We start from the raw sequence: 144,179 nt of genomic DNA on the forward strand, positions 1-144,179 counted from the left end.
TGGTCATTTCCCCCTTTTTCCTTTTCCTTCATCTTATTCTTGGGCACATTTTCGTATCAATTATACATTTATTAATTTATTAATATACCTGCTCCCATAAAGTAATTTCAGACAATTTATATTAAAGAGGATATAATATAACCAAATATATTTTTTAAAAGGACAGTTGATACTTACTGAGCTTTTATTTTTCTTCAGGTGATGTATACATATTATTTTATTTAATTACCAAAACAGTATTAAAAAAGAAGTATTTGCATTCTTCCATTTTAGAGAAAAGGAAAGGAGTCATACTTGGTAAGAAACTTGCTCAATCATGAAGTTTCAAAGGCCATTCACATTCAAATTCATAATTCTATAATGTGAATCCCATGCTCTTATCACTGCATCGTAGTTCATCCAAAAGAATAAAGGTAAAAATCAAATAATAAAGAGTTAAGGAGAGGAGCCCATTAATTATAAAGTGCAACATTTAGGTCTCAGCATCTGAGAATCTTAAACTAGTATCTACCAGAATTGGTTACATAACTATAGCTTTAGATTATTTTGTAGGTCTAATTATTATACATCTTCTTTTTTAATATTTACATTCTCAGCTAAGCTTTTAATAGGAGCAGCTTTTACACAATTAAGTTGAAATCTTTGGCAAAAATCTACACAAGAAGTATTTTGTTGATATTGGCTAAAAAAGATTTATGTCTTCTGAATAACAAGTACATGCACAATGTAAGTGTGGTTTTATTGAAAGGGGGGTGCACTTGAACTATATTTCTGGTCTTAAAAGAGAGTGCCAGAGATCCATATGCTTAGGAATAGCAACAATGTGAATCTGACCTTTTCATTTTAAGCAGAGGACAAATAAGCTTCAGCATCCAAATAAGTAATAGGTTAACATAGTGTGCCATGAGACCTTATCCTGGAGTACCCCAAGGGTTGTATGGTGATGATGCTTTAGTATGTTTCCTTCTCTATTTGATGTTAAAGAGATAAGAAATAGAGCTTCAAAGAGCTACATGAAAGTGATGTAAGATGTTCAATCCCAAGGCTATGAAAAATGATCTTATAAGGAAAATCAAAGGTGCTCTATTTGTAACAGAGACTATTTCAGAACCTCTAAAATGTTTCTTTAGAATCAGAAGAAGATATATGTGTAATGAAATATATATGGAATATCAGTTACAGGTAAAATCTAATTACATAAAACATCATTGCAATGAAGATTTGTAAAAGATTTAAAACTTTATAGATATATAGTGTTTCACAGTTTTCAAAGGAAATTTCCTACACAGCAGTCATTTCAAAATAAAATCACTTGTAAGTACTTTAAAAACAATAAAATCAGTCAAAGATGGGGAAAATGTTGAGTACTTTTTTGGTTGGTTGATATTTATGTTTTTAATACCTCCTTACTGATACTATGTTTGAGATTCAGAAAGTATAACTTGCTTAAAATCATAGGGATATAAGTTGTCACTCATTGAATCCTGAGTCTCCAGTTCAACCTCTCCAAAGTCTACTGTTGTTAATCATAAAAAGAACAAACATTTGTAAATTTAAATCCTGTTTTTTTAATATATATTCACTGATTTAATGTTAGTAATAGACTACTTTGACAGATATTATTATTATCCCTACTTTACAGAAAAGGAAACCAAAAACTCAAAGAAGTTGAACACCATGCTCAGAACTATTTAACAGAATCATTTTTGAAATCCAGATCTTTTAACTTGAGATCATATATATTACTTCTACTTTGCCAGATTCCTGGACTCTATTCAATAGCCAAATTGCTCTGTTAATTCCAGCACAATAAATCAAGTTGTTGGTTCCTTTAAATTTCTTGTATTAAAATTGATATGAACAGCACCATGGGAATTAAGAATTTTAAAATTACACAAAACTCTTTGAGTAATTAAATACATTTTTTAAATGATAGGAAACAAAACAACTTTCTCCACTCATTCATAAGATTAACTGCTCAGCCCTTCCTTCATTGTTCTCACCTCCACACATTTCACAGACAAGTGTGATCTGCTCTTCCCTCTACTAATCCAATAAAAGTGTTCTTGTTTAGGTCACTAACAATCTCTTAATTGCCCAATACAATGATATACTCTCACTTTTTACCTATATGACTTCTCTAGAGCATTCTCAATGTTGTTCACAATCTACTTTTTTAAACTCTCTTTTTTTCTTTGTTTTTGACTCAGCCTCTCCTTTCTTCTAATTTTAGAATAGGTCTTTTTCAAACTTGTTATATGGTTACTCTTACTCTGCATCTCTAATCAATCAGCTTTTTGAGCTGCCATGTCAAACCTTCACTCACTCAATGGATGTTTCTCCTGGATGTTGTGCAAGAAACTCAGATCTGTACAGAATCCAACTCAAAATCTGCCTGTAAAGATCTACTTCTGATACTGCAACTCAATTAAAAATAATACTGACCTCATAGAAACACCTTTTACATCTCTCTGTACTGAGTCATCTTTCACTCCTTCTACTCATTCACTCTACTCTATCCAAATAATAGTCTATGCCTGGAATGTTCTTTCCCAGAGAGCTGAATGACTTCCTCCCTCAAATTCAGGTCCCACTAAGGTCTTCCATGTAAAATTCTTACTACATTTTTGCCCCATTTCCTTTCTTGCCTAATTTCCTTCATAGTTCTTATCAATTTTCATACTATATTTATTTTGCATATTTGCTGAATGCTATCTCCCCAAAGAAATTAAGCAACATATGATCAAGGATTTTTCAGTTTTTTCTGTTGCTCTAGACATCGAATATAGCACTTTGATTGGTACAAGAAACTCAGTGTTGAATAAATTAGTGAAATATTATATGATTCTTTTTCACATATTTTCCACATAAAGAACTATATATTATTTATTATATAATTTGCCAACAATACCCTATTCCAGGCTTATGGTAAGCATGGTTTATTCTCAGGCAATGACTTTGTCTAAGTTCTGTGATTGACTCTTCTCTATTTTTTCTTATACTCAGCATCAGTTACACCAGTACCATGTTTCTAAAATTTATAGCTGGTCCTTTTAATTTCACATAATAAAAGCATTTACCAGAGGGTAAAGTTTAAATCTGTTATCATTTTACATCAAGTTCTTCACAGTCTTAGTCTAATACACACCTCCATCTCTTCACACTCTCCTGAATTCTTTCCAGTGTAACCATACAAAACGAATTATTGACTTGATCATACTCTGCTTTTTCATATGTCTCTGTCATTGCTCCGAGTTTTTTCCATACAACAAAGTTAACTACTACTCTTATCCAACAATCAAATTTCCTTTCTAGCCCTCAAAGGCCATCTCTTTTATGAAATCTTCTCTGACCCCTTCAGGCATAATTATCATATATTCTTCTCTGCTTAAAATGCACTTCATACTGTCATTATTAGAATCATCATAATGTGCTTGTGTAATTTCCTGGCTGTGCTATAATATTAATGGGGGATATTCAGTTGCTTATAGCAAAAGCAGGAAAGTTGGAATTTTAGAGATCTAAAATTACATACATTACTGAGGTAGGGCACACCAGGAAAGACTAAAACAAGGTAAAGTATAGGAAACATGTGTCTGACAGGCTAGTATGCTGTATAAATGCAATAGTTATGCAACTGAGGTCTGGACAAACATCACAGTTAATGGACAAAATAAAGTGATAAAATTTCCCAATAAGTTCAGGAGATACCAGGAAAGTGATACTTGCAAAGTTTAATTAATGTATTAACTGAACAATTTAAAAAATATAGAGCATGTAGTTTTTGCTAGGACCTCTGTTAAATTCTGGAGTGACAAAGAATAGAAAGAAACACAGCCTTTCTACAAAGACTAGAACTGGACTGCTAGGTTCTAGTCTGACAAGTAGCGAGAGTGATATCACAAAGAACAACAGAATACGAGTCCTTAGATGTTTAATTATCTTCTAATTCACCTCTGGATTACTTCTAAGAACAACACACTGTGGGGAGCTATCAAGGACTCCTGTAATGAAGAAAAGGATGGAAATGTCAGGAAGATGTCCAAACCTGTCTCATTCCCCTCTAGGCTGTGACTCACTCTGTTTTACAAACAATGTCTTACGTATCTTTGTGTTCTCATGATTTAGAACAAGTGTTCGTACATATTAAGTGCACAATAAATACTTACTTGGTGAAATGATTAAACAGAATTAGACCCACAATTACTGTGTTTTGTTGAATTTTACTACAGGGACACAATGGTGGGCTATCAATCACTATAATAAATGATGTAAACAGAAAGTATCCTAAAGTATTTATAAATTGGAAAACTCAGAAAATAAAATACCTAAACCTAACAAAATACCTAATATTCAGTTTTCTTGGCCTTCTGGGATGAATCCTAAAACTTAATTTTGACTCTATAATTTCATAATGAGAAAAATCCCAGCCAAGGAAGAAAAAAATAGGATGTGCAAATATACATCTGAGAATAATATATGTAAGGTAATTAATTAATTATACTTTAATCACAAGATTTATTTTGAAATCTATGTTTTAATTTCACATAATAAAAGCATTTACCAGAGGGTAAAGTTTAAATCTGTTATCATTTTACATTGTTTTTCTCAGCCTTGGTCTAATACACACCTCCATCTCTCCCTTTTTTCAGGGAAAAAAGGTGATAGTATTTACACAATTAAAAGGTCATATAGGGCTTCCCTGGTGGCGCAGTGGTTGAGAGTCCGCCTGCCGATGCAGGGGACACGGGTTCGTGTCCTGGTCCGAGAAGATCCCACATGCCTCAGAGCAGCTAGGCCCGTGAGCCATGGACGCTGAGCCTGTGCGTCCGGAGCCTGTACTCAGCAATGGGAAAGGCCATAACAGTGAGAGGCCCGCGTACTGCAAAAAAAAAAAAAAAAAAAAAAAAAAAGGTGGTATACACTTAATAATAGGAGTGGGTGGTATTAAGTTTATCAATTGTATTTAAATATAGTCACTTACAGAGCTAAATTTGCCCTTTTCTTTCCTATTATATAGGAGTAGATTTTCTCTGTACTTGTGTGTCCCTACATTCTCTCTTTCCATCTGATTTCTCTTTCTATGACTTACAGATTGTGTATTATATATTATATTCTAGGTTATACACTCTACTCCTGTGAGTAACTTTAAGCTTTAATCATATGGTGAGACATATCTTGCTTTGGCTGCTTAGTGTCAATACTTAAAAATTTTATGCCATAACAGTCATGTAAGTCACATTATATTCTAATTTTAAGAAAAATACTAGTATATCTGGATTGCTTACATGATAAAACATGGCAATGGGATTGCAGGAGATGGAGGAGGTGAAATAAGTGAGATGAAGGAGAGAGGAAGGAGGGGGAGAAAGGAGTTAATGGAAATGAGAGGGGGTGGGAAGAAGGGACTAGGCAAAGGAAGAGGAGGGAGAAAGCTAGGTAAAGAAAGAGTGGTGAAAATAAAGACCCTTTCCACTACTGGTTCGTGGAAGTTTTAGATCAGCATGGAGAGGGTGGAGAATACATATTTGTGGAGACTTTAGAATGTACTGGAAAATCTATGGAATGTACCAGAGTTATTGGCAGGATGGCAGGAGGGGAGTGGCAAAAGTCTCATAAAGTTTTTTTTAAGGCAGTGGAGACAAAGAGTAAATAAAGCCTATTTTTATATATATATATATATATATATATATATATATATATATATATATATATATATATATGTATTATACTTCCCCAGCCTAGTTTAGCACATTTCACAAACATTACATGTAACCAAAGAGGACTTTATAATATGAATAAGAAATAGAAATTTGATCAGAAGAAATGCATGCTGTATGTCATGATTTTGAAAGACCAGCTGTCACAGGACAATGTGTGGTAATACATTTTTTTTTTCCACAGAGGATTAGGAGTATGTTTAGTTAATACGTTCTGGGCAGTTCTCTCTTTAAAAATAGCATGCATGTATTAATTTTTAAAAAGCAGTGCAATATTAAGCCCCTAAAATTATAAACAGGAATAATGCCATGGTCTATAAGCAGGAAATGCATTTTTATAAATTTGTACTCACCAGGCCAAAGATGAGAATATAATTGGCAGGAATAAGATGGACAGAAGCAACAAAAATACACAAATAAACGTGTTTTTCCTTCTTTAATCAAATATTATTGAATCTATAACCTTGTTGCTAATTTGAGATTCAAGTGACCAAAGTTTTGGGGTTTTTTTGTTTTTTTTTTTTGCGGTACACGGGCCTCTCACTGCTGTGGCCTCTCCCGTTGCGGAGCACAGGCTCCGGACGCTCAGGCTCAGCGGCCATGGCTCACGGGCCCAACCACTCCGAGGCATGTAGGATCTTCCCGGACCAGGGCACGAACCCGTGTCCCCTGCATCGGCAGGCGGACTCTCAACCACTGCGCCACCAGGGAAACCCGACCAAAACATTTTAAAGATGAATTCGCCATGGCCCCAGAAGAAAGAAGAGTGTAAGAGTCATGTGCCAATTGGAGATATGGGTACGGATACCTTAATCAGATTCCAGAATCAAGGCTAACCCTTAAGCTATGGTAAGTTTCCTTACCTCTCTGGTCCTTAATATTTATACATAAGATATAACATGCAAATTAAAACTTCAGAAATATAAAATTGTACAGACTCATTATAAAAACTTGGGAACGTTTAAACAAGAAAAATCACTCATAACTCTATAACCAGCTGATACTCATTTCAAAAATGGTGGTGCAATATAAATAAGTGATAGAAAAAATAAATAAATGGTGGAGAATACACAAACCTCCTATACTTAAGAATTCCAAAGTAATTTATGTAAAAATTCTGTTGTCAAGGAAAAGGAGCATAACTACCCCCACCAAAGTGTGAGCCTTGCAGAATGTCTTCCTTCCAAAGTGCACAGTATGGAAAGGGAAAAAAAAGAGAATGACTTTACAGTAGAGAAACCTGACAACTACTCCCTCAGCCAGGTGATCAAGGTCAACACCAACAGAGATGTCATGATAACAGTACGTATGCTTGACATGGGATGAGAATTGGCACTTTACCTCTGTGGTCTACCTCTCAAAAAAACCCACATAAACTCAACTTAATCACAACACAAGCATCAGACAAATTCCAATTAAGGCATAGTCTACAAAAACCCTGAGTAATACTCCTCAAAACTGTTAAGGTTATGAAAAACAAGTAAAGTCTAAGAAACAGTCACAGCTTAGAGAAGGCAGAAGAGCCGTGATAACTAAATGCCATTTGTTATCTCAGACGGAATCCCGCAGCAGGTAATTTTTTTTTAAAGTAAAAAGCAAGGAAATCTGAATGAAATATGGACTTTATGTAATAACAAGGAGTTGATATTGTTGACAAATATATCATACTAGTGTAAGAAGTTAATTATTAGGAAAACTGGGTATGGAGAATATAGGAACTATCTGTACTATCTTCACAACTTTTCTGTAAAGCTAAATCTATTTTAAAATTTAAAAATTTATTTTAAAATTTCTTACAGTTCTATTTCACTCATCTAACATTTTTCAATTTTTACTTAACATCATATTCGCATAATGTTCAAATATCATTAAATCATAACATTTTTCAGATCTGCATTTATTTTCATGTTATGGATGCATCATATGTTATCTATTACTGATTTATATTGTTGGTCATTCTGATTGCTTCTATAATTTTCCTTTTTTTAAATAAATAATCCTTTGGTGAACATGGTATACATGAATTGTTCTGACTTCTGGTTTTTCTTTGTGTGTTTGGGTTTTGATTTTAATTTCTGTCATTTTTTAAATCAATAGATCTGAATTAGGTTTTTGATTTATATGTTATAGTTGGTTTTTAAAATTTTACATTTTTAGGATACTGAATTACAATTTTTAAGACTGATACAGCTGAAGCTTAAGATAGCTTAAAGTAAAAATAGCCCCATTTAGATTTTTTTTACCTCAACCCACATTCACATAAATTAATCATTCTTTAACACGAGAAACGTGATAAAGAGAAGAGTCAGTTTATTGACAGGGCAGTAAAATCAGCTACTTACCCTTCTTTTCTCCCACCCTTCTCCCACCCTTCAGGACTGGATCCTCTCTCTCAGTCTAGAATTTTCCACCATATGGTTGTTACTAGGCACAGGTTGGTGACACTGACTCCTCTGGAATGTTCACACATGGGAAATTGGTTGAGTCTCAGGATATCATCACCTATTTATGATATTTGTTTCATTCTTTGAGCAGGACCTAGACTTCCCTAATGCTCCATCAGAAGCAGACTATGGCTTATTTATTCATTATCCTTGAGAGTGAGACAACATTTGTCTTATTTTCTGCTAAAACTCCCTTTATAAAAATGTAGGGGAAATATTTACATATGCTTCATACTCGTTTTTTGTTTGTTTGTTTGTTTTTTCTATTTGCATGCACAGCAGTGAGGATTAGGATCTGAGATGAAAAGGAAAACATATTTCTGTCAAACGGAGAAGAAGGATGTTTAGTTATATTCCAGGTTAAAAAATTATATCTATACTAGTTGTAAAATTTATGGGCAAGCTATTCTGACCAGCAAAATCATTTTGATGTCCCTCTATGTTACACATTAACCATCTAAACTGCAACATATTTACCACAAATTTAAATTATTTTACTATATACGAAAATCATGACAAAAAGTTTTTATAGGATATATCCATTCAAAGATTGAAATCTGTTCTTATTTCCTCCACTCTCCAGTTAGATAATAATTAGCAGACCATTAAGAAAAAAATTATATTGTTCTAAAATAATATTTTTGATCTAGTAAGTCAGGGATCTTGATGCAGCTAACAATAACATCCTTAAAGAATAATCTTATAAATGAATATTATTAGAAAAACTAATCTAAATTATTTGTCAGATATTTATTGCATGCTAAATATTTTAATAGAATAACAAATGTATGTGTCCGAACTCCAACAATAAAGCCAACTTAAAATTTTCTAAAAGAAAATATCCTTTTTTTTTTTTTGGCTGGATTTTTTTTTTAAAAAATTGTTCTTTTCTTTTAACATTTCTGAATGTTTCTTTAAAAAAAAAGGAAGAAATAAAGAATGGTCTGCAGAATGTTGGTCATTTTTATTGTACCACTTGTCAGAGAACAGAATAAAACCACTTCAAACTATTCACTTCCATCAGAGAAAATGAAATGCCTCCAATAAATGGCATCTTCAGAATGTTGTCAGGTTTGAGAGCAAACAATAGGCAAAGTGAAATCAAAAAGCAGTGCAGAGTGAACACAGTAATTTATTCAAGTAATTAGAAAGAAAATTATGTTCAACTGAGTACCATAATCGTTTTGAGGTCAATAACTAAAATTTATAATTAAACACATTATTTAGTACATGAATAATCATGACTTCACTTTTCTGTCTTTGGGCATCAGAGAAATGTTAAGTGAAGTTAAAGCAAATTATGAAACAAAAAAAATTTTAACCTTGGATGTCAAACTTACTTAAAATTCCTTAAAATTAGTGGGAGTTTGAAATTCAGATTTTATAATCTAACAGTATCTATTCACCAAGTACGTTGCATTGACATATTTAAACTATTTGCTGAAGGCAATTTGTCTTACATACACTTATTCTTTTCGCTAATTTGGTATCCCTCTTATGTTTTCTATTTCTTATGCTATTTCTACAATAAAATGATATAAATCCTGGCTTTGCTTGTGCTCTATCAGTCTGAACTCTATACATTTTTTTTAAAAAAAACTGAAAAATATGGGAAATAGAGTTAGTAGATTATATTCCATTCACTATATTTAAAGTAGGCACCACTAACCTATTGACGTTATAGCAAACTGTCTTACCAATATAAACAAATTAATATAGATAACTTATTACAGAATCACAGTAAACTTGTAGCCTAATGTTTTTCACACTCTTAGCTTCCATATGAAAGGGTCATCTTTAACCTACACCCTTTTATGCTTAGCTAATTCTAAAGCTCCTTTTGTGGATTTAAAGGATATCAGTCTTAGAAGACCAAATGGAATTGAGGTTACCTCTGATACATGGATACAAGGTATCTGAAAATTTCTCTAAATCTCTAATTCTATAGGATTGGTAACAGATCTCTCCTCTTATACTAACAGGAAGATACTAAGGAAATTCAAATTGTGACTTATAAAAAGCAGTACTCTTTATAAGTTGGATGTATAACTTAAAAAATTATCTCACTTCTTCATTCTTTCAATAGGTATCTATTAAGTGGCAATAAGTATAGCATTGATAAGTTTTGTCCTGCTTTCATAGAGTATAAAGTCTCATGCAAAATACTGATAAGAAAACTAGCAATGAGTCTGAATTAAACATTGCTGTGATCCCAGCTTCTGAACAAAGCTTGGCACTTTATAGGCATTCAATACATGTTGAATTAATTCAATATATATTTTTCACTTACCTGTTCATCTATTATATTATCTTCCTCTTCAGTCATGAAGTTGATTCAAATAACAATATGCAATCGCTTTTTTCAAGGCACTTAGAGCTCATCAATATCCAGTGATCAGCAAAACAATATGATAAACACCAGGATGGAAGGTTTGCAGAGATTTAATGTGGTATCATTTTTATCATATTTTTTTTGAGCAATAGCTTTGTGACATGGAGGTAGGTTATATGCTGAAAACAACTTGATACATGAATTTGAAGCCTACCATTCAGTGACATAGCTTTAGGCATCTCTTACATAGAATAGTTGCAGTCCCAAGATGGGAAGAGATTTCTCTGAAGAGCATTCAAGTGTGGGAAATACTTATAGCTCAGGCAGAACACAGAAGAAAATAGAAGAATCTACAAACTCAGAAGTGCCAGCAGAGTATTTTGTTTGAGGCAACAGAAATTCACAAAAGCAAGAGATTGAGCCACCGTCTCAAAAGCTGTAATAATATACTCACTGTGATGAGCAAAACATAAAGTGAAGTCACTGGTGAACTCTTTCCTAAAGTAGTTTCAGTGTAAAGTGGGTGCGCATATTAAATCAGACTGGGGGAAAGGAAAAAAACAGTGAGAAAATAAATATGAGCTTGGGAAAATGTTCAACAAGCACATTTGAATGGAAATAGAGGAGAGTGTAATGGTATCTTGGGTCAAAAGTTATTTTTTAAGGTGCTTATGTGTGGATAAGAGCCAGAAGAGGAGGGAAAGATTAATGTGATTCCATGGGCAGCAGATAATCAATGAAGTCCCTGAGGAGAGTGAGAGTGTGAGATGCAGAACAGGTGCGATGTGTTAATCTTAGCAGAGGAGAGGGACATGTTTTCCATAGGAATTAGCTAAAAGTGTGAGTGCTTTACTTCCTGAATGACTTTATTTTTGTTTGCTTGTCTTTGGTATAGTGGGCAAGGATAACTGTTGGGATTGAGGGGAAAAAGCCAGATGTATTAGAAGGCTATAGGAATGGGATAAAGCTTAGAAACAAGTGAAGGTCAAACTGCCATATAGTTAGAGACACCTGCATATGAAATGGTGAAAAAAAATACTTTTATTAGAATAAATATGCATATATTTTATTCATGATCTATAAAGTACTCTTATTTCAATATTGTGAATTGTTATCTCTTACTGTGCCTGTCCTGTGTTTTGGCTCCCAGTGTTCTCCAACTTCCTTAGCACCTAGGGAATTCCCTGGGAATCTGGGTGTGGGCTGGGGATTGGATGCAGGAGGAGGAATCTCATTGCTGTGCCTCAGGAGCACAGGCTCCCCTTGTCAAATCCTGGCAGCAGCCAGCATGTGATTTCAGGCAGAAAGAAGCTGCAGCAGGAGAAGTTGGCATTCCTTCTTATCCAGTGCTTGTAGCAGCCTCCTAGGTGCTGATAAATTTCTTCCATTTTGTCCTTGGCTCCCATCTAACAATGTTGCAACTGATTCTCTCACTAAATTCCTCTCTATGTGAAAGCTCTAGAGTGTTTTTCCATTCCAGAATGACCCTGATTGATACAATTGCCAAGAAATAAATTAGAATTTTAGAAACTTATTGTCTGAATGCAGTGTAAACCAAAGGCAATTTGTATATACATATATTCAGATTCCAAATTCTAAGTCAGTTTAACTGAACCAAATGTAAATATGGAGCAGACACCTCACCTTATGAACTAAGCCATCAGATTGCATCAGAATTGCAGAATGGCATTATAAAAAGATTTTTATAATGTTTAATGAGTCAGGCAAAATAATATACTATCCATATTTAATAAAAGGTCAACTGCATTTTTGAATGTAGTATTTTCTCTTAAATTGTGATTGCTGGTTAATCTGTTTATCATCTTGTATTAGCATTTTTATAATGATCTTACCTCTTTCCTAAAATTTAATATTTCTAAGTTTAGCTCACTTCAAATTTTATTTTCTTGAGATTCAGATTAACGAGCATATTTTTCCTTCCTTTTTTAAAAAAATTAACACATCATCTCACATATTTACCTTTTTTGTATGTGAGAGAACTTTTAAGTTCTCCTCTCTAAGCAAATTTCAATTATATAATATAATGTTAGCAATTATAGTCTCCATGTGATACATTAGATCATAGAACTTACTCATCTAATAATTGAAAGTTTGTACCCTTTTACCAACCTCTCCTTGTTTCCACTACCCTCCAGCCCCAGGGAATCACTTTTGTATTCTCTGTTGCTAAGAGTTTGATTTTTTTGTCGATTCCACATATGTGACACACGCAGTATTTGTCTTCCTTTCACTTACCATAATGCCTTCAAGGTCCATTCATGTTGTCACAAATGACAGGATTTCCTTCTTCTCAAAGACTGAATAATATTCCACTGTATATGTATATATATAAACATACATATATTTGTATATGTATCACATTTTCTTTATCCATTTATCAGATAATAGACACTTTGTTTCTATACCTTGGCTATTATGAATAATGCTGCTATGTGAGTAATACATGTGAGTAATGAGTACAGATATCACTTAGAGATAACTAACAAGTGTCCTGTGAATATATACCCAGAAGTGGAATTGAGATAATTATCAAATGTCCTGTGAATATATACCCAGAAGTGGAATTGCTGGATCATATGGTAGTAATTATTTGAGGAAACTCCATACTGTTTTCCATAGTGATTGTACCAGTTTACATTCCCACCAAGACTGTACAAAGGTTCCCTTCTCTCCAAAAGCTTGCCAACACTTGTTATCTCATCATTTTGATCATAGCCATCCTAACAGATATGAAGTGATAACTCATTGTGGTTTTAACATATATTTCCTTGATGATTTGTGATTTTAAGTACCATTTCATGTAACTGTTGTCCATTTGGATGTTTTCTTTAGAAAAGTGCCTGTTCAGATCCTTTGCCAGTTTTTAAATTAGGTTATTTATGTTTTGTTTTTGAGTTATATGAGTTCCTTATATAATTTGGATATTAATCCCTTATAGGATATGTAAGTTACAAATATTTTCTCCCATTTTATAGGTTGCCTTTTCGTTTTGTTGATAGTTTCCCTTGTTGTGCAGAAGCTTTTTAATTTGATGTAGTCCCACTTGTTTTTTTTTTTTGTTGTTGTTGTTTGTTTGTTTTTGTTGTCATTGCTTTGAGTATCAAATCAAAAATATTATTGCCAAGACCAATGTTAGGAGCTTACTGCCCATGTTTTTTCTTCTAGAAGTTTTACAGTTTCAGGTCTTAAATTTAAGTCTTTATTCCATTTTGAGTTAATTTTTGTTTATAGTGTAAGATAAAAGTTCAGTTACATTTTTTTAGCATGTGGGTATCCAGTTTTCCAACACTATTTCTTGAAGAGATTGTCTTTTCCTCATTATATATGCTTGGCTCCTCTGCTGTAAATTAATTGACCATATATGTGGGTTTATTTCTGGACTCTCTATTCTGTGCCATTGATTTTCTGTCTGTTTTTATACCAATACCATACATTCTGATTACTATAGCTTTGTAGTATGATTTTAAATAAGGAAGTGTAATGCTACCATCTTTGTTCTTCTTTTCAAGATTGCTTTGACTATTCAGAGGGCCTTTGTGGGTCCATACAGTTTTGAATTTTTTTTCTTTAAAGACATTACTATGCCTACTAATAGATTAGCCATGAAATATGTTTGACTATTTAAAACATTGTTTCTGAGAATATGATCACAGGTATAATTTTCCATATAGGCCTGGTAAATTCCTGTAGAGAAAACTCTATTCTGTTGTTTCAAACTGCACTCTTCACTCAGCTATCTTGTAAAAACATGACTATTAGCTATCTATTGCTAGATTATAAACTACCCCAAACAAATATTTATTATATCACATAGTTTCTAAAGTTCAGGAATCTAGGATTGGCTTGCCTAGGTGGTCCTGGCTCAGGGTCTCTCATGAAGTATCTGTTAAGTTGTGGGTACAGGCTCTTGCTCTGAATTTGTTCAGGCTGGAGATTCCTCTTCCAACCTCACTCACTTGGCTATTGATGAGAGGTTTCAATTCCATGCCTGTCTATGAGCCTCTCCATACAGCTTCTTATGACATGACTTCAATTTTTCTGAGAGATGCAAGACAGAGAGAGTGTGCGTTGAAGAAGCCATTCTTTTTTACAGTTACAGATATTCCAAAGTAAAAAGGCATAGTTTTTTTTTTTTTTTTTAAATAACTGTTGAAGAAAAAGCAGAGCTGAAGAGTAGTTAAAGAGGTACAAGCAGATTTTATTCAGGACTACTACGATGGGGAAAAAGAGACTTCAGTATAGACTGGGTTCAATTTAATACACAGCATGGGCAAGTAGGAATTTATAACCAAGAGACAGAATAGGGTCATTGAATGAAAAATTACTGAAAATACATCAGGGGTACAGGGGTTCTGGTCAAACCGACCTAACAGGATTATGGGTGAAGACAGGCCAGGGTGATCAGACATCACCTGGGAGATGGTGGAAGATGAAGGTCAGATATCCAAGATGATCAGGTATGGAGGGTAGTGTTCTTGATAAACTGACATAGCAGGGTTCTTGTTAAAACTGAATTTTACAAGGAAGTACACAGATTGGCCTAAGAGAAGTTTCAGGAGCCTCACTAAAGTTTGGTCAAGCAAAAAACCTTTGTCATACCTAATCTTGAACTCACATTCCATCACTTCTGCCATATGTTATTGGTCCACACAGACCAACCCTCGTACAATGTGGGAAACGGTTGCAAAAGATGGTAAATACCAGGACGTGGGGATCATTGTGAGGCATCTTAGAGGCTGCCTAGCACATGCTCCTTACTTATCAACAGCCCAATGAGCATACAGTGATTTGGGGGAATGAGAATTGGTTAAATGTGTACTTTTGGAAACAAATTTTAAAATTCAATGTAAGTTGCCTACCACCATAACATCACCTTTGTTTATGAAAAGCAGAGTATGTATGCATTAAAAATTCTTCTAAACGGTGATAAATACTTTTAAAAGTAGAAAGGAATATTTCAAATTTTGTAAGAAGAAAGATCATAAAATGAAGGACTTCTGGATTATGACAGATTTTAGACAAAAATCACTAGTAGCATGTATTTAAGTTCAAAATTTTCTTTTGATAGTTGTAACATTGTATATTTAGAAGTTCACTCAATTTAATAAAATCCAAAATATATTTTCAAATAAATGACATCTAGTATATAATATTATAAACATTTTTATTCAATGTATAAAACCAATGAACACAAAAGATGAATCATCTTTATATGGGGGGTATTTTTCTGTTTGTTTTGGGTTTCTTAGAAATGGGATTCAAATAAAAGTTGAACTGAGATGTCATTTTTAATTAATCTTCCTGTAAGAAACACAGGTTTTCTTTATTTCTCCAATGGCTATGTAAAGCATTCATATTTATTTTTCTACATTCTTTTTTCCTATACTGAAAACTAAAAATTTAACTCATTTTCTTTCAACCTTTCTTTCTTTAAATAAATGTCTTTCAGGCTCTAAGTTTATGTCAAATCCTACTTTACCATCAAAACACAAGTTTTTTTTTGTTGTTGTTCAGTGAATTCTGCTGAGAATACATCTTTTCACAGAGGAGATGGTTAAGATAAATTTATGGGTTTTTTTATGGTTTATTTCAAAGTTAATTTCAGTAATATCTGATTTGAAGGAGAGGGAGGGAAGAGCATTTGCATGTGAAGTGAAAAGTGTGAAGGGGCATAAACAAACAGAACCCATGAGGGAAACTGGAGCTTCTCTTATTCTCTGACCCTTTATGGACCTGCAAAATAACAGTGTGTCGGGGAAGCCAGTACGTTTTTTTCCTAGCCCAGGAGTTGGAGAAGGGGACTATGGACCAACAGCTACCCCGCAGTTGGAAAATGTTTGCCCAGGATTCAGAAACCTGAAGTTTGAGTTGCTGAGACCCGGTGAGACAGTAGTAGATCAGTGACAGCATAAATGCTCTGTAATAGCAGCTGGTGCTTTGTGCTCAGTTTCTAAGCATAAAAAGGATATGGCTACTGCTTCTTAGTTGCTTGACTGCTGCCCTGCGAATTGTGTGCAAAATATTTCCTGTGGCTGAAACTAACTTAGAACTATATGCCCTTTTGGGAAATTTAGTTGTACTTTAGCTAAATTGATATACTACAATCCACTAAGGTTTATCTACCATCAATTTGGCATCAATATACACCATTTAACCATGCTTAAATTCAAATTAAGGCAATAGCATGATGCAATCTTTCTTGCACAATTGAAAACATACCAATCAGAGTATACCCTCAAAAAATAATACACCGTTTCTTTATCTTTATAGAAGTTTATTATTGCTGATTCACATTCCCCTTTTAATAACCTCAAAGTATTTACTGAAATACACAATTCAGTACTGTTAAGATACATTGTTATATGGCATGGGATTGAGAGATGGGATAAAAATTTGCAAAATATATTTACAAATAAACTCATATCAAAATAAGGAATAAATTACTAATTACCATTTTGAGTCCTTGAGTCTGGAACTAGTGTGGCCATAGCTGGTATTTATGACTACTTTCTTTTACTACCCATTTCATATTTTCTTTGGCAAAAAGAAAAAAAAATATGCTTTTCAGATGCTCATGCTTCTTTGCCTGGTAGAGTGACTCAGACTTTGAATCTACGGATATTTCAAGTCAAGTAACTTAAAGACTACACTTTGAGAGTACCTGATTGATGAATTTCTTCCATGGTACACAGTAAGTCAGGCTTGTAAACCCAGGGAGTGCACTGTCTTCTGAGAGAGCCCAGAGAAGTATCAAAACAATAAAAAAACAAGAATATGCCATATTTTTTTCAACTCAAATGTCATTTTCACATAAATAACTAAACTATTGCCTAATTCAGATAAAGTATATTGTTCATTTGTTTATCCCATGACATGTAGAAACTATAGCACAACCTTGGCATTTCTTTTTATATTCCTACCGATTTGGGAGATAAAACCCCATGCAAATTGTCATCTACACTTAGAGTATAAGTAAGGGCAAGGGAAGATCTGTTATCCCACATTGCCAAGTAGATGTTACTTGATATCTTAAAGTTTCACTTCTAATTACCAGTCTCCTTTCAAGAGTCAAATTTGTGCCTCACAAAATTATAAACTCAATGTCATGATTGTTTTCAAATAGTTGAAACTGAATTTTGCATAAAGTACTCACTAAGTAAACAAATTGTCAAAAAATTGTCAAAAAATGTCAAAAAGAAATGCACGAGTTTGCAAATAAGAAAATAATTTACTTGAGACCTTAAGCATTGCAATTCCATAGACACAGATTCTGGTAAAGTCAAAAGAGTGTTGCAGGGAAAAGAAAGAGTCAGGGACTTATAAAGACAAAAAGTCAAGAGGTTGTTAAGAAGTTGCCTGGCAAGAATTTTGGTTGACTCTGACACAGTCAGAAAATATTTGTCCTTAAGGAATCAGGAGCTATTTTAGGGTAGGGGTCTGATAAGTAGATAAGGTGTCATGAGTTTCTGGCAGGTGTTCTGGATGACTTCATCAGATCAAAAGGTTGGATTCCATCCAGGCCAAGAGAGGTGTACGCTACACTTCCTCAATGGCCTCTCAGCTCCATCTTAGTTAACAATACTGAATCCATTCTGATTTTCCTTTCACAAAATCTATGTCTTAAGTGCTAAAGAAGTTAAAGGAGGAAGGAAGTCACAGGGGCTGAGGGATTCAGGATAGGCATTTTTCTCCAACAAACAGATGAAACAACTCTATTATTTCTGACAAGTGCTGCTAGTATTAAGAAGACTGCTCTCTATCAAAAATTTGCCTTTGTGGGCTTCCCTGGTGGTGCAGTGGTTGAGAGTCCACCTGCAGATGCAGGGAACACGGGCTCGTGCCCCGGTCCGGGAAGATCCCACATGCCGCGGAGCGGCTGGGCCCCTGAGCCATGGCCGCTGAGCCTGCGCGTCCAGAGCCTATGTTCCGCAACGGGAGAGGCCACAGCAGTGAGAGGCCCGCGTACAGCAAAAAAAAAAAAAAAAAAAAAAAAAAAAAAAAAAAATTGTCTTTGTTGGTAATCTGCATTTCTCTTCTGGTACTAAGATTTTCTCTTTATCCTTGAAGTTTCATAGTTATTATGGGATGTTTGGCATAAACATATTTTTTAATTTATTGTTCTTGGTATTTGGCCTGTGCTTTTTTGTCCTGAGGAGTCTCTGGGAAATCTAAGTAATGACTTATTTAACTCTACCATCGTTTCTTATAGTTCCTTTCAAAATTATTAACATATGTTTAGATCTGTCAATATAGTTTAAAAATCTGTAAACAAAAGCGCATTTTTTTCTGTCCGCTTTTGCCCTGGGGAATAGTCTGTTGAAGTGTAATATTTTGTGTGCCTTTTAACTTGTAAGAACCAAACACTGACCATCATCATCAGCCTCAAAATCCAAAGTAGCACAGCCTGGTCACCTTCCTCTAAGGTGACTCCCTCACCTTTCTTTTTAAGTTTCTAGTCAAAAGAGATAATTACCTTGTTTTTCCGATATTCTACAACTTTTCTTTCTACTGTTATGTTTTCTTTATTATTGTTGCATTTTGGGAACAGAGAGAATTCACCAGAGAGTGATCTTATTCTGCCATCTGAGCCAGAAGCCATTAAATCATCTTCAAATCCTGCATTTATTCGTTTCTTCCCTTTAAAATAGATGTTTCTTATTTTTTGCATTTCTCATTTTTCTTTTTCTTTTCCATTTTTCTTTCCTTTAAAAGTCTCTCATTAAAATATAAACCTTCACTGACATATTTTAAGCTTACATTTTTGCATATTTCCCATTCTGATGCATTTCCTATATATTTATGTAATATAACCCTATACATGTTATTGTGATTAGTATGTGATTAGTATGTATTATGTTTGATGATATCTCTGAGGATGCATAGTTCTATTTGCTTAGAGTAGAAATGAGAGTTGAGAGTGTTTGAGAAAAAATATACAAGTTTTAAATGTTTAAGGTAATAAACATGCTGTATGAAATGTAGCACAAAGAACAGTGCAAATCATAAATATTGAAAAGAGCACAGCATCCCATGTCAAATCCTAACCATATCCTCTCTGAGGAGTCAAACCCAGAGTAAAAAAATTTAAAAATCAAAGAAAATGCTGTTTGAACAATTTACTAGCTAATGACAGAATTGTATAAACATAAATTTGAAAAGAGTCAAAAATAGAGTGAAGAAGTGGAGCAAACAGAGAAACCTGTGGAAAATTAATTCCCAGAACTAGAATGTTCAAACACGATAATAGTATTAGGCAAGCAAAGAGAAATGTGTGTCATCCTGGACAAGAAAAGAAATATGCAAATGTAATCTTCACTCAGGAGTCTGCATATTAACAAGCTCAGCCTAGCAACTAATCAGTCTCTAATATCCCAATGCCTTGTCTCCTGCTATGGTAGTAATGACCTACATCAAGATGTTTTACTGAGATATACATACGTAAATAGAAACATTTTGGGCAATTGTTTTAGGACACAAAGGTTTTTTTAAAAGACATAAAAGCACTAAATAATGTCTAAGAAGGGGTCTGGTTTCTAATCTTTTTTGTTTTCCCTTGAGAAATTAACAATATCTCTTTCTAACCTTCTGCCTTTCTTTCTCCCACATAAATAAGAGAAAAAACAAGACTGTAATGTCTTCTCTAGGAGATTTATCTGTCCACAGGGAGAAGTGTAAAAGTTAATAAACAAAAACCTCAGCTAAAATAGTTTGAAGGCCAGAGGGGGGAAATCTCTTGCCCTACAATGAAAGCAGATCCCAACTGGAAGAAGGAAAATCTCCTCTCTTTGCCTGAGCTCAGCCAATGAGAGACTGTCACAACTCAGCCAATGAAAAGCCACTATACTTCAAACTCTCAATTCCTCCAAGGGACTCTTTGTTTACTATAGCCCTCCCAACTTCCTTTCCCTTCTTCTTCTCTTAGCGTGCAAGGACTTGTGGCACTCTGTGGTAGCAGACCTCAAATTGCAATTATTTGCTGATCTCGGGTAAAGCCATTTTTTGCTGGAGAAATAACCAGCATTCTACTTGTTTAAGGTCAACAGAAGTAAAAGCAAAAAAACAAGAATATGTTAGTCACAAATCATGCCAACCCAGATGGAAGATAAAAATTACCACCTTTTCTATATAAACTAGTAAAAAATGTACTCTAAATTTCCATGGAAAATATAAATGATGTGAAGACTAAATTACTTAAGTTGACAAGGTTGTATTGAGTACGTAATTTGTGCCAAATATTTGGGATAAATGAGTGTGCAAAACAAACACAGATGACTGTCTTTGGGGAGTTTACATTTTGGTAGAAGACAATTTAACAATAAGCAAAATGACTATATGTTAAATACATGGTATATTAGAAGATGGTAAGGGCTATGAAAAAATAAACAAGTAGAAAAGGGAAGTCCTATTGGCAATGCTTTACTGAGAAGATGGCATTTGACCAACTATTTGAAAAGATGAGGGTGTTGGATACAAGGATGCCTGAGTGGTAAGGGTTCCAGGCAGACAAAAACTGTTTTAAAGACCTGAATTCAATCTTAAGTGTTCTTGCCACAAAAAAAGAGATAGTAATTATAAGATGTGATGAAGGTGTTAGTTAATCTTAAAATGGCAATTTTTTGCAATTTATAGTTGTATCAAACCAAACCAATATGTATGTTTTAAACTTATACAGCATTGTATTTCAATTATACCTTAGTAAAACTGGGAAAATTACATTTAACAATATGGTGAAAGAAAAATGTTAGTGGGAAATGAAATCTGAAATACAATGGGGTTGATATCATTTGGGTAGTGTTTCTCCATCTCTACAATATTGGATTGGATAACTCCTTGTTGCAGGGAGTCTGTCCTGTGCATTGTAAGATATTTAGCATGTTCCTGGATTCTCCCCACTAGTGCCAGCAGAACCCCCTACCAATGGAATGATAATCAAGTTTGTCTCCAGATGTTGCTAAATGTCACTTGGGGGTAAAATAACCCGCACTTGAGAATCCACTGAGACAGAGCCCTGTGGACCATTGTAAAAATGCCATAAAGACTCTTTATTTTATTCATAGTAAAATGGAGAATTACTGGAGGATTTTGAGCTCAAGGCTAATGTCTTAAAAGATCATCCTGGTTACTGCCTTGAAAATAGGTTATAGGGCAGCAAGAGAAATGTGGGAATACCAGTTAGGAGGCTAGTGCAATGGTCCAGGCAAGGGATGAGGGCCCACCAAGTTCTCAGCAGTGGAGTGGTGAGCATGGGAGGAGCCAACATGATTTCCTAATAGTTGGATGTGGGTTATAGAGAAATTGAGAAGTCAAGACTGACACAAATGTTTTGACCTGAGCAATTGGAAGGGTAGAAATAACATTAACTATGATAGGCAAATAATAAAATTAAAAAGTACTATTGGGGCATTTTAATATTTCAACTATTTTTTTTTCATAAACTTGAGTCAGCACTACATAAATCTAAGGCTAGGATTTTTAGATATTACAAATATGCTGTCATTTGGAACCACAATAAATATCCCTCATTACTCTTCTGTTCACTTGAAACCCACATCTCCATTGTTCTGCATAATGAAAATAATATATGTCAGTGTCCTGAACAAAATGAAAGTACCTCCCTTTACATAATTTTCTTCGTATTAATTTCTTTATTTCAACCCTTCATAATAAATAGTTTTCACTAATAAAAATAACATTTCTTTTAAAACTAAAAGTAAACGTTGAGTAAATTGGACATATGTAGTAAATCAGCCAAGCAAACCTCTTAGTGAAACCAGAAAAACTTCTATAAAAACCACTATAAATACCCTTTAACCAAGCTTTGCCATTTATGAGGCTTAGAGAAAAATACTCCTTGTGAAGTCCACATTACATACTTCCTCTTTCTAGTAAAAAATTCTCTCTCAAATACTACCTTTCTATTCTTGTCTGCTTTTCACTGTACAGATGAACATATTTGCAAGGCAGGAATAGAGACGCAGACATAGAGAATGGACATGTAGACACAGAGGGGGAAGGGGAGGGTGGGATGAATTGGGAAAATAGGATTGACATATATACACTACCATGTGTAAAATAGCTAGTGGGAAACTGTTGTATAGCACAGGGACCTCAGCTCGGTGCTCTGTGATGACCTAGATGGGTGGGATGGGGAGGTGGGAGGGAGATCCAAGAGAGAGGGTATATATGTATACATATAGCTGATTCACTTGGTTGTACAGCAGAAACTAACACAATATTGTAAAGTAATTATACTCCAATAAAAAAAAAAGAGCATTATGCTTAGAATCTTGTTTTCTCACTTGTTATTTACTAACTCAGCATTTTGTGAAAGATTATTAGGTATATGTAAAAGAGAAAAGGAGCCTGTTAGATAAATTTTGGAACACTATATTTAAAGGCAGATTTCATAAGACTTCTGTATCTCGGAGCTTCTTAAAGCTTTGTATGTGTTGATGCATATCAGGAATCACCTGGTAAGTTATGTATAGTATAACTTTTCTCAAATCAGTTTGAATACTGATGTATATTTTTTCTTTTTAATGTATGTACAACATTTTATGGGTTTTTCTAAAGAATATACTTTGAAAAAACTACTTTAATACACTAACAAATGTACTGTAAATTCCAACTTAGGAAATTGAAATCTTCATGTTTTCATACTATTGATATTTGTCCTTTTGAGAAAAATAATTGTTTTGCTTCTCAAAATCCTTACTCTTTGCTCCTGGGTACTGTACTTCCACTCTTCCTCATTTAACCATAATTTTTTAAGTCAATCTTCTTCATACCTAATCCTTAAATATAGGAATTTTTGTAAAATTAAATTTCCAGCACCTTTTAAAAATTCTCTACATAATATATTTTTTTATTCTCACCAGTACACTTATTTTCTCTATATGCCTGGTTTCTATGTCTACAGTTTTATTCTGACTTCTTGATCTTTTGACTTTAATAAATTTTGGCCTATTTGTCTGATACCACCATCTCTATAAGCAAATTGCAACATCCCAAATTGTGTTTTTTTCTAATCCTTTTCCAAATCTTACCTTCTACTGTCTCTATTATCAATCATCAAAATACTTTGTCTCTCAAACAAAAAATAACGATATAGTTTTATTTTCTCTTTGTTCACACATAATATTCAACTGGACTCCACATTTTGCTGGGTTTTAGTGTTCCTTGAAATGTTTATTTTTAGTGCAATCATACTGCTGTCCTGCTTCCCGTAAACATCCTTTACATGACTGTTAACAGGCTTTCAACTAGATTTTCTGCTTCAGGCTTTTGCTGAATAAATCCTTCTAGTGATGTCATGTCATGTGCATTACCCAATGTTATGTGCTGAATTCTGCACATGCTTTTCTCTAAATCTCTACTTGTTGAAAGTGATCCAGTAATTTTATAATCACCACTTCCTTTCATGAATTCTTTTTTTAACTTTCCATTCAAAATAAATCACTTTCTTCTTGAGCCATCCAAAATTCTTTGTATTTCTACTGAGAAGAAATTTCTACTGCTGTGCTCATCATTCTACCCCTTGTAGGAAAACTAGCTTTTCACATTTCTGTCTGTCCTTTTAGACTGTAAGCAATATGCTGTTATGTAAAATACTTGGATTTTGGGATAATACATACACTCTCTTTGTGACTTTGGGAATATAAAAACTTTTTGAGCCTTTGTTTCTTCATTTTTAAAAGGATAATTTTTCCCTTAATTTAAATGACATAACATAGAATTTATAGCAGAGTGCTACAGTCCACTATATTTAAATTTCATGAACATTCCCAGTCTCCTTTACACGTACTCCTCAGAACCTTTACAGAGCAGCCACATACTAGGTCCTTAATAAGTATTGTTGAACAAAAGAATGCAGCTACATTTTACTTCCATGAAAATGGAGATCAATATTTATTCCATATGACTGATGTTCTTTTCAGCACAGTGTCCTATGAAGAAGACTTTAATTGTTAAGTCAGAAATAAAATTTTTGACAACAAAAGTATCACATTCGGTTGACTTTTCTAATCACTTCTTTCAATATAACTTTCCTTTTTTATATAAAATCATTTTTAAGAGTCTCTTCATAACTCTAAGGCCAGATAAAAATCATTAGCATTTATTGACCTTTTGCAGTAGTAATTTAATCTTTGGGAGAACAAAGTTGATTAATCACAGCTTGACATATTGAAATTTGGCATAATTCTTTCCCAAAAGTGCTTATAGGGCAACAAGTTATAGGGCATTCAGTGTAATAACTAAGGCATATATTACAAATAAAATGTGCTCAGAAAATATTCCAGAAATTTAAGGTTACACATTTTGGTAAAGTCTTTCAATCTGGAATAGTCCTGCAAGTGTACAAGGAATTCAGCACATGCTTTAATCTTATACCTTCATCCAGACAATCCAGGAAAATTATGGTTAATAATTTAAAAGAAAGAAGACGGGGGAATATATAATAATGATGAAAGTTCAAAAGACATTATCTTTAAGTGAGATATTTTTAAAATATGGCCAACACTGAGAATATTCTCATTGAACAAACATTCAGTATCATCTCCTAAAAGACAGACTATGGAACACTAAAAACTGTACATTTCTGATTCCATTAGATAATCCTGTAAGTTTCCATCAATAAGATGAACTCATGGTAAACTTAAATTTGGAACTGAGACAGATGGGGAGAAAGAGACAGTATTGGAGGTTGCAGATTTTGCCAGAAGTGGTAAATTTCTTGGAGCTTTCCAAATCGCAGAAAAGTTTCTTATTTTAGAAGAAAGGCCACAGGTCTGGAACTGGTATTTGTAGCAGGAATCTTCTAATTTGGTAGGATGATTCTTAATTCTCCACTTTCTGAATGTGACAGGGAGGAGTTTCTAAAGAAAGCCATTTCAGTACAGTGGCTTTAGAAGTCAGAAGTTCAGTCTGGACTAAGTTTCTTCAAAAAGTCAAATGATTCATTGAATTATTTAAAACTATGTGATAAATCTCCCTTTCTTTTCTTTTCTTTTTTTTTTTTTCGGTACGCGGGCCTCTCCCTGTTGTGGCCTCTCCCGTTGTGGAGCATAAGCTTCGGACTTGCAGGCTCAGCGGCCATGGCTCACGGGCCCAGCCACTGCGCAGCATGCGGTATCCTCCCGGACCGGGGCACGAACCCGTGTCCCCTGCATCGGCAGGCGGACTTTCAACCACTGTGCCACCAGGGAAGCCCCAAATCTCCCTTTCTTATGCAAGCTGAAGTGGATTTTGTTCTCAGCTGTATTCTGACCAATACAAAATTGTGTCAGGGATTTCTTTAACAACACTCAGACTGTGGAAATCTGGATTTCATAATTTAAACAGCTAGGTTGGAAGAGATTCAAGCATGTGTTCACTGTGGATATAGGATAATGGCTATTCCTATTATACAGTGACAAAACAATTAAGTCATTATCTTTAGCAGTGAAAATGAAATTCCTATTGAAGGCCAGAGATTTGGCAGATATGGCAGCTGCTGTGATAAAACTGTATGGTGAAAATAAAGCTTATCTCACAGGTTGTTAAATTATTTTCCTTTCCCAGTTTCACCTAGTCACTCATCTGAAAGCTAGCTGGTAAACAGTGGGACCCTTTAATGTGCAATAGTACATTTGCTTAGAATCAAATAACACTAAATATCACAATCCTCTCAAAGCCTTTGGGCCTGTCTTGTCAGTGTAAGATGCCTCTCTGCCTTTGTTTTTGAAGGTTGTCCCTGAATATCTCATAATAAACTTATTTAAGGTCAAAACACCCCAGAATCTCCAAGGGATATTAGTTTTCCTTATCTCCCAATTCCATCATTTCTTATTGCCTCCAGACTTCAAACTGCAACTTGGTGAGCAAGAAAATATTTGATGAGAAAAATTTAACATAGTAAATAATGCAAGATTTTAAATGCATGGTAATTTGAGAGAAATTAACAGATTATGAATTATATATACTAGTTTATGTATCTGAGAATGGTTTCATCTCTTTACTTGGTTAGTAGATTAAAGCAAGAATCAAATGCATTCTATGATTGCTGATATTGTGATGCTTGCAATTCCTTATCATGATAAAATAAAAGGAAACTCCAAAATTTAAGAAGATATAAATGTTACAAAAATTAATGATGTGTGACTTATGTTACTATTCCATAATTATTTACCCAGTGGGCTAAGGAACTGTTTAATTCTCAAAAGATGTTGAGGAACATATCATATACATATATGATCAGTATCATTTTAAATACTGCAATAGTTGTTCTCTAAGACAGGAATAAATATGGGAGATGTTTGAAATTAGTTAATTGATTTCCATGGAGATGATGGAATCCTCAAATGTCAGAGGTGAAGCAACCTGACCTAACATCTATAGGAAAAGCAGACACGCTTACCATAATAGGTAAGATTAAAACTGGGATCGCTGTCATGTTACCAAGCAGGAGCCTATGAGGCCTTCCCCCCACTCCATATCCTCCACCTGCCTCTTGTCTATAGAAAAACTTTAGCCTCCTAGGCCTTCCCCAAGTTCCAAAGAGTATATTTGATCAGATAAGTGAGAAAATGTAGAAAGAAAGAAAAACAGTCAAGCAAGACAAAATAATAATGGTTTAGCTATTAAACAAAGTCAAGGACTTTTGTTCCTCCTTAAGGGTTATAGATAATATTCTGAGCCATATCCTTCGAGCTGTTTTGCAGATTCTAAACCCCCACCAGGTGGGAAAAGTTAACTGTTTGCTACCCACAAGCACGTAGACCTCAGACCAGTTGGAACCATAAGGTTGATGATGTTGACTCCCTATTACCCCACACCAACCAATTAGAAGAATGTCCATGAGCTGATCACACAACCCACAGGCCTCACTCTGTCTTTAAAAACCTTTCCCTGAAAGCCTTTGGGGAGTTTGGACCTTTTAAGCACCAGCTGCCTGGTCTCCTTGCTTGGCGCCCTGCAATAAATGCTGCACTTTCCTTCACCACAACATGTAGATTGACTTTAGTGCACAGGACTGAGAGGACCCAAGTTTGGTTCAGTAACAGTCTCACTGGAATATTGGTGGTGACCAATTCTCTAACTGCTAATGACCATTCTCTAATGACCATTCTCTAATTGCTATTCCAAGGACAGAAATAAATGACCAGCCATCTAAAACCATACTTTTTTGCATAATAAAAATACGAATCTAAGTCTAATTAAATGTAGAACAGACATGCATCATTGCAATGGAGAGTTATAAATTTTCATCCAATTCCCAGACCAAGTTAAGTTCAGAAAGGCAGTGTCACTTGCTTGAAGGAAAGACAAGCAGGCAGGGATTTAAACTTAAATGAAAGATCTTATGTTAATATCTTAATTATGAACTGTAAGTCTTTCTCTTAGCCTTCTATCCAAAAAAAGTCTTGGCTGTATACCTGTGTAAATGTTCATTCAGGAGATAAACATTCCCAGTTATTTTACTGATTACTAGAGACTGTTTCTGAACTACTAGTAAACGTTTGTGGTCCAGAAGTGATCTGGTCAAAATGGATTTTGGAACTGAATCAACCTCACCATGGGTTTTCTATATTCATCAACCCAGCCAATAAGTACTTTCCCAGATCCTGAATATATAAAAATAGATATACTCAGCAGTTAGCAGAAATATGGCCTTGGCTCCTTGACCTTAAAAGTAAGAGTAATTATTATAGAATGGGAGAAGTGTAACCTCTAGAGCCAAACTTCCTCAGCAAAATAGCAAAGCAATAGCAATACTACTTTACTGAGTGAAGTGTATAAATAAGTGTTACTATTAAACTCTTAAAAGGTATAGATAACATATTCATATTTAACTCATCTGATTGGTCTGTACAGGAGACAGATGTGTCTTGCAAAACCATAGTGGAGAAAATTAATGCATCCCCTGGAAAGAAACCATCCATCTGCCAAAGGCTTTTTCTCATTCTCTAAGAGAAAACACCAGATGCAATTTGATTCAATCTTTCAGGAAACAGCAGTATACACTCATTTTCCTACCATCTCTATTACATCGACTCTCCCGTCAAAGGTTCTAATTAACCCACAGAGACCCTGATCATTTCACTACCCCATACCGTAGCATATTGGTTTATGACATTTATAACACTGAGATCTGGTAGGAAGAAAGAAGCAGGAGCCCTGAATGACTTGATGATATACATGCCTCCTGGAGGCTTAGAGATAAGCCTCATGAAAATTCAGGAGTCTCCTTCCTGAGTGAAGTTTCCAGGAGTCACGCCATGTATGGAGGAGTGATGTCAGGCTAGTCCTTCCAAAGTGAAATACAGGTTGTGGCTCCATTCATCCACTCCTACTAAAAGAGAAACACAATATTGTTTTGGATTTTTTTTTTCTTTTTTACTTTGGAAACAAGATATACCATAGATAGTGTACTGTTCTGACCCATTTTACTGAGTAAATTGAAGGACTATCGGCTTTTATAATAACCCAAAGCAAGAAATTGCACCCCGCCTTGTCAAAGATTCACTTCAACAGTCACAGTCACTAGTCGTCAGGACATTATGAACAAAATTAGAAGGGAAGCTGTAAACATCACAAGTATTTTTGAGACTGCAAGGCAAACACACACGCAAAACACTTAAAATACAACTTAAATACTCTGTGTTTGTTTTGGAAAATAAAATTTATTGCTGCAAATTTAGAAATGTATATATAGAGAAAATAAAATAGAGAAGTGATACCTAAAGTTTACCAGTGTAAACTTCATAGATTTGAAGTGATAAATATTGGTAACAATTGAGAAATAAAAAGATTAAATAGGGCTTCCCTGGTGGCGTAGTGGTTGAGAGTCCGCCTGCCTATGCAGGGGACATGGGTTCATGTCCCGGTCCAGGAAGATCCCACATGCCGCAGAGCTGCTGGGCCCATGAGCCATGGCTGTTGAGTCTGCTGCATCCGGAGTCTGTGCTCCGCAATGGGAGAGGCCACAACAGTGAGAGGCCCGCGTATTGCAACAAAAATAAATAAATAAAATAAAATAAAATAAAATAAAAAGGTTAAATAAAGAGAGGAATATAGTAGCTCAAAAATACTGTAGAGACTACCCACAAAACTTTAAAATCCTTGTTTAGAGATTGGTACACAATACTTACTTCTACATGTGGATTGACTTGGAATGCTTATTGGTACTTGTATATATCAACAACTTTTTTAAAGTTTTACTCTCCTCTCACTTTACCTTTGTGCTTAACTCAGCCCAGCTACATGTGCAAAATGCACTCATCACCACCGGGAAGGACAAGGTTTTTCTTTGGTTTCTCTATTGTCCTTGAGAGACAATTCAGAGGTGGATTTTCATATTATATGCAGATAGTGATGAACCATAAATTATGTCACGTACGAGTCAATCATTATTATTTTCATATGAAGACAGGGAAATTTACTAATACAAGCTTTGGGCAGAGGTGATAACTTTTTTTTTTTTTTTTAACTCAGGCAGAGAGTAAGCACCTAGCTATCCGGATTCTGAGTCACCACAATACTGACTTTTGAAATGGGCTCTCTCTGCCAGATTGCTCAACTTCTCTTTCAGAAAAGACTTTCTCTTAGATCATTCTTTCATCTTTGGGTTTCACTATATTCCATATATTCTAGTCACACTTATTCTTATCCTGCCATACAAATCTTTTTCACTTTATTTATTCACAATAATCTTTGATGGCAAGTGTAGCCCCAAAAGAGTGGATTGCTCAGTTTCACTGAAGTTATATCATTAAGGAAAGATAATTCTGCCTTACAGAAAGGTAGGGACATTTCATGCTTCCTAGGAAAATGGTCCAGGCAGCAATTCCTGGATACAAAGTTAGGGAGATATTTCCTTCTATGCAGGGAATTCAGTTCTTTCTATGTAAAACACCCAAAGTATTACTTCTAATCTACTAAGGTAAAGAAAACAATTATTTTTTCTTCACAAAACAATTTAAACATTCACATTCTTCTACAAAGTTAGATATTTTGGTGTTGTTTTAGAAAGTCTGGACAGAATTTTCCTAATCTTAAGGAAAACATTTCTTTAGAAATTAAAGTGATATAGATTTTTCTGACATAATCTGGTAGTAATTTGAGAAGCAGTTTTTGAAGACTGAAATGTCTGTTTTTATAAATAAGATGTTACTTACATGAACTGAAATCTTTTTTTTTTTTTTTGGATTGAGAGCATAAATCAGTGGTATTAGAATTGTGTTGGATCTTGTATCAGATAAATGGCAAGTGAGGGAGGACAAGAGAATTTCTCCAGATAGTTCTTGTGACAAACACAAAGTGCTTTTGTCCAGAGATGAAGGCCAAGTGGTTACAGTTATCTATGAGTGCAGTGGAAAACAATTTGAAAAAACAATGGTACATAACATGCTGCATATTGTTGAAATAGACTGTTTCTTAAAAAATCACAAATAATATTTGTTAAAGCTACTCAAATTCGTGGGAAATAAAGGAACATGTTAATGATGTAAAACATTTTGTAAAATAGAGACATGTGAATTATATATTTTATAAAACAGAAACACAATATTGAAATACATTGCCTTTCTCTTTTTGATATAAAACAAAACTAAACCAAAACCAAAAACATGAAGGAATCATGATGCTTTAATTCAAACATCTCAGGTTATCAAATATATCTATGTGTATGCATATGTGTCTGCAGCCTTATATGTATGCACATGTACATGTATGTGTTTATACACAGACACATACCTATATACAGATACACACACACGTACAAGTGCTTGATCATTTTGTTTCAATATACTGACTAATGTGGCTGCTTAGACATTAGAATTTTGCTAACTCAATTGATTACACATTTTTCTTGGCATGGTTTCTAGGTACTGATATTTTGAGGCAGGTTTTTCTTCCATCATGAGAGGATTCATTATATCTTGGTTTTAAATAGTTAATGTTTAAAAATAAATAAAATAGTTAATGTTAACATGTATAATTTTATTTCAGACAATGTATTAATCAAATCCTTTAAGAGTGAGGTGCTAATTAGTCTTTAACTTTGAGCAAAGCATGTAGGAAATGCCCATGAAGGTATGATTAACAGGTCTTTGAGACATATAACTTATGGTACTAATATGCAGATTGTTTGCTGATACCACTCTTTTCTTTTTTTTTTAATAAATTTATTTTATTTTTATTTATTTTTGGCTGTGTAGAGTCTTTGTTGCTGTGCATGGGCTTTCTCTAGTTGCAGCGACTGGGGCTAATTTTCTTTGCAGCTTGCAGGCTTCTTTTTGAGGTGGCTTCTCTTGTTGCGGAGCACGGGCTCTAAGTGCGGGTTTCAGTAGTTGTGGCTCGTGGGCTCAATAGTTGTGGTGCACGGGCTTTGTTGCTCCGCAGCACGTGGGACCTTTCTGGACCAGGGCTTGAAACCGTGTCCCCTGCATTGGCAGGCGGATTCTTAACCACTGTGCCACCAGGGAAGCCCCACTCTTCTTTTTCATGATTGTGATATCCATTTACAATTATTTAACTGTGGTCTTTTTAAAATTTTGCTCCTTATATTTTTCTGAAGTGATGCCTCCTTCATGACATTTGTCTTTGACCATTGATAATAAGTATTTCTTTCATTATTTATTTTTGTGTATTTAATGAGGTATATATAGAATTTCTTAATATATGCATCATTATCACTTCTAAATCACTTCTATATAATTGTAATCAATGTGCTTAATTTATTATTAATGAAGTTCCATAGGGTGTGATAAAACTGTCTAAAATATAGTCTGCTTTATATATGAAAACATGTTCATTAAAATTTGGAAGTAAATATTGTGTTTCCATTTTTACAAATGGAGAAAAAATATACTTCCATTTTTTTCTCTCCCTACATTTTCTTATAGACTTAGGGGATGGTGGCAAGGATTAAAAATCTTCCCATGATATGTTAATACCCCTAAGAGGGCATCAACTGTGGAAGAGAACTAAAGAACCAGACAAAATAAATTGTTCAGTTCATGGTAGCCAACTCCTGTTATTGGATATCTGAGTTAGCATAGAAAGCATAAGAATGAAGTAATTTTGGGGTCAGGAACAGCACCTATTCATGTATATGTACAGGCATAACATCATGAATTCCCATTTACCAAGCTTGGTAAAACTATCACCTCTTTTGATCTTCAGCCTGAAAGCAGCAAGAAAAAACAGTGAGCCCCCAACATTTGAGGAGAGCATTTGGAGACTTGATAGAGAATTGACTATCTTGGATCTCTTCTACCCTAGACATGGGTAGAAGTTCATTTTTGATAAAGATGGATGTATATTCCAAAATATAAGTTGCTTCCCTGCATTCAGAGAAAAGAAGCATCACTCTCTAAAGACTTAGAGAATGTTTGATTCACCTACACAGAATTTTATGTAATATGTCAGGCCAGTGGATACATTTTATACAAGGAAGTTGCAGGAATGAGCCCAAGACCAAGAATACATAGTTCAGAATCCAAGAACTGGAAGCAGAAGTATTCTCACTTACCATCATCCTAGGGAGTGCTCTTGGGATCGATATCAGTGAAAGCAACAGTAAGGAAGCATGATTTAACAGAAGGAAAAATTAAGTTGTGTTACATTTAACAATAGCTTTGGATGGCCCAATGGAAAGATCCTTTTAGAGTTTCCCCATTTGGGGTGGAGAGAACAATTGGATACCAAGAGAAAGACTTGATCCTGAGTTAGGCAATTCAGTGACTCATTTGGGAAATGTATGCTTCATAGTACTGCACCTCTTGGTTTTATAAATTTGAAGGTTCTTTATTCCAGAGAAGAAACACTTCTATCATGAGACATCTAGCAAGAGTCTCGTTTAATCAGAGGTACTGCTGTTTCCTAGGCCTTTTCAAAGACTTTGTGTCAATGGTCCAGTAGGCAGAAAGGGAACTTGTCATCTTGTCCAGGAAAAATGAATCTGATTATCAAGAGTAGGTAGAGGGGTAGGTTGGAATGCATTTCACATCCAGGCAGGCCATTTTGATGCTTTTTGGCAATTCTTGACTAATTTTGATGTTTAATGGATAAATCCAGTAGCACTGACCTAAGACCATGTGATTCATATTTCAGCTTTCTCAGAGAGGAGGGTAGGTCATGCCATCAGGTATACCACCAAGACCATCAGAAGTTCTGGCTTAGCATAAAGGGAATCTAAAATAAATAGTGAAGGTGTTGTCAAACCCAGGTCCATGTGCCCAACACACAGTGAGGCCAAAAAATCTAAAATAAGAAATGGGGGATGTGGAAAGGATTTTGTACTGGGAGGGGCCCTGAGGGTCTTGCTTGGTTTCAATCATCCCTTTTCTTTGATAGTCCTCAATCTTGAGGAAAACAGGCATTGGACAAGAAAGGGAATAATGTTTGGGGTAGAGAAGTTAATCATAAAGTTGGCAGAGGAACTTGGTTTTAGGGGAATTTGGTTTCATAGGGGAATTTTGACTATCAATTGTTGCCCCAAGATCAGCTGCAATGTCAGGGTCTCTAGTTTAGCATCTAACCTGTCTCTTTTACATTTTACTCAAAAAATGGGCCATCAGAATGCTGAAGGAACTGTCCTAGGAACCTAAGTGAAGAATAGATCTGAATAGTATAAGACGTGGAAAGTGGAGGATGCTATGACGTCCTTATTACTCCTGCTACTGAGAGTAAAGCCAGAACATTGCTCTCAGCTATCAAGTCTCTTTTGGACTTTTTCCTTAATGAAAACTACATCATACATCTTTTCTTGAGCAGCTTGAATTCAATTAATCAGCACAGGTTGTAAAGACCCAGTCCCCTCACCCAAACTGGAATAAGTCTGAAGGAGACTCCCCATTGGGCCAGCCACATTAGTATTGACTATGCACTACAGCTCTGCCCAGTCCTACTTCTTTATTTTCTCTTTCACAGATGTATACATCTAATAAATCTCTGGGGGGCTAATTTCCATCTCATTGTCTGCTTCCTTAGCAACCCAACTTAAAGCACTTATAAGAAATTCATTATGTGCCCAACAAAATTCTAAATATTTTACATATGTAAATTGATTTAATAGAAATACATATATAAGCATGCTATTTAATAGATATCATCTAGATAAGAATATAGACATGTATAAACCAGATGATCAGGTCATTAACATGAGTACAATTTTTTGAAACTATCAGAAAGGAAACTATCCTATAAAATATGACTGTAGGCAATCTTTTTTCAAAGTTACTATGGATATTCATTATCATACACTTTAGTCATGTGATATAATGGAAATTCTTTTTGATTCTTTTGCCAGGAATTCAGTTTGATTAAAAAAAAAACAGAGTACAAAGTAATATATTCTAAAGACTCACTAGCCCTTTCCATTATTTGCTCTTAATTATAGTTGCTAATGCTTACTCCTCAATTTCCATCAAGGGAAATATTGTTTTAAATAAATGAATACTTTTTAATGAAGTGTTAATTTATACTAATATGAAAGTGAAAATAAGCTATGACAGAAACTCATTAAGGATTCTTCTAGGGGGATAAAGAAACTGTAGAAGCTAACAGTTTTATTTTAAAATCAAATCCACTCAATTTAGAAGGAGTTTAGAAAAATTACTTTGTTTCAGTAGCAAGTTTCCCAGAATAGAGTGTCCCAATTTACAATTTTCTTTTGTTATGCCAGCAAGTAGAGAAAACTGCCATGGTTAATAAAATTCATGAGCCTTAGATAAAAATCACTACTTTGCTATTTAACCTTTTCTTCCCTCTTCAAGGTGATGTAGAATGGTTAGTTTTACTTAGGAAATTGTAGGCAAAAATAGCTTTTGCGCATGGAAAATATATCTGACTACTATGATTTTTATTCCTTTGGCTTTAAAAGAATTTATGTTTTATTTTATATATTTTTTCTTCCAAAATAAATGAACCATTCTTTTAAAAATTTCTCCCTAAAAAAGAAGTAATAGTGTAAAGCTAGGTAGATGATTTAACAGTGACTTAAGTGAACAACATAATTTGTTAGTCAGAAAGCAACATCAGGAAGTTCTCTTATCAATTTGCTTGAATTTTTACTATATAAAAGTATTTTGAAAGAATCTTTACAGTATGAAGAACCAAAAAGAAAAAAAGCATGTGAAGCCTGCTATTATATAGTTGAAACACATGCAATTATATATAAGAATGTATGAACATTTCCTATTGATCACTGACCTACAAATGAATAGAATTTTACTTGACTTTAAGTAAATGTTACCCCCCCAGGAAGGAAATTTCTTTGACAAGAGACAGTAATAATCCTGTCATCAAAAATCAACTTAAAAGTGGAAACCCAGAAGAAGCTGTAGGGAACAGTGGAGTTTATTGTTCCATTGTTTACTCAACAGACTCTTAGTCCAATATTTTACACAGTAAGCAATTTGAAAATAACAAATATTTACACCTTTAAAATGATTATTTTCTACATTGTATTATTTACTTATATCTTATTTACTCCTCAGTGAATGGAATTAAAAACTACACTTTTTACACTATTGAAACTTAACAAGCATTTCTGCTTAATCGAATAAAATAATTCCTTAATTTGAAAAAGCTATTATACATATTAGCATACCCATAAATTTATTTAAACACAGTTTATAAAACCTTATTATCTTTTTACAAATGTATAGAATATTTATATTCTACAAGCATATACAAATAACAAATGTCGAGCATTTACAGGCAAAAATGACCTCAGATACTAGTTTCATAAATTGATAAACATTCAGGGGTTTTAGGTATTGCTCCAAGTAAATAATGATAATATTCAATAAAATTACAACTAGAAAAGCAATCAATTTGTTATCAGATATTCTTTAGCTCAGATACATACAATGTACCCTTAGGAGAACTAAGAAATTGAATTGGATATTATTATAAATAAGTACTTGATCAATTTTAAGATCATATTTCTGGGTCTGAAGATTACATATATTCAACACTTTCTAAATTATGCTTGGTGCTAAGAGATATTAGGTCAGAGACTGAAAGCATCAAGTAATACTACAATCCATACCAAAAAGTTTAAAACAACAACAAACTTTTAGTATTGTTCCTTAAATGATTATATGATTACTTATGGAAATTTTGGGTATGTAAAAGTGATCAAAACAAAGTATTATAAAATAAATATTATGTGAAAAAGTATTTATTACATATTTGTTTCATCATAGGATGTAGAAAGCACTAGACCATTATTCTAAAAACTAAGAAGCTGGAGAAAAAATGGAATAAAATACAATTTCTTGCTTCAAACATACATGAGAAAATGCAAGTCATCTATTACTGAATAATATAAAATAAAAATGTGAGATCTTAGGCATGTATCTTACTAACAGTAAATGACCAGTATGTATTTGATTAATTTTAATGGTAATAATACAAGTATTCTAAGACTTCAGGATACTGCTTGTTTTTAAATGAGCTATTTTGGCTATGTAGAACATAAGGCCTGAGTGTTTACTATTTGATAGCAGTTGTTTATTGTCTCGATTATAATTTGTTTATTGTCTCATAGAGCAGTGTATTCAATATTTATATTTATTGTCTCATAGAGCAACACGTTGAATGGATAGATAGTACACTAAGGATGGCCGACCAAGAAATGGACACTGAAAGGAGACAGTATCAACAGATAACATATGCTGACACAAACCAGCATGAAATGGAATGCCAGATCTGAGGAATATAATTGTAAAGATTTGCTAAGGTTAATTGTAGAGGACTCTGGATATTAGAAGAGATATATTTGTAATAGCAGCTGTTTTAGTAAGTAGTTACTATGTGTTTTAACATTTATTTCTACAAAAACTGTATAGAGTAAGCCCTAGAATTTCCCTTATATTATAAACAATAAAATTAAGGTTAAATTAAAAGAATTAACTTGATCCAGGGCACACAGCTACCAAGTGCTGTAAATAAAATTTATGCCCAAGAAATCTGATAACAAACCTTCTATTCTTAATCATAGAGTACATGCCAATTGCAATGAATTAACTTATCTTGAATCTTTGTTTTGTTATTAATTTTAGACAGAATACCTCCAAATATTCTACAGGTAAATTATCTTGGGAATTGGTTTTAAATACATATTATCTACAATTTACAAAAATCCATCTATTTTTAGTTCATAATATCTATAATTTACAACAATCCATCTGTTGTTATAGCTCACAATAAATTTGAAATTTTAAAACTACTTAGAATCTTTAATAAAATATTTACATTTTTCTATTAGTGATTAATGGTCTAATTATAATTTCCCTATTAGACAAGTTACATTAATTATATCATAAAAGGATATATACATATATATTATAATTTGTTTCATTAAAGTAATATTTATTATATGATATTTATTATTTAAAGAATAAAATAACTCACCAATTATATTTTACAGTACTGTTTTCTATATAGAAGTTAGTCAAATTAAGTGTATTTAATTACTTATATTCCCATTTTTCACTAATTTCTGTATTACAGATGTATATTAGTTGTAAAAATGCCCATTTATTGTATATATCCTAGAGTGAAAGCAGAAAGTTCATTTTCAGCATAACTCAGTCTTAAAAGTCAGGAATCCATTCCTTCCCAGACATAATTCTGCAACCAATTTGGTATGTGTCATTCTAGAAATATTTGTGTGCATCTATAAGTATTCATGCATGCATTTATATATATACAAGAAGAGTTTTTTTATGTAAATGGGGGCATATTAGATAGACTTTCAATTTTAATTTCTTTCAACGAATTTACTGTAATTAGATATACAGAAATTTTGTAAAGAATATTTCCGTATTATACATTAAAATGTTATTTAACTATTTATTACTGATAATTTAGCTTTCAACCATATGCATAAAATATTTGCACATGTGACATTAAAAATATAAACATTTTTGACAAATGTGTATACAATTTAACTTCTAGTAGCTATTGTAATCAAAATTTCCCTCAAGGTAAATGAATTACACTGTCATCAATCACCATGGCACACCTGTGTGTCATCAAATATTAAAATTGTACCAATATGATCTCTCATTATTTAAAAAAAAAACAACAAATAAAAAAAGGCAAGTAATGGTTTTAGAAAATATTATAACATATACAACTGACTACAGAATAATATCAATAATATATAAAGATCTTGAATCAGCTAAGAACACTCAAATAACCCAGTTGTAAAAGAGGTTGATTATATGAAAATGCAATTCTGAAAAGAATAAATACAAACACCAATTAATACATGAAAAGGCACTCATATTGCAAGAAACTGGAGAACTGTAAATGTGTAAAAGTGGTATGTGTGTGTGTATGTCTTAACTTGTTTAGTGTGCTTTTCCCGTTTACCAAATAAAGGGTTTGTTGTCTCTGTCATGGTGTGTTCTCCCATCGTTTAATGACTTGTTAACCACTTTTAACAAAAACGGCATAAAATACTGATTAAAACATGCAAGAAATAGTCTAGAAATTCTGCAAAAATTCGAGGGGGGATATAAAAGTGGGCTGTTACACATAAATTTTAGGGTATCTTGGGGCTTCCCTGGTGGCACAGTGGTTGAGAGTCCGCCTGCCAGTGTAGGGGGCACGACTTCGTGCCCCTGTCTAGGAAGATCCCACATGTTGCGGAGCGGCTGGGCCCGTGAGCCATGGCTGCTGAGCCTGCGCGTCCGGAGCCTGTGCTCCGCAACGGGAGAGGCCACAGCAGTGAGAGGCCCGCATACCACAAAAAAAAAAAAAAAAATTTTAGAATATCTTGAGTGTCCTTCCAATAAATGAGTGAGGAGATAGGAAATTGGCATGTGCACTTGTATCTTCAGAAATTTGTCCAGCAATTATATAAACAAAATCAAGAATAAATTGTGACTATAATCTTATCAATCAGAAAATTAAAGAGATTAAAAAGCAAGAATAATTGAAATAAACTTTTAGAAAAGTTATGAAAATTCTTAATTAATCTTATAGGTATTTTCACAGTTACATTCTTGTTGGTAATAAAAATGTTTCTTCTATTGCATGATCTACTTGGTAAGTGGGTGTATATAGAAAATAAACTGATTTTTCTATATTAACTTTGAAAAATTCAATATGCTATCTAATAGTTTACCAACTGATTTTCATAATACAAGATAATAAGGATTATTAATCTTCCTTGCAGATTTAACCTTTAACCTCTCTTTTCACGTTAGTTTGTAATATTGTTGAGTCACTGCAAAAACAGGTTTAAAATAGTTATATTCATCTGGTATCGCACTTTTAAGCTTGTTTCTGATTTTTAATTTGACATGTACCTAAAATATATACCTATAATTTAAATACATATCCATTTATCTATTTTATCAAATGATGTTCTGCTGTCTATGAAGATTATATTTTCCTATTGATATTGATATTTTGAAATCTATAGATTTTCTATGATTGAACCATGAAATAAAGCCCTATTTGCTCTGCTGCTTAGTTCTTTGAAAGTTCTCCTGTCTTCTACTTTATAATACTTTATTTAAGATATTTGCTTCAGTATTCACAAATGAGATTGTTCTGTACTTTTAGGTTTTGGTATCAATATCATACTGACTCCGTTCAAAGAATTTCAAAGCTCCTGTTTTTTTGCTGGGCTCTGGAATAGTTTAAATAACATTGGATATTATCTATTCCTTGAAGTTTTCAAAGAATTGGCTTTGGAGTTTGATGCATTTTGGGAAAAGTCATTCTCTGACAACATTTTCAACTGCCTACAGAGTAATTGGTCTGTCTCGATTGTTCATCTCTTTACTGCTTAGCAATACTAGTAATTAGAAAAAATAAAACAATTCAGTTAATTGGGCTTATTCTATAATACCTTACTATTTATTTAGAAAAGAGTAATAAAAAATCCTACTCACAAACATAAAAATGGATAACATCTAAGGATAAACTTAAGAAAGTGTAGTATGTAAGAAAAAAACTTATAAAAAAATTAATAAGAAAGAAATATGTACTTAAATGGGAAGGTATACAGTTTATTTTCTGGATGGAGATACTCAAAGATGTTAATTATTCCAAAAATAACCCAATTCAACCTTAAAGGAATTTACAAGATTACTTTAAAGTATATTAGAAAGAGAATATGTGCAGGAATAACCAATGCTGTGTTAGAAAAGAGCAATGAGAAGAACTTGCCCTATACAATATCAAAATGAAACCGAGTTCCCCTAAAACAGAGTTCCTCTGCCGAGTTTATGATTAACCTCTCTGTCCAAAGTATTATTCCCTTTCTTGTCCAACATGTGTTCCTCTCAAGATTGATGAATATCAAAAAAAAGGGAGGATTGAAACTGCATACAAGCTCCTGTGTCTCTGTCCTTTGCAGTCTCCTAGGCCTCCCCTGAGTCTCCAAAGAGACTCTCTGGCCTTAGAGTTAAAGATTAGGAAATATGAAGATATAGAAACAAAATGTAAAGATGTAGAAAAAAGAATAGCTGTTGGGCAGGGAAACTGGTAACAATTTAGACTATATACCAGCTAAACAGCAGAATCACCAAACTCCCAGTTCCCTGAAAGATATAGATAAAGGTCTGACACACATTCCTAAGTTTTTTTCATAGGAAGTAGACACCCACCAGATGAAAACAGATGACCGCTAGCACATAGACCCCAGGCCGGTTGAAAGGATTTTCAAACTTCACCTTGATGCCTACCAATATGAGAATTGTGTAGGAGCTGCTCAGGCACCCTGCAGCCCCTTCCATCACGCTGCCTTTAAAAGCTCTTTGCCTGCACCAAGATGTTAAGATAGTTTTTAAGAAATAGTCCACCATCTTCTAGGTTAGCTGGCTTTCTCAAATAAAGTTACCACCTTGTCACTTGACTTATTGGCCTGTCATGCAGTGAGTAGCCAAAACTGAGTTTGTTAATAAAAATATACTCTATGGCAATATTAACTAAAATAATGTTAGATTAAAAGAGGAATCAAGGCTTCCCTGGTGGTGCAGTGGTTGGGAGTCCGCCTGCCGATGCAGGGGACACGGGTTCTTGCCCCTGTCCGGGAAGATCCCACATCCCACGGAGCAGCTGGGCCTGTGAGCCATGGCCACTGAGCCTGCGCGTCTGGAGCCTGTGCTCCGCAGCAGGAGAGGCCACAACAGTGAGAGACCCGCATACTGCAAAAAAAAAAAAAAAAGAGGAATCATCTCATAGCACAGTGACACAGAATGTTATTTAGAAACAGGCATATTTTATGCTTAAGATAAAATTTTTAACCAGTGGATACTGGACATTCTGCTCATTAAAGAATATTTATTTAAAATATGAATATATTAGAAAAATAGATGTATAACATATCTTTCAGAGATAAATAACAATATTATATTAAAAGGGGGTTAAATAACTACAGGAATATACTATTTATTTTTATAATAAATTAATTAATACCTACTGTAGAATAGGCACCAGCCAACAAAGCTTTGACACTTATTAGTCAGATGGAAAGAACAGAGAATTAGGCACAGCCATAGCCACTAGAGAAGGTACATAATAGGGAAGAACAAATCTGACTCTATATTGGGTCTATTTCTTTTAACTTTTATACTCTATTGCTTTTGCTACAAGATAATCACCAAAGGGATGTTGCCTATAACTTAAAGTATACATAATGGCTCATCTCCTGGAACCCTTCCTCTCATGATTGAGCACTAAGCTAAAATACCTTTGTTTAGCTCACAGGAAACATCCTGACCAGCCACCTGTTAATGGCAGCAGGAAAGAAGAATTTACATCCCCTCTGAGTCTGGCGAGAACCAGGGAATATTTGCAACAACTTATCTTCTTTTACACTTTATTTTCTCACTTCCTCCTCTTTGTTCTATAAAATAAACTAGCATCCAAACCTGGGCAAAATGGTTCTTTGGGACACTAGTCTACCATCTTCTCCATCTGATGGTTTTCTGAATAAAGTCACTATTCCTTTCCCTGGCAACTCGTCTCTCAATTTATTGGCCTATCATGGGGCAAGCAGTACAAGCTTGAACTTGATAGCAGATATACAGTCAGTTAGTAACAATTCTGGTTCCTGTGTTGTTCGCTGGCTTAAATACTAGCTCTGAGTTTTATCACACATAAACTTGTGTTGTATCATGTTATATTTTCTGGATTGTGTTCAATTTTGTATCAGACTTATTTCTGCATAATAATGAATTGATATTTTTTAAATTAAGTTCTGCATTCTGGAAAAATTTAAGTAAAAACATTCTATCACATGGTTTAATAAAATTCCACATTTCTTAAATCTTGGTGGGTGTATTATTTAGCTCATTTCCCTGTAAATATCTATTTTATTAGTTTTTCAATAAGTAGTTATGGACTTCTTCAGGTTAGGGTGTTGAAATTTGCAGATTTGCATTTGCATCCTAATGCTGCAAAAATATTAATTAAGCTGCAAAATAACAGCTTCTTAGAAATACAAATAAAGTAACATTCAGAAGAATAAACCTTTCTTAGGAGAAAATAGATCATGTATGCTTACATTGCTGACTTACAGTGGGAAGAGTCAAAAACTCAATAGTGACAGAGGACATTTGCTGGAGTAAGAGCAAGATTTCTCAATTTTTAAAAGAGCAGTATCGGGCTTCCCTGGTGGCGCAGTTGTTGAGAGTCCGCCTGCCGATGCAGTGGACATGGGTTCGTGCCCCGGTCCGGGAAGATCCCACATGCCGCGGAGCGGCTGGACCCATGAGCCATGGCCGCTGAGCCTGCGCGTCTGGAGCCTGTGCTCCGCAACAGGAGAGGCCACAACAGTGAGAGGTCCGCGTACCGAAAAAAAGAATAGTATCAGCTAGTGTGAGAGATTAGAATCCCAACAAGTCTCTGACCTGGTGTGAACCCAAAATTCTTTGACAATTCTTTTCCATATGGACTTCACCAAGTACATAGAGCTGAAGAATTGAGAAGTGTAGGAGTGTGGACAGACAGTGAAGGTTATCTGAATAATGGAAAAGTGTTGATGAGGGATATTTTATACATTATCAAGAAAACAAGCAGGATGAACTTTAAAATTGTTTTATTCTCCATCCTTAACATTAGCAGTTATAATATTTTCATACTGTAGTTACAATTTCCATTAATTTTTGATATTATCTAAATCAATGTTTTAATATTATACATAATTAGTTATCAGCATCTTGTTAGGTAACAAAAGTAGCATCTTTATATATAATGGTTAAAAAATATTAAATTATTATTAGCTTAAAGTACAAATTACTATATAATGTTAAATTGCAAATTTAAAAAATATAATCTGGAAAATATATAATCTGGAATATATCCTAATGAAAAGTATAATTATAAATTACAGATACTAGAATTATTATTTCTTACATCAAAAGTTATTTATAAAATATTTAAAGAAAGTTTGTGAAAATCATATTAATATACTCATTAACTTTATTGCTTTTTATGTACTTGTTCTGTAATAAGAGATTATGTTTTTTAACTGTATTTTAAGATTTGTTGAGTAAAAAGTATACATGTGTCATGAAAGATAGTAACAATTTACACTATTGTTTTACGGACTGAATTTAGTTAAGACAATTACAATTAGTTATGCTTGGATTATAAATGTAAAAAAAATGTATACTACTGTGCTGGTGACTGAAATTATTAGATTGTATCCGTCTACACATTATTTCATATTAATACACTTTTTCAGTGATTTTTGACGAGACATGTCTTCCATATTGACAAAGTTTTTTGTGAATTATCTTCAGACTACACCAAAATGCTGGTGAAAGTGAGGGATAAGAACTGCAAATTTCTTTCTTAACAGCTTGATTATTCTGTTTTATTACTTTATTCATTATTATTTATTTTTATACATATTCTTATAAGATTATTTATATATTTAAATTTTTATATATTTAAATTTTATATATTTAAAATTAGAATCCAATTATTATACTTAGTAAATATTTTAACTAAGTTTTGACATATTAATTTTAAGACAAGTTTATGATAATACATAGATATCATGAACTATTTGGGGGAACGCATTTTAAAAATGTAAATTTTATTTACACAACAATATATTATTTACTCTTATAATCCATGGAAATCATGACTCTGCTTTTTATCTCTGTATTTTGTTACATCAAATTATTGTACAAATAGGGTCATATAGTATGCAATGTTTCAAGACTTTATTTTTTCACTCTTCATAATTCCCTTATATCCATCTAAGTTGTTGCATAAAATACTATAATTTAGAAAGTGTGTATTGACACAAGGATAGATAAATTGATAAATGGAATAGAAATATACGGTTTCAAATACAAACCTGCACCAGTATAATCACTTGATACTTGACAATGGAATCAATGAAATTCAATGAAAAGGAAAATATTCTTAATCAATCTTGGTAGGGCAACTGAATATCTACCTGGCTAAATATTAACCTTACCTTCGACTTCACACCATACATAAATTTAATTTGAAATGACTTATCAATATAAATATAAGGTTTAAAACTGTAAAACTTTTAGAGTAAAGTCAAAGAAAAAGTTTCATGATTCAGGTTTGGGTGGAGATTTCTTGGGCAGATTTCAAAACTCATAAAAGTTAGACATTATAAAATTTAAAAAGTATAGTTGACCCTTCATATCCATGTGTTCCACATCTGTGAATTCAACCAATTGTGGATCAAAAATACTAGAAAATAAATTTTTTAGAAAGTGTCAAAAGGCAGAATTTGAATTTGCCAAGCATCACCAACTATTTACATAGCATTTACATTGTATTAGGTATCAAAAGTAATCTAGAGATGATTCAAAGTATACAGGAGGATGTGTTTAGGTTACATACAAATACTATGCCATTTTATATCAGGCTCTTGAGCATCTATTATGGAACCAAACTTGAGTCCTCTCACCAGCATGCAGAGAAGTCAGTCTACTGACACTGGGTTGTGATAAATTAAAGTGCAGTGTGTATTGCAGACACAAAGCAAGGAGTATTGGCAGCTAATGCTCAAAAACTCCAGACTCCCTGATGGATTTCAGAGAAGTGTTTTTAAAAGCAAGGTGAGGGAGAGCATTGCAGGGTGTGTAATCATCTCCTTCACAATTCTCTGGTTGATAGTGAGGAAACAGGTTACTGTTATCAATCCTCAGGCTCCAATGAGCCTGGGGGTTGTGTTCATGGTCATAATGCAGTTAACTTCTTCCGTATGGTGGTGGTTTTAATATCTGTAAAACAACTCAAGAACGTGCATCAGATACTGTTATCTACATCTTTCAGAGAGGAACTAAAGATTCTGCTATAGGGCTAACTGATTGTTCAAATTATTAACAGTTCTCCTGGCTCAACTGACATTTTTTTGTTGCTACATGTTCACATTCTTTCAATCTTTAATTCTTGAGCCAGCCTTTTGTGACTTAGGGAAGGCCTGAGAGACAAAAGATTTTCTATGAACAAGAGGCAGGTGGAGGGCGTGGGGTGGGGATGGGCGTTACCTCCCAGGAAAGCCCAATAGAATCCTTCTTGGTAACACATCTGTGGATTTTGTTATCTTTGTGGGAGTCTTGAAACAAATCCCCCACAGATACTGAGGGGCAACTGTACTGTTCATGAAAGATATCATTAAGAAAACTAAAAGGCAAATCAAATAGTGGAAGAAAATAAAAAATATATTTATCTGTCAAAAGCCTCATAATTTAGAATATTTAAGGAATTCCTATGAATTGACAAGAAAAATTCAGATAATCTAGTTTAAAAATGGTGAAAGCCTTCAATATGCATTTCCCTAAAGTAGCTCAACATTATTAATTAACAGCAATATTAGAGTATAAATTTAAGTCACATTGCATTAATATTGCACACTGTCAGAATAAGTAGAATATGAAAGACTGATAAAACCAAAACTGAATGAGTAAATATGGAGTAACTGAATTGCTCATACATTTTTAGTGTGAGCATAAGTTACAAAGAATGCAATACAATTTTTTTGTCAGTCTCCAATAAATTTGAGCATATACCTAATCTGAGCCAGCAGTTCCACTCCTAAGATATACATGCAAGAAATGAGAGCATATGCTTACACAGACACACAAAGTCTTCAAGATTATTCATAGCAGTTTTATTTATAATACCTCCAAACTGGAAACAGCCCAAATGTTCATCATTGGGAGAACAGATAAACAAATTGTAAATTAATTCTATTGAATGCTATGCAGAAATAACATGATGCATGCGACTACATGGATTTAAGTTAATGACAATAACTTGAGCCAAAGAAACCATACACAGGAGATTAATGCTTATATTACATGCTTACATTTATATGAAGTTGTAGAAGAAGCAAAACAAATTTATTTTAATATAATTCAGAGGAGTGGTTATGAAGGCGTGTGGGAGAATTGAATGTCAAGGAACACAACGGAACTCCCTGAGTGGATGGAAATATTTCTCTGTTTTGATCTGGGTGGAGGTTACCCAGGTATTGACATACATTTAATATTCACCAAGCTGCACACACTTAAGAATATACATTTTACCTTGTGTAAACTGCACTTAACATACAAAAAAGAAAAAAAAAACAGCCTCTTGTCTGAGAGGTCTAATAGAGTTGAGAGGTGGAAAAGAAAAGAAGGAAAACAGCAATAATATCACACTTCAAGACACATGGATTTGGTATTATCTACCTTGAGCTACTAAAATAAAGAGGATGTGTGCTTCTAGAACAGAAAATGTGACTGATTTTATAAGAGAAATTTAAGGCTGCTTAAGCTTATTCTATCACCCCCATTTCTTCCCAACATACCCTCAACAAATAGCTTTCTGCTCGCAAAGAAGTATAATAACTGTGGAGGAATTAACATAAACTTTGTTATACTGTGCTGTGCTCTATTATGTAAAGATGTTATCAATGAACGAAGTGTCACAAGAAAAGGATATGCAAGAATATCAGAAAAAATACACCCAGGAAACTGGAAAACTACCAAGAAATTATTCTATAGAGACTTAAAGAAATTAATGGCATGATGGTTTGTTTTAAAAAAAAATCATGAAAATGGAGGCACCAAGCAAATAGAAGCAAGGGAAAAAATATATATTAATGCAGTTTTATGGAGTTATAGCCATTTTGAAGTCTCCATAAGAAGCAAACATACAGCTGAAAGCCTTGCTAGTGAAATTGAAGTCAAACTTGAAGGAAATACAAAAGTAAATGAAAATAAAATGAAATAAACTATCAAACAATGCAGATATGAAATAAATGCAAAGGAGGATCACCACATGCATAACACTAGTTCATTCTTCCATTCAACATGTTTTGTGTAGTACTTCTGTAATTTGCCTCTTGTATGTGTTTATCCAGGGCCCCTGAAAAGTACCAAGACAAGATTGAGTGCAAGGATTTTATTAGAGGGCATGCCAACTGAAGGGAAAGTGAGAAAGGAGGCAAGAAGGAGGGAAGAGCAGTCAGACTGCAGTGTAAGTCTGATCCCAGAAAGGAAGAAGAGCACATTTGGATGGATGTGTAGTCTAAGAAAGGTTTGGCAAGGAAGTCAGAGTCTTCCAGTAAAAGTCAGCTGAGAGAGGAGTCCTGTGTCTCCCAGAAGCAGACCTGCTTTAATCATGCCTCCCCACCTCCGTAATTAGCTGGAAGCAGCAAGTGGGAAGCATAGTCTTTGCATAAACAATGGACAGATTGTGCAGAGCTTCTGCTGGGGACATTGGTCATGGTACTTCCTGTAAGTGGAATACTGAAAGGTGAATTCTCACAGCTGTCATCCTGGGGTTCATCTATAACGGATACATGTTTATTATGGGGCACTAATTCACCAACCCCCTTCTTTCCTTTAGAGAACTTGACTACTAATCATACCAAGTTTATCTTCTCATTGTTTCAACCATTCCTATGATAGCTGAATCATTCACCAAATGTGATTAGTTTAAGAAAAAGCACATGATGCAAGCCAATTAATGTGCTCCTTATGTTTAATGATACATCTTAAAACTATTTTCATGTTAGTGCTTACATATGTAAGCATCAATTTTAATAGTTGTGTAGTATTCTATTGGATACATTTTCCAAAATGCATTTAATTTTTAATTAATAAGCATTGTTTGCTTCTAGCTATTTACTACTAACACACTCAATCAAACACATACACACACACACACACACACACACACACACACTGCTGTGAATTTAAGGGAATAATCTAAGAATTGCTGAATACAAGTGGCCATGCAACTTTATTTTTAATATCTCCAAATTTAAAACAAGGATAGTGAAGAGATATTTTCTCATGTATAACAAGTTTAATTTATTTAAATAAACCAGTAATACTTTAAATTACCTTTGATATTTAGCTAATAATTACCAAAAGGTAATTATATTTTTATACCCTAAAATAATTTATTGAGTTTGAATATATATACATTTCAGCTTTTGTTCTCATAAAGTTGACACGTAATTGACACCAGGCATTTAACACATACACATTAAAACACTTTTTTGAACTGATCATGCTTAATATGTCCATAGAATATTTGTCATAGAAAAGTTGCACAAAATCAATTAAACCAGTAAAAATCTTGTTAAAATACATACATGTCATTTATTATATTTAAGTAGTAGATTGATTTATCAGCATATATAAGTTAAGAGGAATACAGAAACATCTCAGCTTACTATGAGAATGGAGTTAAGTTTGTATTTGCACTTTCAAGTTTGACATGGTGAAATAGATTTGGATACATTTTCCACTGGGTGTTGAGTCCTATTTAGCTTCAGTCCTTACAAAGCTTTTACAAATTATTTGATAAGTTTTTTAAGACTCACAAAAAATACATCTGTTTTTTCTAACTCTAGGTTATAATAAACTCAGATATAAATCTATCATTTAGAGTATAAATTATAAATTAGTTTCTCCATGTCTACTTAAAGGGCATTTTAAGTGTGTTTAACAAAACATGGATAAGAATATTTTGATCTACATTTCATAAATGTTCCTAATTTTCAAAAATATCAAAACCAAGACTAAGGACAAATTAAAAGGATACCTCATATCAAAATGTCATTAAAATGTTGTCATATATAGCAGATTGTATTTCAAAACATTCATGAACTGGTACATAAATTATGTAAAATTAGAATCCATAACTGTAAGGTGTACACTTATTTATTATTTTCAAGATTTGTTTAAAATTTATAGGCACAAAAATGCAGTATAAAAGAACTATGTATATGCTGAATTTTTTTGAGAATCTAAAACTAGAAAAAATAACATTTTAGAATTTAAATTTAAATAATGTTCTGTGTGATGTATTAAGTACTGCTCTTTATTAAGATAAAGATATCAATCAAATTCAAGGGAAATATTTTCTGATGAAGATTTCTTTAAATGCTATGGGATGCATGATAAAAGACTCAAGATTATTTGAAATCCATTTTAAATTACTTGATTACTGCATTTTGGGTGGTTTTGGCTCACTGTATTCAAGATTCAGTAATGGTTTTTGAAGGCAAGAGTAAAGCTAGGAAACGTTTTATTCTATGACAAAAGAAAAGGCATAGGGAGACAATACTGAAAGCATTTTTTATATTTTGAAAGGATCTTTCCTTGTTTATGTATGTATTTATTTTTTAATGGATATCCTTTTTAGGTACTCGGAATCTGAAAATTCTTCTAATCATTGGCCCCTATGTCATTGAGCATTTTCCTCATTGTCCTCTTCCTGGTTTATTTCTATATCAGTTCATTTTAAATTTGATTTTCCACTTCCATTTATTTTCTTCACATGGACAATTATTGTAATGTGTTCATAGGACACTTGCTACTGTGTTCTTTTAAAATATATTTTTTGATTTATATGAAAATGTGTTTATGTTTTTTCCATGGCTTCTAACCAATAATATGGAATTACATGATATTGTCAAAGAGGAAGAAATTTTCTCTACCCTTCTAGGTTCTTCTGGCTAGTCTAAGAATTAAATTGGAATGAGACAAATTAACAGGAGAAAATGTTTAATTACATGTATTACATGGAAGAGACCCAGGAAAACTAAATAACTTGAAAAAATGGCCAAAATACTTACCTTAAATACTATTTTCAGCTAAAAACAAAAGAGTTGGGGTAGTGGTTTAGGACTTCAAGGGGAAGAAGGCAATTCACATGGAAATGGAAAAGCAAATGTTTGATAAGCAAATGTTAGCTGGGCCATGCAGAGACAATGGGACACAGAGTGAGCTCTGATCTCTAGGCCTCTACCACACCTAGTCCATATTCATTGCAAATATCGCTGGTGCTAGTTTTATTCTTGGAATATGTCCTCTATCTAAAATCTTTTAGGTAGTTGAAGGGAAGATGAAAGTTTTTTCCTGAGTTTTTGGGCCTTGATAGTTTTCAGCTTGAAAAAATCTTCATGCCAAAGACACATTTTGGGGTGACAAATTTGCTTCCTTACATTATATACCTATATATGTTCTTCCCACTGATGGTTACTCAGTTTTGTTGGTATCATATTTAGCTGGGGTTTAATAGACATATTTATGTGGATGATAATTATTGCTGGAGGCAGACATGTTATTGTCATGTGAGGAGGTCCTAGTTATTTCTAAGTATCATTCAGATCTCTCTGGTCATTCTCCTCTAGAAATCTTCCCACTGTCCGGTCTCATCTGGCGTCATGACACGAATGAGTGGGAGGTATTGAATGATGACTGTGACCTATGTCACTCAGCCCCGCATGATCTGAAAACTACAGAGCCAGAAAATTGTACACAGATTCTCTTTTTCTCCAGTCACTAGATATATAAAATCCTAGGAGGAATATATGGTTTTTACTGATTCCTATTCAAAGTGAAAGTTCTCCTTTGTCAGAAACATATTTGGTAGTACAGTACATATTCACCAAATTTTCTTTTATAATATGAATCATGGTAAATAGACTATATCTTTATTTGGAGAGGGCAAGGAATATAAACAAATAGTATGTCTGTATGTGAAATCTCATGTATATGCATCTCAATGTATCAAATACAATTTAGCATAGCTGGCACAATTTGTTCTGACAAAGTTACCAGTTCCAAATTAAGTGCCATGTGAGATTGCTACTGACACAGAAAAACTGCCTGAAGATAAAAATATTTCGTGATGAAATATCTATCCATATTCATTAATAAATAAATGCAGGCTATGAAAGAGTAGTTTGATTATATAAATATGTGGAAATATGTAGGCAAATGCAGTATAGGGAGATTTTAAAACACATTTGATATATATGTATTTTTTAAAGAATATTTGTGAATTTTTAAATAAATTAATGGTCATGCTAAAATACAAATATGATGGTAAATGTCTTAGGGAAGTAAAAATGTAAACTGAAAAAAAGTGTGGTATTTTTCAGCACTCTAAAATTTGTGATTATTTTGATTTCTGTGCTCATTCAAAATAATTTCTTTCTCATATGTATTTTTTTTCTTAAAAAGAAATGCATAAGTTGCATATGCCTCAAGCCTCATAAAATCTGGATCTCCACCTCAAAATATATTTCTTTAAAAATTGCACTGTTGAATTACTCCAGTATGTCATTTAAAAATTTATCATTTTGCTCTTATATACTAAATAGGCAACTAATAGGTTGTTCTTCCATTTGGGATAGGCTTAACTGAATAAATAGAGATTAATCTAGCCTTTAAAAACAAAAAGAGCTACTTGTTTTGTTGTATATATTCAGTAACAACTAAAATAAGACAGGAATAATATATTGCTCAAAAGTTTGTTACTATTCCCTGGTTAAACAATTTCAGCTTATTGTTATTAAAAGGCTATTTCCTACCATTTAATTTTAATAGTTATTATCAATTTCTGTATTTCTTCTTATTCTGATTTTGTATGTTTCTTAGAATTTAACCATTTAATCTATATTTTCAAAAATATTAGTGAAAGTGGTTCAAAACATTTTAACACTTATATAGTTTAACATTTTATCATATAAAATTATGTCCGCGGGCCTCTCACTGTTGTGGCCTCTCCCGTTGCGGAGCACAGGCTCTGGATGCGCAGGCTCAGCGGCCATGGCTCACGGGCCCAGCTGCTCCACGGCATGTGGGATTTTCCTGGACCGGGGCACGAACCCATGTCCCCTGCATCAGCAGGCGGACTCTCAACCACTGCGCCACCAGGGAAGCCCAAAGTTATGTCTTTTTATTTCTGTACTTTTACATAGGTAATATCCATATAATACATAAAATGTATAATATGATAATATCATTAGTGTTGTCAGAGTGCTGTTTTATTTCCAAATAACTCAAATTTATTATTTGTTTTTATTTTTCTCAAGATTATTGATTTTGTCTTTTATATTTAATATTACCATTTTTCCTGTGGATTACTCTATTGCTTTATTCCTTTTTCAGTTAAATTCTGAACATTAAAAAAAAAAACTTTTTTCTTAATAAAAAAAGTAAATCTAATAAGTATTTTTTTGCCTTAGCTGGGTTACACCAGTCTTGCTTTGTAGGCTAGTATTAATCAGTTCTAAGCTTTTCTTAATTTACTTTATAACTCTGTAAAAGGAAAATGAAAATGGAGTTGGTATTGCTAACATAGCTCTCCATAATATACCTGGGAGGCCATTGAAGAAGTGTGACTTTGTTACCAAGGTTGTCCGAGAATCTTACCCCTTTCTTGAATGGAAAGCAATTACTCTTATCTAAGTTTCAGGAGGAAGCTTAAAAGAGAAAAAACAAGAACTGGTTAGAATCACCTAGGCCCAAGATGATGGAAGATTTAAAATCCAGTAGACCTTCAGCCTCGTTATACACTCATTGTAATACATTAGCATGCTAAATGACATACCCACCAGCACCATGATAGCTAAAAATTGCGATGACTTATGGGTCCAAATGACACCCCTATTCTGGGATAAGTCATGAATATTCTTCCCACTCTTTCCAATTCCCTCACTTTTATCTTCCTCCTATATATTGGGTGTCTCCATCCCAATTGGGCTGAGAAGCTGATTTGCAAACTAGTTTCCTGCTTCTCCATTCTTGGCTATTGAATAAAGCTTGTGCTGTTCCAGTCTTAGCATTGGTTTTGTTATTGACTGCATGAATCTGATCAGAAAATGAACCTCCCTGGCTAGGACCGCAGTCAACCAATTCTGTAAAACTTATGCATGTTTCAGCTCAGATAGAATCTGAACTTTGACCACTTCTTGTCCTAATGTAAGCATCCAGAACAACTGCCTAATAGTCTAGAAACTCAAGATACTTACCAAACCCTTACCCTAAAATAATTTGTGATGGCCTATCCCTTAAGGACAAATATTTCCTTTCTGTGACAGGATTCATCATAATTCTTGAGCAACATTGTGCCTTTTGTCTTTATTAGTCACTGACTCTCTTCCATGGAACACTTTCAGTTTTACAGAATCTGGGTCTCCCAAATTTCAATACATAAGACCCCCCGCCCACCACAATAAAGTTCTTTGTTCTTTGCAGCCTCGTTAGTGATTATTGTTCAACAATTTTACCATTTCATCTTTTTTTTGCCCCAATATTACTTAAAACCGTATACTAATTTTCAAAATATGGAACATTTTCAGGTATACCTTTGTTATTAATCTATTATTACAATTTATTATTCTGAGATAACATAGTTTAAGCAAATGATAGATTATTTGAAATTTTTTAGGTCACTTTCATACCCTAATATATCCTCAATATGTTCTGTTTGTATAAAAATACTCTTTATGCTGTAAGGGCAAAAGCAAATTAAAAATAGAAGCTTAATTCTCCCTGTAGAAAATAAGGAAAGAAATTCCTCTTCCCTCCTTTTTTGTTAGAGCTCTTATTTAGAAAATGTATAATTCTAAGTACTTTCTCCTCTCTTTGAAATGTATATAAATCCTTTTGAAAACTAGATAGGCCTTTTGTCAGCTTTAAGACTCAGGAATGCCTTCCTCAGGAACTCATGAACCATCTTATTGAAATGTAAACGTCAAGGAATATAGCACCCAGATCTTTCCCTGTCTGTTAGTGGGTAGGAGCCTTTCTTGGGAACATAATTCCAAGTTGCAAAAACTACTTCCTGTCATAAACAAATGAGAAGTTTATTTCTTCTCTGGATAAAGCCAATTAACAAATACAAGTGGTCACCCAAGTTACCAGGTGAATTTTGGATGAACTATGTGTGAGAAATGGTGCTGTCAAGTTCTGTTACTTGAGAACTAGTTATTATTTATCTGGAAACATGTGTGTGATGGGTTGTATGTGACTGGTTATATGAAAGGGTGAGATTTCTTTCTGTCTTTGCAAACTCTGAGAGAATTTCCTGTGATATGCATCATATTCTGGTTTAATGGTTATTTAATAATGAGTGTTTTCTTTCTCTCCTACCTATGTGAAGAGGATTTCTGGTTTGGGAAGAGAATTTGCTTTTAGTTATATTTCTCCAAACTGCTTTAGAAGAAAATATTCTCTCCTGGACATTTATTTTTAATTTATGATGTTATCTATCTAGCTTTAAAATTTAAAATTTATGTTGTTTAGGTTTTTAATATCAAAGCTTATTTTTCATCAGTGGGTCTATTAGTTTCTGAGTTGGATGAATCAAAATATTCTGCTACAAATACTAATGTATGTATTGTAGGGAAGAAAACATTTTCTTTTACCTTCTAGGTTCTTTTGTCTAGTCTATTAATTAAATTGACATAAGACAGATTAACAGGAGAAATAAAAAAACAAATTTAATTACACACATACAGGAGTCCCATAAGAATATGAGACCCAAGGGCAATTCGGGCATTTGAAGCTTATGTGTCACCCTGAGCTGAGGAATGGGATAGGGGCTGGGGCTTCAAAGAGTAGAAGGGTAATTCAGAGGAAAATAAGAAGAGCAGATGTTTCATAATTAGATGTCTGCCTGGTCATGCAGATAGGTCATTCAGATGAAAGTTATATTTGGTAATAATTCTCTCTCTTAGGCCTCTTATCTAAATTATTTTAGGTAATTGAGGGGGAGGTAAATAGCTCTTCCTGAGTCTTCTGGACCTCCATTATGTTCAGCTCAAAATAATCCACATATTGAAGTGACACATCTTGGGGATACTCATTCTGAACCCCTTCATTATTTAAATTTGTCAGTTGTTGCATTTATGTTTCAATGCTATTTTTTAATATACTTATGTATAATGGTTATATATTCTTTCTCTGTTCTTTGTGTTATCATATATGACTATTTTCTATCTTTTTCTTCCTTAAATTATATATTCATATATATATATAATTATATATACATATATGTTAATATTTATTCCTAAGAAATTTTTAGTTCACAAATATCTCATATTTTCAATAAATTTATTTTGACTATTAAGGTTTATTCCTGATTTGTTCATTGTTTTAAACTTATTGTTTACAAAGAACATATTCCATGTGCTGTATAATGCCATTTGAGGTTATGACTTGTGAACTCAATGCATTTATATTAATTTAATATCTATTTTATTAGGAGTTATAGTTTTAATTTTATTATTTTTATTTTAATTCTACTAAACTATCTTTTTTCTTTGATATTTCTATTTCTCACCTTTCTTGCTTTCTGCCATATTATCTTCCGCATGTTTAAAATATATGCATAAAATATTTGTTATAAAATACAATTCTTAAATTAAGACCCATGTCATAATTTCCAACTGATCTTCATGTCACCAAACTCAGGTTTGACTGCTCACCTCTCTAAAGCCAACACTAGAGAGGCAAGTGTTGGTATAAAAGAAACATTGCTTTATTCAGGGTGCCAGCAAACTGGGAGAAGGTGGACTTGTGTCCCAAACCAAATCAGAAGATTCTGCTTGCCCATGACAGTTTTCAAAGGAAAGAAGGGGAAAGAATCTCAGTGAGTAGTCAAGGCAAGAAGTCAAGCTCTATAGCATTTTCCACTGTGTGCAGGCTGGCTGACTCCTCAGGATCTTTCTTCACATGTTTTCTCATCCACATGGTCTGCCTGCAGTATTGCTGAGGGGACTGCTGGGGGTGCAGAGCTGATCATTGTTTACTAACTTCTTCATTCCTACTTCTTTTAATCTAGGAAAAGAATCAAAAGTTTAGACAGGGCATTCTGTACATTCAGTAGAACATAGGTCAGGAGTTATGTGAAATGTTACCTAGTGATCTCAGTATTATAATTAAGGTTTAAGAGGAACAGAAATAGACAAACAGGAAAGGGGTGAAAGAGCTGCTTACATTCATATTTCATTTATAATTATATATATCTTTTCCAGAAGAAAGAATATTCTATCAAACTCCTATCTCTTGTCCTCTTCTTTACTTTCTAGCAAGCTTATGTTAACATAGATTATACTTTATATGGTTTTATATGATGTAGTATTTTTAGAGATATATGTTCTCATTTTTTTAGTTTCAATGTGGAACTTTGTATAGCACAATAATGTTAATATAGCCTTGAAAATATTTATATAAGTGAAAGAATATATGGCAGGAGATGTAATTCTAATTTCTAATTATTTTCTTTTAAAGACAAATTATTATACCTTTTTAAAAATAACTTTCAATTTAAAAAGCTGAATCTAATCAGACCTTTTCCTTTTTTGCATGACCATTTCTTTTTCCCTGGAAAATCCAGAAGTTTATATTTTTATCATAATGCATGGTTTAAATTTCTATTTTAATATTCCTGGAGCAGGTTTTTATTTATCTTTCATTTGGAACTTTATACATATGGAAATTATGGAACATTATACATATGTACATGTTGCTATTTTCTTAAATATATTTAACATCTTCATTTTTAGTATATCTGCTCCAACAGTTTCAATTTGCAGAGCATATACTGTTGATTATTTGCAAGTTTTTTATTTTAACGTATTTTATTATTTTGGTCTTGAAGTGCATATTCTAGTGGAGGTATTAACTGTCCTTTTTTTTTTAACATCTTTATTGGAGTATAATTGCTTTACAACAGTGTGTTAGTTTCTGCTTTTTAACAAAGTGAATCAGTTATACATATACATGTCTCCATATCTCTTCTTTCTTGCATCTCCCTCCCTCCCACACTCCCTACCCCACCCCTCCAGATGGTCACAAAGCATGGAGCTCACCTCTCTGTGCTATGCAGCTGCTTCCCACTAGCTATCTATTTTACGTTTGGTAGTGTATATATATTCATGCCACTCTCTCGCTTTGTCCCAGCTTACCCTTCACCCTCCCCGTATCCTCAAGTCCATTCTCTAGTAAGTCTGTGTCTTTATTCCCATCTTGCCCCTAGGTTCTTCATGAACATTCTTTATCCTTTTTTTTTTTTAGATTACATATATATGTGTTAGCATACGGTATTTGTTTTTCTCTTTCTGACTTACTTCACTATGTATGACAGACTCTAGGTCCATCCACCTCACTACAAATAACCCAATTTCTTTTCTTTTTAAGGCTGAGTAATATTCAATTGTATGCATGTGCCACATCTTCTTTATCCATTCATCCTTCGGTGGACACTTATGTTGATTCCACTTCCTGCTTATTGTACATAGAGCTGCAATGAATATTTTGATACATGACTATTTTTGACTTATGGTTTTCTCAGGGTATATGTCCAGTAGTAGGATTGCTGGGTTGTATGGTACTTCTATTTTTAGTTTTTTAGGAACCTCCATACAGTTCTCCATAGTGGCTGTATCAATCTACATTCCCACCAACACTGCAAGTGTTCCCTTTTCTCCACACCCTCTCCAGCATTTACTGTTTGTAGATTTTTTGGTGATGGCCATTCTGACTGGTGTGAGATGATATCTCATTGTATTTTTGATTTGCAATTCTCTAATGATTAATCATGTTAAGCATTCTTTCATATGTTTGTTGGAAATCTGTATATCTTCTTTGGAGAAATGTCTACTTAGGTCTCCTGCCCATTTTTGGATTGGGTTGTTTGTTTTTTTGATATTGAGCTGCATAAGCTGCTTATAAATTTTGGAGATGAGCCCTTTGTCAGTTGTTTCATTTGCAAATATTTTCTCCCATTCTCAGTGCTGTCTTTTCATCTTGTTTATGGTTTCCTTTGTTGTGCAAAAGCTTTTAAGTTTCATTAGGTTCCATTTGTTTAATTTTTGTTTTTATTTCCATTTCTCTAGGAGGTGGGTCAAAAAGGATCTTGCTGTGATTTATGTCATAGAGTGTTCTGCCTATGTTTTCCTTTAAGAGTTTGAAAGTGTCTGGCCTTACATTTAGATCTTTAATCCATTTTGAGTTTATTTTTGTGTATGGTGTTAGGGAGTGTTCTAATTTCATTCTTTTACATGTAGCTGTCCATTTTCCCAGCAGCGCTTATTGCAGAGGCTGTATTTTCTCCACTGAATATTCTTGTCTCCTTTATCAAGGATAAGGTGACCATATGTGTGTGGGTTTATCTCTGGGCTTTCTATCCTATTCCATTGATCTATATTTCTGTTTTTGTGTCAATACTATACTGTCTTGATTACTGTAGCTTTGTAGTATAGTTTGAAGTCAGGGGTCCGATTCCTCCAGCGCCGTTTTTCTTTCTCATGATTGTTTAGATTATTCGGGGTCTTTGGTGTTTCCATACAAATTGTGAAATTACTTGTTCTAGTTCTGTGAAAAATGCCAGTGGTAGTTTGATAGAGATTGCACTGAATCTGTATAATGTTTTGGGTAGTATAGTCATTTTAACAATATTGATTCTTCCAATCCAAGAACATGGTATATCTCTCCATCTATTTGTATCATCTTTAATTTTTTCATCAGTGTCATAATTTTCTGCATACAGGTCTTTTTTCACCTTCGGTAGGTTTATTCCTAGATATTTTATTCTTTTCGTTGCAATGGTAAATGGGAGAGTTTTCTTAATTTCACTTTCAGATTTTTCATCATTAGTGTATAGGAATGCCAGATATTTCTGTGCATTAATTTTGTATCCTGCTACTTTCCCAAATTCATTGATTAGCTCTAGTAGTTTTCTGGTAGCATCTTTAGGATACTCTATGTATAATATCATGTCATCTGCAAACAGTGACAGCTTTATTTCTTCTTTTCCGATTTGGATTCCTTTTATTTCCTTTTCTTCTCTGATTGCTGTGGCTAAAACTTCCAAAAGTATGTTGAATAAGAGTGGTGAGAGTGAGCAACCTTGTCCTGTTCCTGATCTTAGTGGAAATGGTTTCAGTTTTTCACCATTGAGGACAATGTTGGCTGTAGGTTTGTCACATATGGCCTTTATTATGTTGAGGAAAGTTCCCTCTATGCCTACTTTCTGCAGGGGTTTTATCATAAATGGGTGTTGAATTTTGTCAAAAGCTTTCTCTGCATCTATTGAGATGATCATAAGGTTTTTATCCTTCAATTTGTTAATATGGTGTATCACGTTGATTGTTTTGCATATATTGAAGAATCCTTGCATTCCTGGAATAAACCCCACTTGATCATGGTGTATGATCCTTTTAATGTGCTATTGGATTCTCTTTGGTAGTCTTTTGTTGAGGATTTTTGCATCTATGTTCATCAGTGATATTGGCCTGTAGTTTTCTTTCTTTGTGACACCTTTGTCTGGTTTTGGTATCAGGGTGATGGTGGCCTTATAGAAAGAATTTGGGAGTGTGCCTCCCTCTGCTATAGTTTGGAAGATTTGGAGAAGGATAGCTCTTCTCTAAATATTTGATAGAATTCACCTGTGAAGCCACCTGGTCCTGGGCTTCTGTTTCTTGGAAAATTTTTAATAACAGTTTCAATTTCTTTGCTTGGGACTCGTCTGTTCATATTTTCTATTTCTTCCTGTTTCAGTCTCAGAATGTTGTGCATCTCTAAGAATTTGTCCATTTCTTCCAGGTTGTCCATTTGATTGGCGTAGAGTTGCTTGTAGTAATCTCTCATGACCCTTTGTATCTCTGCAATGTCAGTTGTTACTTCTCGTTTTTCATTTCTAATTCTATTGATTTGAGTCTTCTCCTTTTTTTCTTGATGAATCTGGCTAATGGCTTGTCAATTTTGTTTATCTTCTCCAAGAACCAGCTTTTAGTTTTACTGATCTTTGCTATCGTTTCCTTCATTTCTTTTTCATTTCTTTCTGATCTGATCTTTATGATTTCTTTCCTTCTGCTAACTTTGTGGTTTTTCTGTTCATCTTTCTCTAATTGCTTTAGGTGTAAGGTTAGGTTGTTTATTTGAGATGTTTCTTCTTTCTTGATGTAGGATTGTACTGCTATAAACTTCCATATTAGAACTGCTTTTGCTACATCCCATAGGTTTTGGGTCATCGTGTTTTCATTGTCATTTGTTTGTAGGTATTTTTTTATTTTTTCTTTGATTTCTTCAGTGATATCTTGGTTATTAACTAGTGTATTGTTTAGCTTCCATGTGTTTGTATTTTTTACAGATTTTTTCCTGTAATTGATTTCTAGTCTCCAAACATTCGGTTGGAAAAGATACTTAATACAATTTCAATTTTCTTAAATTTACTAACGCTTGATTTATGACCCAAGGTATGATCTCTCCTGGAGAATGTTCCATGAGCACTTGAGGAGAATGTGTATTCTGTTTTTTTTTGCATGGAATGTCCTATAAATATCAATGAAGTTCGTCATGTTTAATGTATAATTTAAAGATTGTGTTTCCTTATTTATTTTCATTTCGGATGATGCATCCATTGTTGAAAGTGAGGTGTTAAAGTCCCCTACTTTGATTGTGTTACTGTTGATTTCCCCTTTTATGGCTGTTAGCATTTGCCTTATATATTGAGGTGTTCCTATTTTGGGTGCATACAGGTATACAATTGTTATATCTTCTTCTTGGATTGATCCCTTGATCATTATGTAGTTTCCTTCTTTATCTCTTGTAGTAGTCTTTGTTTTAAAGTCTATTTTGTCTGCTATGCAAATTGCTACTCCAGCTTTCTTTTGATTTCCATTTGCATGGAATACACTTTTCCATCCCCTCCCTTTCAGTCTATATGTGTCCCTAGGTCCCAAGTGGGTCTTCTATAGTAAACATATATACAGGTCTTGTTTTTGTATCCATTCAGCCAGTCTGTGTCTTTTGTTTGGAGCACTTAATCCATTTACATTTAAGGTAATTATCGAGATGTATGTTCTTCTTACCATTTTCTTAATTGTTTTGTGTTTGTTATTGTAGGTGTTTTCCTTCTCTTGTGTTTCCAGCCTAGAGAAGTTCCTTTAGCATTTGGTGTAAAGCTGGTTTGGTGGTGCTGTATTCTCTTAGATTTTGCTTGTCTGTTAAGGTTTTAATGTCTCCGTGAGTTCTGAATAAGATCCTTGCTGGGTAGAGTAATCTTGGTTGTAGGTTTTTCTCCCTCATCACTTTAAATATGTCTTGCAACTCCCTTCTGGCTTGCAGAGTTTCTGCTGAAAGATCAGCTGTTCACCTTATGGGGATTCCCTTGTGTGTTATTTGTTGTTTTTCCCTTGCTGCTTTTAATATTTTTTCTTTGTATTTAATTTTCATAGTTTGTTTAATATGTGTCTTGGCATGTTTCTCCTTGGATTTATCCTGTATGGTACTCTGTGCTACCTGGATTTGATTAACTATTTCCTTTCCCATATTAGGGAAGTTTTCAACTATAATCTTTTCAAATATTTTCACAGTTACTTTCTTTTTCTCTTCTTCTTCTGGGATCCCTATAATTCAAATGTTGGTGTGTTTAATGTTGTCCAAGAGGTCTCTGAGACTGTCCTCAATTATTTTAATTCTTTTTGCTTTATTATTCTCTGCAGTAGTTATTTCCACTATTTTATCTTCCAGGTCACTTATCTGTTCTTCTGTCTCAGTTATTCTCTTATTGATCCCTTCTAGAGAATTTTTAATTTCATTTATTGTGTTGTTCATCTCTGTTCTTTGCTCTTTAGTTCTTCTAGGTCCTTGTTAAAAGTTTCTTCTATTTTCTCCATTCTATTTGCAAGATTTTGGATCATCTTCACTATCATTATTCTGAATTCTTTTTCAGGTAGACTGCCTATTTCCTCTCTATTTGTTAGGTCTGGTGTGTTTTTGCCTTGCTCCTTCATCTGCTGTGTGTTTCTCTGTCTTCTCATTTTGCTTAACTTACTGTGTTTGGCGTCTCCTTTTTTCAGGCTGCAGGTTCATAGTTTCCCTTATTTTTGGTGTCTGTCCCCAATGTCTAAACTTGGTTCATTGGGTTGGGTAGGCATCCTGGTGGAGGGGAGGAGTGCCTGTGTTCTGGTGGATGAGGCTTGATTTTATCTTTCTGGTGGACAGGTCCACCTCTGGTGGTGTTTTTTGGGGCATCTGTGGCCTTATTATGAATTTAGGCAGCCTCTCTGCTAATGGATGGGCTTGTGTTCCTGTCTTGCTAGTTGTTTGGCATAGGGATTCCAGCACTGTAGCTTGCTGGTCATTGAGTGGAGCTGGGTCTTGGCATTGAGATTGAGATCTCTGGGTGATTTTCATCATTTGATATTTCATGGAGCTGAGTGGTCTCTTGTGGACCTGTGTCCTGAACTTGGCTCTCCCGCCTCAGAGGCACAGCCCTGATGCCTGGCTGGAGAACCAAGAGCCTGTCATCCACATGGCTCAGAATAAAAGGGAGAAAAAAAGAAAGAATAAGATAAAATAAAATAAAATTTTACAGTTATTAGAATAAAAAATAATTATTAAGAAAAAAAATTAAGTAATAAAAAAAAGAAAGAAAGAGAGAGCAACCAAACCAAAAAACAAATCCTCCAATGATAACAAGCACTAAAAACTATACTAAAAAAAATAAACAAAACATGGCCAGACCGAACCCTAGGACAAATGGTAAAAGCAAAACTATACAGACAAAATCATACACAGAAGCATACACATACACAGTCACAAAAAGAGGAAAAGTGAAAAAAAAATATGTCATTGTTCCCAAAATCCACCTCCTCAATTTGGGTTGATTCATTGTCTCTTCAGTTATTCCACACATGCAGGATACATCAAGTTGATTGTGGAGCTTACTCCACTGCTCCTGAGGCTGCTGGGAGAGATTTCCCTTTCTCTTGTTTGTTCTCACAACTCCCGGGATTTAGTTTTGTATTTGGACCCGCCTCTGTGTGTAAGTCACCTGAGGGCATCTATTCTTCGCTCAGACAGGACGGGGTTAAAGGAGCAGCTGATTTGGGGGTTCTGGCTCACTCAGCCCTGGGGGAGGGAGGGGTACAGAGTGCAGGGCGAGCCTGCAGCAGCAGAGGCCATTGTGATGTTGCATCAGCATGAGACACATTGTGTGTTCTCCCAGGGAAGTTTTACCTGGATCACGGGACCCTGGCAGTGGTGGGTTACACAGGCTCCTGGGAGGGGAGGTGCGGATAGTGACCAGTGCTTGCACACAGGCTTCTTGGTGGTTGCAGCAGCAGCCTTAGCATCCTATGCCCTTCTCTGGGATCCACTCTGATACCCATGGCTCCCACTCATCTCTGGATTTCCTTTAAGTGGTGCTCTTAATCTTCTCTCCTCGCGCACTAGGAAACAATGAGGCAAGAAAAAGTCTCTTGTCTCTTAGCCAGCTCCAGACTTTTTCCTGGACACTCTCCTGGATAGCTGTGGTGTACTAGCCCCTTCAGGCTGTGTTCATGCAGCCAGCCCCAGTCCTCTCCCTGGGATCCAACTGAAGCCCGAGCTTCGGCTCCCAGTCCCTGTCTGCAGAAAAAGGAAGTAGAGAAGCCTCTCAGGCTGGTGAGTGCTGGTCAGCACCAATCCTCTGTGTGGGAATGTCTCCGCTTTGCCCTCTGCATCCCTGTGGCTGTGCTCTCCTCCGTGGCTCTGAATCTTTCCTCCTCAGCCACCTGCAATCTCCACCTGTGAAGGGCCTTCCTAGTGTGTGGAAACCTTTCCCCCTTCACAGCTCCCTCCCACTGGTGCAGGTCCCATCCTTATTCTTTTGTCTCTGTTTTTTCTCTTTTTTTGCCCTACCCAGATACGTGGGAAGTTTCTTGCCTTTTGGGAGGTCTGAGGTCTTCTGCCAGGGTTCAGTAGGTATTCTGTAGGAGTTGTTCCACATATAGATGTATTTTTGATGTATTTGTGGGGAGGAAGGTGATCTCCACATCTTACTGTTCCACTATCTTGAAGCTCCTCCTTAACTGTTCTTTTGATGAAGGATATTGGAGAAAGGATAAAGGCAGTCCCTAGTCTGATTAATGTAAAGTGATTTTCAAAAAAGCAGAGAGATGATGCCTAGCAGAGAGCTCAGGTACCACAAAACCAAAGAATCTTGTTTCTGCTGCATTGAAGCTAACAATTTAGCCCAAGGTTTAATTTTTATTTCTTTCAGAAAAACTCCATTTGAAAAAACATGTTGTTCCTGGTATTCATCCATCTGCACAGGATATGTTGAGAGCTAGATATCAAAGGAGTGAAACCTGAAGATAAACTCCTTGACTGGCATTTATTTTATTGGTCCTCAGTGTTAGGCTGATCTTCTATGACTCTAATGTCATTATGAAGTCTGGCGTGTTGTGGGCCAACATGTGGGCAAGGAAAGAGATGGAGTGTTTTATACCAGAAATCCTTTCATTGTTTTCTCTGGAAGCCATCTGCTTAAAACATTCAAGCCCACTCACCAGCACCCAGGTTTATTACATTACAGAGATCAGAATAGGATTCAAATTCCCCTTGCAATTTCTAACATGTTGTTGTGGTTTTATTGTCATTGTTGTTGCTGAAGTTGTTAGTTACACACAAATTCACCTCAATTTTAACTCAAACCCATGTTGTTTATTTTTTTGAGTTTTTTTTTTTAAATATATTATTTTACATTCATATTTTAAACTGCCCCAAACTTGTCTGTGAAACTTTTTTTTTTCTATTTTAATATGTGGGCCTAGAAATGAAAGCCAGAAGGAAAATGACTTAATTCTGGAGATAATAAGTCAAATAACAATAGAACAACCTAATTTCCAATTTTAGCTTTCCACCATCCTCTGATAATTGCTTAATAATTTAAGATACGTATAACTTTATTTTTCATTTGTAATTGGACTCATGTGTTGTATTTTATGAAATTGAGCCTCAGTGGTACATAATTTATAACTCATGGAATTTACACTTATAAATTAAATGGAAAGTAAATTAACTTCAACCTGAATTTCTAACTGTATTTTGTAGCTCCTAGTGTAAAAAACTATAGCTCTCAAAACTGTAAAGTAATCAAGTCAAATTTAAATTGGTCATGCTGAGAAGAAAAGAGAAAACTTATCATAGTGCTTAAATAATTACACTCACAATGGTACATGAAAAGTAAATATAATGAATATATTTATAAAATATAACAGATATACTTATGTAATATAAATAAATATATTGTATGATATGAAAAACTTTTTTTAATAGTTAAAATTTAAATAATGCTTAAAACTATGAGATAAGAAAGTTATTCTTATGTGAGTGTCATGTATACAAAAAGGAATATATGTTACAGAACATGTTGGATATTTAGTAAACTAAGGACTTAATTCAGGTTTAGAATCTACAATTCTATTTCACAGGGAGAATATTTGAGGATACACATAACAAAAAATAAACAAATGCACTAAGCATGATAATCAAATCATTTTGTCTTGTTAGGTTAACTGGAAATATAATTACAGTTAGATGTTATGGTAGGAAGAATAATGCCACTCCCTCACCAAAATGCCTGCACATTCATCCCTGGAACCTATGAAGTTGTTATCTTATGTGGGGAAATAAGACATTTCAGATGAGGAGATAGTCTGGATTTTCTGTGAGCCAAACTAATTATAAATCCTTACAAGCAGAGGACCATTCCCAACTGTGGTCAGTGGCAGAGTGATTATGAAAGACTGGTCACAGATGCAATGCTGCTGGTTGTGAAGGTGGAGGAAGGAGGCGACAAACCAAGGAATAGGGGGCAGATCTAGAAGTTGGAAATAGTAAGGAAATGACTTTTCATCCAGATTCTCCAGAAAAGAATGTAGTCCAGCCTTCACTTTGACTTTAACTCAATGAGACCTTTGTTGTACTTCTATCCTACAGAGCTGTAAGACAGTACATTTGTTTTGATTTGAACCAGTAAGTTTGCAGTCATTTGTTAAAGCAGAAGTAGAAAACATAAAAAATTGTGCATTTTCTAATTTTTTGATTACTAAGAAGACCTGATATAAAAGATAGGCAAGCAAAGGAGCAAAAATCTCTTTAATCCAGAATTTCTAAAATTTGATTTCATAAAGAACTAGTTTTCTTAAGATTCATTTAAAAATATGTCCATATCAAATAGTTTACTAAATTGAGTATACAAATTCCACTGTTTTGGAGATTCAAAATACATTTTAGCATTATATAGAAACATTTTACCTGTTGTTATAGATTTTATTATATGAAAATATCTGGGGACTTCCCTGGTGGCACAGTGGTTAAGAATCTGCCTGCCAATGTGGGGACAAAGGTTCAAGCCCTGTTTCAGGAAGATCTCACATGCCGCAGAGCAACTAATCCCATGCACGACAACTATAGAGCCTACACTCTGGAGCTCGTGAGCCACAACTACTGAGCCCTTGTGCCACAACTACTGAAGTCTGTGCACCTAGAGCCTGTGCTCTGCACCAAGAGAAGCCACGACAATGAGAAGTCCGTGCACAGTGATGAAGGGTAACCCCTGCTCGACACAACTAGAGAAAGCCCATGTGCAGCAACAAAGACCCAACTCAGCTACAAAATAAATAAGTTAATTAAAAAATATATATCTGGCATTGCTGTATTGAACATACTTGCTTGATCATTGCAAAACTGCAAAGATAAATTACAAACAAAAAAACCCAAACAAATAATTCATTAATCTTATCATTTGCAGAGTATTAATATCTGTACATATAAAGAATAGTCAGAAGAAAAACATAACATAATTGAAAAATCTTTAAAATTTATAAAACTACTAGTTCTCAGGTGAATCAATGCAAATGACTATGAATAGGGAAAAAAAATGGTCACTATCACTCAAGAGAATGCATGTTCACAATTGCACTAAGATACAATTTCACATGTATCAAAAACTTAAAAGTTTGGTAATGTACCCTCTGGATATGCTGACTTTCAAAACATTAAGATGTCTTCACAGGAATATTTAGCAACATCCAGTGAAATTATATGTATATTTCCCTTTGATCTAGCAATCTTAGTTTTGGAACCCTATTAAAAAAAACTACAATTTATTGAGTTACATATGCCTAAAGTTATTCTTGGTAGTACTACTGAACTAAACAATGACTAAAAACAGCTCACAAAACCCTTAGAAAAAAATGCATTGAACAACAAATGGGATAGCCACAAAGTAGAGTGATATGCAAGTGTAAAAAAAGGATGAGAAAATATCTAAATACCAATAAGGAGTGATCCCTAACTATATACAAAAATACAGGATGTTAAATGCTATTTACAGTTTGTTAGTTTTATGAGAATAGGGAGATGAATAAATATACATTGGTGCTTATATGTATCAATATATATACACTGTCAATACAATTCAAAAATAAATAAAAGGTAATTCACTATATAAGGAGGAAATGAACATAGTAGAAGAGTTGGACCTTTAAATGACTTCTGTAAATGAACTTATATATCTTTGATTTTTGAATTATTTCAATATTTTTGCATAATCAAAAGGAACAGGGTAAAATTAATACACACACATACACAGCAACCCCTAAATAATAAAACCAATTAACCTAGTTTATATCAAATTGATGGCAAAATCACACAGGGAAAATAATTACTTAATGTGTTTAAAAACAGTATTTTGAATGTGCACCTTTAGTAATTTATATTTCTAAGCAAAGGACTACAAAAAACCTTCAATTGGTTTCAATAATCTTATTATCAATAGTACATACAGTGAATATTATACATTATTTTGAAACTATAGAGGTTTATTGTAGAATAAATTCAACATATATTTATATTTATGTCAATAGGGATTACATTGTTCAGTATTAGACGAAAGAGATACATGTAATAACAACAAAATATAAATGCAATAGAGTAAACTTACAGCTGAAAGGGGAACATAGATATTTATATTCTCTAATGAGACTTATGTGTGTGTGTATTCATATACAGACATACATATATATGTACATTTTTTTCTAAGAAAGGCCTAAAAGCAATAACAATTCAATAGCAATAAACACCTGAAGCATCAAAATTGTGATATTTAAAATCTATTTCCTACTAAAATGAAAAAGACAGTTATAAAAATAGCTTATTCTAAGTCAGGGGCAAAACCAACAAACAAAATATACAAGGAAATCTCAGGCATCTTATTTTGCCCAAGAGTAGGGACATTATTGAACCTTCCTGGGAATATATCAAAAGGACATAAGAACTATCTTGAAAGATCTGTCTCTGCCCAAAGGTGAGAGTATTTAATCATCAAGAAGAATAACTGGAATTTTAATTTTTCTTATACACACACAAACATATACAATATCTAGCTAACTAGCTGTCATCTATCTAACTACTTATTTCTCTATTACTACTTAATTGCACAGCATTGGGAGCTGTTATGGAACCAACACATTACTATTGTACATTGAAAAATAAAAGTAAAGAATAAATAATTTGAATCATATTGCAAACTGCATTTCAAGATAACTAAAGAATCCCCAATCCTCCACCTTCCCCACCTTTTGGGCCACTACTGGGCTAGGAGCTCCTTTGTCCCTCTCTAGAACTCTCTTCAAGAAGGGTCCTTTGTCTTTCTCTGCCCCCAGCACTTTTCCCACAGTGCTTTGAAGACTGGTCTGGTGAGAAGAGGTCTAGGTGGGAGGTGGTTAGCAGGTTCTTCCAAGTACCTTTATCCCTCACTGCCAAACGTACACAGATTCCCAAAAAATGATTGTGAGAAGAAAGAGGCGAAGCCTCCACAGTTTTTATGCCTGCAATATAAGCTCCATCTCCTGCAGAAGTGGGCAGGGGTAAGGGTTAGCCTTGCCTGGCCTTTAGGAACTTTGGTGGGGAAAAGAGTTTTGAAGAGAGGAGAGGGACTTTAGAGAAGGAGGACAATGCACCCTGAGAGCGTGGAAGGGAGGAAGAAGGGTGGCTGCATGTTTCCTATCTCACCCAAAGTGGAGGGTGGAGCAGTAACAAAGGAGGTGGTCCACTGCTGTTCCACCTCAGAATAAAGGCACAGTTCACTGTCTCAGTTACCTCCTGCATATAAGCATCTTGTGTTGGGAATCTACCCACCCCTCAAGGACCAAGGACATTTCCTACAAAGAGTAATATTTGGGTGATACTCCCTTAAGCCAAGGAGGAGCTCCCCAATCTGTCCAAGAACCCAGAAAGGGTGGCAGAGAACACAATGGGTCAGACATGGGGGGAGCACCCAGTTTGGGGGCTCAGGTTTTGGAAGGACATTTACCCTCACCCCTGAAGACCTGGATATGGACTGAACTTGAGTGGGTCAGGTAGGGAGCCTAGTCAGGGGACTACCTTGTCTTTGGGACCAGAGCAAACTAATGTCAGGCAGGCTAGGGAGACATGGGCACATCCTTCTCCCCAGGAGGGTCTGTGAAGAATGGCAGTTTGCATGGTGGACCACCCACTTCCCCTTCGCTCCCCTTCACTTTCTTGTTGCCCCATTCCCAGTCACTTAACATCCACTCCTGGTCAGTCCCAGTTCCCTCTTCTGTATCAGGTTTATTGGTTGTACATATAAATTATACTTTAAGAAAAGAATCAAATGATGAAAGTTATTTATATAAAATTCTATCTGTATTAGTCTCCTAGGGCTACTGTAATAAATTATCACAAACTAGGTGACTTAAAACACCAGAACTTTATTTTCTCATAGCTCTAGAGGATAGAAGTCTAAAATCAAGGTGTCAGTAAGGTCATGCTCTCTCTGAAGGCTGTAGAGGAGGATCCTTCCTTTCCTCTTCCTAGCTTCTAGTGGTTGCTGGCAAATCTTGGGATTCCTTTTTTGCAGATGCGTAATAACCCTAATCTTCTCTTTCATCATGACATGTCTTTCTTTTCCTTGTGTCTATCTCTGTGTCTCTGTTTTCTCTTCTTATAAGAACAATACTTATAGGGCCCACTCTAATCCAATGCAACCTCATCTTAATTTCATTACATTTGCAAAGAACTATTTCCGAAAAGGTATCATGAAGATACATGTGTGCCATATGAATGCTCATTAAAGGGTGGCCTCAGCAAAGGGAGATTTTAATAATCAAGTTAGTAGAATGACTCATTCTGAGAGGTCAGCTTCTTTCTTCAGTCATTCCTGTCATTGACCAGAGAACTCATGAATAAAATGGCCCTGGTAGCAAGGATGGAGGTCATGCATAGGGTCAGCAACATGGACTTCCACTTACCAAGGCTGACCTGGCTATAGCCACTGCTGAGTGCTTAGTCTACCAGCAGCCAAAACCAACATTGATTCCCTAATATGGAAACATACCTTGGGATGGTCAGTCAGCTACCTGGTGGTGGGATGATTCCATTGCACCACTTTCATAATGAAAGGATGAGTGCTTTGTTCTTACTTCAATAAATGCTTACTCTGGATATAGATTTACCTTCCTTTCAGCCAAATCTGCTGTCTCTGGTTTTACATAATTCCTTATCAAACATCATGGTATTCCACACAGCATTGCTTCTGATTGAGAAACTAACCTGGAATTAACTGGCCTTACCATATTCCCCACATACTGAAACTGTTGGCTTGAGAGAATGGTGAAATGGTCTTTTGAAGACTCAGTTACAGTTGCCACTAGATGGCAATACCTTGTAGTGCTGGACAATGTTCTCTAGGAGGTTGTTTGTGCTATAAATCAGCTTCTAATGTAAGGTGTTATTTCTCCCAACACGAGGATTTACCAGTACAGGAATCAACGAGGGAAATTGTAGCAGCATTATTCACTGTTACCGCTAGTCATCTATCAGCAAAATTTTGCATCCTGTCCCTGGAACCTATTCTCTGCTGATCTAAAGGTCTTTCTTCCAAAGGGAAGAAGGCTTCCACCAGAAAATACAACAAAGATTCTGTTGAACTGAATTAAGACTGCCATCTGCCTACTTTGGGCTAGTGGTCCTTCTAAATTTACAGGAAAACAAGGGAATTAGTGTACTGGCTGGGGTGAATGATCTTGATTACCAAGGAAAATTAAGCTACCACTACACAATAGAGGTAAAGGAGATTAAGTCTGGAATATAGGAGGTGCCTTAAGGTTGCTTTTTATACTACCATGACCTGTAATTAATGTCATTGGAAAACTATAACCTGATTTAGCAGGATGACTAACAGCTCAGACCTTTCAGGAATCAAGGTTTGAATGACCCCACCAGACAAAGAACCATAACATCTGAGGTTTCCAGAGGGTGATGGGAATATGGAGTGAGTAGTGGAGGAAGGTAGTTATAAACACCAGCTACAACCATGTGACCAGTTTCAGAAATAAATAACTCAATCATTGTAAGTATTTTACTCCTTTTTTTTGAATGAATTTGCATGTACATGTATATATGAATGTATGTATGGATTAGAGTAAATATTTTTTTGTTTTTTTCCTTCTCTTATCCCTTTTTCATCTAATATAAGATGTATTCATCAGAGTTAACTTTATGTTACAATATTAAGTCACAAGTTATCAAGGAGAAGAGTGAACAGTAACCAAGGATTTTGCATCTGAGCCCAAGCAGGACCCTGTGGGGCCCTCCAGGTACAAAAACCTTTCTTATTTGTAGGAAGAATGTCTCCTAGACCTTCCTTGAGTTCCAAAGAGCAGATTCAGTTACTAATTTGGGAAGTGAGGGAATGCGGAAAAAAAGGAGGATCAGTCAAGAAACAATAGTGCAGTGATAATTCAGATTCCTAATTTCTCCTCAAGGGATGTACATAACAATCTGACATATATCTCTGGGTTCTTCTATAGGAACTAAGGCCCCCACCCAGGTGGAGGATGGTAACTTCAGGCTGAGCACTAGATTCCTAGATTATCACCTTGTTACCTCACCACCAACCAATCAGAAGAAAGGCACACACCCTGCAGGCATCAGCCCAAAGTTTGCCTTTAAAAACCTTTCCCTGAAAACCTTCAGGGAGTTCAAGTCTTTTGAGCATGAGCTGCCTGTACTCCTTGCTTGGCACCTGTAAAATCCACTGTACTTTCCTCCACCACAACCTGGTGTCAATAAATTGGCTTTGCCAGGAGAAGAGACTCAAGTTATGTTTGATAACATTCTTTCCTAGGTAAAGGATTTGTGTGCTGTTAGTTTTAAACAGGACTGTTGTATCATTTTATGCACAAGTATGACTGTCATAGTTTTCATTTGGGGATTAAGTACAGTTTTAAGAAATGTGTATAAATGCCAGGTTGAAAAAGCAAATGTAAACCGTGATACTTTGTTTCAGTTGTCAATGTAACTAAACTGTAGCTCCCAGTAATTCAATTAAACTCTAAGTGTTACTGTGAAGGTATATTGTAATTATGGTTAATATCTACAATCAGTGAACTTTAAGTGAATAATATTATCCTTGATATTGTGGATGACCCTCAGTCCAATCTGTTGAAAGGCCTTAAGAACAAAACTGAGGAAATGTCTCTCTGTCTCTCCAACTGGTTCTCCTTCTCTCATAGAACCCTGATTGATACAGAAATTGTAAGAAATAGAACAATAAGTTTAAAAATACTATGAAGAATCAGTCGGACAAATCCAGAATATGCAATATTCTATAGAACAAACAATCTAATGTCTCTAAACAATTGTTTTATTAATCACTTTTATAGTTTCTTTTTTTTTTAATTTCAGTAATTTCTGCTTTAAAAAAAATTTCTTTTCTTCTTGAGTCCTTGGTCTTATTTGAATTTTTTTCAACTTTGGAATTTCAATGTTTAACTCATTAAATCTCTTTATTTTTTAAATATAAATATCTAGCATATAAATTTTCCTCTAAGAATACACAAGATTTTGTGTCTATATGGTATTTTCATTTTCTTTCAATTTTAATATTACATGCTCTTAAATATTACTTAACTTATATTATTTTCTGTAATTTGATGTACAAATATATATGTGTCTTTTTAAAAATTTATTTATTTTGTTTATTTTTATTTTTGGCTGCGTTGGGTCTTCATTGCTGCACACGGGCTTTCTATAGTTCCCATGAATGGGGATTACTCCTACTTGTGGTTCATGGGCTTCTCATTGTGGTGGCTTCTCTTGCTGTGGACATGGGCTCTAGGCACATGGGCTTCAGTAGTTGTGGCATGTGGGCTCAGTAGTTGTGGTTCATGGGCTTAGTTGCTCTGTGGCATGTGGACCAGGACGCGAACCTGTGTCCCTTGCATTGGCAGGCAGATTCTTAACCACTGAACCACCAGGGAAACCCTATATGTGTTTTTTGTTTGTTGGATTTTCTTTTGCTCCAGGTCATGGATTTTTATAACTATTTTCATATTACTTCATTTTCATCAGAGAAAGTGAATTTTTTCCACGTTTGGTGTGCATTCAAGTTTTTCTATATACACTTGAGCTGATGTTTTTCTAAGCACAAAATATTTATTTTAAAATATTATATATTGGAATTCTGAATATGTCTTTCATAATTTTTCCTTGAATTGCTAAAAAGGTACCTTTATTTTAATGAGTAAAAGCAGTGGCTTTAGAATTCAACTATTCCATATAATATATTTATTTGCTGTTTTATTCTATTCAAACTAATAAATCTCTCTGTTAAATAGTTATATTATCTTTAAAATGAGAATATATTTCCCTATCCAAAGGATCATTCAGAGGATTCAATTAAATAAGGAATGGCAAGTGATATTGTAGTCATACATAGTAAGAATTCAAAATATGTTAGTTATCATTATTATTAATTTTTGTTTATTAAAAAGTCTTGATAAATATTTTCAAATCCAATTGTGAAATTATTAAGCTAATTTTGCCTGGTGCATAATATTTCATGGTTTTTATCTATTTGTTGGAGTACCACTTAATCATTATATTTGCCAATATTATTGCAACACCAACTTGATTTTTGTTGTTTTCTTTTCCATTTAAGTTTTTTTTTCTATTCCTTGATTTTCAAACTCCATTATAATAATATTTCAGAAATATATTTTGAAAAGTGCATAAAGTTAATTTTTTTACCCATTTTTGTGAGTTTAATCCACTTTTTGTTTTGAATTGTATTTACTGAATATTTACATTTATTTTTTCTATATTATTTAATATTTTCTCTTTAGAATGCATTCCAAATACTTCAATACATTTCTTCTTCTCTGTTTTGTGTCTTTTCTTCACTCTTTTTATCTCTCTGTTAATTTGTGAATTAATTATAATGTATTAGTATTCCTGAACTATTTATATTTCTTGCTATACATATCTCACATAATGTTTTCTTACCATAGTCTACATTTATTTGTTGCCTCTGAATTTAACTAGAAATTTAGAACATTTTAACTTTCCTTTGGACCTTCCTCTCTTCTTGTTCACAAACTTGAGACCTAGTCTTTTAGTTAAATCTTACTTTCTACCCATTCAAGTTTTCATATTAATCACAATTTTATCTACATAAATTTGCCGATTACTATGTTCATCTTCACATCTTGTATTCTATTTCTTTTTGCTAGTTTAATTTTGTCATTTATTAAATTTTCCTTATTATCGTAGTTTTTCAGTAAGCATCTTCAATACAGTCAGCTAGGAAAATATTCCAGATTTACACATACTTCTTTTTATGCTTTGACACTGTCATCTATTGTTACTGATTGGAAATCTCTTTTCAATCTATTTCCTATTATTTCATAGGAAAATCTGCTTTATATCATTTCCCTATGGATAGATATGTTTTCATTGTATCCTTTCTAATATGCAGCATTTTAAATACCCCTTTTGGCCATGTTTGCTATTTCTTATCAATCTGAATATCTCTTCAATTCTATAATATTCTTCACTTTTTTTTTTTTTTGTGGTACGTGGGCCTCTCACTGTTGTGGCCTCACCCATTGTGGAGCATAGGCTCCAGATGCACAGGCTCAGCAACCATGGCTCACGGGCCCAGCCACTCCACGGCATGTGGGATCTTCCTGGACCGGGGCACAAACCTGTGTCCCCTGCATCGGCAGGTGGACTCCCAACCACTGCGCCACCAGGGAAGCCCCAACAATTACCTTTTAAAATTATTTTTCTCATCTTTCTCATTTCTTTCCTTCACAGTATCTTCTTTTGCCTTAACTGATGCTTTTATTTTCTATGTCTAATATCTAATTGAGAGTATTCTTCCAAGATTATTTTACTTACTACTGGTTTATGGCTGTCTCTCTAAGAGCCTTTGCCATTGATTATTTCTGGTAGCTTGTAGGTCCTGAAGCAGTTGCCTTTGCTAGCTTATGAGTGCAATATTTGTCCTTCCTTCATTGATGAGAAAGCATTAATGAGGCTGTAGGTACAAGCCAAGATAATAGCTTGTTCATTGTTACGGCTTTAAATTTCTTTTGCAATTCAGTTGCTAGGAGGCTTACCTCTTTATTTTCATCTTTGATATGGAATATATATATATATATATCTTCCATATATATATGTAGATTCATTAGTAAATTCTGCCTTGTTCAACACTGAATTTATTCTAAAGCCATTCATAATTTGTACATTATTTTATAAGGTAAAAATCATTAGCATTTCAGGTCAAAACAAGTATTACCTTAATTGATTTAATATGACTGTTGTGGCAAATTTTGGAGAACAAAGTTAAGATAGCTATATAGCTTGCAGGGAAATTTTGTAATCAAAAAGCTGGTTATAGGTCTAAGGAAAAAAATGCTAAGAAGTCAAATATACGTGTCTTTTATTTAAATCTAAGCTGATTGGGGTATTATAGAGTCTGAATTCAATATTTTCAGATTAGAATATTTTTCAATGACAAAAAAGAAATATCAAATGTCTTATTCTCCTAATCAACAAGTACTTGATTTATTTAATAATATACCAGACAGAAAATCTAACGAACTGGTTTGAGTGTACCTGGAATGAATCATCAATGTATCATCAAAATAAATATCTACAGGAACATTTATAGCCATCTAACTACTCATGACCTTCCTTATTTTGTTGTATTAACTCCCTAAATAATATTTCACTGAAAAAATATTAATAAGACAACAACATAGAGTGTTGCTAAATACCCCTGTGTTAGGGCCATTCTGGAAAGCAGGAGAGAAGTGAGAGGAGTAAGGTTAAAGTAATAATGAAGAAGTTATTTGATCTGTTACCCAATTTTTAGAATTATCTGTGGAAATGTTGGAAACTTTATAGGTGTGCTTACCATTAAATTTATTCACATTTCTCACTTTTTTAGAGGATCCAAAAGTCACTTTTTAAAAGAATGACTGCAGTTATGGACACATCATGTAAGCAATAAAGAATTTTTTTTTTCTAGTAATCACAGCTGCTAGAGAGAAAGGTGGCAGGCAGAAGCAGCGGGACAGGCAGCAGGAAAGCCATCTGCTTCACAGACAGCAATATGTAATTCTTTGGGATTGTTGATTAAACAAGTCAATTCAACTTTTTTTTTTTTTTGAGAAAAATCTTCTGAGATCATAAATTCAGTTAGTAGGTCATTTGTTATCAATAAAAGGAGATCCTCATTTTAGTTTTACATTTCTTCCTATGTTAAGCTGCTCCTGGTTGATGGTCCTATCTAACATTATTGGATTTACAGACAATGCTACCTTATTTTCATATGAACTATGTAATCAATTATGGACAGTCCATGTCATAATTTCACTCATCTCACCTAGAAAATTATGTTAGATATAATTTGTTAGATGATATTAAAACATATAAAATAACCATATGAATACCTGGAGTTAATTATCAATAATGTGCATTATTTATGTTAGTTTTCTTTCTGATTACATCATCACTTCATCAAGAAGAGAAGTGGAAAAATAATTAAGTCCACAATGATCAACTTGGGTAGAAAATAGATTAGAGCCCTAACTAAAACCTTTGTGAAGATTTTCCTGTAAGTTTCTTTCTTATAACCAATAAAAATGACAATTTGGCCCCTTACCAACAACTCTTTAAAAATGATTTTAACTTGATCACTGATAAAAATTGAGTAAAGAATGGTATGGTCAGTCAAGGAAGATGGCAGAAGAGTAAGACATGGAGATCACCTTCCTCCCCACAGATATATCAGAAATACATCTACACGTGGAACAACTCCTACGGAACACCTACTGAATGCCGGCAGAAGACCTCAGACCTCCCAAAAGGCAAAAAACTCCCCACATACCTGGGTAGGGCAAAAGAAAAAAGAATAAACAGAGACAAAAGAATAGGGACAGGACCTGCACCAGTGGGAGGGAGCCCTGAAGGAGGAAAGGTTTCCACACACTAGGAAGCACCTTCATGGGCGGAGACTGTGGGTGGCGGAGGGGGAAAGCTTCAGAGCTGCGGAGGAGAGCACAGCAACAGGGGTGCAGAGGGCAAAGCAGAGAGATTCCCGTACAGAGGATCGGTGCCAACCTGGACTCACCAGCCTGAGAAGCTTGTCTGCTCACCTGCTGGGGTGGGTGGGGCTGGGAATTGAGGCTCAGGCTTCCGTCTGCACCATGGCTAGCTGGGAGGGAGTCCGTGGAAAAGTCTGGACCTGCCGAAGAGACAAGAGACTTTTTCTTCCCTGTTTCCTGGTGCACGAGGAGAGGGGATTAAGAGCGCTGCTTAAAGGAGTTCCAGAGATGGGCGTGAGCCACAGCTAACAGCGCAGACCCCAGAGACAGGCATGAGATGCTAAGGCTGCTGCTGCTGCCATCAAGAAGCCTGTGTGCGAGCACAGGTCACTACCCACACCTCCCTTCCGGGGAGCCTGTGCAGCCCACCACTGCCAGGGTCCGGGATCCAGGTACAACTTCCCCAGGAGAACGTATGGCATACCTCAGGCAGGTGCAACGTCACACCAGCCTCTGCCACTGCAGGCTCGTACCGCAGAGTGCCCCTCCCTCCCCCCAGACTGAGTGAGCCAGAACCCCTGAATCAGCGGTTCCTTTAACCCCATCCAGTCTGAGCAAAGAACAGATATCCTCTGGTGACTTACAAGCAGAGGTGGGACCAAATCCAAAGCTGAACCCTGGGAGCTGTGCGAACAAAAAAGAGAAAGGGAAATCTCTCCCAGCAGCCTCAGGAGCAGAAGATTAAATCTCCACAATCAACTTGATGTACCCTGCATCTGTGGAATACCTGAATAGACAATGAATCATCCCAAATTGAGGAGGTGGACTTTGAGAGGAATATTTATTATTTTTTTCCCCTTTTCCTCTTTTTGTGAGTGTATATGTCTGAGATTTTGTCTGTAGAGCTTTGATTTCACCATTTCTCCTAGGATTCTGTCTTTTTTTTTTAACTTTTTAAAAACATTTTTTTCTTATATAATTATTTTTTATTTCAATAACTTTATTTTATTTTATTTTATCTTCTTTCTTTCTTTCTTTCTTTAATTTTTCTCCCTTTTGTTCTGAGCCATGTGGATGAAAGGCTCTTGGTGCTGCAGCCAGGAGTCAGTGCTGTGCCTCTAAGGTAGGAGAGCCAAATTCAGGACACTGCTCCACAAGAGTCTGCCCAGTTCCATGTAATATCAAATGGGGAAAATCTCCCAGAGATCTCCATCTCAATACCAACACCCAGCTACACTCAATGACCAGCAAGCTACAGTGCTAGACACCCTATGTCAAACAACTTGCAAGACAGGAACATAACCCCACCCATTAGCTGAGAGGCAGCCAAAAATCACAATAAGTCTACAGACACCAGCAAACACACCACCAGACGTGGACCTGTCCACCAGAAAGACAAGATCCAGCCTCATCCACCAGAACACAGGAACTAGTCCCCTCCGCCAGGAAGCCTACTCAACCCACTGAACCAAATTTAGCCACTGGGGCCTGGCACCAAAAAGAGCGGGAACTACGAACCTGAAGCTTGCAAAAAGGAGACCCCAAACACAGTAAGATAAGCCAAATAAGAAGACAGAAAAACCCACAACAGTTGAAGCAGCAAGATAAAAACCCATGAGACCTAACAAATGAAGAGGAAATAGGCAGTCTACCTGAAAAACAATTCAGAATAATGATAGTAAAGATAACCCAAAATCTTGCAAATAGAATAGAGAAAATGCAAGAAACATTTAACAAGGACCTAGAAGAACTAAAGATGAAACAAGTTATTATGAACAACACAATAAATAAAATTAAAAATACTCTAGAAGGGATCAATAGCTGAATAACTGAGGCAGAAGAATGCATAAGTGACCTGGAAGATAAAATAGTGGAAATAACTACTGCAGAGCAGAATGAAGACAAAAAAATGAAAAGAACTGAGGACAGTCTCAGAGACCTCTGGGACAACATAAAACACACCAACATTTGAATTATAGGGGTTCCAGAAGAAGAAGAGAAAAAGAAAGGGACTGAGAAAATATTTGAAGAGATTATAGTTGAAAACTTCCCTAATATGGGAAAGGAAAGAGTTAATCAAGTCCAGGAAAAACATAGAGTCCCACACAGAATAAATCCAAGGAGAAACATTCCAAGACACATATTAATCAAACTGTCAAAAATTAAATACAAAGAAAGCATATTAAAAACAGCAAGGGAAAAACAACAAATAAAAAACAAGGGGATCCCCATAAGGTTAACAGCTGATCTTTCAGCAGAAACTTTGCAAGCTAGAAGGCACTGTCAGGATATATTTAAAGTTATGAAGGAGAAACACCTACAGCCAAGAATATGCTGCTGAGGAAGGATCTCTCTCAGATTTGATGGAGAAATTAAAACCTTTACCAACAAGCAAAAGCTGAGAGAGTTCCGCACCACCAAACCAGCTTTACAACAAATGCTAAAGGATCTTCTTTAGGCAAGAAACAAAAGAGAAGGAAAAAACCTACAATAACAAACCCAAAACAATTAGGAAAATGGGAATAGGAACATGCATATTGATAATTACCTTAAATGTAAATGGACTAAATGCTCCCACTGAAAGACACAGACTGGCTGAAAGGAAACAAAAACAAGACACATATAAATGCTGTCTACAAGAGACCCACTTCAGACCTAGAGACACATACAGACTGAAAGTGAGGGGATAGAAAAATATATTCTATGCAAATGGAAACCAAAAGAAAGTTGTAGTAGCAATTCTCATATCAGACAAAATAGACGTTAAAATAAAGACTATTAGAAGACACAAAGAAGGACACTACATAATGATTAAGGGATTCATCCAAGAAGAAGATATAAAAATTGTAAATATTTATGCACCCAACATAGGAGCACTTCAATACATAAGGCAAATACTAACAGCCATAAAAGGGGAAATCAACAGTAACACATTCATAGTAGCAGACTTTAACACCCCACTTTGACCAATGGACAGAGCATCCAAAATGAAAATAAATAAGGAAGGACAAGCTTTATATGACACATTAAACAATATGGACTTAATTTATATATATAGGACATTCCATCCAAAAACAACAGAATACACATTTTTCTCAAGTGCTCATGGACCATTCTCCAAGATAGGGTCACAAATCAAGTCTTGGTAAATTTAAGAAAATTGAAATTGTAACAAGTATCTTTTCTGACCACAACGCCATGAGATTAGATGTCAATTACAGGAAAATATCTGTAAAAAATACAAACACATGGAGGCTAAAGAATACACTACTTAATAACGAAGTGATCACTGAAGAAATCAAAGAGAAAATCAAAACATACCTAGAAACAAATGACAAAGGAAAGGAGACACGATGACCCAAAACCTATCGGATGCAGCAAAAGCAGTTCTAATAGAGAAGTTTATAGCCAAACAATCCTACCTTAAGAAAAAGGAAACATCTCAAATAAACAACATAACCTTGCACGAGAAAGAAGAAGAGAAAAGCCCAAAGTTAGCAGAAGGAAAGAAATCATAAAGATCAGATCAGAAATAAATGAAAAAGAAATGAAGAAAACAATAGCAAAGATCCATAAAACTAATAGCTGGTTCTTTGAGAAGATAAACAAAATTGATAAACCATTAGCCAGACTCATCAAGGAAAAAAGGAAGAAGATTCAAATCAATAGAATTCAAAATGAAAAAGGAGAAGTAACAACTGACACTGCAGAAATACAAAAGATCATGAGAGATTACTACAAGCAACTTTATGCCAATAAAATGGACAACCAGGAAGAAATGGACAAACTCTTAGAAATGCACAACCTGTCAAGACTGAACCAGGAAGAAATAGAAAATATGAACAGACCAATCACAAGCACTGAAATTGAACCTGTGATTAAAAATCTTCCAACAAATGAAAGCTCAGGACCAGATGGCTTCACAGGCGAATTCTATCAAACATTTAGAGAAGAGCTAACACCTATCCTTCTCAAATTCTTCCAAAATATAGCAGAGGGATGAACACTCCCAAAGTCATTCTATAAGGCCACCATCACCCTGATACCAAAACCAGACAAAGGTGTCACAAAGAAAGAAAACTACAGGTCAATATCACTGATGAACATAGATGCAAAAATCCTCAACAAAAGACTACCAAAGAGAATCCAATAGCACATTAAAAGGATCATACACCATGATCAAGTGGGGTTTATTCCAGGAATGCAAGGATTCTTCAATATATGCAAAACAATCAACGTGATACACCATATTAACAAATTGAAGGATAAAAACCTTATGATCATCTCAATAGATGCAGAGAGCTTTTGACAAAATTCAACACCCATTTATTATAAAATCCCTGCAGAAAGTAGGCATAGAGGGAACTTTCCTCTACATAATAAAGGCCATATTTGACAAACCTACAACCAACGTCATCCTCAATGGTGAAAAACTGAAACCATTTCCACTAAGATCAGGAACAGGACGAGGTTGCTCACTCTTACCACTCTTATTCAACATAGTTTTGGAAGTTTTAGCCACAGCAATCAGAGAAGAAAAGGAAATAAAAGGAATCCAAGTCGGAAAAGAAGAAGTAAAGCTGTCACTGTTTGCAGATGACATGATATTATACATAGAGTATCCTAAAGATGCTACCAGAAAACTACTAGAGCTAATCAAAGAATTTGGGAAAGTAGCAGGATACAAAATTAATGCACAGAAATATCTGGCATTCCTATACATTAATGATGAAAAATCTGAAAGTGAAATCAAGGAAACACTCCCATTTACCATTGCAACAAAAAGAATAAAGTATCTAGGAATAAACCTACCTAAGGAGACAAAAGACCTGTATGCAGAAATTTATAAGACACTGATGAAATAAATTAAAGATGATACAAATAGGTGGAGAGATATACTGTGTTCTTGGATTGGAAGAATCAACATTGTGAAAATGACTCTACTACCCAAAGTAATCTACAGATTCAATGCAATCCCTATGAAACTACCACTGGCATTTTCCACAGAACTAGAACAAAAAATTTCACAATTTGTATGGAAACATAAAAGACACTGAATAGCCAAAGCAAGCTTGAGAACGGAAAATGGAGCTGGAAGAATCAGGCTCCCTGACTTCAGACTATACTACAAAGCTACATTAATCAAGACAGTATGGTACTTGCACAAAAACAGAAATATAGATCAATGGAACAGGGTAGAAAGCCCCGAGATAAACCCACACACATATGGTAAACTTATCTTTGATAAAGGTAGCAGTAATGTACAATGGAGAAAGGACAGCCTCTTCAATAAGTGGTGCTGGGAAAACTGGACAGGTATATGTAAAATTACAGGACTAGAACACTCCCTAACACCATATACAAAAATAAGTTCAAAATGGATTAAAGACCTAAATGTAAGGCCAGAAACTATCAAACTCCTAGAGGAAAACATAGGCAGAACACTCTATGACATAAATCACAACAAGATCCTTTGTGACCCACCTCCTAGAGAAATGGAAATAAAAACAAAAATAAACAAATGGGACCCAATGAAACGTCAAAGCTTTTGCACAGCAAAGGAAACCATAAACAAGACCAAAAGACAACCCTCAGAATGGGAGAAAATATTTGCAAATGGAGCAACTGACAAAGGATTAGTCTCCTAAATTTCAAGCATCTCATGCAGCTCAATAAGAAAAAAACAAAGAACCCAATCCAAAAATGGGCAGAAGACCTATATAGACATTTCTCCAAAGAAGATATACAGATTGCAAGCAAACACATGAAAGAATGCTCAACATCATTAAGCATTAGAGAAATGCAAATCAAAATTACTATGAGATATCATCTCACTCCAGTCAGAATGGCCATCATCAAAATATCTAGAAACAATAAATGCTGGAGAGGGTGTGGAGAAAAGGGAACATTCTTGCACAGCTGGTGGGAATGTAAATTGATACACAGCCACTATGGGGAACAGTGTGGAGGTTCCTTAAAAAACTACAAATAGAACTACCATATGACCCAGTAATCCCACTACTGGGCATATACCCTGAGAAAACCATAATTCAAAAATAGTCATTTACCAAAATGTTCATTGCAGCTCTATTTACAATAGCCAAGAGATGGAAACAACCTAAGTGTCCATCATTGGATGAATGGATTAAGAAGATGTGGCACATATATACAATGGAACATTACTCAGCCATAAAAAGAAACGAAATTGAGTTATTTGTAGTGAGGTGGATGGACCTAGAGTCTGTCATACAGAGTGAAGTAAGTCAGAAAGAGAAAGACAAATACCGTATGCTAACACATATATATGGAATCTAAGGAAAGAAAAAAAGTATGTCATGAAGAACCTAGGGGTAAAACAGGAATAAAGAGACAGACGTCCTAGAGAATGGACTTGAGGATATGGGGAGGGTGAAGGGTAAGCTGTGAGAAAGTGAGAGAGTGGCATAGACATATATACACTACCAAACGTAAAATAGATAGCTAGTGGGAAGCAGCCCCATAGCACAGGGAGATCAACTCTGTGCTTTGTGACCACCTAGAAGTGTGTGATAGAGAAGGTGGGAGAGAGGGAGATGCAAGAGGGAAGAGATATGGAAACACGTATATGTATAACTGATTTACTGTGTTATAAATCAGAAACTGGCACAACATTGTAAAGCAATTATACTCCAATAAAGATGTAAAAAAAAAAAAAAGAAAAACTAAATGCATAATGACATCTGGGAATAAGAGAGGAAATGGAGTCAGGATATGAAGAAATGAGAATTAAAAACCTTTTCTCAGGTGGAAAAAAAAATAATCGTATGAGAATTTGCAACTTATTTTCAAAATTGAGTCTAGCCCAAGGATTCATTTTCTTCTCCCAAATATATTTTATAAGAGTAACAAGCAAGTAACTTTACTGGAATTTGATTAATTCTTCTTCCACTCACTTCAGTTCTCTTTATTTTGCCTAAAGCAGAGGTAATTAATTAATATAAAAATATGAGATCAGAAGCAATTAAATTGGTATAAATTTTCCTTAATTAAGTCTCTCAACTTGGCAGTTTATCATTTTGGCACTTTTTTTTTTTTCAGATAGAGGTGCAGAAATTGTCAGATATCTTAGGGAAAATGGTATATTTAACAGATTTGTATATATACTGTAGAAATCTACCTTTGTTAATACAGAATAACTTCATTTCCTTTAAAAATTGTTACTAAGTTAACTAATTACAAAGGAATACAAGCAAAAATAGAAACTTATTTTCCGAAAAGAAAACAAATGTGAATTCAGTTTTGCCTGGAGTGTTGAAGCCCCCAATGTTTGTAATTATTTGCATCCTCATCCAAACAGATGGCACGCTTAATTTCTCCAAATGCTATCACCTTTTTGCCTTTCCCAGTTCTCTGTCGAAGCAAACAGTAATTCTTGATAGAAAAAAAAATAGCATAATGAAAATTACATAGTAAATGATAAACTTATCATGTTTCTGTCAAAGCCATTCAGTAGCAAATTAAATCATAAAATATTAATTTAGCTATTTCACCAAATTAACAAATTTAGCTATAAACAATATAAGCTATTTTTATAACATATAACTATAACATATAACTATTTTTATAACAATATAAAAATAGTAGGATAATTGAACTTTGCCCAAATATTTGATCTTTTTTTTTTTTTTTGCCTCTCATTTCATTTTGGAAAATACTGGTTAGAAATATTTTATTATGATAGCAGTTCTTAAACTGAGTTGAGTCTTGGATCTCATTGAGAATTGGATGCAAGCAGGTATAGAGAGAATCAACAAGGTTTGTTTTATTAATTGCTACACCAAAAGCACTGCTAATAATGCCAAACTCAAGGAAGTATTCAATAAATACTTGTTGGAAAAAAATGAAAAGTGAGTGAATACTATTTCTCTAAAAATATCAAAGAAAGTTACTAATCATGTGGATTAAATCATTCCATTCATGAGTAGCTCTTCTCTTAAAAATATGATTTATTTAATAAATGAATCTGTCCTTTCTATCTTATTAATATGTATATATGAGCATAGCCTCCTCTTAACTGAGTCAGATAAATTTTTAAAACCAGCATTAAAAATATAATTTCAACATTCCAGTTTACTGTATTTATTGTAATGGCATAATGATCCCATTAAAAATCATTGTCCATTGACAGATAGGAAACAATTATTACAATGAAACTAAAATATTTGAATGTTGTAAATGAAAAAATAAAATTAAATATGCAACCTCTGTCTGAATAAGAATTGCTTTATGCTCTCTTAGAACTTTGCATCTATTTTTTTTTCATTAATTATATGGAGCTAGAATAACCATTTTTACTTGCTTTTACAACAATGAGGACAGGGCATGTCTTTGCCTCTCACTTTTTTCATGTAATACAATTGTGGGAATTAGTAATACCTCAAGAACAGTATGTGAGGGAGAAAATATGTATTATTATTCCACACTATAAGTTCTTAGGCTCAGAATAGAGCAGAACATCAAATAAAGCTCATAAAGTAAATTAATGAAGCTGGAAATGATGATAGCAGAAATATTTTCAGTTTTACGATCATATATAGGAAACTATATTTCCTTATTTATATCTCAAAACATTCCACACAAAAGTTACTCTTTGTAAACTTTAGTCCTCAGAGTATTTTCTCATTTGCTATTCATATGTGGCATATAACTTGTTTGCTTAAAATGCACAGATCATGCATTTTTTGATAATAGATTTCAATATGCATTAAACTATTGAAAACATACTGTTATAATTTATAGGACTTAACTGATTTAATCTTTTGTGAAAAAAAATCACAAAAATATTTCTATGTGACACATATTTTGTCTCCACTGTCAGCATCTTGAATGTTAAGTCAAGAGATTTTAAACAAAGTTTTAAATATTGCTTATGAACTGCAATGTTTTTTGCCATCAAAAAGAAATACATAGCAAAATTAACTTGAATTGAAAACAAGATAATTGCTTTTCTCTAACTGAGTCTGTTTAAAATTTTCAGAGTTAGCTTAGTCCTTGAAGTTACAATGTGGCACATTTGGAGATCCAAATATTACAGCTGTTTTCTGGATGCCATTTGTGGCAAGCATAAAATGTCACTATATACTAATATGCTTTTTTGAGCTAACAAATAGGAATCAATTCACTGAAATCTATTTTCATGAATGTTAATACTATTTTTTGCTTCGATTTTTTAAAACAGTGTGGGCAGCTGATTCTAAATGATATGAGAATTTTGCAATTATCTAAGAATAATTTTGGACAGATACCCCTATGACCAAGCAAAAATTGAAAAGTAACCAAAATAACAATTGTTATTTCCACTCTACTACAGCTGCTACCAGTATTATTATTAGTAATTACAATGTCAATAACAAACTATACATATTGAACAGCTTCTATGTGCTAGGAATTGTTCTGTCTCATTCAACACTCACTGTAAACCTATAAGGTAGCTTGTATTCCTTTTTTATATAATAAAGAAATCTAGTTCAGATGAATGACGTAACAAAGTAATGAAGTCAAGGTCATAAATTAAGAAGCTAGAAATCCAGTACATGAATTCTGGTATAATAAACTCATATAAGTCTCTAAAAATACAAATTTTTATTAACATGAATACATTAATATATTTCTCAGAATATGTTTTTTAAATTATGTTTTTGCTTTTATTGTTATATTTTTTGTTTAAAAGTTTTAGGAACTTATATGTTCCATTTTAGGGAAGAAGCTTTCCAGGATCCCTTTACACCCAAGCATGAAGAGTCTGCAGACTCAGATGCTCCAGGATTAAGCAAACGTTTGCCTATGTAGACTGAATATCAATGAAAAGGAGACACGCTGCAGTAAGCTACTGTCTCTTTTATTTTGGGGGAGGGGATATGTCATATATTTTTGTATATTATATATACTTTTGTATATTTTATATACTTTTGGTATTTATCTGGACATAGGAAGGGCTACAAGGTTAAAATGGTAGTAAAATACACCTTTCTGGATTTATGGGTTTTATGGTCATAAATCACCACAGAAAGACACAGAATCTTCATTAAAAATTGGCTGCAAATTTGTACTCCCAAGCTTATTTACTCTGCTTTTCCTCATTATGTTTCTTCCACTCTTCCAATCTTACCTGCCATATACTGAAGATGAGTCTGTTATGCTGAAAGGGAAGGGAAAGTGCAAATTATTTTATATGTAATATATATATATAAATATATTATATATTGTATTTTATATATATATATTATTTTGGAGGAAAAAGCTTTTCATTAATGATATAAGTCATTAAAATGAGGAGATAAAACCAAAAGCAAAACAGGCTTTAGTATTGCCAATATCCTCTAAGGCATATTTATTGTATGAGAATAAAATCTCGGATTGACTGTGGTGTTCTTTTTAAGTTAATGTTTATCAGCAATCAGTTTAGGGCCCTCCCCTAGCCCTGAAAAGCCCGGGCTGGGCTGTTCTGAGGGGGAGACTTGACCACTGGCAGTTTGACCGATTAGTGATGGAACTAGGAGGAAAGCAAATGGCAAACAAGGAGAAAAGCAAACGGCCTTCTCTGCTCAGCCTCAGAGTGTGCCTGCTTCTGTGCTGGGGTTTTTAAGAATCTCGAGGCAATCTTCCAAGCTGCATTTAAACTGGCCAAAGACAACTTCAGACGTATATAATGTAACAGAAAAGGGCAGAAAACATTAAGCAGTAGAAGTGTGGAGCATATTAAGCAAAATGACTGTCTCAGGAAGCAGTTGTGGAAACCCAGATGTATCTAATGACTTTAAGGATCTTTGGACAAAACTAAAGGAGTATCATGATAAAGAAGTACAAGGTTTACAAGTAAAAGTAACCAAACTGAAAAAGGAATTAATTTTAGATGCACAAAGACTAGAAGAATTCTTCACCAAAAATCAACAGCTGAGAGAGCAACAGAAAGTTCTTCATGAAACCATTAAAGTTTTAGAATATCAATTAAGAGCAGGATTATGTGATTGCTGTGCAATAACTGAAGAACATAAGCAGAAGAAACAACAAGAGTTTGAAAATATTCGACAGCAGAATCTTAAAGTTATCACAGAGCTTATGAATGAAAAGAATACCTACAGGAAGAAAATAAAATGTTTTCTGAATAGCTGCAGCAGAAAATTGAGAATGATCAACCACATCAACAAACGGATCTTAAATCTGAGGAAGGTATTATTCCAGATTCACCAATAACAACGTTTTCATTTTCTGGTGCTAACTGGCTACGAAGAAAGGAAAACCTCGGTGTCCAACACGTAGAACAAACATATACTAAACTGGAGCATTCTGCGTGTGCACATGAATTGAAAAAAGTACCAAAGTCTTCAACTCATCCACAACATAAACCTAATGAAAGTGAAATTCTAGTGACCAACACTTGTGATCAGAGTCGAGCTCCAATGGCTAAATCATATGGAAAAATCAGTTATTCTCCTGATAATTTAGCTACAGTTATTTCTGAAATACTTGGACTTAGTGTTCAAGATGAATCTGAATCTTGAGGCCCTAGGAACCCTCTTGGTGATGAGCTCTACCACTGCCTGGAATGAGATCACCAAAAAAAAAAAAAAAGACATTTTGAGGAATCTAGAAGAAATGGTGAAGATAGTTTAACATTTTCAGATTCTAATTCAAAGACTCCTCCTCAAGAAGAATTGACCACTCAGGTATCATCTCCTGTACTTGGAGCTACCTCTAATGTAAAAAGTAGTTTAGGTTTGAATATAAGTTTTTTTTTCCCCTTCTCTTTTAGAGACTGGAGAAAAAAACCAAAAACAAAAGAAAACAAAACAAAAATCTGAAAACAGTGCCTTTCAGCAACACTTCTAATTATAAATTAGAGAAACCTAGATCAAAATCTGAAGATGGTGCTTTTTTCACACATCATAATCTTGGAGCTGAAGTAAACAAGATCACTAACCAGTCATCTTCTAATAAGCAGATGCTTATAAATAGAAATACAAGTGAACCCCTAAGTGAACAGGATAGTATTGATCACACTAAAGATACTGCTACTGATAAAGATAAGCATGTAGTACCCCTGAAATCATTGGGAGGCAGAGCTAAAAGGAAGAAAATTGGGGAAGAAAGTGAAGATGAAATAAGCTGCCCCCAAACCTCCTTTGATAAAGAAAATGCTTTTCTTTTTGCAATGGATAATTGTTCTTCCATGAATGGAGACTATGTGATGGATAAACCTCTGGATCTGTCTGATCGATTTTCAGCTATTCAGTGTCAAGAGAAAAGCCAAGGAAGTGAGAACTCTAAACTCAGATTTAGGCAAGTGACTCTCTATGAAGTTTTGAAGCCTGTTCCAAAGGGCTCTTTCTCAAGCTGTAAGGCCTTGAGTAGGAGCTGTGGGTTAAACCAAAAGAGCCCTGTTTACAGGAGTCTCTTTTCCAGTCCTTGAGTAAATCTCCAGATAATAAAACACTGTTACAAATAAAGGAAGAAAATCCTATCTTTAGAATCCTTCTGCATCCACGTGAAAGTTTAGAGACAGAGGATCTTTTTGATGACATGAAGGCTGCTGGTTCTCATGAGCCTATAAAAATAAAAACCAGGTCAATCCTTGAAGCATGTGAATTTGAACCAGTTCTTCTGTTAAATCCATGTAGAATTGCTAAAATAAAGTCTCCACAAACAACCAAGATGTATTCTTTGAAAATATCCAGTGGAGTATAGATCCAAGAGCAGACCTTTCTCAGTATAAAATGGATATTACTGTAGCAGATATAAAGAATGGAAGTCAGTCAGGATTAGCTGGAGGAGAGACAATGGACATGGACTGTACACTGGTTAGTGAAACTATGTTTTTAAAACTGAAGAAGCAGAGCAGAAGGGAGAAAAAAGTCCAAATGGAGAAAGAAAAATGGATGATAGCTTGCAAGATATGTTTGATCGGACTACACATGAAAAATATGAATCCTGTTTGGTGGATAGCTTCCCCCAAGTAGCAGATGAAGAGAAGGTGTTGTCAGCTACTACAAAAAAATCAAACACTTGTAGTGATAAACAAGATAAAGTCAAACAGAAAGCATTTGTTGAGCCATATTTTAAAGATGATGAAAGAGAAACTAGCTTACAAAATTTTCCTCATATTGAGGTGGATCGGAAAAAAGAAGAGAGAAGAAAATTGCTTGGACACACATGTAAAGAATGTGAAATTTTATTATGCAGATTCTCCAGCGGAAGAAAGAGGAAAGAAGTTGGCTTCCTGCTGGACCCCGATTTTGCTACATTCCACCCAACACACAGGAGAATTTCTGGGAAGTTGGTTTTCCTTCCGCTCAGGCTTGCATGGAAAGAGGTTACATTAAAGAAGATCTTGAATTTTGTCCTCACCCCAAAAGATGGCAGCCTTACAGTGCAATATTTTCTCCCAAAGGCAAAGAGCAAAAGACATAAATGTTGAAGCAAAAAGAGAAGAGAGGACAATTTTCTTTTTAGTTATTTATAGTTAAGGTTAGTATTAAAAATTGATTTTTTCGATCTTCTGTAAACTGATTTACAAATCATTTTTCTATTGAAAATGTTTTTAAATGGCATTCACCTATCACACAGATGACTACTTAAAAATGTGGATAAGTTTATGTTGTATTTTCTTGCTTTTGCACCTTTAAAATAATAAGGTGCTTTCATTTGCACTCTGAGTTAAGAGCTGTTTATTACTTTATTTGGTAATACCTAATTACCATTTTGAAAATATGAAAAAAAAATCAATTTAAAAGAAGACAGGATGTCAGCAATATGGCAAAGTGAAAAAATACCTTTCTCTATCCCCTACAAACTACAACTAGTAAAATATCCACAACTCAACAAAGGTGTTTCTTCTCAATACAGCAGGAAGCTGGAGAATTCCACACATCTGTACATATAAAAGTGGGTGGACTGGAACACATGGAAGAGGCAGAGCCTGGGAAATAGAAGAATTGGTGCCTGCAACCCTGGCCCTCTGACTGCAGTAGCTGAGTCCACAGCTTCAGAGAAGCCAGTAGCAACAGGGAAGGTGGCACACAGGACCCCAGCCTCCTTACAGCAGTAGTGCCCATGGACAAAGTTAACTGAGTAGCCATGGCAGTGTGGACTGGTACACTGTCTCTCCAGTCACTGTGGTGCCCACAACCTCAGCCCCCATCTTACTCATCTTCAATGCAGAACCAGCAAACCAGAAGTACATGCGTGACCCCAGCTCCCCTCCTACAGTCCCCTTTTCTCCATGGTTGCAGAACCTGTGACTCAGGGGATGTTGGATGCAAGGGAAGAGCCCACCATCCCAGTGATGACAGCAATGCTGGCAGAAACAAGGCAACAACTACCCCGGAGGCACAAAACGCTATAAGGAAAGCAGCAATCCCCATCTGTTACAGAGGTGGTGGAGGCTGGAAAGCACCAACTCTCAAATATAACCAGAGGCAGCTCAGGTAAGAGAAAGCAAAAATTTGTGTTTTAGTGTCACCTACCAGAAAACAAGACTGCACCTTCTAACCTGTCATTTAATTTCAAATGCACCAGCAAGGGAATTCATCAGGCACCATGAAGAGCCACAGTAACACTATACCACAGAAAGAAAATGACAATTCTCCAAAAGCCAAACTTAAATAAGTCATGGAATACTGTAATCTAATTGATAGAACATTCAAAATAGGTGTTCTGAAGAAACCCAATGAGTTATAAGGAAACTCAGAAAGGCAGTTTAATGAGATCAGAAATAAAATTAATGAACAGAAGGAATACTTTACTAAAGATATTGAAACTCTAAAAATGAACCAAAGAGAAATTCTGGAGCTAAGAAACTCAAAAAATGAGGTGAAGAATGCATAAGAAAGCATTGGAGATAGGGCAGACTATATGGAAGAGAAAATTAGCAAACTCAAAGATAAAAATCTGGTAATAATACAAACAGAAGATGAAAGGGAAGTAAGATATAAAAAAATAAAGAAATTTTACAAGAGTTATCCAACTCTTTTTGGAAGGGTATATTAGGGTAATGAGTATCTCAGAAAGAGAAAAGCAGTAAAAGTGTGAGAGAGGTTATCTAAAGAAATAATAGCTGAGAACGTCCCAAACCTGGGGAAGGAACTAGATATAAAAGTCCATGAAGCTAAGAGAATGTCTAAATACCTCAATACAAAAAGACCTTCTCCAAAGGAAATATACATTAAAATTGTCAAAAATAAACGACAAAGAAAGAATTTTAAAGGCAGCCAAGGAAAAGAGAATGGTAATCTACAAAGGAACTGTCATTAGGCAATCAGCAGATTTCTCAGCAGAAACCCTACAGTCCAGATGTAGAATGACATTCTCAACATATTGAAAGATAAAAACAGTTTACCAAGAATACTCTATCTAGAAATGTTATCATTCTGATATGAAGTATAAATAATTTCCCAGACAAACAAAAGCTGAGGGAGTTCATCAACACTAGACCTGCCTTGCAAGAAATGTTGAAAGGAACTCTTCCATCAGATTTCACTCATATATGAAATATAAAAAAACTAATAAAGAAAAAAAATAAAGATAAATTAATTAACAAACCAAACCAAACCAATCCAAAACAAACACATAGATACAGAGAACAGAGTAGTGGTTACCAGAGGGGGAGGGGTGAGGGGAGGGCAAAATGGGTAAAGGAGATCAACTGTATGGTGACAGATAGAAACTAAATTTTTGGTAATGAGCAAGTTGTAGTGTATACAGGAGAAAAAAATATAATGTACACATTAAACTTATATAATGTTATAAATCAACATTGCCTCAATAAAATACATTTTAAAAATACTAATGATATAAGGTAACAAAATATTACCAAATTTTGTATTGGTTCAATTGATTGTCTTAAATTAGAATTCTTATCCAGGTGAATTCACAAGAAAAAGAAACATGAAATGCTATTTTTCAGTTCCCTGTTATCTAACACTATCTGAAAACAGTGCATTAATTAAGGTTGTGGTATCTGCTATAATAAATTAATACCTACATTTCTGTGGCTTAATGCAATTGAATTTTTTTTCTAAATCTGGGAATAGACCAATATTGGCTTTCTTGCTCAAGGACTGAGAGAGTTTGATTTAGGAAGTCATGAATGCACCAAAGCTGCCCAGGGAAGAGATATGTAACCATCAGAAGGAAAGAAAACAGAAGAGCGATTTGAGTGGTATTCATAGGTCAAGATGGAATTGGCCCACTGAATCTCTTCTCAAATGTCATGGGCTAGGATGCAGTCACAGAACCAAAACTAAATACAAACTTGGAGGAGAAACAAGTCCAGGAGGAAGAAAACCACACATTTTGTTAGGCAGCTGGCATTCTCTCACCAAATCTCTAATTACACATATATTATTTATTTTTATTTTTACCTATATAGCAAATTGAAAAGTAGATTTTATGATTCAAACTTTTTTCTGTTAAAAATGAGAGTAATCAACAAAAGATAGCCTTTTTTAGGGTTTAAGAGTATTAGAAAAATATATATTTAAAATATTGCTGACATATTGTCACAAACTTACATTTTTCCAAAAATTTGTTATATTTCTTAAAGATGACTACATTTACTTATGCTGATTATTTTATTTTGTTTCAGTTTATTTTGTGAGATGCAATTTGAGATTACTTGCTTCCAAATCAATCATTTTAATTATACGTATTTTAACTAAATATGGGTGTTATTGTGAATGCAATTGTTTCTAAAAGCCTATTTTGTGTTAAAAGTAATAAAGAGAAAAATAGAACCAAGAGCATTTGAATAAAAGGTGACAAAGTCTAAAATGAATAAAATATAAAAGAAGATTTGATATTCAAGGACTCCAGAGAAAGATTTGATTAACAGAATAATGAGGAGCAAAGCTTCCCACCACTCTAATAAATAGGTGGAACACTCTCTTGAAGCTGCAACAGGCATAAGGGTTTGAATACATGAGTCAGAGTAGGAAAATAAAGAATCAAAGAGAAGAAACACTTTTTCTAAGCACCTAAATGAATTTCTTAAGAGTTTTCAATTTTTCTCTAGAGAAGAGTTAGAAAAGAAAAGATTTTTCAGGTTGTTGTATATAAAGTGTTGCAAGTTAAAATTTGCCCAGAAATTATGGTAACACATAGCTACAGGGAGCTAAGGAATCTGAAAAAAAATAGTTATTTCCTAATAAGGACATATATGAAATCATTGTAAGATCAAGAAAAGTTCTTCCCCAAGGGGGATATAAATGAGCTGATTATCAGAATAATGTCATTACCCACTTAAAAAAGGTATTATTAACTGTGTCAAGCTGTTATATACCTGACTTTACTCTTGGGAAGTATTCTAAGCTATTTGCATCAGTGTACTATTTAATTGGTTTTAGCATATATGTTGGCTATCAATTTTAAGCAAAACAAAAGTTAAACAAAAGATAAATTCTCATGTTTAATACTTTTAAAAAGATAACTTAAAATAAGCAATATTAGTACATTTTTGGGAAAATGACATCCTCCTGGGAGGAGTCCCACTTCAAGGAGGACAGCAAAGAGCATAATAATGCCTGTCACCAGGGGCAGCAGTCCCAAGATGTCAACTGCCGTCTGGTTTTCAGGTGTTAGAATGCCCAAGAAAAACACAACAACACAACTTTACACAGACACTGGATGGAATAAGGCTTTCCTCATTGAGAAGAGATGGAGTAAGATCAGCTTCAATAGTGACTGACAGTCCCCAAGGCCAAGTGGTCTCCCTCCTCAACCACCCCATGCAGCTGAAACAGGGAGAGATGGTGGTGTGCATCACCCCATGCTGCAGGTGTAGGACCCCATTTGTTCTCTTCTAAGAAGAGATAGAACAGTGGTATTGGCCAGGTGCTATATGATGTACACTCTTAAGCAGAACAAAGTACACATCAAATCCAGAATGGGGGAAGATATTACCAAATAAGGTGATATGATCAGCATAGGCTCCCAGGCCTCCTTATCTCCATGAAGAAAATGTTGCGGGTCCAAGGGTCAACAGGCTGCATGTGATTGCCTTTCTCAACATCCACCCCTCCAGTCCTTGCTCTGCCACTTAAAATAACAAATAAAGCACATCAAATCTGGCAAGGATGATACTGTTTGTAGCAATATTAATCTACATGCTGGGTAGCTTAAATTGAAAGTCCTATTTTATATTCAGCCAGTTGATTTGTTTTCTTGCACTTTATTTCTATTAAATTAAGAAATACTAATTTACATTGTTAAGTCTGGCAATTCATAACTTGCTCAAATAATGCTCTATAATTTTAACAAAGTATGGAGTGATTTCTCACTGAATAATCCTTTCATCTCTCTGTCTGTCAATATATAGTACACAAAGCTGTAATATGGAGAGACAGAAGAAAATGGATTCAAAATCTATACTTTGATGCATTTAGCATGCTAAAGTATTTCTTAAAGTTCACTGAATTATTTGTGTATGATCTAAAAATATAAATATTAATAAATTATGATTCTCATATTCAATAATTGAAGAAAAACATTGCTATTGGCTGAAAGTGTTTCCCCAAAATTCATATGTTGAAAACTTAATGCTGAAATTGATGGTATTAGGAAATCACCTTAATCAGAGGTGATTAAGTCATGAATGGGATTCATACCCTAATAAAAGAGACCCTAGAGCGATTCCTCATCCCATCTACCATGTAGGACACAGCAAGAAGTTGGCAGTCTACAAACTAGAAGAGGGCCCTCACCAGCAGTGTGGGCACCCAGATCTCAGACTTCCATTCTCCAGAACTGTGAGAAATAAATTTCTATTGTTTATAAACCATACTATCAGTGATATATTTTAGAGCAGCCTAAGCAAACTAAGACAAAACCCAGTTGTTGGGAATCTGTGATTAAGCAGATTTCACCAGAATTGCTTCAGTATTCTTACACAATCTTTCTGATAATGCATTATAAGCAGAAAAGAATTATTAGCAAACCTGGCCCCCTCAGGTCTGAAGCTAACAAACAAAAAACGGGGGAAAAAAATCTAAAAATTATAATGTCTCTTTAATTTAAATATTTGATATCTTTGCACACAAAAATACATGAGTCTACTGTTCAATGGTAATACAATCTTAGAAATGCCTCTTTCCCTGGTAGATGGAGGCAAACTTCAGAGATTTTCCATAGTTTACAAACAAGAGTCTTAAGAAAAAACTTAGTCTTTTTTATAGAAAAGAGAGGAATTATTTCAGTCTATTTTATTATTTCTCCAAGGCTGAATGTGTTGTTCTTTATCAAAACACAATTTTAACTTTCTCTTGCTCTGTTAGAGACTTACTGTGACAAAGTTTCTCCCTAAATTATGAAGATGAAACGTAGGTATCAAAACTAGCAAGTAAAAAGAACTCACAAACCACAGAGCTTAAGCAGTAGAGTTACAAATGATGTACATCTGCTCTCAGTGCTTCAAATCAAGGTGAGGATGTGATGAACTGACACAGATTATTGTGTTACCGAATGTAGGCTTAGCTGCTCTTTACTCGAAAGCCAATACTCAAGAGACAAGTGTTGGTTGGAAAAGGAAAGGTTGTTTTATTAGAGAGGCTGGCAACCCTGGGGAGCCAATAACCAATAACCAACCAGTCCAATAACCAACTCCCAAGATTCTGCTCAGCCATGATAGTTTTTAAAGGGAAAAAGTGGGAAGAATCTCAGTGAATCATCTAGGCAGGAGGTGAGGTTGTGTCATTTTCCATTGTGTGCAGACTGGCTAACTCCTGATTTTTCTTTAGATGTTATCTTTCCCACTGGTCTAGACTGCAGAAATGTTAAGGGGGAAGCTGGGAGTAGAGAGCTAGTCATTCTTCAACTACTTATTCTTTATTCTTACTTCTTTTGATCTAGGGAAAGAAGCAAAAGGTTAGGCAAGGCATTGTGTGCATCCAGTGGAGCATAAGTCAGGAGTTAGGTTAAATATTGCCTAGTGATTTCATTTTATAATTAAGTTTTTAAGTTTTGAGGGGAAGAGAAAACAGCCAAACAAGAAAGGGGCAAAAGAGCTGCTTACAGTTGTTCACAGAAAAAAGAATGATTGTAATGTGGAATCTCTTTGAAAAACTACAATATTTCAGTGGGTGGCAAACACTGGAATTGTAACAGGTACACCCTAAATATGAAGTGGCCAATCTCAGCTCCTAATTATGGGAAAATTCTCAGCATCATCTCATTTATCTAGCTATGCCATTTGAACAAGGTACTTTAAATTATACAAATTGTCTCCACTGACTTTATTTGACTTGAAAATTTTAAAAATTCATTCCACATTCCATTCCTATGTCTATTTCTCCTACATATCCAGTATATTATGGAGAAAGTATCTTATAACTGTGGTCCAATTTTCCCACTGAAATTGGCAGACTGTAGTTGATAATATGCACTCTAGGCACTATTTTTATTACTTAATTTTTCACTGATTGAAATAAACAGATGGGAGAAAACTAAGAAAGCTAGAGCAGCAACTTCAACTCTTGTTGACCCACAGCTCATACCTTAAATACCCACAACAAACCACCTTCAGATAACCACCAGAGCATCCCTGCTCCAAGAAGGCATTCACATTGCTGTGCAATTCTGGCATGACCAAACACCCCACAGAAGCCATCACAAAACCACATGCTCAAGTTACCACATCCACTATACTAATGACTAGGAGAAGCCAGGAAACTGAACACCACCAGCCATCACTTCCAACAGAGTTAAAGAGGGTAGGGCTATTAATGGAGATGGTGCACCTGGCAAACTGGTTTTCAATTCACCAGCAATATCAACACTCAGGAATCTGGGGTTTCCTCTGATTATTTGCAGCATTGTAGGCAAGGAGCCATGTAGGCATACTTCCCCCAAAAGATAGGAAGGTCAAGGAAGGTATATCAAAACACAGTGAAACTGCAAAACAAAGCTTTTAAAGGAGGTGAAAGGTTTTTCACCCCTGTCAAGTGGTGATAAGTAGTGGGTCCCTGTTTTGGAAACTTGTGGGCCAGGTTCTCTAGACATAAGAATTACAATATATCTCATGTTTAGAAGGGCCTTCTTCACAACAAATTTCTTGTATCATTTACTCAAATTAAAGAAATATATAATCCTTACATGTATAAATCTGTGCCTGAAAGCAAAGTCTGTAAAAAGAACTTGGGAATAGCTAGATTATTTGGAGGTGATCTGAGGAAGCAGAAATAGAAGTAAGGGTTATGAGACAGTGAAAATAGAACAGCCATAGAAAGATGTTTTGCTTGTGAAGTTACTGCCATAGGCTAGGGCTCAACTCACCTGAGCCCTCTGAGCCTAGAGCCTACTGTCTGAAGGATCAGAGGCTTTGTCATTCATTTCCCCATCACTTATGCACCACTTCTCATCTCCTACTGGTTGAAAGTTGTTCCTGGAGGTGTTAATGGCCCCACACATCAGACACATCAGAGAAAGCCCTAAGGAAGAAAAGCAGAAAGATTAATGAAAGATATCTGACATTAGATTCTGTTTCCATACACAAGACCATCCATCATAGTTATTGTTGGTGTCAGAGGTGAGCTGAGGGAAGATGGCATAGGGAGCAAAAATTGACTGCTCCACTCACTACCTTTCCATTAATCGCTGTCATCATTTTGCAACTGTGCACATACCTGGTATACTGAAAATTATGGATGTGTGTGTTTATTAGTTATTTATACTGTTTTTACTTTTAAGAAGACTAATTTTGTTCCAGTTATTTCCAATAAATTATACCACAAGCTCTCTCACTTCCTATTTAATGTCTTCCCAAGTCCAGAACACTATTTCCCAATGACAAATCTAGTATCTAGCAATTGTCATCTTTTCTATCTCTACTTCTGTCATTATTATTACTCTTGTAATAGTTTTATCGCTGCTATGGTATACACTTTGTGAATAATTAAAAAATTGTACCAAGTCCAACATGTTAATTTCAGAAATCCTTCACTCAGGTGGCATGACTTACATCACCAGTTCATGTCCTGCAATTAATCCATTTCAGTAATTATTTAAGATATTGATTCATCTAATCCATTAACCCCGTCATTATTTCTTGGTCCATCACCCTGTTTATATACTCAAATTTTTTACGGTCTATTTTAATTGTTCACTTGATTTCACTTTTAAATATCCCCATTTGCCACACTTAGTTCTTTCCTTTTTTTTTTTTTTTTTTTTTTGCGGTACGTGGGTCTCTCACTGTTGTGGCCTCTCCCATTGCAGAGCACAGGCTCTGGACGTGCAGGCTCAGTGGCCATGGCTCACGGGCCTAGACGCTCTATGGCATGTGGGATCTTCCCAGACTGGGGCACGAACCCGTGTCCCCTGCATCGGCAGGCAGACCCCCAACCACTGCACCACCAGGGAAACCCCAGTTCTTTCCTTTTTATAGTCACCTAGTGATAATAAATCTAAATTAAACCCCCAAGCACCCACATCCTCTTTTCCTGAACCTAAGGAATTAAAGGTTGATTTGGGGGAATAACATAGTAATCCTGATATTTCTCCTTTTATAATCAGGATGCTGAACCTTAGCTTATGTTTTTCATTTTAATTTAGCTTGCCCATTTTCCTGATTAAATATTTTATCTTTTTCTTTTCTCTGAAAACCTCTAACAGACTCTCCTCTTCCCTGTAATCTCAGCTGATGTCCTTATGTTTTATGTTAGAGAAAACATAGAATAGATTAAGTGAACACTTACTCAGCTTCTGAGGACCACTGTATAAACCACCCTATGTCTGTATTCTTATTTCCTAGTTTCCTTCATATGACTGGGAGACATATCCCTGGCCCTTTCAAATGAAAAATCAATTCATTAGTGTCTGGATTCCAACTGTTCTTCCCTTATTTTTCCTGCGTTATTAATTTCTCTCTCACACATAAATCATTTTCAGCAATATTCAACATGTTCTAAAATGTCTCTTCTTGAAGGAAAGAAAAAGAATGAAATCTCACAGTTTCCCTTGATGCTATACCTACTTCTATTTCTTGTTTTCTTTCTCTTTTATCATTGACAGAAATATCATTCAAAAAGTATTCTTTAATTATTGATTTCTTTATTTAACTTTTACTGATTTTAACATTCAATAGGTAGGTTCTTCTCCTCCTATGAAACATTTCTCTCAAGGTCAACAAAAGCTTGAATGTTGTAGGTCCATTGGTTAAAAGATACATTACTAATTATAGTCAAATAACTATAAAATAGAATTTAAAGTTAATCAACATTTTAAACTCCAAGCTTTAACTGCAACATTGCTAGGATAAATTATTATTTTGAGGAACAAAAATTATATAAATATTAAAATTCAAAATATATATAAATGTATATATATATTTAAAATATTAAATCCAAATACATTTTGATAAAGAAGCATATTGCATTATTCCACTGACTCATCATGAAGTCATAGGAAATTTATATTATTAAAAATTCTGATTTGACATCATAATGCAAATTATCAAAAATACAATAATTTTTAACTATTATCTTAAAATTAAAATGATAGTAATTTTCTTGTCTGTTTGTTTTGTTTTGTTTCTTTTTTTTTTTAATAGCTATATATTCCCCAAATACTGAAAACACTTCTCAGTTATTTTGGAAATATATTATAAATTTATCAAAAAAGAACATATTTTCCTATACCTTCTAAGGTGAGATATTAATAGTATCTTTATGTTATCACCTAAGATTTTAATTTTTTTCTTCAATAACTGGAAGAGCAATCAAGTTTTCCTTGCTCAGATAAATGTGAGATGAAATATTGCAAGGGTTTTTTTTTTTTTTTTTTTTGCAGAATTGCACTATATAGAAATACAGAGAATTTTCTTGAAATAAGATACAGTACCCTTTTCAAGAAATATCATATAAGAAACTTAATAACACATGATATTAACACTTCAGTGTCATATATAATAAATTTTCTTTAATAAGAGATTTATATGTTGTTAACCTTTTCAAAAGATCTATGATTAGAGATTTCACAGAAATAAAGTATTACTACATGGATTTTCTGCATGTTCTTAAAAAATTATTAGACAGGTACAATATACTAAGTTGACAAATGTGTCCCTGTCTTTGAAGCATCAAATATACATTTACTTAATTGCTTAAAATATACATCATGACTAAATGGAATAGAAATCATAAAGACATAAAGAAGGTTACACAACTTTATAACCTGAGCAGGAACTGTTTGATGCTGCATTTTAGAAAACTGCGTGTGAGATGATGAAGGGACATTTTTTGAGCAGTTTGTAAAATCCTATATTTTAAAACTATTTTCACAGAATGCACTCATATATTTTGAATTTCATATATTAATAATACTGACATATATAACATTTTTATTTCTTTAGTTTACAGTGTGAGAACAACATGAATTTCAAATAATCTTTGACATAAGGATAAGATGTTAAATGATCTAGCTGTCATCAGAATGAGAAAAGAAGCAAACATGTGAACATGCTGATAGTGACTGTCCAGTGTCTGATCCTTTATGGATGAGCCAGTTCTTTTCCAGACTGATTACTCTGTCATTCACTGGAGCCTATCTTGTCTGGGCTGTCATGCTTGGTCTTTGACATTAACAATAAGATTAGGGCCAGCACTGGCTGTCACAACACCAGTCAGAGCCTAATATATAGTAGGGGCCTCGTTCTGATACAATTACATTTAAAGGAAAACTAGTAAATGTGTACTTCAAATCACTGTCCAGCTATACACAGGGAAAGAAGATTGCTGAATTTTTACATGTTTTAAGTTCACAGTGTAGAACACATAACGTAGCCTGATAATTATTAGATTATTTATTGATACATTTAAGGCAGCTTTGTTCTGGTGATGAACATTTCTGTAGAATAATTTACATAATCTATAAGAAGTAAAGAATTAGAATGAGCTTAAATCTTCCTTTTGTGTACTGGCAATACACAATTTCTGAGCAGGAAGGGGGCAACTTTTTACTACTCTTTCTCATTCTTTCATCCATTTGACTAGTGTCTACATCAGAAAAGGAATATTTTCAGAAAATCGACAATATCAAAAGCCTTCTGCTTTTAAGTAAATGTATTTAAACTCATTTTTATCTGAAAATATATACAAAATATAGGGTAATTTTTATACTTTATATCCATATTATATATATATATTTTTTCTTATTATTTATTTATTTATTTTTTTTGCGGTACGTGGGCCTCTCACTGTTGTGGCCTCTCCCGTTGCAGAGCACAGGCTCCGGATGTGCAGGCTCAGCGGCCATGGCTCACGGGCCCAGCCGCTCCACGGCATGTGGGATCTTCCCAGACCGGGGCACAAACCCGTGTCCCCTGCATCAGCAGGTGGACTCTCAACACTGCGCCACCAGGGAAGCCCCATATTTTATATTTTTATAAAATAACTTTTTTTCCTAGTGCATATGTTAACTTGAAAGACTTGATGTCCTAAAGTTGAGATTTTCTGATAAAAAAATAATGAATTACAGGAGATATGGCCTGAAGGTAATGAGAGACTCATGATCATATAAGAAAAGCTGAGTTCTTTGAAAAAAATAGTATTTAAAAATAGTATTATAAAAATAATAATATTAGTTTCTTCTTCTCTGTAACAAATGACCACACCCCTATAGGCTTAAACCAACAAATATTTACTTTCTCTCAGTATCTTTGGGTCAGGAGTCCAGGCACAGCTTAACTGGGTCCTCTGCTCAGGGCCACAGAAGTCTTCAATCAAGATGGTGACTGAGCTGTGTTCTCATCTGGATGTTGACTGGCAAGTATATATTTCCAATATCATGTAAGTAATTGGGAGAATTCATCCTCTTGCAGCTATGGGGGATTTTCTTGCTGGTTATATTATAGGCCTGGAGTCGCCTCCTAGAGGTGCCCCCATGGATCCTTGTCACATCATTCTCTCACAGCCTCTTTCACAATATGGCAGCAAGGGACTCTCTCACTCCCATCTGCAAATACTGATTCTTAAATAATGTAACCTGATCAAGGGAGTAATATCCATATTCTACTCATTAGAAGCAATTCACAGATTCTACCCTAACTCAGGGTGTGACCCATTGAGAATAACACTAGGACGTGTACTGCACAATAATTATGAGACACTTTGTTGCAAGTGACTGTGGTTTTAAAATAGTGAGAAAGATAAACTAAGAGATAGATATGACAGTTCAGTGGTACACAGGATAGGAATGAGTTTTTAGAACAGAAGAATGTTTAGTTCAAGGAATTTTAGACAGTAAAATTCATCCATACTTCATAGTTGAAGTTTGTATGTGTAAGAAAAGAGTATTTAAACATAAAACATGAAATCTTTAAAGGCAGAAACTGGGCTTCAGTCTATTTGCTCTTCCAGATTGACTCTTCACCCTTATCCACCATGTTCTATGCCTCAGGAAGCTAAACTTTATGAACTGCATCAGTGGACACTTCCTGTCTGGCTTCCACTTAGATTTGGTCAAAGGGAGGCACATGAAAAAGACTACTGTAAAGAAAAAGAAAAAATAAGTAGAAATAGTAATGTACTCTTTTAAATCCCCAAACTCCTAATTTTTAGTCACTACTCTTCCAGTTCTGTGATGACCACCTTCTCTGTCTGCCTCTATAGGCCAAGGGTTAGTTTCTTGTGGTTGTTAATGGTGTCCTAAAGCCCTATTAAGTTCTCACATCTTTATAAATAGTCCTGACAGGAAACATGAAATCTCCTATCATACTGCTTATCAGTCTTCGAGCACCTTAGATTCAGTTCCCCATTGTACAGTTCATGGGAAGACATAAGATCCAAATGTTTTTCTGTTCTTTCAGTGGGGTTGCATCACAAGAGAGGGATCCTGAAATTATGAGACTCAGAGACTATATATGGTGGTTGGTGCATAAGTCCAATCTCCCTTCATGAGATAAATCTTTATTCTGGAATAAAAACAAATAATTTGGGAGGAGAGTTGAAATTCTCCCTAAAATGTAAGCAAATGGCTTTGAGGGAGATAACTATATTAACATATATAGTACAATAATTTCCAACACATGTTTTACATTTAATCATGCTTTAACAACAATTTATAAAAGAATGTTCATGGAGATTTCTTCTAACCCCCTTTATTCAATTTGTAACGTTTACCCCATTTCTATTTCCTGCTGGGACCTTGTCTGATACAGCTAAAAACTAGCGGAACTGAGACTTTAACCCATACAACCTGGCTCCAAAGACTGAGTTATTTGATCACTATGGTATGTGTCCTGAATCCATGAGCATTATTCTGTCACCTGCAACAAAGGAACAATTCACTTAAATATCTGTTACACTAGCAGGATTCTGTAATTGAATTAATATTTTCAACATATTTTCAACAAAATAGTCCAGAAAATATCATCATAAAATAAAAAATAGAAATTAATTAGAAACAATAGTTCAGTTCCACACTTAAAATGATATTCAATGATTTCAGCATTCCTTTATGATTCCAAAAAATTGCATGTGAATCAGGCACAAAGACACTTGTTATTCTCTAATCTTCTGTGTTTGTTCTAGGTGACTGTTTTGGTGCACTATCCTATGCCTCCACTTAGACTATGATAAGAACATAGAAGTTTTTTTCCAGATAAAAATACTTTGACATTTATCTGTTTACAAGTATTAGATATGAAAGTGTAAATAAATGGAATAAAAATAATATCATCCATTTCTTTGCCTTTTGGAAAATATTGGCTAGATTACTTATCCCATTTCCTCTTTTCAAGCACATGAATACTTTTTACAGCCTCACCTGCATTTACATAGGGAACTTGTAAAATTCAGTCCAATGTAATGTGGTTTTAAATTGATGTGTGTCACCTCTAGACTTGGTCCATAAAAACACCTTGTTCTATCCTGAAAAGTTTCTTCAGCCAGCTCTTTAATATTGCAGTCTCAAAAGTTGGATGGAGAATGAATCTTTAGGACAACACTTGGAGGATATCTGCCAAACTAGTTTCTCAATAGCACTGAATTATGATGTGAGTGAGACAAAATATATATATATATATACTGTTAATCCACTCAGATTTGGAAGTGGCTTTGTCTAGTGTTTCTTTTTTAAAATAATTTTTATTGGAGTTAAGTTGATTTACAATGTTGTGTTAGTTTCTGTTGTACAGCAAGGTGAATCAGTTATGCATATACATATATCCACTCTTTTTTAGATTCTTTTCCTATATAGGTCATTAGAGAGTATTGAGTGAAGTTCCCTGTGCTATACAATAGGTTCTTATTAGTTATCTATATTATATACGGTAGTGTGTATATGTCAGTCACAATTTCCCAATTTGTCTCTCCCTTCCCTGCCCCCAGGGCTGGCTTTTTATAGCAACAAATAAAGTAGATTACTCTAACTAATTACCCAACTCCACTACTGTCTAATTAATAAAACAAAAATATATTGGTTACAATTATAAATTAATTGTAGATTCTGAAAAATTAGGTCTGGTAGTCTTTGAGTTTCAAAAGGCCTCTGAATCTACATCCTCCTCCTCCTCATCAATCATATTCAGCATACTTGGCCTCCCAAATAGCCAAACTCTCTACCTAATAATATCATGTGTCCTCTGAATCAATTGAAAGGACTAGAAAATCTACTGGTATCTCTCGTATCATTCTAGACAATTTTATTGAGATCTTTTGAGATAAACAGTCAGAACTGAATCTAATGATTCCACCTGAGCCACAGAGTTAAACAGCCATTTTCAAAATGGGCTACATTTAATTCTTCCTCATCAATAGATGTCTCTTGACATTCTTTCACAAGTTCTTTTATTTGTTGTTTCTCTTATCTCATAACATTAAAATCAAGCCATAAGAAACATAAAAATATATCCAAATTCCCTTTTTATTTCATAAGAAAAATAAAATTTCCAGTTATATATCAACCATTAAACTAAGCACTCTAAAATTTTCTGAACAAATAAAATAATTACATTTTTCCCTGAGATAAACATCTACCAATCCTCAAATATGCTAAATGATAACTTTCCAATCAGTAACTCTTATTTATGAATGAAAGTATTATGTGTATTAAGGAACCTATGGTGGTTTTTTGTTGTGTGTTTTTGTACTTGGTTTGGTTTTTGATATAAAAGAGAATGACCTCTGGAAAAGGTAAAGTCCTAAATATAAACAAGCAGTTACAGCAATTCAGTGACCTATATGTTCCAATTATCAGAGAAAGAAGTAGATGTGGGAATTTTAGTAGATATGTAAAACAGCATCAAAATGAAAATATTGAATGTTTATTGATGGAGATAAAACATGTTGACTGGATTAATGAGCAAGGATTATACATAAACCAGTGAAAATAGAGTCAAAGAAAATTTAAAAGGTTTTATAGGAAAACTATTCTATGCCAAGATGCTTTATTAGACTATAGAGGGATTTTCTTAAAAAAAATATGCAGCCTCATTATTTAAATCCTTTGAAGATAGATTAAAAAATCTCTTCTAAACAGTTCTCTAAATACAGCTCTACACAACTGCTATTGACAACTATTATTCTGAGTAATGCTCTGACAGAAGACTCTGAATATCCTTTTTCCCTTCCTTTAGTGATATCATTGGCATTTTACCCATTTTGTAGACATGATTAATTATCCCTCCAAAATAAGTGAGGTTAGTGTGTTTTTGTTTTAATGATTACTTTTAATCTCTTTCCCAATGATTGTGGGAAATTTGGAGAAAAGTTCTTAGGAAAATAAAATATCAACCATTGAATTAACTAATACACTTGATAAAATATCTTTGAAATTTATATGCAATTTTAAGCTATATATCTGTTAAAAGATTGTGAAGCTCACTCTATCACTGTAGACTTGAAATATTTTTAGATATTATTTCCTACTATTTTTGATGAGGTAAATTAGATCTGAGCAGATATCAGAGTGAGAGCTTATGTCAAGTAGATATCTGGGGTGAAAGCATTCCACAAGAAGTAACAGGGATTTGAGGTCTCAAAGTAAATAGGTGCCTCCTGATCTTTCCCAGGAAGTGAAAAAAAAAAAAATGAAAAAAAAGGCAGAGTGTCCTGAACAAAGTGAATGAATGGTTGAGTCAGAAGATAAGTAAGATTAGCTCAGGTATCCATTTCTGAATCATGGTAAGGATACTGGATTTTATTCTGAGATAGAAACATTAGGAAGATTTGAGAAGATATACACTTAAAAGATTAAAAGACTACTCTGGTTCCTGTTTGAAAAAGAGAAACTATAGAAAGGCAAGAATTGATGCAAGGAGGGCAGATAAAATGACATAGCCCATCGGAGAGATGATGGTTCTTGGGACTAACGTGGTTGTCATGAAGATGGGATGAGAGATGGTCAGATTCTGGACATATCCTCAAAAGAGGCAATACAGCTCCTAATGGACTAAACATGAATGTGAAAAAAAGAAAGAAAATAATAATTATATGCTTTGGGAACTGAGATTTGAATGAATGGCATTGAAAATAACTGATATGGAGAAATTGGAGTAAAGGTAGGTGGGACAGAACAGATATGGAAGTAAATAAGTTGTCTTTGGGTATGTTAATTTTGTCAGACATATAAATGGAGATGTTTACTAGGCAGTTGGATATATGTACCTGGAATTTAGGAAAATGGTCAAAGCTGGAGATATGAATCATCACGATACAGTTGTTATTTAAAGACTGGAGTATAGATGATATCAACTGGTAAATGGGTATAGATAGAGCAGAGAAATCTGAGGACTAAATCCTCACTTTGAAATGGAAAGGAGTATCCAGTAGTTTAGGAGTAATTGTTAGAAGATATACACTTTCTTTTAATTTCTTCTATTTCAGGAGTAAATTGAGAAGCAAGCAGCTGAAAGTGTGTTCCAAGGAAGGGTACTAAACATTTAGTAGAGTGCAAAATGTATGAAATACTGGAGTCTAGGAGAGTAAAATAATAACTAAGAAAGTGTAAAGTAATTGACAATCAGGATGGAGATTACACTGGTTGTTTGTGAAATGAATTTAAAATCTGCAAAGTTGTGTGTTTCACCAACTTGTCTAGCTACTTGGAAACAGGTAAAGAAGAGGTGAGAATTTGAATTTTAATCCTTGTTTGTGCTTTGTCCAAAATGTTTTACAGCGAGCAAGGGATAAGATAGTTGCTTATATATTTAAATTGGGAACTAGAATAGTGGTTATTGAAGGAAGTAAGAAAATGAGAGGAGTTGGGGACTGCCAGGGTGGAGTGTCAAGTGTGGCAGGGGAAGGGAAAAGGGCCGAGATGGTAAGGACAATGGATTTGAAGTCTTAGTAGAATTCAACATTGTTAAATTGGGATTCAACAGAGAGTGAGTTGGAGAGTTAAGATGTAGTATTCTGAATTTCAGATGCTTGAGACTGAAATTTTGAAGAACTTGCAGATATCAAGTTTTTCTAGTGTTTGATCATGGGAGTGGATCACTGAATGGATTGTAAGAGCAAGACATTTAAGGAAGAAGAAAAATTAAGATATTGAATGGGAACATTGATAGAGTGGATATTTCAATAATAATGGCAGGATAAATGGTAGGGCAGGAAATGTGATTCAGGTCTTAAAATCTCCAATAAAAGCAGTGGTATATGGTTGAAACAATCGGAGCTAATGGATAGAATAGTTTGGTGCCAAGTAGATGAGAAGTTTAGAAATCAGGATAAACAAACATTGAAATGTCAATAAGGAGTAAGGAGGACTCTTATCCCATCTTCAGTCTCTATCATATGTGAAAGATGGGAGACAAGGAAAAATAACTGCAACAGAGGCCACATATGAAGATTGCACAGGACACACTAATGTTAAATTACCAGCTTTTGGGCAAAGAAATAAAATGACAGGAGCATAGAAAAACATATTGAAAATGTGGGAAATTGTGCTGCTGACAGTTCAGAAGGATAATGGAAGGTTTGGTGTTAACTTTGTAGGATATGACCTTGGGTCAAATTAAGAAGTATACAAAACTGTATAGAGATGAGAATGGTTCAAGTCTTGAGTTTCTTATGGGAGCTGAGAAAAATAGAGATATAAAGCATGATGGAGTAAATCTTGATGGTCTTTGGGAGGGACATGAATAATCAGTTAATATTAAGTCTTCTTTCTTGGCATTAATCTCTTAAGCCTGTTTAGTAATGAGGTGGGGGAGTTATGGGAAAGGGGAAAGGGTATTGCTAAGAGAATTTGAACACTGGAGGCCCACTCTTCAATCCTGAGGAGCAGGAAGTTTGAGGTTGCTGTTAAAAATCAAAAGGGAAAAAAATAAAGGAACTTGATTTTGAAAAATATGAAAATAATTAATTTGAGGTAACTAGTAAAGTCATTAGAAGGTAAGAGTAATTATATACCCAAAGTTAATGTAAAATTGATTTATCTCATTTTGCTTTATTGTTAGTTTCATAGTATTTCTCTTTTCTCTCTCTCTCTACAACCTTTTTTAATCTTATTTCCTTTCATTAGCTTTTAAGCTCCTGTTATGTGCCAGGCCCATTACAAGGTCAACAAGTGGTATAAGAGAACAAGTTTTCATATTTTTAAAGACATTATTCTCCTGGAGAGGAGATAGTTATGTGAACAAAAAGTGTAGTACTAGATGGCATATAATACCTGGTAAATCAAAGTGCTGTGTTACTTACTTACAGAAGAGGAATTGGGGGCTTCTGTATTAATTTGGTCTGAGAGAACCAACTAAAATTTTATCTGGCTGGGCAGTACAAGATAGGTTGTATCTAAATAGATTTATATTGCATGTTTAGAAGTGGTAAAGGTAAATAAATTGAAGCAAATGAAAATGAGAAATGTAATTTGTCCAAATTTGTTGCAGGCAACACTTCTCTGTTGTAAAGGAAACTTTGCAGAGCTTTGTCTTTGGGAAATAGATTTGTCAAAAATATCATATGGTATTTTTCCCTTGATGATTCTGCTTTCTGAAAAAGTTAGTATGAAAATTGTAAAAGGTAACATTTATTGGGGGTTTACTAAGTTCCAGTCACTAGGCTCAACATAATAGTTAACATTTAGATGTTCTATGTGTCTTCTAATGATGCTACATTAACAACAACAACAACAAAAAGTTCATGGATGTATGATTTAATACAATAGAAATTTAATAAATAACTTGCATTTAGAAAGAATTTTAAAATATCAGAATATTAAGAAGGAACAAGTCAAGAATTCCTTTCTCTTTTAATTTAATATAATAATCTATAGGAGCAATTCATTTTAAAACTTTGACATAGAATTTTGCAGGAGAGTTTGAAAAGTCAACCAGAAAGCCATCAAAATTATACCTTAAATACACTTTACTTTATAAATCTGTTGATCGTTATTAATATGAGGGTAAGGGATGCTGTATAATTTCTGTAAGATTCCATTTTCCACAATTCCAAATTAATTTGGAGAAGAAAAGAAGAAAATCTAAACCAAGTCTCCAGTGTTATAAAGCCTCCTGAAAATTCATTTTTACCTTCCAAAAAGTGAACCCAAATTGGATTTGTTAACCTATCTTTGCTAAATTCCTTTAATTCCAGTTACATCTAATTTGCATATGTTATTTTTATCTTTTCTAAACAGTAGCCAAGTGACACTGCTGGAATTAATGCAAATGCCCTTTAGTATATTACAGTTTAACTTCTAATTTGCTCTCTTTGCTAAATCATATTTCTGCACAAAATATTAACTCTCACCTATTTTCTCAACTAGCTCAAAGTTTTAAAGTCAGTTAATCTGAGAAAAGGAGAACAGGAAATCTTTGCCTCTAACAGAGTTATAGTATTTTTGTTACCGAGTCCAAGGTCATACTGCTTGCTGCATGACAAGCCAATAAATCGAGAAATGAGTTGTTGGGACAAGAAATAGCAACTTTATTCAGAAAGCCAGCAGACTGAGAAGATGGTGGACTAGTGTACCAAAAAACCATTTTACTGGAGTTAGAATTCAACCCTAAAAGATTTGGGAGTGTGGTTGGTTGTTGCAAACTTTTTGGTGTTGGAATCCTTTGTTTTTGCAGCTGTCCCTGTAGATCAGGTCACAGTGTTCCTGTAAACCTCCAACAAGACAAATGTTATTCTCTGTTCTGCAACTTCTTATCTCTATATGAATGGAAAAGTGCTATACCTTTAAAGTTCAGAGCCTTGAGAATGGGTTATCCTTTATATTTCAGGCTACAGGCAACATTCTTAATTTGTAGAAAAAGCAATAGAATAAAAAGGTTAAAGTAAAAGAAATAGACCCAATATGGAGTCAGATTTGTTCTTCCCTATTACATTTTCTTCATAAAGAGCTAGTAAACACTACAAATTGAGTTGAAGATAGTTGGCAGAACATTGATACAGATCAAGTGTTGCTGAAAACTTCATATCTATAGCATAAATTAAAAAAAAACTATAACCATAGAAATTCCTCTCAATACTGCATAAGCAATAAGGGAATTAACTAATTTTAATAAATAATTTGGAGATAAATAAGGAAATGGCACAGAACAAGTGTAACTAAAAATGTAGATGTGAAGGAAAGACAGCCTGAAGATAATTTGGCCACTAGTGGAAGATTTTGCATTTCATTTTAATTTAATATCTTTAATTGTTTTGGGGTTATTTAAAGATTTTGTTTGCTCTTGCTCCAATTTTACCACTTTATAACTTTTCCAGAAATGTACCATTTCATATTGTTTTCCAAAGATTTTTGGCATATGATTATTTTATCAAATTTAATGCCTAATGTCTAATTTAATCAGATTTTATTTTATTTTAAAAATACCTACTATATTCCTAGTTTCTTTTACCCTCTTATTGATAGATTTTCTTACTTTTTAAATATTTTTGTTTCATATTTTAGTAGTTGTTCATTTATTATTCCTTTTCCAATAATCAGATTTTTCTTTTATTAAACTATACCACATTTTCTTGTTCCCCTCTACAAGGATTTCTGTCTTATGTTTATCATTTCCTCCTTTCATCTTACTTATTGGCTTTACTCTCTTGTTCAATCTTCTGAAGTTTAATACTTAGCCTATTTTTTAAAATTTGCTCTTAATTTCTAATAAACATAATTAAAGTTTTAAAGAGGTGAGATTGTGTCACACAGAATGTGTTTTAATTTCCCTTACATTTTATTTATTTTGCAGTTTCCTTCTGTTTTCTTATTTAGCATACAGGATTTTCTCATTATACTATTAGTGTTAGGATATATATTTCAAATAATTGCACTATTAAGGGAAAGAGCACACTAGATATTGTGAGCATAGACCAGAGGGATGAAATTTACAACAGTAGTCAAGATTTATTTTACCAAAACGTTTAATGACCTAGACTCTTCAGCTCCTGAGAATAATGCCAAAAGAAGATGAAAGAATTTCAGTATCAAGACCTTAGAACACTGAGACTTTGCAACATTTTAGATTTTTATTAGTAATTATTTCCCTTGAAAATAATATAACTAGTTATTGCTTGCATAAATTCATTGATAACAAGATTTTATGAACTAGATTGTATTTCATAGTGTATCCACACAGCTCCACATTAGCCAGAAGAAGAATCTGAGGACTGGTAAAGTTAACTGAACTCCCTAATATTTCAAAACTACTTAGTGACTTGGAAATTATTAAAAAAAAATATATTTCTATGGCAACCAGGTCTATGTCCATAGACTATTTATGGTAATACTAAGCCATATAAATAATAACACCTTTGCAAGTATTAGGACTTTGTCTCATGCAAAACTCAGTTACCAAAGCTTAATATATAATGTCCAATGGCCCTGTGACTTTATGCCCCAAAGTTTCCAATATATACTGGCCATCCACATTTGTATTTGGAGTCAGAAAAATTTCTCAATAAATTGGTATTCCATTTATCCTTCCCTTTTATTTGTGATTTTTGGAAAGTGAAATTTAAAAGAAAAACTTAAAAATGTAATAATGGTTTCTGCACAAATTCTAGACCTTAAAAACTTTTGAAAAAATATTTGCTGCAATTTAACCACTTTGTTCACTAAAGATATTATACTTAATTTTAATCAGAACAATTTTATGTACAAAATATGTACCATATCAATGTGGTATGTTACTAGTTGAAAAATAATTATGGAAAAGTTTGGCAACACAATTACTCCAAAATATATTAGTTAAAATATAAGATTATATACATTAATATAGATAGCCAATATTGGCATTTCTCCTTTAAAACTACTTATGTCACAATATTTAGACTCATAAATTAGGAAGCATATGTTTATATTCCAATATTGCTTATAGTAGAAATATTCAAACTTTCTTGAAATGTTTTTGAGCATTATAAATTTTACTATGGTATCAAGAGAGATTGTTCAGAAAAATCATAATTGTCCTCTTGCATGAACTCTTGTCGACATTTACTTTATTCCAATGAATTTTAAGTGCACTGATACTGGAAATTGAAGTAGGAAAGATAAAGTTATTTCATAAACCTCATTTGGGATTCCTTTACATACATAAACTACAATTTCACCAGCTATTTAGAACTGAAACTCTTTAATTTATAATTTAATATTTTTAAATGCTGAAGGATTAATTTATGCTGATTTTAATACTTTATACAGAGAGTAGATCTTCTGTTATGTGGCTTAATCTTAAAAATAATCTTATTGGAACTCTTATTATTGCCAATCCTTGTAAAGGCAAACACTCTGAAGTTATGTATTCTGTTAAAGAATATAGACAATTTTCTTCCAAGAGAAATATTACTACCCACATTTGATAAATAAAATATCATTCAATGTATAGGAAGAGTGGTCACAAAGTGCCAATTCCAGTTGTGGAAAACATAAATGATAACAGAATTTATTTGCATGTATATATGGCTAATAATCTCTAAATAATCAATACTTCTTTCTTTCTATACATGCATTGTGTTGAATATGATGAGGTGTATATGCATATTTGTCAAAATATCCAAAAGGAAATATAAGAAGTGCTAACATTTCAAGGCAATCTCATCATATGTTACCTTCCAAGTGCTTGCTTTAATCACATGGGCAAGGAAACTTTTTTCTTTCTTTCTACTGGGTTCCTTTTTCACCTGAGCTGACAAATATTTCTCTTGCTTATTTTCAAATAACCAAGAAATGCGTTAAAATTATCAACCTGTCATGAACCCTAATTTAATAGGATTTTTTGGGAGGGAAACTTCTTCTTTCCTAAGTAGCTACAAGCTTTGAAACATTGGATGGAAAGTGGCTAGAAATTGTATGAAGACCACACTGATTGTAGGGTCAGAAATGTTATGAAGTGGTCATGATTATAAATGGTGAGATCTGGAGATTTAAGTTAAAATTCACTAGCTCATTTCTTCCATCTAAATGATATTGCAAGGGTTTATTTATTTGGGTTGGGGGACCCTCATAATATCTCCACCATTAATCTTCCATTCTCTGATATGAACAATTTAATTTTTGCTACCTTAAGTAAACAAATGCAAAAGCAGCTTTTAGGTAATTCCCATAGTCATCCCTTTTTCCATTTGCACTTCTGAAATATTTGTCAATTTTAAACTTCCTTTCTGCAGAAATCTGCATCTGAAAGGCAGGCTTTAGGTTTCCAGGACGCAGTATGAAGCCATAAATCTGCTACCTAACCTTTCTGTCAAGCACATCAATGTTTATTCTAATTAAGTAAATTTTATTATTATCATGTTATATCATGCCTTCTGCTCAAATACTTTCACTAAGTTACCATACATACATGCTACTGAACTAATCTGCTATTTCCTAGAAGAGCGTAATCTGGAGCAGACAACTCAACAGAGGACAGACTAACACATCTACCACACTGTATTGGTAAAAGCAGTCCCAGTGCCAGTCCAGATTCGGGGAGAGAAAATAATTTATAATCATCTTTGATCCACTAAAAGTGAATAATAAGCTGAGTAACATGTTTGAAATAATATATTGTTTATATTGTATATTTTGATTGAATATGTCTTCTTTTTAATCAGAAGAATCAAAGCATGTGGATGTATATAGAATTAATTATAAACATTTCTTACTTATGCTAAAAGACCTCATTACACAGGAGAGAGACAGCTTTTTTGTTTGTCATTGTAAGTTGGAATAATATCATTGTTGCATCATTTAAAAAAAGCATAGACTATATTTTAAATTATTAACCTTACGTTATTTCATTTTTAAAAGTATCAAGTTATTTAAAATAGATTCTTATACATATATGCATAATCATATAATTTTTCACTCCAATAACAGTTTTTAACCTTGCATTATTTTGAAAACCTTCCTAAGATCTTTAGCCCATTCATTGTAACAGCTTCAAAAATACAGCTTTATCCTTCTCCCTCTAATTTTGTAAAGGAAGGAAATTATTTGATTATCAACCAAAAGCAATGGAAGCTTCTATAAATTACTTCAATTTATAAGCATCTTTTGACATTATAAAACAAAAATATTTGCTGACAGCAGACCAGAACTGCATTATTCTGAGTGGTAAAATTAACATGCATACTAGTAAGTGGAATTTTTAGTTACAATTCATTAATAATGTTGTTAAGCACTTTTTTTTTTTAGTACTATCCATGTACAAGAGAGTCAGCATCCGCTCCTGACAGCTGTCCCCTATATGCTTTCTGTAAACAGAAAATGAAGCAACATCCCAGTCATTCTCTCTGGAAAGACAGCTTTCAGTGCTTTATGCAAATAACATGACCCTCTAGCTGTGGCACATTCTTCAAAAAGACACGTACCTTCAAAAGTGACAGCAAGTAATAATAAGACAAATGAGCATGCAGTCTGCACATGTGCCACATATTTCACCTAAGAATCCTTGGATGTGATAAAATTAATGTGACCTCTATCGCCAAGGACATTATACTCAATGGAACAGAGCCATAGGAGAAGCAGAAATGGTGGGGACTATGTCCGCATTTAGTAGGCTTTTACTTAAAACTTTTTAAAATCAATTTTTCTTTTTATTTTACATTTTGGCCTGAGAAACACTCAGTTATAGAATTTCTATTGTCTTCATTACAAGAACAAGGAACAATATTCACCGATCATCAGGAAGAAAAAGAAAGGTTACATATGATATACTGGAGTAATTAGACTGTGGGTAGGCAATATAAAACTTTAATGAATATTGATATGGGATTAAAGAGCTTGACTTATTGTTAGTATATCCTGCTATACATTTTGCTTTGTTTTAAGGTTGATTTTTTTCCCCTTTTCAAGAGAGAAGATGCATCTTTTCCTTTTTTACTACTGAGATAATTATGCAAAATAGAATAAAATATTTACAACAGACTTTGCAAAATAGGTAATGTACAGATGAACTGTTTTCAATGTACCCTGAGGCTTGAATGCAACAAGCACACCATGAAAGCTTTATTGTAGCTTAATTATAGCAATCAAATTTAAGAAAAAACAATAGGACACTTTTTCAATCTGCCTTGACAGAATTTTGGCAAAAATTTTAAAATCCTAAACAAATAATCTTGTGGCAAGCTGAGATCTAAGCCACCAACTGCTATGGACATCAAAAATGCAGCCAAAGTAGATTTACATATTTGCTTATAATTATTTTAAATCTACTGAACAGAATCATACCTTCACATAGTTTATAATCAGAATTCATAGTTATTGAAGATATATGGGAAGTGAATAAGAACTAACATACATGATGATTTCATTTCTACTAATAGGGTTGTGAAAAATTAAATTGAGTTCATTATAATGAACTTTTATAATGAATTTTATAAAATAAAAGTGCACTCAAAACACAAACAAAAATAGTTTCTTATACGTGTTGAATATACGTGTAGTTTTTAACAGAAAATGTTTGAGTTTTAACTGTTATTCAAACATGACATCACATGTTTAAAAAGATTATCTATACACTCCAAGGCAACAAAACAAGTTAGTAGATTATGAATGAATTTTTAATATTCTAAAGGCTAAATGGCCTTTGAAAATACAAATTTGGAAAAAGGAAAGGTAAAGCTCTGTTCTATTTTACTTGAAAGCCCATCTATTTGTGTATCTCTAATTACACATAAAAAAGAGTGGAAATAGGATATTTGCTCACTGTAGAAAAGTTATTATAAAAGTATGAGATATTTAAAATACTAAGAATACAAAATTATAACTGCCTTCTCACTATTAAATTTGACATTGAATCTGATATTCTTATTTTTATCAAAATTATTCATGCAAAATTATTAAGGACAAATTCTTCCTTTCAGCCATGTTTTCTGCCATTCAGAGGCAAGCACTTTTGATTATTTTATCTGTTTAATTTGGTTTGGGCCTTCATGTCTCTAACTAATATAATTCTATTTCTATTTCTTTATCTTTCATTTTTAGGCAATTTCCAATTATTTACAGTTGGGGGATAAGTTTTTGGATCTCCTCACATCAATCCTGAAACATATGCATACAGCTCTGCCCCTATCTTTCCAATAAAATTGCAGTATAAATTTTGTGGGAGTAATATTTAGATTTGACATTATAATGGCTATATAGACACTATTCACAAGTGATTTGCTATGCATGATTCACCATGTAAACTCTATTTTATGGCTTATTTTCCATTCTAGAATATATTTTTATATTCATTAAGTTAACATAATTTTTATTTTAATGCTTACTTAGGTTTTTGTGTACTCCTTTTTAGGTTTTTGTGTACTCCTTTTTAATATGTTAATTTTTTAATATGTTTAATATGTTAAAAAATTAACATAATTTTTATTTTAATGCTTACTTAGGTTTTTGTGTACTCCTTACTTAGGTTTTTGTGTACTCCTTTTTAATATAAAAAGTGTACTCCTTTTTAATATAGTAGCCATTTTTACAATCATAGTATTCCCTCTTGTCACAAATAGTCTCATTTATTTTATTCTTTTTTGAACCCCTTAACCTCTGAGTTAGTTTTATTTATCTTTATATCTCTTTTATAAACAATATTGTTCTGCCTTTAATGTTTATGTTTACGGATTGTGAGTATGCGTGAAATTAGCTTTTTTAAAAAGTAAATTGTGGGTCTTCCCTGGTGGTGCAGTGGTTGAGAGTCTGCCTGCCAATGAAGGGGACACGGGTTCATGCCCCGGTCCCGGAGGATCCCACATGCCACAGAGCGGCTGGGCCCGTGAGCCATGGCCACTGAGCCTGCTGCATCCGGAGCCTGTGCTCCACAATGGGAGAGGCTGCGACAGTGAGAGGCCCATGTACCACAAAAACAAAAAACAAAACAAGTAAATTGTTTAAGAGTCTATTTTTTTGGATCATATAATTTTAATGTAACTGTACACATTAAGGAGCAGTTTACACCTTACATCTTTTACATCTTATATTTCCTTTGATCTTTATCTATGAGGAAAGGTAGATGGAGATCATTCTGTTTTACTAACAACTGTATTGACAAATAAATTTATTCATATATAAATCATAAACTATAAAATCCATCCATTTAAAATGCACACTTCAATGTTTTTAGTATACTCATAGATTTGCACAACCACACCTTGGTCTATTGTTAGAACATTTTCATCTCTCCAAATAGAAATTTAATTCTTATTAGCAGTCACCCTCATTCCCCTTTTTCCCCAGCCCCTGAAACCACTATTCTATTGTATATGTTTATAGAGTTGCTTATTCTGGACATTTCATATGAAAGACATCATAAAATAAATTTATTTGGGACCGATATTTCAATGAGCTAACGTTTTCAAGTTTCATCCTTGTTGAAAAATATATCAGTGTCCACTCTTTTATATTTCTGAATAATATTCTATTTAATAGATATACTGTAGTTCAATTATCTATCCGTCAACTGATTGACATTTGCATTTCTTCCACTTTTTGGCTATTATGGATAATACTGTTATGAACATTTCTGAAGAAACATCTGTATAGATATGTTTACAGTTGTCTTGGGTATAAGCTTAGCAGGGTAATTGCCAAGCCATATAACAACTGGATTTAATATTTTGTAACTAACAAATTGTTTTCTAAAGTCACTGCACCATTTCTCATTCCCACCTGCAGTGCATGAGGATTTCAATTTCTTTCTGTCTTCAACAGTTGTTATTGCCTGTTTGCCATTTTAATGTGTTTCAAGTTGTTTCTCAGTATAGTTTTGCTTTGCATTTATTTAATGATTAACAAATATTAGCAAATTTTTCTTGGGCTTATTAGCCATTTGTGTTTCTTTGGAGAAATATCTCTTCAAATAATTTTCTCATTTTAAAATTGGGTTGTCTTTTTATTTTATAAGTTGCTGGATTTGTTTTGCTAGTACTTTTTTGAGGATTTTTTTTTTGTCTATAATCATAAGGTGTGTAAGTCAGTAGTTTTTATTTTTTGTGATACCTGTGTCTAATTTTAGTATCAAGCTCAAACCAGCCTCTTAGATCACTTGGAAATTGTTTGCTCCTCTTCTATTTTTTGGAAGAGTTTGTGAAGGATTGGTATTAATTCTTACCTAAGTTTTTGGTAGTTTGTCAGTGAAGCCATCTAAGACTATGTTTTGTTTGTTTGGTTGTTTTGTTTCATTTAGGGGGTAGTTTTAAATTAATAATTTATTATTTTTAGTTGTTAAAGGTCTATTCATATTTTCTATTTCTTTTTGAGTAAGTTCTGGTAGAGTGCATTTTACTAGGAATTTATTCATCTCATCTTAGTATCATAAGTGTCTAATTTGTTGCCACACAGCTGTTTATAGCATTCCATTATATTCCTTTTCATTTCTTTATGGTAGGTATCAGCTGTCTCTACTTTTATCCTGATACTAGTTAATGATAATATCACTGGGATTTTTTTTTTTTGGTTTATTTGTTTGTGTGTTTATTTCTTGCTTTCTTTTCCATTTATCTCAAAGTATCTTGTAATTTCTCACATGATGTCTCCTTGACTCACTGGTTATATGGACAGGTGTTTTTTTAATATTTACTTCTTTGTGAATTTCCCATATTTCATTTGGTTTTTGATTTCTAACTTAAATCTATTTCGATTTGAGAATATATTTCATATGATGTCAATCTTTTGAAAATTTTCCAGTCTTGCTTTATGGTCTAGCATATGGTCTATCCTAGATTATGTTCCATGTGTGCTTGAGAAGAACATACATTCTGTTACTGTTGAGTCTAGTGTTTTATAAATGCCTAATAAAATTAGTTGTTTTATCATGTTGCTCAAGGATTCTATTTCCTTGGTAATCTTCTGTCTACCCACTATTGAAAGTGAGTTATGGAAGTCCCCAATTATTATTGTTAAATTCTCTATTGCTCCTTTAAATTTTTTTCAGTTATTTCCTCATGTAATTTGGAGTGATATTGTTATGATCATATGCGGTTATAATTATATCTGCAGAATGAATTTACTATTTTATCTTTATAAAATACCTGTCTTCATCTCTAGTAAAATTATTTTTTGTCTGAAAGTCTATTTTGTCTTATATTAATGGGGTCATTTATTTCTCTTTTGGTTATAGTTTGTATTATATACATAATAATAAGATATATATTTATCTTTCCATCTTATAGCATATAGTAGGATCATATTTTTATATCCATCCATCTCCGCCTTTTAAAGTGTTTAATCTGTTTAATTTGATGTAGTTACTAATTTAAGAAATTTGTTTTTCATTTTGCTATTTGTTTCCTATTTGCTCTGTCTTATGTATTTGCTACTTTTTCCTCTATTGCCTTCCTTCATGTTAAATAGATATATTCAGTGTGTCCTTCTAATTCCATTGTTGTTTCTTTTAATAAACCTTTTGAGATATTTTCCTTGTGACCACTAAGGGGCTTACATCAACATGTAAAATAATAGAGATCAGATTATTATTAATTTAATTAAATAGCATACAGAAACAGTGCTCTAAAGTAGCACCCTAATTTGTGATACTTTATTATAATAATAACATTTTTATACATGGTTAGCCCATCAACATGATTTTCTAATTATTGTTTTATAATGTATTTTAATAATAAAGGAGAAGAAAATTGTTACAAAAATACCTTTATGCTGTCATCTATATTTACTTATGTAGTAAACTTTGTAATTTTTCTTCATCTCGTTGTGCTAATTTGAGTTGAATTGTCTTTTTATTTCAGCCTAAAAACTCCCTCTTGAAGGGCAGGTCTACCAACCACAGATTTTCTCATTTTTTGTTTATCTTGATATATCTTAATGTCTCCATTTTTGAAACATAGTTTCTGGCTAAAGATTTCTTTTTTTGCAGTATTTTTCCTGCACCCCTTTGAATATGGGGCCCTACTGACTTCCAGCCTCCAAGTTTTGTTTTGTTTTGTTTTATATGCTGCCATCTTTTTCCCTTGTTTTTTTCAAGATTTTCAGTCTTGTCCCTTTTATGAGATTAGCAGTAGATCTGTTTCATTTAATGCTACTTAAAATTTGAGTTTCTTGAGTGTGTGTATATTAAAATTGTTCATGAAATTTTCAGTCTTCAGACATTATTTCTTCAAATAGTTTTTCTTCCAACTTCACTCTACTTTTTCTGGGAATCTCATTAGGCATATATTGTTGCACTTGATGGCATCTGATAAGTTCTGTTCATTTTTCTTCATATCATTTTCTTTCTCTTACTCAGACTGTATAATCTCCATTGACCTATTTTGAATTTCACTGATTATTTATTCTGTCAGTTCAAATTTTCTCTCAAACACCTCTAGTAAATTTTATATTTTGCTTACTGTACTCTTAAGCTCCAAAATTTCTATTTGTTTATTTTTAATTCTCTATTTGATGAGGTATTGTTACCATACTTTCATTTAATTCTTAGACATGATTTTCTTTAGTCCATTGAATGCATTTACAATAGCTAATTTAAAATCTTTCTTTGGTAAATTTAATATCTGTCTTCCCCTGGGGACAATTTCTATTGACTCTTTCTATGTTGAGACCATAATTTCCTGTTTATTTTCATGGGTTTTATTTTCTGATAAAAACTGGACACTTTACTTAATATAACATGGCAACTCTGCCTATTATATGGTCCTACTCCCCAAGGTTTATTGTTATGGCTGTTTTGTTGTTGTTGTTGCTGTAGCTACAGTTGTAGTTGTTTGTTTGTTTAGTGACTCCTTGGGCTAATTCTTAAAGTTTGTTTCCTCTATAGTTTGTGGCCGCTGATGTCAGTGTTTTGTTAACTAAGTGTTCAGCTAATGATGGCTAGAGATTTCCTTAAATTCATTGAACCATTAAATTTTCCACCCTTCAGTGAAAGACTGTGTACAAATTGGAGCAGGCTTCAATTCTTAGGCAGTTTATAACTCTGCATCAGCTTTCACTTATAGCTTGTGAAAGGCCTCAGTGTTACCACACTGAGTGACTGGAGCCCACTCAGGTATTTCCTGGGCAAGCATATAGTCCTGCAAATGAGTGTGACTTTCTAGATTCCCCAGGAAAGCATTTTGAACTCTCTCAGTGAACAACTCGTTTCTCAGTTCTTCTTTTTCACTCTTATCCATGCTTCTGTTTATACCACCAATTATCACAGCCTCAGTCATCTGCAGTGTTAAACAAATGCCACTGATAGTTTCCAACAAAAGCTTTGGAAATAAGGCATTTCCCACAATGGAGCACAAATCCAGACAGATAACAACAATGCCCTGTGAATGAATCTTTTTCATGGTGTTGCAAGGCAGGTCAAGAAGTAGCAGTGCTCCAGAAACAGGAACTTTTTGTAACTCCATACATTATCTGTTCCCTCTGGCAGTTTCAAGGTTGCTGGTTTCACATCAATTGTATTTGTAAAGTGGTGGGTTGGTGCTGGGAGGAGATTGATTCATGACACTACAAATCCTGTTATTCTTACCAAGATTCTGCAGATATTCTTGAATAAACAGACTTTTTTAAACCTTTGTTTTATTTGCAGAGTTCTGAAAATGCCGATTTTGGTTATTTTTGCCTGTTTTCTTTTCTTCCTTGGAGGAATAGATTACAGAGGTCTTCATTCCACCATTTTATCAGTCATACAAATATTATTTTATTTTAAATCATAGTTTTATTCTATTAACTGTCTCTTTCACACCTTTTAAACTGTGAAATAAAGAGGCAAATTTTATTTTGCGATATTTCTGCCCCTGTGAATCTATTTTTTCTACCTTGCTTTTCCTCACCTTGTATCCCCTTCAAACTTCGTTTTATGAAAGGGGTTTTAGGTTTGATAATAACCATAACAAGGGAATAGTTTAAGTTGTATTCAATGCATACATATATAGATTTTTGGTTTTGCTTTTTTACTAAATCTGGGGTGAATACAAGGCACTCCCCTGAACTCAGGGATGGTGTTATTTTGATTTCCTTTTGCACAGGGCTCATTCTTAGGTAGGAATCTCATATCAAACTTTTCACTGTATGAAGTTCAAATGCTATTACAGCTAAGTTCACTTGGCTATTAAATCCTAGATCACAGCCCTTAGAACTTAGTTTTTCTTGAATCTGATTGCACCAACATTTCCTTAAATCATGGCCATATTTACTATGGCTTTCTTTCTTTGAGCTCAGAGACATATTGAAATTATTAATGATATATTTATTTTTGTCCATCATTTGAGTGTCCAAACCTAAAGCATGAGAATAACCTTAGCTTTCCAAGTTCCAGTCTTCTTTTATTGCAAATATAATTTTCATTTTCTTGCTCAAATTCACTTCAGTAACTGCCCATTCTTAATGTATATTTATTTATGTTTGCCTCTAGGAGAATTTATCAATGACATGACTCCTGACAATCTCTTCAATGTCATTTCTTAGAAATCACTTTTTTTTCATATATACACTTCAATTCTGTTTTATGGGTCTGGGTTACATATTTGCCATTCCCTTTGAAATCTAAGACTACTTCTTGCTTTTCCAACCTTTCTTCATCCTTCAAAGACTACCTTTTATGAAGTTTTTGGCAAGCTAAATTTAATGGCTTTTTTTTTTCAAGTAATTTAAATGTTCTTATCTCTTGTTGAGTTCAGGAATTGTGCTTAATTTATATTTTTGTCTCCAGTACTCATCACTGTTTCTGACTTATTTTACACACTGAAAAAATATATTTACTGAACAAACATATCAATGTATCATGTAGTGTATGATTCAGAAAACCGAATAATGATATCATAATTGAAGATAAAATAGAACAAAATATTGTTCACCTGTAGTTTGTTTTTATTATTTATAGGAAAAATTAATTAACTTCATTGAAATGTATTGGTTCTCATTCATTTACCTTTACAATGAAGGACTCAAATATCCAAGTCACTACTTATCTAAAATATATTCAGATTTGAAGTGATCATAAACATTCTGTACAAATGGGACTTATTTCAATAAATATGACTTTCTTGGATTGGACAAATGACTATGTGCCTTACAAAAACAACTTTAACATTATCAGTAAATTGTTAGAAAAAATATATATGTATATATCTTTGATTCTAATAGTGTATAATTTTCCTTCAACCAACTAATTAATCTTTTTTATAAGCAAAGCAAATTGACTATTGAAATTCATGTTATCAAGTTACTCCACCATGATCATTTGAAATATGTCAGCCAGAATGACTTGATATTTCCTTTTGTCTTTTATTAAATAAAATGGATTTACTGATGATTATACATATGCAATTTAATTTTATTTCTAATTAAGGCCATGTTCTCACAGTACTCACTAATTACATTATCATTTGTCTCTGTTATTTAGACAAGCTAAGTCATTTGAACATTAGAATATAGATCAAATGTTAAATAAATGGTTATTGTATATAAAATATTACATTTTATATACTACTGAGTTAAAAAGGTAATTTAGAACTCTGTAAACTTTTGATGTAATTGTTTTGATTTATTTCATTAAAAAAATCTTATTGGTTTCTGTAAATGTTTACCATGTATACAAAAATGCAGTTTTAATTTAACAAAAAAATGTCATTTCTGCTGATATATTTAATAGTATGCCTGCTTTTAAGAATTCATGACATGCACAAAAATATCAAAGTGGTCTATTATATTTAATGTAAAAGATTCATATTAGTAAAACATTCCACAAAAAACAGAGATAATATAAAAAAGTTTAACATGGTTATAATTTTCTACTTTTGAAATAACTATCACTCCTCCCTGGTTAAATACAAATATAAACACACACACACACACACACACACACACACACACAATGAGGGAAAAAAAGGAAAATAATGGAAAGGAAACATTACCAGTATTCATTAAGTACACAATTTCCCACCCCAGAGATAACCATTGTAACAGGGGCTTAATATTTCCTTCTGAGTTTCCCAGAGATCATCTATCCAGTTATTTGGGGAGGGAATGTATAACTGGTTGTGTGCTAAATACTACATTACCTGTTTTTCCCTTGCTTTATTTAACTACAATTTTTAAAAAATTTATTATGATTCACTGACAGACTATATAGTGCATCCATTTAAATCAAACTGTAGACCACTATAACTTTACATGGGAGGAAGTTAATATACCTAATTAATCTTAGTGTACAGTTTTCAATTACTTTATCAAATAATGCTATAATTAATCTTTTCTTAATATATCTTTTCTAATATTTGCAAGTTTATAGGTAAAATATAATTTTACGTAGTACAAATAAATGTTTTTTAGTAGATGTTGCCAAATTTTTCTCCAAAGATGTTTAATACTTTTTATTATCACCTGGAATTCATGGTAATGCCTATTATTTTCCACATGGCTGCAACACAAAATATTCTTACCTTTTTAATACATTTTTTTACCAAAAATGTAACATCTAGATTTTCATAATTTTAATTTGTATTTTTAAAATTACAAAAGTTTGAGAATCTTTTGTAATGAGTAAGAATAAGAACTATTTCCTTTGCTTTTCTACCTAACTCTATATATACATATAACTTGTACTAATATATTTAAATATAAATGTATATACTACACAAAATCTAGCAAAATATTATATTGACAATTAAATTAACCATTTGAAGTTCTTTGAATAGATCATTAGGTATAATGCTTTCTCAAGTTTAATTTCATCAAAAATTGTTGATGCTTTATCCACAAAGTTGACATCACTTTTTAAGACATATTCTTTGAAGTATGTTTGAATCACTTTTGTAAACTTCAAGAGACTACAGTAATTTATTTGTGATATTTAATATTAAATACAGAGTACTTAAGTGACTAATGAGTTTTATTTAATGGTGATTCTTTGAATTCACAATTTAAAGTCATTTTCTTCAGTCACTGATTGGTTGTACTGAATTATTAATACCTTCATATTAATCTTGTCCCAATTTATTATAAATCATCTCAGTTCATCTGGGTTTTCCAGTTAAATAAAGTATGTGATGCTCAGTGGGGTACTTTTCTACATAGTGTTAATGTACCTGCATGATGATGTAATGGAGGTAATGTCACAGGAACCACCCTTCAGTTAGTGCAGGTAACCACCTAGATGTGATAGCATAATTTGAAAAATTAATGTGCTCTCTCAGGCTTCTTTTTTGCATATTTGTTCTTTTATTGCATAGTAGTCCACATAAATAAACTATTCTTAATCTGCCAAACATAGATTTCCCCAGTTAAAAATAATCTTTGTGACAGTTTAATCTTACCACAATTCATGACAAAATGATTATGACACATTTTCTCTAAGTCAAATTCTCAGGAATTTTACTAATGGTCCATTTAATGTTCCATAGCAGTGAACATTTAAACTGGCAGAAAGCTGGCAGCTGCAATTAACAATGCAAGCTGTCAAAGTCAACAGTAGCAACTTTATTTAAATAAAGTATTTTAGCAGATATCATTTGTAAATTAAACACAAAAATTCCATGAAATAATATAGGCACACAAAACTAAGGATGAAATTGCCTATTATACTGTACATGGTAAGATTAATGTCATTCCTGAGGTTTTAATGATACAATTTGATGGAAGGACCTGAAATAGAGGTGAAAAGGGGTAAACATGTAGTGTCATCATTATTGTCAGCATGAATTTAGATGTAAATAGCATTTTGTCTTCTATTTTATCTCCATCAAATTACCTATTTTTTCTTCAGTCATTTATTGGTAAAAATATATATTTTTTGTTATAAATTTCAAGTAACAGTGGAATACTAATGGTAATAAAAACAGGAATGGACACTGGCACTATAAAATGCTTGTTTCCATACTACCTGTTAATTACCTATTCATTCCACTTTTGTATTCAGAATTTAACATTTTTGAGGTTTTTGTTGTTGTTAAAACATATTTTGAAAGATTCACCCTCATCATGTCTTTGCATTACTGTTGCCTTTAGTAATCAAATTTATTTAAAGAGATTTTTGAAAAGTTTATGTGATTAACCACAAAAAGCAAATTAAGTAATCAAAGCATTTGAATATATTTTATACTCCAAAGTTTTCCCCCACAATGTTAGTGATCAGTATTTATGTGATTATGTGTTTGTATATACATACTAGTTTGCATCAGGGTATTAATCTAAATAAGAATATCACTATTACTTTTCCAAATTTCTGATTACAGATACATTTAGGTATACAAATTCAATACATGAATTCAATTCAATTCAATGAATTCAATTCAATTCAAATTCAATATATGAATGAGACTTTCTTAAAAGTTTGAAGAAACAAAAAATATGTTAGCATTCTTAATTTAGAATTTCTCTTCAGAAAAATATTATCTCTCTTCTCTCTCACTTTCTCTCTCTCTCTCTCTCTCTCTCCATACATATATAAACCTACATCTCTCACTCTGTCTTTCTCTGTCTCTTGATAGGTAGATAGATGGATAGATATTGATTGATTTGTCTATATGTAGAGATAGTAGATATTTTTATAGAGAGAGAAAATTTAGATTCATCTATTTTTATATCTATATCCATCTATCTTTCCACAATAAAATGGCACCACTTACCTACTAGTGTGACAGAAAATTTAAGAATAAAGACTACTGGTATTAATATGGACAAGGATGTGGAAAAACTGGAACTCTCATAAATTGATAATGAAAATGTAAAATAAAACAAAAATTTTGGGAAATTCTGCCATGCCTTATAAAGGCCATTTCCTTAGCACATACCTACCCTATGACTACTAATTCCACCAATATATTTTTATTCAAAAGAAGTAAAAAATATGTATATTTACAAAGGTTTGTATAATTTTCATACTTCCCTTATTTATAATTGTCAAAATCTAGAAACAATTTTGTTTAGAATGCTTTCACAGACTGGGACATATTCTTTCAATAAAATACTGTTAAACCATAAAAAGTAACATTCTCATATACACATAACATGGAAAAGTGTGAAAATAGCATATAGTGGTATAAGATGCACAAAAGAGTAGATAATACATGATACTTGGAATTGGCAAAAATAATCTGTGTTGAAAAAAGTGATTGAAATAACTGTTGCTTCTGAGGTTTGAGGAGTAAGGATTAAAGATGCATAAGTGAAATGTCAGAGGTGCTGGTAATGTTTTATATCTTGATAAAGCTTTAAGATAAAAGTGTATGCATTTGTTAGAACTACCATATGACCCAGTAATCCCACTACTTGGCATATACACTAAGAAAACCACAATTCACAGAGGTACATGTACCGCAATGTTCATTGCAGCACTATTTACAATAGCCAGGACATGGAAACAACCTAAGTGTCCATCAACAGATGAATGGATAAAGAAGATGTGGCACATATGTACAATGGAATATTAGTCAGCCATAAAAAGGAACAAAATTGAGTTATTTGTAATGAGTTGGTTGGACCTAGAGTCTGTCATACAGAGTAAAGTAAGTCAAAGAGGAAAACAAATACCATATGCTAATGCACATATATGGAATCTAAAAACTAAGGACTGATCAGCCTAGTGGCAATTCAGGAATAAAGATGCAGATGTACAGAACAGACTTGAGGACACAGGGGTGGAAGGGGAAGCTGGGATGAAGGGAGAGAGTAACATTGACATATGTACACTACCAAATGTAAAATGGATGGCTAGTGGGAAGCTGCTGTATAACACAGGGAGATCAGCTAGATACTTTATAATGACCTAGAGGAGTGGGATAGAGAGGGTGGGAGGGAGGCTCAAGAGGGAGGGTATAGAGGGATATATGTATACATATAGCTAATTCACATTGTTGTACAGCAGAAACTAACAATGTAAAGCAATTATACTCCAATAAAGATATATTAAAAAAAAAGTGTATGCACTTGTCAACACTCACTGAATAAGTACTCTCAAGACTTGTGCATTCCAAAGTTTATAAATTTTATATCAAATAGTACATATACAAATGTATGGATTATTATCATATATTGAACTATTGATAGGCATGCTGAAGAATTTGTGGAAAAATGAGTCATAGAAAGTGAGATGAACTTTTTGTATACAGTAATCAGTAAAATTCTACTTGTACAGTCTAGATGGAGAATATATGGAGTTCACTGCAAAATTGTTTCAACTATTTTATATTAGAAAATTTTAGTAATAAAATGTTAACAGCAAAAAGTAAGTATATAAATTCTTTTTACTACCTAGATGTCAGTTTTGCCATTATTTTATTTTTTACTTATTTTTTGATTCAAAAATTGTATAGATTATACTCCATTTATAGTTATTATAAAATATTGGCTGGATTCCCTGTCCTGAACAATATATCCTTGTAATTTATCTATTTTATTCATAGTACTGTGTTTGTACCTCTTAATTCCCTACCCCTAATTTGCCCTTCCTCCTTTTCCGCTCCCCAGTGGTAACCACTGGTTTGTTCTCTATATCTGTGAGTCTCATTTTTATTATATTTACTCGTTTATTTTATTTTGTATGTTCCACATATAAGTGATAACATACATCATTTGTCTTTCTCTGTATGACTTATTTCACTAAGAAAAATACAATCCATGTGTTGCAAATGGAAAATTTTCATTCCTTTTCATGGCTGAGTAATATTCCATTGTGTTTGTGGAACGCACACACACACACACACACACACACACACACATCACATCTTCTTTATCCATTCACCTGTTAATGGACACTTAGGTTGTTTCTATATCTTGGCTATTGTAAATAATGTTGCTATGAATATTGGAGTGCATGTATCTTTTTGCATTAGTGTTTTTGCTTCCTTCAGATATATACACAGAAGTGGAATTGCTTGATCATATTGTACTTCTATTTTTAGTCCTTTGAGGAACCTCCCTAATGTTTTCCACAATGGCTGCAGCAACTTCCATTTCCACCAGCAGGTAGAAGCGTTCCCTTTTCTCCACATACAAGCCAACATTTGTTATTTGTGATCTTGATAATAGCAATTCTGACAGGTATGAAGTGATATCTCATTATGGTTTCAAATAATTAGCAGTAATTAGTTAACAATAATTTACATGTTTCTGTTGACCAGGAACTTTGGAAAAATGTCTCTCCAGGGCTTCTCTAGTGATGCAGTGGTTGAGAGTCCACCTGCCAATGCAGGGGACACTGGTTCGTGCCCCAGTCCGGGAAGATCCCACATGCCGCAGAGCAGCTAGGCCTGTGAGCCATGGCCACTGAGCCTGCAAGTCCAGAACCTGTGCTCCACAATGGGAGAGGCCACAACAGTGAGAGGCCCGCATACTGCAAAAAAACAAAAAAGTTTCTCCAGATCTTCTGTCAACTTTTTAATTGGGTTGTTTGTTTTTTCCATATTGAGTTCTTTGTGTTGATTATGTATGTTGGATATTAACCCCTTACTGGTCATATCATTTGCACTTAATTTGTCCTTTCATTTTGTTGGTGATTTCATTTGCTGTACAAAATCTTTTAAGTTTAATTAGGTTCCATTTGTTTATTTTTTGTTTATTTGTTTATTTTTACCTTAGAAGCCAGATCCAAAAAATAATTCTACAATTTAGGTCATAGAGTGTTCTGCCTATGCTTTCTTCTAGAAGTTTTATGCTTTCTGGTCTTACATTTGGGCCTTTAATCTATTTTGAGTTTATTATTGTATATTGTATGTGAAAGTATTCTAATTTCATTCTTTTCATGTCTATGCTGTTATACCAGCATCACACTGTTTTTCCTCCAGTGGATGTTCTTGCCTACTCACTTTTAGGTTAATTGACCTGAGTGTGTGGGTTTAGTTCTGGGCTCTTTATCGTGTTCCATTGATCTATATGTCTAATTCTGTGCCAGTGCCATACTGTTTTGATACTGTATCTTTGTTGTATAGTCTGAATTCAGGGAGCATGGAATATTGAGCTTTGTTCTTTCTCAAGATTATTTTGGCTATTCAGTGTCTTCTGTGTTTCCATACAAATTTTAAAATTATTTGTTCTACTTCTGTGTAAAATGCCCTTGGTATTTTGATAGGAATTGTATTGACTGTTTAGATTGCTTTGAGTAGCTGTTCATTTTAATAATATTAATTCTTCTAATCCGTGAACATGGCATATCTTTACATTTGTGTGATCTTCAATTTGTTTTCTCCTAATCTTATAGTTTTTGTGGTACAGGTCTTTCGCCTCCTTAGGTGGGTTTATTCCTAGATATTTTATTCTTTTTCATGTGATTGTAAATAGGATTGTTTCCTTAATCTCTCTTTCTGACAGTTTGTTTTTAGCATATATCAATGCAACAGGTTTCTGTATATAAAATTTGTATCCTGCAAATTTACTGAAATCACTGAAGTGTTCTACTAGTTTTTTGGTTGCTTCTTTAGAATCCTCTATGTATAGTATCATGTCACCTGCAAACAGTTTTTCCTTTCCAATTTGGATGCATTTTATTTCTTTATTTTTTCTGATTGCTATGGATAAGACTTCCAATATTATATTGAACAAAATTGATGAGAGTGGGCATCTTTGTCTTGTTTCTGATCTTAGAGAAAATGCTTTCTGCTTTATACCATTGAATATGATGCTAGGTATGAGTTTATCATATATGGTCTTTAATATGTTGTGGCATGTTCCCTCTATACTCACTTTCTGGAGAGTTTTTATCATAAATGGATGTTGAATTTTGTCAAAAGTTTATTTTCTGCATCTATTGAGATGAACAAATTGTTTTTATTCTTCAACTTGCTACTGTGATGTATCGCATTGATTGATTTGAGTATATTGAACCATCTTTGCATCCCTGGGATACATCCCACTTGATCATAGTGTATAACATTTTAATGTATTGTTGGATTTGGTTTGATAAAATTTTGTTGAGGATTTTTGCATCTATGTTTATCAGTGACATTGGACCGTAATATTCCTTTTTTCTAATATCTAATTCTGGTTTTGGAATCAGGATGATGTTGGCCTCATCAAGGGATTTTTGAATCATTTCTTCTCCAATATTTCAGAATACTTTGAGGATAGCTGTTAAATCTTCTCTCAGTGTTTGGTAGAATTCACCTGTAAAACCATCAGATCCTGGAATTTTCTTTGTTGGGAATTCATTATTATTATCATTATTACTGATTCAATGTCATTACTGAAAATTGATCTGCTTATATTTTCTATTTCTTCCTGGTTCAGTCCTAGGAAATTGTACATTTCTAGGAATTTGTCCAATTCTTCTACGTTGCCCATTTCATTTGCAAGTAGTTGTTTGAAATAGTCTATTATGACTCTTGCATTTCTGTGGTGTTAGTTGTAATTTCTCCATTTTCATTTCTGATTTTGTTTGGGGCTCTCCCTCTTGCTTGATGTATCTGTCTATAGTTTTATCAATTTTGTTTATCTCTTCAAAGAACCAGCTCTTATATCAATTATCTTTTCTGTTTATTTATTTTTTGTTTCCATTTCATTTATTTTTTCTCTGATCTTTATGATTTCTTTTCCTCTACTAACTTTGGGTTTAGTTCTTTCTTTTTCTAGCTCCTTTAGCTATAAGGTTAGGTTGTTTATTTTTGAGATTTTTCCTGTTTCTTGAGGTAAGTTTGTATTGCTATAAACTTCCCTCTTAGAACTGTTTTTTTCTGTGTCAAAAAGGTTTTCGATCATTATATTTTCATTTTCATTTGTCTCCAAGTATTATTTGAATTTTTCTTTAACTTCTTCAATGATTCACTGCTAGTTAGGTAGCATAATGTTTAGCTCCACATGTTTGTGTTTTATACATTTTTCTTCTTATCGTTGATTTCTAGTCTCATAGTGTTGTGGTCAGAAATGATGCCTGTTATTATTTCAGTTTTCTTAAATTGACAGAGGCTTGTTTTATGGCCTAGCATGGGATCTATCCTGGAGAATGTTCTATGTGCACTTGAAAAGAAAGTGCATTCTGCTGAACATACTTGTAATATGTAATACTGTATTATATATATTTAAATCAATTATATTATACATAATATAATATATAATATACATATTATAGTATATATATTATAAATTATATGTATAATATAAATATAATATAATATATATTAATATAGTAGATATCAATATAATAAATAGTATAATTATATTATATTACATATAACATATAAGTATATATATTCTACTACATGTTTTATTGTTTTATATTATATATTATATGTATTATATATGTACATGTTATATATTATATTATATATATAATATATAATAAAATATGGATATAAAATAATATATACATAATAATAATATATAACATAATTAATATATATAATTAATTATATTATATAATGATATTATAGCTATATATAATAATTTAATAATTATAATTTGACAATTAGTATATGTAATTTAATTATATGAATATATATCATATATAATTATTATTATATATAATACAATGACATAATATATAATATTATAAATTAATATAACATAAAATGATATTATATATAACAGTATAATATGATACATAATATATTTTATATAATATAATATATATTACTATATATAATACTATAATATATAACATATATTAATATATTTATCTGTATATTTATGTATATATATGGATACATATATCTGGTACATTTGCTGTAATGTGTCAATTACAGCCAGTTATCCTTATTCATTTTCTGTCTGAATGATTTGTTAATTGGTCTAAATAGGGTGTTAATTTCCACTGCTTTTACTGTGTTACTGTCAATTTCTCTGTTTATTTCTTTTAATGTTTGCTTTATTTATTTAGGTCATCTTATGTTGGATGCATATATATTTACAATTGTTATATCTTCTTTAACTGATCCCTTGATCATATGTAATATCCTTCTTTGTCTCTTGTAGCAGTCATTGTTTTAAGTTTTATCAGGCTATTTTTTCTGATATATGTATTGCTATCCAGCCATCTTTTATTTTCCAGTGACATGGAATATCTTCTTCCATCCGCTCACATTCAATCTGTGTGTGTATTTCGACCTCATGTGAATATCTTGCATGCAGCATATATAAGGGTCTTCGTTTTGTGTCCATTAAGCTCCTCTATATCTTTTTATTAGTGCATTCAATCCACTTAAAATTAATGTAATTATTGATATGTAATGCTTATTGTCACTAGTGGACACTTGCACTCATCTGTAGCTGGATGTAACCCAGTGTTAGCTGTATGCATTTAGCCTGTTGCATTTTCCAATGTGAACTTGTTGGCTAATGTGAGGTCCCTCTCTTCTCAGGTATGTCTACCATTCTTTTGCCTCTTCTGTCATTTGAAACAGAAGTTTCAAATAAATAAATTTATAAATGAAAGAGGAGACATCACAGCTGATACCACACAAATATAAAGGATCATAATATACTAGTATGAACAATTACATATCAATAAATTGGACAACCTAGAAGAAATGGATAAATTTCTAGAAATATACAACCTATCCAGACTGAATCATGAAGAAATATAAAATATGAATAGACCAATTGCTAGTAAGGAGGCTGAGTCAGTAACCAAAAATTTTCCCACAAAGAAAAGTCTAGGACCAGATGGCTTCACTGGTGAATTATACAAAACATTGAAAGAATAATTAATACCAATATTTCTCAAACTCTTCTGAAATAAAGCAGAAGAGGAAACACTTCCAAACTCATTCTATAATACAAGGACCCCATTACCCTAACCCAAATCCAGACAAGGAGACTACAGGAAAAGAAAATTATAGGTGAATATCCCTGATGAACATACATGCCAAAAGCCTCAGATATGTGTATGTATATGTACATACTATAAAAATGACAGAAACTGTCTTTTACAACAACATGGATGGACTTTAGGGAATTTTGGTAATAAAATAAGTGAGAGAGAGAGAAATGCAAATTCTTTGTGATATCGCTATATGCGGAACCTAAAAACAAACAAACAAACTCATATAAACAGAGAATGTATTGGTGCTTGCCAGAGGCCAGGAGTGTGGAGTGGGGGAAATGAGTATAGGTGGCCAAAGGGACCAACTTCCAGTTATAGAAGAAATAAATTTTGGGGATGTAATGTAACAGCATGGTGACTATAGTTAACACTCTATTGTATATTTGAAAGTTGTTAGGAGAGTAAATCTTAAAAACTCTCATCACAAGAAAAATATTTCTAAGTACGTGAAGTAACGGATATTAACTAAATTTTGTGGTATTCATTTAATGACATATACATTTATCAAATCATTACATTGTATGCCTTAAACTAATACAATGTTGTATCTCAGTTATATCTTAATAAAACTAGAGAAAGTAAGAATATCTTTTGTTGACATTATGAATGTAAATCTATTGATGCTGCTCTGAAAAATAAATTAAAAATATTTGCAAGTGTATAAAATGGATTGGAAAATTAAGGTCATTGATGGATTTCAGGAAACTTTATTTTTTTATTTATATGTTCTGAATAATTTTATAAAATTCTAGGGCCCAGCAATATAAAGGAAATAAAAGAGTTAAAATAGCTAGAAATCAGAAATTAGGTAATATCTTATTAACTAAATACTGTGCAATTTTTTTATATCAAATAGTTAATTTAAAAGGAAGGGTTGGGCTTCCTTGGTGGTGCAGTGGTTAAGAATCTGTCTGCCAATGCAGGGGACATGAGCCTGAGCCCTGGTCCAGGAAGATCCCATATACCATGGAACAACTAATCCCATGTACCACAACTACTGAGGCTGCATGCTACAACTACTGAATCCCGTGAGCCTATAGTCTGTGCTCTGCAACAAGAGAAGCCACTGCAATGAGAAGCCCACACACTGCAAGAAGAGTAGCCCCCATTCACCACAACTAGAGAAAGCCTGCGCACAGCAACAAAGACTCAATGCAGCCAAAATTAAAATAAATATTTTTTTAAAAATAAAAAATAAATAAAAGGAAGGCTTATTTCTGTATAATGTATAAATTATGCTAATATTGCCCAAATGAATTTCCTTAGCTATGGACAATGTTAATACCCCTTTCAATTGTTTATGAAACAGAATATTTTTAGTATTTATTTATGACTATTATTTAAATGAGATATACTGAGACTTTGTAAACACATTGACATTTCGATGTTAAATACTTTAAAATAGATTCATATTATAATGAAAAATATATTTATTACATTTAAGTACTGAAAAATATGGTACTTTAGAATAAATAGAAATAAAACACCACAGATTGTGCATCTTCTTATACTTTTGTGCTCAATTACTTTTTAAATATGACAGGATTCTTTAGCAACTATTTCTTTCTCATAAGTGTATTCAAATTTAATGCTTCCTTTTTACAACATGTGTACAATTTATTTAGTACTAGGTTATAAATTTTTGAAAATTCATTTCTGTGTTTACTAAATTTGAACATTATGATAGATGAAAGTATGACCTTTGAGTCTCTAATGATATATGTACTAACCAAGAAAGAGCTTATTTTCAGGTCTTCTTTTTTGTAAAACATTATATCAAAGAAAAAATTCTTGCCATTGTCTTTGCGATTTTTCTTCTCTTATACTCGACAATACCTACATAGAAGACAGCACTCTGTGTATGATTGCATAATACTATGATATAGAAATACATAATATATTAATCATAGTATTATATTTATTAGTATAAATGATGTGGATTGACTTAATAAAACATGTTTTAATAAGAGTATATAAAAAATTCACCTGAGTTAGACTAGGTGGTTAGCAAATTCTCAACCATAAGAGAATCACTTAAGTGTTTCTTTAAAACTCAGTCCCTGAACTCTATTTCATACATTTTGAAACAGAGATCTGCCTTCATTTTAATAAGGACTTTCCAGCAAATTTTTATTCATTTGAAAATTAGCCTAAATTCTAAAGATTGAAATTAAATTCCCTGTTTCTCTTCACACACACACACACACACACAAACGTCTTTGATTTTAATAGAATATATTGAAAATAAAATCACTGTTGAACCATTCTGGATAATTGTCCAGACTATAGAGAAGTTGTGTTAAACCTTTGTTCCAGGTAGGGTGCTGAATCTTAATATAATTTCCACACTGGATCGTTACTTAATTTCTATTTCCCCTTGTAAATCTCCTTCGTAACAAATGGGAAGTTGGAGTGAGAATCAGTAAGACTACTAGGTGTGTAGGAGGATCTCCAAGACCTTGGCTACTGTTCTTTCTCTCTGGCCATCTACATTGCTTAATAAAGTCACTGTGTATAGGTGACTACTAAAGCCAATGAGCTTTCAGGGAATTTTCTTGTCCTGGGATTGTCCCTCACTATGCCCACACAAAATATTTGAACAGCACAAGTGAAATCTTTTGCCCATCAATCTAAATATCAATTCATTTATCTACCCATCCATCAACTCCTATACTAAAATTAACACCTAATTAATGACCAATACTAATCCATTTTCCATGGCAAATATATTTTCTTCCAGGATTCTATTACATTCACATAAATACTCGAATTCAATATATAGCAATAAATATGATGTTCAGATAAATGGACCAAGGCAAAATATAGATTAGATGTCCTTTTAGGAAGAGGACAATATTTGTTTGAATGATAGTGGAAATAAATGCTCTCTTCAAATTTATAGCTTGCCATTTCAAGTGCACTTCCTAATTCATGTCTACATATATGCTTTCTTGGATAAATTTGTATTAAATATTCTTTTAAAACATTTTTATTGAAGTATATTTGATGTACAATGTTGTGTTAGTTTGAGGTATACAGCAAAATGAATCAGTTATACATATAGCCACTCTTTTTTTTAGATTCTTTTCCCATATAGGCCATTACAGAGCATTAAGTAGAGTTCTCTGTGCTATACAGTAGGTCCTTATTAATTATCTGTTCTCTATATAGTATTGTGTATTCATGAATCTCAATCTCCCAATTTATCCCTCCCCCCTCTCTTACGTCCTGGCAACCATAAGGTTGTTTTCTACATCTGTGACTCTACTTGTGTTTTGTAAATAAGTTCATTTGTACCTTTTTTTTTAGATTCCACATATAAGTAATATCATATGATATTTGTCTTTCTGTCTGACTTCACACACTAAGACAATCTCTAGGTCCATCCATGTCACTGAAAATGGCATTATTTCTTATGGCTGAGTAATATTCCATTGTATATATGTACCACATCTTCTTTATCCATTCATCTGTTGATGGACCTTTAGGTTGCTTTCATATCCTGGCTATTGTAAATAGTGCTGCAATGAACATTGGGGTGCATGTATCTTTTCAAATTATGGTTTTCTCCGGGTATATGCCTAGGAGTGGGAATCCTGTGTCATATGGTAGTTCTATTTTTAGTTTTTTTAGGGGAACTCAATACTGCTCTCTATAGTGGCTGTACCAATTTACACTCCCACCAACAGTGTAAGTGGGTTCCCTTTTCTCCACACCCTTTCCCAGCATTTATCATTGGCAGATTTTTTATGATGGTCATTCTGACTGGTGTTAGGTGATACCTCATTGTAGTTTTGATTTGCATTTCTCTAATAATTAGTGATGTTGAGTATCTTTTTTTTTTTTTTTAACCATCTGTATGTCTTCTTTGGACAAATGTTTATTTAGGTCTTCCACCCATTTTTTGATTAGGTTGTTTGTTCTTTGATATTGAGCTGCATGAGCTCTTTTTATATTTTGGAGATTAATCCCTTGTCTTTTGCTTCATTTGCAAATATTTTCTCCCATTCTGAGTGATGCCTTTCCTTTTGTTTATGGTTTCCTTTGCTGTGTAAAAGCTTTTAAGTTTAATTAGATTCCATTTGTTTATTTTTGCTTTTATTTTCATTACTCTAAGAGGTGGATAAAAATATCTTGCTGCAATTTATGTCAAAAGGTGTTCTGCTTATGTTTTCCTCTGAGAGTTTTATAAAGTCTGGCTTTACATTTAGGTCTTTAATCTATTTTGAGTTTATTTTTGTGTATGGTGTTATGGAATGTTCTAATTTAAATTTTTTAGCTGTAGCTGTTCAGTTTTCCCAGCACCACTTATTGAAGAGACTGTCTTTTCTCCATTGTATATTCTTGCCTCCTTTGTCATAGATTAGGTGAACATAAGTCTGTGGGTTTATCTCTGGACTTTCTATCCTGTTTTATTGATATGTATTTCTGTTTTTGTGCCAGTACCATATTGTTTTGATTACAGTAGCTTTGTAGTATAGTCTGAAGTCAGGGAGCCTGATTCCTCCAGTTTCATTTTTCTTTCTCAAGGTTGTTTTGGCTATTCAGTGTCTTTATTGTTTCCATACAAATTGTGAATTTTTTTGTTCTAATTCTGTGAAAAATGACATTGGTAATTTGATAGGGATTGCATTGAATCTGTAGATTGCTTTGGGATACAGCCCTGACCAATACTGTATAAATGAAGGTAAAAAGGGAAAGAATTTAAATGTAGTCCAAATGCTGTATTTTTCTCCTAGGAATTTAAAGTGTTAATTAGTAGTGTCAAAAATTTTATCAGCATTCAAAATTTGTGATTTTCAGAGCGATTACTATTTGGGGGGGAATTAATTAGCTTCCTCCACCCTTTATCCTAACATTGTAATTTCACTGTGTGTCTGTGAAATTTACATTGAGCATGTACTCCTTTATAAATTCTTTGAGGGAAACTTTGGGACTAGAATATTCAGAAATAATGTATTTTACAAATTTTCCAACTTTATGAAAATATATATTTTTGCTTTTGATACAATTTAGTAATGCTTTAAAATTTCACAAGTAATGGCATATTCTCAGAAGAGCCAATCAATTAAAATTGGTTTACAAGTAAACATGTTTTTATTTCGTAAATTAATAGCCACTTATCAAAACAAGGTATGAAAATATCTCTCAGTATTCTAAGTTATGGGGGCACAGGGATAAAAAGAAGCAGTGCATGAAATAAGGGGAACACAGAAAGTTATATAAGAAAGAACTGGAAATAAAACTAAACATAAAAGTGATATGATCATATTTGTGTTAGAAAAAATATTTGCTTCTCTACTGAAACAAAATCCTGAAACTTACAAGTTTCAGACAAAATTCAGTTTGGCCAAATATAAAACTTTTGCTGTTAGTATAATATATAAAAGAATATAAGGGCAGGTACCACACTTAGAGGTCTGAAAGTGAGAGTAGCAAAGAAGAAATAATTTTATCTCTCAAGAATTTTCTTTCAACACTAAGCAATTGACTGTGTAGCAAATATTGTTTCCTTATATTGGCTGAAAGTATAATTTGAAATACATGTCTTTAGCCCTTTACTTTTATTGGTGAAAAAGTAGGATACAGTCACAAATTTTTTGCTGTAAAAATATTGAAGAAAATGTATGTATATACATATAAGTGTAATATATATTATATAAATGTATATAATGTGTAAATATCTCATAGATATATTTAAAATACATTAAAATTAAAAGTATAATTTCATAAAAGGAACAATGATTTTACATTCTAGAGTAAAAAACAAGAGTAATAGTATAGAACTTTTATGTTTAAAAGTGATCATGTAAAGAGAGAAATAAAATATAAGTATATAAAAAATTAGAATAAAAATCAGTTTCAGGGAAAATGTTTTACTTATATTAATATTTAATATTGTATAATGGTTCCAATTTATTATAGAATAATGACAATGAATTTAAAAGTAATGCAAATATTATTTACTGAATACTTATATTGATATTATTATTGTATATTTTTCACTTAATATTTATAAATTTTGGCTTATGGATAATATTTATATTTGTATATGCATAATAATCTAGCATTTAAATAAATCTATACTTTTTGTAACTTTGTGATTTCAAAGATTTAATAAAATGACTTTTTTCTTCCTCACCTGAATTCAGAAATAATTGGAATAGGGTAAAGAAAATTAAAAATAAAGTAATTAGCTTTATCAAAGATACAGTCTATTAGAAAATATAATCTTAGATCACAGACCAAAAAGACTCACTGGTAAGTTTTGCCCCTCCTTTCTCAGTTTTAGTTTAGAATAGCCCATCTATGAGAAATAGTGTGTCTTTCTTACATAACATGTACATAGGTTTGTATTTCTGTGGTGATTATGCTGCTGGTGATGTGTGGTAGATTGGTGGGACAGAAGAGTTAGTCACAGAGATATTTCATATGTGGGTGTTATGGAAATCTGATAAAGCTCAACTAAAATACCCTGTATGAAGTTTTAACTAAATTACTGATTTGTTGAATATGAAGTTAATTAGAGATACAAGCTAGAAAATTTAGCAATTATTTTGCTTAGCTAAAATAAATACATAAGGCAAAGAAAATCCATCTTAGTTCTGGTGATTTGTAATTTTCATGGTTTATCTCACTAACTACTTACAATCCAAATGCCTACTTTTTTGAGATTGCAAATCAGTATTTAGACATAACCAGGAATAATGTGTATGGCACATACAATCAAAGGTTAAAATATAGTGCATTATGATTGGGAATTTTTTTTACCCAACAGTAGGATATAACATATAAATATTTTAATAATTTTTAAAGGTTCATTTCTACTTTTTTGAAAACTAATGCATAAGGGACAACAACAATGTCACTATACATGCTTTGGAGTCCAGAAAACCATTTTGTGTTAAAAAGCAGCAGGATCTTTGAAGAATTCGAGCTAAAACAGAAGCAGAAAAAAATCATCAGCATCAGAACTATGAATTATTCACAGGTAATTCAATCACTGAAATGGAGGTTCCCAAGTTGGTGTTAATAAAAGAGAACATTATTAAAAGATAAGAGTTACTAAAGGATGACAAGCTTGGTAGGTCACTGAATAAGGTTCTTTACAGGTATGGACTGTAAAAGTGTCTCATTACCGAATAATTGTGTGCCTGTTAACTTTACTTTTGGAACTTTGTGTTTATACTCTTACTTACTTTGGGAGAAGTAGGAGTTATTTTGTAAACATTTACTTCAAATTTTGTTATCCAAATACTTCCTTTTTTAGAGAAGTATAGTTGATTTACAATATTGCATTAATTTCTGCTGTATAGCAGAGTGAGTCATTTAAACATATATATACATTCTTTTTAATATTCTTTTCCATTATGGTTTATCACAGTATATTGAAAAAATTCCCTGTGCTATACACTAGGACCTTGTTGTTTATCCATTCTATATATAATAGTTTGCATTTACTAACCCCGAACTCCCAATCCATCCCTCCCCTCCCACCTCCGCCTTGGCAACCACAAGTCTGTTCTCTATGTCTGTGACTCTGTTTTTGTTTCATAGATAGGTTCATGTGTGTCATATTTTAGATTCTACACATGAAGTGATATCATATTGTATTTGTCTTTCTCTTTCTGATTTATTTCATTTAGTATGATAATTTCTAGGTCCATCCATTATCCAAATACTTCTTGAGAATTAGACTCACAATTTAGCTGTCAGCTCCACATAAAAATGTTATACAAAACAAGAAGTCAATACTAAAATATAGATTTTCTGTGTGAAAATAAGAGTTTATCATCTTTGTCCACGTTCACACCCCTGTTCCTAAAACTGCTCATTTTCCTGAATATTTATCTTGGTAACAGGATACATAAATGATTAGTTATCCAAGACATGACTCTCATTCTTTAAATATTCCTTCTTTTAGCATCCTCAGTTACAAATGATCACCATTCCTAAATAATTATTTATCCAAAACCTCTCGAATTAAGTGCTTTAGCTCCATTCTTATCACTCAGCAGATTTCACATAAGTAAGTAGCAAATAAAGCAAGGTAAAAGCTATTTTACAGCCATAGGCTATGTTTGTACATGCATATTGTAAACTTTACAAGACCATCCATTTACAAATTACTTGTTTAATTTATAACTCC

General features: G+C 33.5%; 1 pseudogene; it reads left to right on the forward strand.

The window, feature by feature from the left end:
• Positions 1 to 88,710: 88,710 nt before the first annotated feature.
• LOC132508779 (DNA endonuclease RBBP8-like) lies at positions 88,711 to 91,410 on the forward strand (annotated as a pseudogene).
• Positions 91,411 to 144,179: the final 52,769 nt, after the last annotated feature.

The sequence above is a fragment of the Lagenorhynchus albirostris genome, chromosome 18, assembly GCF_949774975.1.
Source record: "Lagenorhynchus albirostris chromosome 18, mLagAlb1.1, whole genome shotgun sequence".
NCBI classification, from domain to species: domain Eukaryota; kingdom Metazoa; phylum Chordata; class Mammalia; order Artiodactyla; family Delphinidae; genus Lagenorhynchus; species Lagenorhynchus albirostris.